Consider the following 109,366-nt stretch of genomic DNA (forward strand, 5'->3'; position numbering starts at 1 on the left):
ATGAAATTAATATAATAATACCATTGCATTGTCCGGATATTGCGTCACATGTCTCAATAAATGGACAACTGCTACAATTTCCCTCACAATTGTATCCAAAGCGTCCATCTGGGCACTCTGAAAGTAAAATTCCATTATCAAAAGATATTTTTTTGTGTAACATTTGTATATCTTATGCTGTATAGTGAATAGGAAAGATTATAGGCTTTCACTGTCCGTCAGTTTGTTTGTCTTTCTGTCCATCCGGTCGTCTAGTTCCCCTCTGTTTGTCTGTCAGTCAGTCTGTATTGCACAAATTTTTTCTTAGCCTTGCAGATATATTGCTCATGATTGGTACCGGGATGTGACTTTATCATGATTAATTATAAAACAAGTTTACATTTTGTTCCGTTTGAATGATTTTTGACAGAATTGTGGAGTTTTAAATCTTTATTGGAAAGAAATTTACACTTTATACTTGCTGGTAGGGCACTAATACAAAACTCTCAGAATGCATGTTATAATTAAACTTAAGTAGCCATTGTTAATAATAATTACGATGAATACACGTAACATAATTTTCAGTATTTCAACATGGAACTAATACAGGTCAGCGCATTTTTAAGCTCACGTGGTTTTTCACACAAATGTGTGACCAGTAGGCAAGGGAGGCTCACTCCTTCATGGCACCTAATCCCACCTCTGACGGTTTTGAGGTCCGTGTTTGCTCTGCTCTTAATTTGTATTGTTTTTTGGACTTCGATATTGAATACTGTTCGTTATATCCATATTTTTCATTAAATGTATATCAACGTTTACCAAGTATTATTCTTATGTATGTATCTTTTGAATTTTTTGTTAGTAAAACAAAATTAAAATAATAATAAGTCAAAAAGTCAAACTCCACATATAAAATATATTTTGTTGCTCGTTATACAATATAGAATTGTTCCGTTATAAAGTATAGTTATGTAATATGTGACGTTAATTTGTGCGGAAAGCCTTTGAGTTTAAAAAGTGCGCCAAGCTGTATATATTTGCTGCTCTTCTGGGATACTATTTCTCTGACCTTGGGGATATGACTTTTTCATAGTCTCAGTAACCTTAATAATGTCAATTAAATTAAAAAAAAAACAATTATATGTATCTTAGACATTGTACGTTTCTGTAAAAGTATACTTTGTATAATTGATGACAACCATTCTGAGAGTATTGCATTTACAACACTAGTCCCGTACCGGCAATTTAAACAGATACTCGAAAAAATACCAAAATACAGGGGAAAAACATCAAAGGGTAAAAGGCAATTTTAATCTTTAACTTGTCAAGGCACAGTCACCTACCAAAAAATCAGTTCAATATCTGCAAAAGTTTTAAAAAATACACGAAACTTTTGAAAATTGAATATCTCGTCAAATATCTATGAAAACCTGACTTATAACTCATCAAGATAAATTTATGTACCAAAAATCAGCTCAAAATCTGAAAGTGTTTAGAAAAAAAAATGGCGGCAAACCAAGTGGGATAGACTGACAGACAGTGATGGGGTAATGGTAATGTGTAATGGTAATTGACTGTAATTAATTACAGATTTCGATGTAATTGAAAGTAATGTGTAATTGGCCAAATTTTTAATTACAAGTAATGGTAATTAAATTAATTGCTTTCCAAAAAGGCATGTAACTCACAATTACTTTTCAATTACATTCAATTACACTGATTTTAAATAAATGAAAAATCCTCCACTCCCTACCATCTCATAAACATTATTTAAGAAAGGTTAACTGATTTTTTTTTGAGCAAATATTCTGATAGAATTTCTTAAAAGAATTTTAACATATAGTCATATTTCCCTTTAAAACATGTTAAAGTATATTGCTAATTAGAGATTTTCCTATTTTATTTTCTTAAAAACTTTTAATTCAAATTAATCTTTGTAAAGTGACGAAATAAGATTTATATTTTGATTTTTTAATTAATCCATTTCAAAATAAGTAGTACAATGGCTTCTAATCCTCTTGTTTGCAATATCTTCAGCTGTGTTAGAAGTTATTATCAGGTGCTAATTAGTGTCCTGGAGTCATGTACATATTCCTTAATTATAGATAATTTTCACACATTTTGATCTTGTCTCTTGGTATTTTTATTCACACACACCTTTGCATTTAAATTGTAGCTTGGCACAGAATAAGTCAAATACCAACATTTTGAGAATATCTTAATATGTTGTTGAAATGAGGAAGTATTAATGCAAAAGGCATCAATTGTACTTTCAACAAAAATTTAATCAAATGTTTCATGATTCCAAATTTTTAACATATAAATTAATTAAGGTAAAACCATGAATAAACTTTCTACTAGTAGTATCTGTGTATTCCTGTCACAAATACCCCAGTGGAAAGAATCTTCAGTGTGGCAGGAAAATCTTCAAATCTAATAGTTGTAGGTTAGGAGACACAGTAATTGAAAATTGTATGAACATCTTAAAAATATTATTGTAAAAATATGTTGAAAAATAATCTGATATAAATATAAAGGATTAGGAATGTACATGACTATTTCCATTTTAATTTATACATGTTTTCTTGAATGTAATGTGTAATTTAATTAATTACATTTGCAAAGTAATTATAACTTGATCAATTACATTTCAAAATCCATGTAATGGTAATGGTAATTTAAAGGAATAGTCTCTAAGGTCTGAACGATATTTTCATAGGCAATAAATTAGCACGTAAATGTGTGAAATACATTATTAGGACAATCCCTCATTACTGCAAGCTTAAAAGAAGTTTGCTGATTAACAGAATCAATAAATATTATCACCCATCTGTGAAGTCTGTTTACTGCCCTCATTATTGCTCGGCATGATTTCCGAAGATAGCCGACTCAGCAGGAAGATGCTGACCATCTTATCATTTTCACTTTGGATGCTTAGTAGCAGAGAATGGACACAGAAGAGGTAAGTTTCATGTATTTAAAGCTTAGAGAACCTTAAAATTATACTTAAAAAGTTCTATTTACATTTATATTATCTTTAAAACACACCTCAGTTGAACAGAGTGACCTCCATCGGGTTATAATATGTGAGGGGCCTCATAAAGGTTAACTCACCAACAAACATTACACTACAGAAAGTATAGTTGCGTTGGCAGTTTTGTGTTTTTGTTTGAAAACAGACAAAAACAAATCATGTAAAACTAAAAAATTCCCCTTTTCTATCATACATTTTAAAAAAGATGAAATAAAGAGGGGGAATTTTAAACAAGGCCTGAACACATCAGTTGATAATATGAAATAGACAGCATAAGTAATCCTTGAATTAAAATTTCAAAAAGACTCCCAAATCTCAAACTTAATTGAAACTGAAGTTGAGCTTTTTAAGTTTTGAATTTTTAATTTTTTTTAATATATACATATTTTTACCAGACATATGAACAATTACATACACGCATTAATTATATATCTGTCTATTAAAAAAAAAAACTAATTAAGCCTGCTCCTAATTTACAGTATACATTTACCTATGCTAACAAAACTGAATTAAAATAATTGCAATTATAGAGATTTTGACATATTTTTCATGTTTAAAATATTAAGTAATTGAAGATCATGTGTTTTTGATAGGTATTTTTTGCTTAAATTGATTTCATGAACATGTATGTTATTTTTATGAATAAAATTTTTTATTATAGAATGAATAATACAAATGTATAATTTTTATTATAGAATATCAATTTATCAAGACAGACATCTTCTTCCCCAGAATCCTCATCCTCTTCAGATTTGGGAAGGCGGAGGGGAAGAGGCAGAGGGCGTGGGAGAGGAGGATTCTGAAAATTGCTTCCAGAGAGAAGTATGGAAGAGAGGAGAGTGTCAAATCCCCTAAATGCATTCCTCTGTTTAGGACAGGCTGTGAGCACCATTGCTGCAGCTTGATGTCCATCAGAACAATTCTATAAATAAACCATATGATAATTTATTAATCTGTTTCCAATTCATAGTACCTGGGTACTTTATTAAAACATGAGATTAAAAGGCAATTTTCTTACGTACCCATTTGAAATAGAGTGCCGATCCAACAACAGTTTTCTCCAAATGCACTGATTTTTGGCATCCTTTAAGCTGACAATTTGGTAGGACAGGTAATTCAGCTAATGTGTGAAGCTGTGAAAGATAAACAAGGAAAGGGCGGTCTTCCTTACAGCCCCCAATCTCTTCTGGAGTTAAAATTTTGGCAATCCCGGGGCGAAGATCATCATTTGATTCCTCATCAGAGCTATCCTCATTTTCAGAGTCCTCAACCACGGCTTCAGTCTGAGTGTCCTTCTTATGACAGGGATTAAATTTTATTAATAATTCTAATGTTAATCAGTAGATTGAAAATATTGAAATATGAAAATAAATTAAATAATTTACTGGCTTAGCAGCAAGGTGTCCTTGCAAAACATACCTCATGGTCATTATGAAACTAGGCTCATAATCTTCATCTGATGAATCCTCTGAGTTCTCGTTGGTGTAGTTTTCTGATAAGCAGATTGAGAGACTACGAAACAAAATTTCTGTAAGATCAACATGGATTATGATAATTATTCTGATATAATAGATACAATGACATAAATCAGTAATAACAAATATTATTTAAAAGTATTCTGATGGCATGCATATCAAACCTTATACTATGGAAATAATTTTTATATGATACCTATGATTTAAATAATTGTACTTACTCTAAAGGATTCAAGAAACTGCTTGGAGCTGTTGTTTTCTTATCAGTTTTTACAAACTGTTCTACACCAGATAAATCTGAATTTCTAAAAGTAGAAACATAACACCTATACATGTATATTAAATATATCTTTCAAGAATGGTGATATAAGGTCTAGATACTACTCAAATTTTAAAGAATATTTTATTCTAATTGCCAATCTTGTTAATTTACCTGTCCCCCTTGTCTAGATCTGAAGATATTTCAGACACATCTGAAAATTTGGGTGGGAGAATGGTCGCTGTTGGTCCCGGTGTTGATGTCACTGCACTTATTGCAGTTTTAACCTTCTTGGGAGAACTTTCAAACTTCAAGGTTTCATTCCTATATATACGACATTTATGTTCATATTGGTTCATTTGAGACACTGATTTAATAGTTAATTCTTAATTAATTTCAATATAGTATCAGTCCTTTTATCTAAAATACTTTATATAGCATTATATTGCACAAACAAAATTAATAAAGCAGCAGGTTTTATCTTTTGTTAATACCTATCGCATTTACTAAACAAAGAAAGCGTACCCCCTGGGTTTCGCTCAGCATTCCCAGTTTGTTTACATACTGTTTACATTTGTTAATCGGCTTAATCCCCATTTTCTCTCTAAAATATTGCAGTTTTAGATAAAAATAAAAGATAAACTCATTCCTACTACTAAATACCTATACTGAAATCAAGATTTATTTAGCAGTTTTTGTGAAAATGAACATTATTTTACTTACCAATGAAGCAGGTACTCTGCTACATCGGCATGAGTTTAAGCTGCAGCGTCTCTTTTAATTCCATCCAACGATCATAGTGACCACCTATAGCTATTCTGCTTTGATTGTATTTTGACACAACTGAAGTTCTGTTTCAGTTTTCTTGCTGAATCTGTTAAAGATCGTTTTCTCCCACGTGTTGATCTCTTCTCCTCCGACATCTTCGGCTACTTTGACCTCGGTCAGGGATGCGCAGTTTGTTTTACGAGCAGGGTCAGCAGGGGTCTTCGTGAATGGAGCAAAGATAAAAGCCGAATTTTTGTGTGGATGATAAAAATTCATCCCGGCAGTTTCTTTATTAAGTAAGTGATATGTAAGGCACTCTGCTGAGTGCAAAGCTTGACAGATCAACATCATTTGACAGGGTCTGTTATACCAAATGCAGAAAAAGTATATTATTTTGTTTGAATGAACCTTAGAGACTATCCCTTTAATTGAAGGTTTTGGGAAAGTAATTGTAATTTAATTAATTACTTTCCTATGTAATTGAGATGACATTGTTCTTTATCAAGACAAACCCCGCATGACTGAGCACAGTTTAGTCCAAATTTACCTCCGTCGCATTCTAAAGAAATGAAAAGTTTTTATGGCTAATTTTTAGGCTAATATATTTGGTAATTTGTAAATAACGCACCTTTTTAGTGCAATTTAGAAGTCTAATATTTTACGTTATGTGCATTATTGTTCAACTTTCAGAATTTATTAATTGAGAAGAAAAGCACAAAAATAAGTCATTTTGGTTCATGTAAAAATGTTTCTGTGAAACAAGGGATCAAATACAGTATTTCTTAAGTACATGTATATGTATTACATCATATTTTGTATTTTTAGTTTAGTTTTGTTTTATTTTGAATTTTCTATAAAATACTCTCAATTTTTTAAAAATATGTAAAATGTAAAACAATTTATTACTCTTGTCACATTTTGTATCCTTCCACCCTGCCTGGCAGCCATTTTGACATTGCCCTGTTTTCCTGTCACATCTTGTCCGCTCTCCACAATTGACGTCACACATGTCTAGGCAGTTGTATCCATACCACCCTTCAGAACACGCTAACAGAAAAATGAAGAGAGTTCTTAAAAAGTAGCAAAGGTTATGTAGGTTTTAAATTTTTCCTTAGTTTTTTTTCCACTTTTGTATGGTCATCAGTTGGTCTGTATAATTTTTAAAAGAATATGTAGGTTGACGATACGTAAGCCGATGGATATGAAAAAGACAATATACTGATTTTTACTATAGATTCGTGATTAATCAACCTTGTGTACATCTGTCTCCATAGTAACCTCTATCGCATCCGTTCAAGCATGACCCGTTAATGTGATGACATTGTTCATTTCCGAAGCAAAGCCCGCATGAGTGAGCACAATTTTGTCCGAATTTACCACCGTCACAAACTATAAATAGAATACGAAATTAATATACCCCATAATATTATTCTAATCATATATTCCAAGCTCTCTGATTTGCTTAAACGTGGTCACATGATTTAGTATATAACAGCATATAGACTTGAGTTACTATTTATGAATCTGAAATGCATATCGTCTTGATGTTTCTTAAAATAGAGGTAATTTTCTGTAAAACAAGAAATTAATAGGAAAGATTTCACAGTTATAGCTAAAACATTGTATGACTTGATGTTTCTAAAAAATAAATATATACTTCAACTTGTATTTAAATTTGTAATGTTGTGTAACTCATAAGATGTAACAATGGCCTGAATTAAGATCTACTTAATATTAGAATATATTGAATATCTTTGTTAAAAGTGATACAAAACATAATCAAAAAGATGTACATTTGTAGTATTTTCAACTAGTAAATCCTCAAAATTATGTAAAAATCAAAAAAATGTCAAGGAAAGTTTAACTCAGTTATATTAAACAACTATTTATTTTGATTTCTAGTCTCTTAGTGTTTAAGAGAGAAAACTTGTGGTTTGTTCCCATTTTTTCTAATTGGTTTTTTATCAACGTGTTTTAAAAAATTATAAAACAAATGTAGCCCTTTAATTCGGTCAATCCATAGATACATCGACTTCACAGAAAAGCATATCGACCTCGCACTTCGTGCTCGGTCAATATGCTTTTCTGTGAAGTCGATATATCTATGGATCGACCTCATCAAAGGGGTATATTTATTTATTACTTTTATAACAATTCTTTTGATTACAAAATGGGGAATAAATGTGTTTGACAGTCCTACAATATATGTTCGTGGATTTTTTTTTACATTAAGAGGATATTGGTACTGCATGATGAATCTGTATTAACCAAATCTGTACTAAATTATCAAGACGAAAAGAAACTTAAATACAACATGTACATATGATTTGCTATATTGTCCTGAAGAGATAAAAGGAAAATCTGTAGATATTTGAATGAAAGTTAAGATAATGGCCTAAAAATATGAAAAACCCAATACTTTCATAGATCTAACCATGCTAACGACATATTTTTTTTGCAAAGATGTTAATGGTTGTTTCGACAACAGTATTCAATTATTTTTATAAATGATATATTTTAGACAGTATCCTATATCATTATAAAAATTGTTCCTTCCTTGATTATGCTCTTCGGGTATGAAATGAATCGGCAATTACTCGGTGTTATGCTTAAACCAAACTATGAAGGAGACTGCAAGTGATCCAGTAATACATGCGAGTTTAGATGTATCGCTGAATCGGGTGAAATTGATAATTCTTCGTAGTTACAGATATAGTTATGATATGCCTTTATTTTTAAACCGTATAAAAACCTAACCATTAGCTAGTTATAATCATCACAAAAAAACGATTTTAAAACTTTTATTAAAGCACAAGTCATTAATTATGTATTCTTTCTCATCTCTCTCTCTTAAAAAATCTTTTCAGGAGTGGCTTGTAGTTACGTACATTGTTCACATCGTGAGCCTTTCTGCCCGGCAATACATCCAAAACAAGTCCCGTCCACAATGCTACAGCGTTCTTCACGACAAGTCTGCGGACACGGAAATGTACAATTCTCTCCGAAAATAACAAAGGAAGGGCATCCTATATTGAATATTAGAATATTTTAAATGACCATATATATATATATATATATATATATATATATATATATATATATATATATATATATATATATATATATATATATATATATATATATATATATATATATATATTCAATGTATTTTTGCTCTAGCTCTACATTGAGCCAAAGCTGGGGGATAAAAACACATAACGAGTTAAATAAATATATCCAAACCTCCTGAAGTACCGTAGGTGGAAATTTTAGCGATACGTATTTAGCGATTTGTCCTTAGAAATTGGTATTTTATTTTTAGCGAGATGTATTTTTAGCGATTTTTATAAGCTCACTATATAAACTTTCACAAATAAAGCGCAATTAATTTTTTACGATATTCAATGTTAGCGATCTTTGCATCCTAGCTAATAATGCCAAAATTAAATCCTCGCTAAAATTTCTGCTTATACGGCAAACTATTTCCTGTCATGCGTATTTGCAAAAACAAATACGAATGTTTTAAACTTTATTTAGATCTAGAATAACTCAATGAATCGATCAGAGATCTGGTGGTGAGATTAGATAACAAGTGAAGATGTTTGATCCAGCTTTTCTTCATTGCATTGGTTGACAATGGTTTTCCATGGGGTGTCAATTTCAACTGTTACCCTAAAAAACAGGCACCATTTACAAAGTACAACGTAAAGTATTGATTGTTATTCCTTATACAGAATAAGGTATGTATTTTATCATCCCTTACCATAAACCTGGACTTCACAGAGTTCATTGTACGCGTATGTAGAATATCCATCAGGGTAGGTAACTCCTGGGAGTCTCTCATTGTAATAGATGACGTACCGTCCATGCTTTATACATTCTATTGTAATATTACTCGGTATCGTGTCTCTAGTGTAGTTTGTGTCTTTAAAACATAAATAACCGTCATCTTTGTTGGTTGTGTTTGATATAAAAAGCGAAAATCCTAGGAATCGGGTTGTGTATCCATTGTCAGGGCCTTATGGAATATAATTAACTTTGAAAATGTGAAATAAAAACTTACAGGTCCATGCGTTCATAAACTGTGATGGAAATATCTAAATCGTATGTTAAATGTTCATTTAAATCAAATAAGTAAAATGGACGAAAATAAGCAACATGTTCCAATATTCAATGTTTATGCATGTAGTTAGCTGTTAAAATCTTCGATAATTCGGATTTTAATTAACATAATACTGATGAAAGACTATTAAAAAGTAGCCCAATGAAAGAAAAAAAAAATCTATAAAACACATCAAAGTTTCGAAAAGTAACATATTTATAAACAGAGGTTATCAGCTCATTAATTATATTAATGATTTTTTAAATCTTAACTTTGATTACTGTTATAATGAAATCGGAAAAATAGATGTTTATTTTTTTCTATATTGTAACATTAAAATACATTGTAATATAATTAGTAATATTGTACCCCATGGAAGGTTGTCCGTCCTGTAGTAGATAGTAATATGATGTATGTTAAGAAATTTTCCTAGATCCACACGCCAGGTTGCAGTTCTTTTATAATTGCCAGATACTGTACATTGTCCTCCATATGGAGACCGGCTTGAAAACTTCCCATCCACGGCTTTATCCGGTGGATATGAATATTTGTATGTATACCAATGCTGCTGCCATGTTGGTTTCCTTAAAGCAAGATTTTCTTTAAAAAAGAAAAAAACATATTCATTTGGATATATGTATCAGTATTTGTATGTATGCCAATGCTCCTGACATGTTTCTTTCTTTAAAGCAAGATTTTCTTAAAAAAGAAAACACATTCATATTCAAGTGGATACATGTACCAGCATTTATATATATACATGTACCAATGCGCCTGCCATTTTGGTTTTTTGAGAGCAAGATTATCTTAAGAAAAAGAAATCGAAAGAATTTTTGAAGTCAGTGCTGGATTCTTCAGGGGAAAAAAAAATGAAGGAAATGCATTATTTTTTTTAAATGAGAATTCTTTTTTGCAACAGACAAACGTATTTCTTTTCTGTATTACACTCTTAATATTTCAGAAAATAATACACATGTTTGTTTATTGAATATTCATGTTAATTTTGATTCTGCATTTTATATACACTGTAACTATTTATTTTGCTACAAAATGGAATTTAATATAACTTTGTAATAAGAGGAAAGAATACCTATTATAGTAAGTAATGTGTTTGTTTGGTATCGATAATTGAATAAAGAAAAAAAAGGCCAAAGATCTTGGCTATTGCCCTAATTTAATTTCAGAATCATAAATAGTATTTATTATTTTGTGTGTGTTTTGAAACGACCTTTTATTTTTTAATATCCTATCCATTTTCCTCATAACTACATCTACGTAAGTTCATGTATTAACCACGTTGAATGAAGAAATACAACGGAGATATATATAGGAACTACCACGTTTTGTTGTTGGATGTGATTTTTATCAACCGAGTTGTGAGTAAAATCACACAACGAGTTGGATAAAATATCACAGTCTAATTTAGTTTCCTAGATATTACATGCACTAACATGCTTTCTTATGACAATAAGGTGAATGTTTAAGAAAATAAAACCTTTACGAAGAACAAAGAATCAAATGCCGAAAAAAGGTATTCACTGAAGTATTATATACTCAACAGCAGATTATTTATAATTTGCTTAAGCATTGCTTTAACCAGAAAATATGTAAAAGATATCTTGCAAAAATCTCTTTATGGATACCTAATATGGCGAAGCACTGTTTGACACAAATGAAAACGCAAGATTGGAAGTGAATGGCCATTTTTCCCTTAATTTATTCTTTAACTTATGAGTTACAAAAATGTAACAGTTTCACAACTCAGAGGTGATTAAGGCAGCAGAATTACAAGTAGAACGTACAATATGAATAAAAAAAGGAGATGATCTCAAATTTTCAAATTTCCTTAAACGTACATATCGAACTCATTTGCAAAATCATCGAAACTCTTAGTGACAGATGTAAAATATAGTATTGTTTGGTAGATTTATATGTGTAGAATAGTTTTTACCAAGTACATGTACTTCATTGACGAAAATGTTTAAATGAAGATGCAACAAATGAAAGTCGTGCACTGAAAAATTCCGTAAAAAATTAAATTAATCTTACCATAAGCCTCTGCTATTTTCCCAATCAATGAAATTTCACAAAGAAAATAAATTAATGCAGCTCCACTTTTCATGTTTGAAACGGAATAACATATATACATAAAATGTTATAAGATTTTGTTTTAGGAAACCTTTTCTGAATGGGGTTAGAAAGCAAAAAAATGCTCAGCTATCTTCTACGCTTTAAGAGATTTTATATTTACGATTGTCATTTTTTAAGAAAGGAACATATATGTAAGAATAATAGCAAACGTTACTGAAGAATTTTAGTATGAAAATAGCTATTATAATATATTTCCTTCTTTTTATTTCCTTATGTGAAGAGTTATTTATAGAATAAAGTACGTCTCACATATTATCTATTTTTTCTCGTTTCATCGACACTCATTATCTACCAAATAATAATTGCCTCCATTTATTCAAGTTACTAATTAAGGTCTTGCGTCTTCATCGGAAGACCTTCTTGTTATTCTTCGGGTTTTTTTTTTCACTTTTTTTTCTTCTATATCACTATTCTTTTTTTCTTACCGATTTTGTGCTCGCGATTTCTCGAAAACGGCTTGATGGATTTCAGTGAAACTTTCAGAACTTATGTAACATTACTTGAACCTTATATATTTTTTATGATGTCACTTCCGGTATGGAGATATTGTCGATTTTATGATTTTTGAAGGGTCAGGTTGTCCACTGACTTTCTAACAAATGGCTTTAGAAAGAAACATGAAACTTTCAGGTATGATAGTCCTAAGTCTATAGATATGCGTAAGGTATTTCATTATTATCGGAAGTGCCGCACGTCGGCGATCGCTGTGGCCCGAAATAGTCTATCGCGAATTTCATTTTAACACCTTTTTTACGATATCTTTTTACCTAGAAATATTTTGTTAAAACATATAGAACAAAAGAAGTGTAAAATTCTAAGATCTTTCAAAGATATCTCGAAAAAAGGGCTGGCCCCTAAAATTAGAGGCCTAGAGGAGCCAAAGGTTTTTCCTTTATATCTCAAAAAGTATTGAGAATTTGTAATACCTCAAAGAAGCAAAGTTGTTCAAAATGTCAAGATCAATCTATTGGAGTCATCAAAATACGTCCATCGACGTAACTTCCGGCCAAACCGGAAGTATTCAGAAAACGCGTACTTTTGCGGTTCTTGACAAGTTTTGGGGTAACATCTGTCACTGGGAGCATAAAAATTAATTTTTCCGTCCGTCGTCGTCACTTCCGGTCAAACCGGAAGTAGGAAAAACGCTTATTTTTGCACATAGATTTAGAGGATTTAAACCATTTTATTGGCGTTATTACTCTTTTTTGTAAAAAAAAATGAAAGTTACTTCCGGTCAAACAGGACGGAAGACCTACTCTTTGCTTTGCAACGAGCTTTGCTCTAGTTTGCGCCGACGTTGTTTTGTTGATGTGTTTTATTACCTTCAATGGGAAAGAACTATGACGTCATAATGTGCACTTGCAATAATATACTGTCGGTACTAAGTAGGTATAAGAAAATCATTTTTTACATTCTCTGTAGATAAAATACACAATTTATGCATTTTTATTAGCTCATTTGCATAGAAAATCCCATATTTAGCCTTAACTCACTTGCGCTTACATTATTAATGACATACAAATGCATTAGTCATGGGTTTTTTTCTTCCGGGTGATAGTTTCTAAGCGCCCTTTAATATTAGCCTCATCTATATCAAAATAACTTTTGGCTCCAAAACGTGTGGTTTAAAAGTTTACTCACCTTCTCCCTCTGAAACATTCATGCACATTTTTTTTTAATGTTAAGATCACAAGTTCTCTTTTGTTTAAGGTGCGGAATATTTTTGGGTCCTCCATCTTGCTGCATTCCTAAGTCGTAAATATTTATCTGTCATATTTTTGGCATTTGTAATAAAAGCTCTATTCAAAAACTTTTGCTTATTATTCAAATCGCAGTAGAGCAGTGCAAATGTGCTGCACACATGCGAACTGAATTAATAATTATTGCCTGTAATTAAGAGCACATAAAGAGTATTTACTGTCAAGACCAATGTTAACATCAATTAACTTCTTAATTATCTTCAACGTTATTTTCTGGAGCCTGGAAACCGTACTGATTCAGGCAATATCGCTTAGAAATAACCAGTTCTTCTTGGGCAAAACATTCTTACTTTAGGTTTCGCTGTCTATTTTGATGTGCCCTCAGGTATATAAAATATTTCATTTGAAACAATAGATAGATACCTAAGATTTTTCACAACATACGAAGGCTTTAAAGACGTACAACACACTGGGGGAGATAACTCTTGCGATTTCAAATGAACCGTTTGACCTGACGTCAAATTTAACGTCAAAAATAAAGCGTCAAAATGACGAGTAAAACGATCCCGATGTATATCAATCATAAAAGAAAAATGAGATATGGGGCTTGGCTGTGATTATGAGTACCATACTCAATCCATAATTTTTTTTTTAATTAACCCGATTAAACTCCGTAAAAGCAAGACATAAAATACCATCCCTTAACGTTTATTTCATTTCATATACAATAAATTGTATTCTTGATCACAACGCAGCATTTTTTTAATTCTGAAAATTTTATTTTACATTGCCGAAATTCTCATTACATTTGTATGTACAATTGGCTATATTACATTCCGATTAATGGTCTTTTACAATATTTGTGCATTTACGATATAAATATTGCTTTTCTTTTTTAATTAAATAAAACAATAATAAACAAACAAAAAACTTTTTACATTTTAAAATCGATGTTGTTCTCAGACCCTTACTGATCAAAGAGGAACAACTCTGAAAATTTAGGAGATGTTTGTTTTCCTCCCTTTATTCTTTATCTCGGTTCTCGGCATTTACACAAAATCAGATACATTTACAGCAAGACCTGATATATCCGAGAATGGAATACTATAGACCTCATACACACAATGTAAGTATAGTTTAGTCATCTTTCATATTTTCATTGATATAAGCAATTTTTCAAGCGCGCAAGCGGCAGAGTCACGTGATACCCGACATTCAGTGGCGGAATATTACAAAAACATAGCCGGCGATAATGGTAAAACGTTGCTCGTGGGGCACTTGCAACAGTGACAATAGGTACAGGGACCGAGAATATATGAAAGGGGTCGAATGTTCTCCTATTCCAAAACCAAAAACTAGGTTGGAAGACACCAAAGTACGGGTGAAAGCTTGTGGACGAAAATTCTTTACTGTGGAGAACGTCAATAAACATGCATATGTGTGCAGCAAACATTTTGTTGACGGTCGCCCTACTGATATGCACCCTTATCCAGTGAGTGCAGACTCACGTAGAATTATCATTAAGGCAAGAAAACCTGTGGCAAGGAAACAGTTGATAAAAGAAAATAAAGAGAATGTTGGTCAAAGTAAGGTCTCTGAGTGTGTACCAGACTGTCCAGAGCCCACGATATTTGTCACAGTGGAAGGGGAGGATACCAGTGGCAGTAAAGATGTGTCAATTCAGCACACACAGGGTATGAATAAACAATTTTCACAATAAAAATAGCTGCAGAATGATTTCTTAAAATAATCAATACATTGAATTACAATCTCTGTAAACTTAAAAACATGACTTTTAAATCTATATGTACATGATACTGAAAGCTTTTGTATAAGAGTCCTGTAAATAATAATCAGTTATTTTTTTAAATGTCTAATTTTAAGTATTGAAAAAAAAATAGATATTTAAAGCTTATGGTGTTTATTTGATTTTAGTGGATGAACACTTGTATGCTAGACCTGTGCACATGGCTGGTGTGTCAGTTACAACTCAAACCAACCTTGACATGAAGGGGATGTCTGGCATTGAGGATAACAGCTTCCTTGATAGAGGGTACACAAAGAGAAGACTATTGACAGACGACATATTCAAAGATTACAAGTCTTGTAAATTTTATACAGGTTGATAAATAGTTTTATTATATATTGAATTTGTATTAATAATATTTGATACAAAGTTACTTCTGAATTAATTTTGAATGCAATTTATTCCAGAATTACCTTGAAACTGTCCAGTGACTAATGTGTATAACAACTGTAATCATATTTATCTAAAACAATCATGCAGTTCTGCTCTAAATACATTCATACTCAGTATATGCTTTAATTTGTCAATTAATGTACAATTATGCTTTAATCCACAGGACTATCACTGGCCGTGTTTATAATCATCTTCAATGTGTTGAAGTTAAAGGCATCCTCAATGGTATACTGGAACAGTACTGAAACAAATGAACGTCAGGATTCCAAGGAATTAACTGTCTACTTATTTGTGACCTAGGTCAGTTTAGTACTAACTTTACTTTGATAGAAAAAGTTCTTCAGCGTTATTTCTTTATTACTTATAAAATTTAAAGCTTTAACCAGCTTGTAATCAGTAGTTTCTACATTGTAATGTTATTGATTTCTAAATAACAGAATCTCCCATATTTACAGACTCCTAGAAGAGGACCCAAGCGCTTATTGTCACTGAAGGAAGAGTTCAGTCTTACCCTGTTACGATTACGTAGAGGATTCGACACCAGGTCCCTCGGTGATATGTTTGCCATTTCTGAAAGTTCTGTGTGTCGAATATTCACTACCTGGTTGTGTCTAATGAATATTGACCTCGGCTTTCTAATAAATTGGTCTTCCAAAGAACAAATCATGGAGAATTTACCTAAATGCTTTAAACATTTTAAAAAGACAAGATGTATAAAAGACTGCACAGACTTTTTTGTACAAAAAACCTAGTCGTCCATCTGCTCAAAGAATTACATACTCAAATTACAAACATCATAATACATTTAAGTGTCTTGTAGCTATAACTCCCAAAGGTTCTTTCTGTTTTGTCTCTGATTTATATACTGGTAGTATATCTGACAAGAAAATAGTTCAAGATTCTGTTTTTTGGATAATATTGAATTTGGCGATGACATTATGGCTGATCGTGGGTTTCTCATTAGAGCTGAATTAGCAATGAAGGGTGCCACGTTAAACATTCCTCCATTTTCTTTTGGAAAACAGTTAGGCAGCAATGCAACCACTAAAACTAGGAGGATTGCACGGGCTAGAATCCATGTAGAGAGAGCGATTGGACGTTTAAAAAACTATACAATTTTGCAGGGTGTTATTGCACTCCATATGAAGCCTGTTTACAATCAAATTGTAAGAGTGTGTGTAATGTTGTGCAACCTTGACACCCAACTTGTAAAGTGAGTATATATGTAAATCTGCAGCCCTTTTCACAAAAAGAATTGTTAAAAATTTTAACTCAAGAATCTATGTACTAGCTTTTCACAAATCAACTGATAAGACTTTTATTTCACATTTTCAATTTTTTTTTACCTTATAGCAACTTTATCTCAAGACACTTTATAATCATGTATTGAAAGCACATTTGATGTTGAATGAAAAAGAATTGATTTTTTACAAGACAAATAATTATATCAAAATCATTGCATGACCACACATATTGAATATAAATCAGAGTGAAATATGAATGATAGAAATAGCTTAATTTGTCACAATTATCAAAACAGCTTTTTGTGTGTAAAGGGCTATAGGTAGCTGGGCACTATACATTGATATATGACAGGTGTATAATATTTTCATTTATATCTGACTTCCTCATAATAAATAACATAATGATAATCTTGGTGTTGATATTTCAGAATTTATTGATTTCAACGTATACAATGTTCAAAATATAAATATATATATACTAAGCCATGAATGTTTTAAAAAATATTTCTATCTCAAGTATCAACTTGCACCAACTTGCATGTATACATCAAGTACATACCAGCAGTTACTCTTACATAAAATACTTCATTATATGCTGTTTAAAAAATGTTTCAAGTTTGTTGAGCATTGTATCAAAAAAGTAAGGATCAAACTCAGCCTGAGCAACACAGATTCTTTTCTTTTGTGTAAAGAATGAGATTGGATTGATGAATGCCATATATACCCATTTGACCTTGAATTTGATGATAGTATTCAGAGTTTTCAGTTACAATGACTTCAACTTTTTTATTAAGGACACAACCTTTTCTGAGACACACTTCTTTTGGATCTTCATCCCTTAAGCTAAATGGGCATTTTACCTCAAAAATAGTACAATCATGGCATTTACATGTGAAAAGACCATCAATAGAACAACCAATGAAATCCATGGTAGGATGTATTCTTAAATCTTTATGTGACAAACGGGGATGAAGATGTGATTTACTGCATACTTTCATATAAAGCTGAAGGGCTGCTACCTCTTTCTTTTTACCCCACAGTAAAGATGGAGCAGTGACTTCACCATATTCACCTAAAATAGTCTTAAGAAGTGAAGGTTGACATTTGTTAGCATCAACTGCTTTACAAACTTTACAAAAATTAGATGCAGTCAATCTGCCTTTCCTGAGCTCATGCCAAGTCTTGCTGTCAGACTGTTCAGCTGTGCATGACTCAATGTGTGCAATATTATCATTAGAAAGATGACATAAATTCACAGGGTCATTTGCAGCAGTAGATTTAACATTTTTCAACATGTTTGAGATGGTAAAAACAGTACATTTTTGACACGGTTGATCACAGTCACCTGTAACATTCTCTATTGGCTTTTGTACCTCAAGAATATCAAGTTTTAAAGAGAACATATTAATATATATCGTTTTAATGAAACTGAAGGAACAGTTTTGTTCTTAATTGATGCCTCACTTGCCATCAAAAGTCACACTGACAAATTTTTTTTTTATCCTTTATAGTATGCATCTTACAAAATACCTTATAGTGTACAACATGAATGAATGATTCATTTTCATTCAAGAATAGAAAATTGCTTGACTTTTCATCAATTTCATTCAGTTTGAAAAATACAAAACACTATAAGCAAAAACTATACAATTAAGAGAAAATACCTCTCGAAGACTTCTTGCTATTTCAGTGATTTCCATTTCTCAGTAATTCTGCCTTTGATCCACACTGCGAGGGTCAAAATTGTGTGCATCAGATTGGTTATATTCCACACCTGTATACCTGTAGTTAAATTTGTACAGAGAAGTAATTATTCTGTGTTTGGGGGGATTAAATGTAGACTAACTATTTATGAAGCTTATTAAAATAATCAACCGCTGCAGAATTAACTTATATGATGACGTTAAAATTATACAAGGATTTATACAAAATTTGATAATTTATTGTTCATACATGAACCTTGCTTTCATGATCTTTAGTTGCTTGATGGGAACTGGGCAATCATGTTGTCGTGGTCGTTTAGACCATAAATTGCCCCCATCCGTGACTAAATTGACTTCGAAGGCTTCAATTTCATATAAAGTCGCTCCAATGTGACGGCATCCACCATCAGCTCTGAGGAAAAAAAGTGTGTGAAATTTAGCTTACACACATTCTGTTGGACTTTATTTTTCTCAGCCATAACACTGGTATCATGATTGTATACATACATCATATGTAATACACATGTGACTACTTTGAATATATTATATAGGATTTGGTTTAAGTACCTATATTGTATGCCTGGAGTCACTTAAGTATCATTACTCAACAAATATTATGCAACCAAAAAAAAGATTAATTAAACTGACTTATTGCGCTTTAAATAATTATTAATTTAACCTGTTCGTATGTTTTATATATATGATATATACATACCCACCAATTAATGCATGTGCAGTACGCACATTTTATTTATCCGTTTTTTGCCATGATGACCCAAACATCGTATGCAGTCTTATTCAGATAAGTCTTATCCTTCTGCGTTGGCTTAACACAAGACTTGAAAATGTTGGTAGCTTTGTTAGATCATTCGACATCCCCTGGATTCCAAACGGATCCTCTACTGAGAATTCACTAAGAATATCATGGACAGACAGAGGCTGATCGGAGCACATATCGGGGTCATCTGGCAAATTGAGCTTTACAACTGCATCACATAGCCTCAATAAATCCATACGTTTCAATTTTGAAACAGAAATCACCTTTCTTTTCAAGAACATCTGTAACTCGTCAACTTTAAACGCTGAAAACGGTGTAGTCGCCATTTTATCTATCTGTGTCGGGTATCACGTGACTTTGTAAAAACTAAAGGTTAAAACCGGATTGGATAGAATATTTATGAAAAAGGTCTATTGAAAAGAATTGTTTACTAGTACTGAAATTATCTGAATTTATGAATATCCTATTGCGGCAAATCGTTTGACTTTCTGTCACTGTAAACAATGTCGGTTCGCATTTCCTCGAATCAAAACAAAACGTAGCCTATAAGATTTCTAAAAATATCAATGTGCGATTTGATATAAATTAAAATAGAGGATGAGTTTAATATTTGATATTTTGAAGTTAATGTGGACGAATACAGAATTTTCATTTTAACTTTAGAAGCAATGACATTAAAAGAATGCGGTCAATATCGTGAGGTGTGTACATTTATGCAAATGTCGATGCACATACTGTCTCGTTTGAAATAATGACTTGAAAGAAACTATAATTATTCAATTTATACCACAGGAGAGTTGAACATACACCTTTTTTTGGTAAATGAAATTAAAGAAATAAAATTAAAAATCAACATATTCAAGGTTTCAAGTGATATGGAATGCATAATGCATACATATATGGGCTAAACACTAAAATCCTTCAGTATTTTTTTCCTGATACATACTAAAAACTAATGCATACCTCTGGGATTCAAATGACGAAATACTAGTACAATGTATATTTGCGCTGTAAACGACGTTTCGTCAAACGCTAATGGTCTGCGATGCAAAAAAGGAAGGGGTGGGGGTGGTAGGGGTATTCAAAAATGTCTAAAAATCTACATTTAAATAGGCTTTACATATAAGAACTTTTAAATATCTAAGGTCAGTTGATATATTTTTGATGCAAAAGCAATTTCATTTTTTTAAAAATGTGTATTTGTAGATTCATAGCAAAGTGATCGACCCCCGTCTGAAAGATATAGTCATGTACTAAATATACAAAAATAACGAAAATTAAACGACGGGAATTTTTTGGGGTAGGTGTGTTGTACATCCTTAAGATGAACAGTCTGGATACTTGGTGCCATACTTTAATTTTGCAAAATAAAGTTAACATTAAGAAAACAATTTTTTTTTCTTAATTTTAAAACACAAATGGCACGTTACCTTTCCTTTTTTCTTATTTGTGAACAGTTTCACCGTTGTTTGAAATAGCTATGTTCGCTTGATTGTTTGTAGTTTAACATTTCTCTCGAGAATTTTTCACTCGTTTGGAGACCCCACCACTTGCCAGTGGAGAACTGCAATTTTTTTACCGCAGTGAGGGATCTTTTTTTCGTGTCAGTACCTTCTGCGACACGTGACCTAGGTGTTAACGGTCTTATTCGAAGAACCGGTCCGCTTGTCCCACAGTTGGATTCGAACCCGAGACGTAAGGATCAACTCATTATACTCCGCGATTCTAGTGCTTTTACCACTGCACCACGCAGGTGACTACAAACAGGTGAAAAATGGAATATGGTACACTGTAAGTTATTCAAAGTAAGATCTGGACATTTTTTACGATGAAATATTTTCATTGGTTATATAGAGACTATATTTAATGTTCCATATTTATTTTGTTTAGTAGCCAGTTCAAAAGTCCTTACTCCGTTTTCCTTTTAAATGTTTCATGCAATTAAAGTTATAAAATGATAACAAAATAATAATAATAAAAAAAAACTTCCTTATATATATATATATATATATATAAAAATATTGAATGTCAAAAAGGAAGATTTTAGCACATTTTTAAATAGTAATAACAGAATGTTAAAAAAGGAAAGAAAAGAAGGGAAGTTATAATTCTGTCCAAAGGAATTGTCCATTTTTCATTGAATTAAAATATAAACTTTATCGTTTTGATAAACTACGTCATATGACAAATATCTTTTAAACAGACAACTTGGATAATTTTAACAGGATTATTCTCTTGGGAAATGACAATCTTTTGGTGGATCTTGATTTTTGTCTCACAAGCAGTTATTCACTCTTACGGTATAAAACTTAAATGTTTAAAATAACTACTTACATGTGTACCGGTATATGAGTTTTTAGAGTAGAAATATTTGAAAATAACGATTAGCATTCAAGGCCTTAAGTCCAATTTTACAATATAAATTCAAAGTATACACAGGTCTCAAATGGAGGAATAATTATCCCTAGTAAACTGGTAATTTAGTATTTCTTTAAATATGCAGTTAGAATAAAGTTCATTAAAATACATCTTGGACGTATTTCTTCTAATTAAATACTTCGATGAGATGTACTTTGTTATGGTGGTAGATTTATTTAAGCATTGAGTGTACAATCATTCTGAAATAGATATTAAGTTGAACGGACTTAGGAAAATCATTTTGTAAGTATTTGCGCATCTCTCGACTTATGCCTTTCAACCACAAGAATCGAGTGAAAATGACGTATAATCAAAAGAGAAAAGTTGTATCAGAGAATATGTTAATTTATGTGCCAACGGCTGTATCCTCTTGAAAGGAAAATGTTGAAGTACTGAAAATCAAAATACTGCATCTTTAGTATACTCTGAGAACAAATATAAGCGTTTTGTTGATTTTATTTTTCCGTTTTGTCCTCTTACCTCAATGCAATTGAAATAGAATTTTAATTCAACCGATTTACAGAAAACTATACTTCTTCAGAGAAGAAACTGTGTAGATACGTAATTTTTTTTACATGCATTTACAAAATATATTGCATTATGTGAGTTACTCAAAATTTCGTTATTTAAGGACAGATGGTACAAACAAAAAGTTGTCGAAAAAATTTCAAAATAACAAATTGGGTCATGTTTGAATGAATTAAACGATTTCGAAAAAAAAGTTTCATCGCGTAGTTTTTTAATTTTTATTCAAAATGTAACAAAAATGGGATTTGAAGTTTAAAAAGTTTTGTATAGATTAATAAGGATGGTTTTAGAAGCGCAGAGTTTGAACATCACAGAAGGTTTACAATTTCTTTATGTTCTATAAATCTATGTATTATTTACTTCTTTGGCAATAAAATTCGGTAAAAAAAAATATACCAATCAAGGCATCCATTTTTCTTGTTGAATCATCTGTCCTTAAAATAATACATTGTCTTCTCTATTCAAGCATCATGTCATTATATCAAGTATGGTAGATACGAAGAACCATTGAAAATATGGGGAACGCAAAAATAAGTTCTATATATTCGTATGACCGCCATTTACACCGATGCGTTCTTTACACCTACAACACATTGAAATCTTCAGGTAAAAGATTAATCTATCATCATAGTATTTTATGATTCCAAACTGCTATTTTTCCTGTTTAAAGTTTGAAGATACTTAAGTCAACCGAGACAAATATTGCAAATTTTATATATAGATGAAAGTTTGTTTATTTATCCTAACAAGGATTTATTTCGAAGATGCACAATATATTGTAAACAGCATTTATTTGAAGAAATCAAATTAAACTTGTTTTAACTGAACACACAAATTCTATTATTACCTTATAATTTTTAGTTTACCTGAGCCAAAGGCTCAAGTGAGCTTTTCCGCGCACATTTTGACCGTCGTCTTTCTGTCCGTCTGTAAACTTTCCGCATTATCGAGTTCTTCTCAAGAACTACTAGGCAAAGTTTAACCAAACTTGGTACAAAGCATTCTTGGGTGAAGGGGAGTTAAAAGTATTAAACTGGATGACCCAGTTTTTTTACAAGGGGAGATAATCAAGTAAAAAGAAAATAGGGATGGGTAATTAAAAAAATCTTCTAAAAAGCGCGCAACAATTTGGAATCCAAGTTTTACGTCGAACTATCTAGCAAAAAAAATTTAAAAAATATTTTCCTCAAGAACGACTGGGCCAGAAAAGTTTAAACTTATGTGGAAGAAGGAGATAACGAACAGTATTCAATCTCAAAGACCATAACACAATAGAAAATAGGAGCAGAGCAAACACGGACCTTAGAAATATCAGATGTGGGATCAGGTGCCATGGAGGAGTGAGCATCCGTAGTGTAGATTCTAAATTGTTCAAATCATGACCCCGGGGTTATGGTGTGGCTGCAATTGGGAATCCAAGTTTAACACAGAAATATATAAAATATCTTGAAAAATTTTCCGAGAGCTATTTGGCCAGAAAAGCTGAAACGTATGAAAAAGTATTGTTGGGTAGTGTAGAATTTCAACTGTCCAAGTTATGACCCCCGGGGGTAGAGTTGGGTCACTTAAGGTATAACAAGGAGAAATTCTGGTAAAGATCAGCATGTTCAAAGCTACTACGGTGAGTAAGTAATTACTGTACTTTGCTTATTCTTTTTTTCATGAAGACATCTAAAATCAGTTTAACCTTTTCATTGTTATACAGATAACATATGTGAAAGGACTACTTGTACAGCAACACAGAGCTCGGTTAGATTTGGTTTATCTGCAGATAAGGTGATCGACGGAAATATCAAACAAAATTACAGGAATTGTTCACATACTGAAATGCGGAAATCAGTGGCATGGGTAATGGTGGACTTTCAAAAAGCAATCAAACTAAAAAACGTCGTTATATATTACAGAAATGAAGGTAAAATGTTTTTATTTGACTTTTTGAGATTTTCAATGGCTTGTTATTACCTACGTTATGATAAATGCAGTAGTGAAACATCTACAAAGGAAATAAATTCCTTTAATCTACCTTTAATACTGAACGTTTGATTGATGTTAAACGCCCCTCTAGAGAATTTTTCACTTATACGGACATTTACCGGTGGGGGGCTGCAAATTTATATACTCGGTTCTTAGGGCCATTGTGCAGTTTGGACTTTTTTTTCGTGCCAACAATTACTGTGACATGAGACCGCGTCACGGGGCGACCTTATCCGGGGGACCGATCTCCTCGTCCTACAGTTGATTTGAACCTGCGACGTAAGGATCAACTCCTTCCTCCGCGACTCTATTCAGAGCAAAAGCTGTAACCATTGTGCCAAGCGGGCTACAAATATTGAACGCAAAAGCTTTTTAAAAATAAGAATTGCAAAAACGCAGTCAAAATGTAGTAGGTCATCATTTTTTTTTAAACTACAATGACCTTTAAAAAATTGAAGGATTTTGAGGATAGAAATTGAGATGCAACACCAGAAATGAATGACTACGTGACATTATACATATATCACATGACTTCCCCGGCGACTATACCGGAATATATACCCAGGGGTGACAGAAAGCCCTGGAGTATTATGTCACCCGATTCCGAAGGCAGAGGGTGACATAACACTCAAGGGGTTTCGTGTCACCGAGGGGCAAATACAACACAAATACAACGCAATTACGATGGTATAGTCGCCGGGGAAGCTATGTTGTATATGTAAAATGACATCTTTAAAATTAAAAAAAAAAATTAAAATCATTCAAAATTCTTTAAAATTTACACAAACCCGAAAATGCTTTCTTGACATTAAGAATAACGCTCCGTTGTTCACTTTTGCTTAGCAACCTACGTCATAAAATCTCGAACCCGAACTAAAATGTGTAACGTAAAAACTAGCCTGGTCCCCTGGCTCATCCTTGCCAAGTGACGCGGAGTATATGAAGCAAAACAGGGACAGGGAACCAGGCTACGTAAAAACACCAATCGGATGCGACGGAAAAGGGCGAGGTGATCCGATTCGTAAAAACACGTGAACGTGATCGAGAGGGTGACATAACTGCTTCAGTCGGGTTTCCGGTGTGACTTGGCATTTTTCAGGGTTTATAGCAAAACTTATTACATTTGTGACATAATAGGAAAACTTATCTAAAAATGTTATATATATGTATATGTGTACTAATTGTTAATCTTGATTTATTCCCCTTACAAAGGAAGAAAAAAAATATTTTTATTTACTTTTTTCATAAGTTTACCGTTTTATTTATTCCGTAAATAAAGCAAATATTACACCGCAAGGTTTATTTCAGGTCATTGGAAACCCTACCGGTTCAGGCAATACCGATTAGAGGTATCCAATTCATCTGGTACGCAACAGTGGATCCAATGTTACAAAGATAACACAGACTACCCTGCAGTACCCTCAAGTATACAGAATATTTCGTGCGAACAAATTACCCGATTTCTCAGAGTTATATCAACGTATGACGCTCCCGAAGATGATGGATCCCCCGATTATTTAGTCGGATATGCTTTGCTTGAAATATGTGAAATTCAAGCTTACGGTAAGACAAATGTGGCAACGGTAAGACAATTTTGTGCTTATTTCAAGTAGAATAAACTGTTATTAATACTGCCAGGACATTGGTTGTTAAATCGAAATAGGAAACATATAGGAGATAACAAACAGTATTCAAGATCAAAAGTCCATAAAAAATACAAAACAGGAGCAGAACATACATGTACCTGATCAGAGATGGGATCAGGTTCCCTGGAGGAGTGAGAATCCCCTTGCGTTCGGTCATCGTATATATGTCAGAATTTACTTTCAAATTGTCTACTCATCAATAATTTTGAATATATCTATTCTAAACATAAAAGAAAAGAAAACTTGCAATGTTCATGCACTGTCCGTGATACAATTTCACTCTCGGAGTAATGTATTGACGTAAGAATAAATTCATATGGTAATTGATATACCGGCGTGACTTTCTAACCGACAAATCAGCTAAATAATGTACAAATACACAATGCTACTTATAATAGTGTAAGGGCCCCGTAATTAATCGACGTTTAGCTAATTGTCACTGAGTATATATTCTTTGAATACCACTGATTATTTTTTTTAGCATAGGACTCGTTGACATTGTTTCACACTGTTTTAACACCCAACAAACTTGCTTTCCCAGAGAATGTAATTGGAACAAAATAAGAATAATCAAAAATGAAGATGATCCTTATTCATACAAACAGGACAAAAAGTTTGAAGAAACTCAATAAGAAATTCCCCACTCCGTAATTATTCGATTTAAAACATTAGTAATGTTCTCAATTGTGAAAGTAATTTTAAAAAATCAATCGAAAGATCAAACGTACGCTTACTAAATTTATCATCTTTATTATACGATTAAACCACATAGATACAAAATAACTATATTTTTCTTCGAGTTATATAGAAATTTTTACTTTCATTTTGTAAAAAAAATGATATTGTAAACTCTTCAGAGTAGAGCAGTAAATTCAAATTGACAGAATTTTTGACTGAAAACGAAAAATCATTACAATTTATTGGGAATAATAATTACGGACTAAACAATCAAGTATTACGCGGGTAAGTTAAGGCAGCACATGGATCAGAATTCATGGAATTAACACTTTTTTATAATTATGTAACACTAATGCTTCGGAAAAGTCAAGGATATAACTTCTGCTATAATTATGCATTCTATAAACTTCAATGGGACTTGTACTACAGGAAGCACTTAACCACAACGTCACCACGTGACGTCTATAATTAGAAAATATGCCTTAATGAAAAAGTGAAAAGTTCAACACTACCCCGGGGATAATTAATTTCAATTTGTAATAATTCTTATGTAAAAACATCTTTGCACAACGAAAAGTTCTGCTAGAATCCAACTGTCCTCTCACAGAAATAAGAATTCAACACTTTAGGACGAAACCTTCCAAAAATTTTTACATTTTGTTCATAACATCGGAAAAAATGCATCAATTCCCGTAAACCATACGATTCTAGCAGCACTTTCCAAATACAATGGAATAAGAACTTCAGATAGAAACAAAAATTAAGCTTCAAAGTATGCGGCGTAGTGTTGAACTTTTGCATCTTTTTTGTTACGAACCACAGAGGAAAGGCTGATCGGCAAGTAAACACCCTGATGCTGTAATTTTACGAAGAAATTGTAGAATTATATTAGCATACCTTATTCGTAAGCTTTATTCCCAAATGAATCACACATTATATTCACTCTAAATGCTTTTAAACTTCGATTTCTTGTGTTTGTTTACATGAATTCTCGTTACATTTCACTTTCACTCTGGTACTGCATGATCAACAGTTATGACGTCCCGGGTTTGGTATTCAACCCCTGTGATAACTATAGGGGCCCAGAAACGACAAAATTCCGTTTATATTATGCCCTTGCATATTTTGATTCATTTTTACAACCTCAAACCAATCTTAGATATCGATTTTAAGAAATTCTTATCTCTAAACTTCACGTCATATAGCTTACTATGACGTCATATCATATAGACAAGTAGAATATTTGGTTCTAACCTTAACATACTTGTGTAACAATTAAATTTACATGTAAATGTATTAAAAAAATAAATAAAATATATTTGAGAGTATACATCCAATAACAAATTTCACAAAATTAAACAACATGAAAATATTTTTAAAGGCTTTCAATGAAGATGAACTTTCGATTTGAACGAATGCTTAATAATCAATCAAACGTAACACGTGTAATGGAAAACAACAACGTGCTCTTAAAATTTTCCTACTGAAAGAAAAAAAGATGTGAAAAGAATATATATATATTATATATATATATATATATATATATATATATATATATATATATATATTATCTTACTTGATTGGAGCAAATCATAAGTCTGTAATTAATATTAAAAGATGAAGTTTAGTCATAGAAAACGTAACAATAAATAATTTTGATAAAATCCCTGTCTCTCCAGTTTAATTAGGGACTTAAATGAATTGACCAATCACGTTGTATGTTAAAAATGACCGGCAATCATTTTTTTTCATAGAAGCACAAAGCAAAACTTTATTTATTTGAAAACAATTCACATTTTTAAATGTTTCTACAGGCTGTAATGTTGGTTTCTATGGTCCAAATTGTACGTCATGCGAAGGATGTGAAAATTGCGATATTGTAATATAATTAGAAAATATGCCTTAATGAAAAAGTGAAAAGTTCAACACTACCCCGGGGATAATTAATTTCAATTTGTAATAATTCTTATGTAAAAACATCTTTGCACTACGAAAAGTTCTGCTAGAATCCAACTGTCCTCTCACAGAAATAAGAATTCAACACTTTAGGACGAAACCTTCCAAAAATTTTTACATTTTGTTCATAACATCGGAAAAAATGCATCAATTCCCGTAAACCATACGATTCTAGCAGCACTTTCCAAATACAATGGAATAAGAACTTCAGATAGAAACAAAAATTAAGCTTCAAAGTATGCGGCGTAGTGTTGAACTTTTGCATCTTTTTTGTTACGAACCACAGAGGAAAGGCTGATCGGCAAGTATACACTCTGCCTCCTTTAATTTTACGAAGAAGATGTAGAATTATATTAGCATACCTTATTCGTAAGCTTTATTCCCAAATGAATCACACATTATATTCACTCTAAATGCTTTTAAACTTCGATTTCTTGTGTTTGTTTACATGAATTCTCGTTACATTTCACTTTCACTCTGGTACTGCATGATCAACAGTTATGACGTCCCGGGTTTGGTATTCAACCCCTGTGATAACTATAGGGGCCCAGAAACGACAAAATTCCGTTTATATTATGCCCTTGCATATTTTGATTCATTTTTACAACCTCAAACCAATCTTAGATATCGATTTTAAGAAATTCTTATCTCTAAACTTCACGTCATATAGCTTACTATGACGTCATATCATATAGACAAGTAGAATATTTGGTTCTAACCTTAACATACTTGTGTAACAATTAAATTTACATGTAAATGTATTAAAAAAATAAATAAAATATATTTGAGAGTATACATCCAATAACAAATTTCACAAAATTAAACAACATGAAAATATTTTTAAAGGCTTTCAATGAAGATGAACTTTCGATTTGAACGAATGCTTAATAATCAATCAAACGTAACACGTGTAATGGAAAACAACAACGTGCTCTTAAAATTTTCCTACTGAAAGAAAAAAAGATGTGAAAAGAATATATATATATATATATATATATATATATATATATATATATATATATATATATATATATATATTAGCTTACTTGATTGGAGCAAATCATAAGTCTGTAATTAATATTAAAAGATGAAGTTTAGTCATAGAAAACGTAACAATAAATAATTTTGATAAAATCCCTGTCTCTCCAGTTTAATTAGGGACTTAAATGAATTGACCAATCACGTTGTATGTTAAAAATGACCGGCAATCATTTTTTTTCATAGAAGCACAAAGCAAAACTTTATTTATTTGAAAACAATTCACATTTTTAAATGTTTCAAAACTTATCGGTTGTTTGTCGTCGTCGTTGTTGTCGTTAACTTTTCACATTTTCATCTTCATCTCAAGAACCAATGGGCCAATTTCAACCAAACTTGCTACAACGTATCCTTGGGAAAAGGGGATTCAAGTTTGATCAAATGAAAGGCCACGCCTTTTTCCAAGGGGAGATAATTATGAATTAGAGAAAAATTAATGTCATTTTAAAAAAATCTTCTCCAGAACCACTGTGCCAGGAGAGATGAAAATTATGTGGAATCATTCTCAGGTAGTGTAGATTCAAGTTTGTTCAAAATCATGACCCCCGGGGCTAGGGTGGGGCAAAAATGGCCAACCAAAGTTTTACATAGGAGTATATAGGAAAAATCTTTAAAAAAAACTTCTTCTCAAGAACCACTGGGCCAGGAAAGTTGAAACTCAAGTGGAGTCATTCTCATGTAGTGTCAATTTGAGTTTGTTCAAATCATGACCCCCGGGGCAAGGATGGGGCCAAAATGGCCGATCAAAGTTTTACATAGGAGTATATAGGAAAAATCTTTAAAAATCTTTCAAGAACCACTGTACCAGGAAAGTTTAAACTCATTTGGTTTCTTCCTCAGGTAGTATAGATTGAAGTTTATTCAAATCAGGACCCAAGGGGCTAGGACGGGGCTAAAATTGCCGACAAAAGTTTAACATAGGAGTTTATAAAAAAAATCTTTAAAAATCTTCTTCTCAGGAACCACTGGGCCAGGAAAGATGAAATTCATGTGGAATAACCCTCAGGTAGTGTACATTTAAATTTGGTCAAATCATGATCCCCGGGGCTAGGGTGGGGCCAAAATGGCCGATCAAAGTTTTACATAGGAATATATATGAAAAATCTTTAAAAATCTTCTCCTCAAGAACCATTGAGACAGGAAAGATGAAAATCATGTAAAATTTTCCTCAGATAGAGTAGATTCAAATGTGTTCAAATCATGCCCCCTGAGGCTAGGGTGTCGCCAAAATGGCTGATCAAAGTTTTAAATAGAAATGTATAGGAAAAATCTTTAAAACTCTTTTCTCAAGAACCATTGAGACAGGAAAGATGAAACTCACCTAAAATTATCCTCAGGTAGTGTAGATTCAAGTTTTTTCAAATCATGACCCCCGGGGCTTGGGTAGGGCCAAAATGGACGACCAAAGTATTACATATGAATATATAGGGAAATGTTTTAAAATTTTCTTTTCAAGTACTTCAAAGCCATGATTAGTGATATTTATATCGAATCATCCTCAGGAAGTGTAGATTCTAGTTTTTTTCAAATCATGACCTTATGGGGGGTTAAAATTCAAGCCCCCCTTCACCTCAGTAAGCTTTCAGTTCTGATTTGATATGTGCTTTTACCTAGCCCATGTGCTCAGGTGAGCGCTGTGGCCCATGGGCCTCTTTTTTTTTTTTTTACCTTTTTACTATATTTCGCTTATACGTATTTTCGCTTTCTTCATGTGAAACCAAACACGGCTGTTTTGCAGAATTTCATATGCGACGTCAACATACTAGTACATAGGTGAAGTACCAGAGTTCGAATTTGACATGTAGAATTCAACTCGGCACTTAAGATCCCTCTCTACACCAATGCAAAATGTCTTTTGGACATTTAGAAAAACATATTCCATAAAGGTGTTAATATTAAGCTTCTTTACTTAATTTTCCCTATATGGTACGTGGTATTTACCCCAGGAAAAATAATCAAACACAACATAGTATCAATTATTAAAAAGCACTGTTGTTTACTTCAGCGGAGAAAGTACATGTAAATAACATTCAATTAATTTATCTTGGTCTTTTAAAATGTAAAGAATGCTAGTATTTGAATTGATGACAAATTGTGTTATAACTCCGAATTTCTATTATTTAGAATTTAGGCATAAGGGCAGTCTAACTGCAAAAAAATATACCCTAGAATCAGAGCTCATTAGTGTGCAGTGTAGAGAGGGTTCCTAAGGCCACTGAGAAGTGGGGTTCCTTTATCCTAGCAATGCATACCTTTACAAGAGGCCTTGGTTCTTCATTCTCTATCAAGAGAACCATGACTTTCACTTCTTTTTCCTGACACATGGCAAGGAAACAGTCACTATGTACAACTTTATGTATAAGTCTTTGTTTGGCTAATCGTAGGGAACAAGAATGTCACCTGATCCCTTCAGATCACTGATACAGTTGCCTACCTTTAAACGTTGCATTGAAATGCAACATTTCATGATTAGAATATAAAATTTACAGACTAAAAAATGAATTACACAGATAATTGCGTAAACTGTACGGATCAAAATTTTAACTGTTGAGAATAAGGTGTTTTTTCTACAGTTTACAGAGAAACAATCACAGATTAGAGTGTAAAACTTGCATATTACATGCAAATTTTAGGTGTTAATGAGTACGATTTACAGATTGAAATGTAAGATTCACAGAATGATGATTACATGTAACATTTACAAAATGTCAAATTTCAAGGTTATATTTAACGATTTGTAGATAAATTTGAATTAAATTGTAAATTATAAAATTTGCAGATTTGAGGATATGTTTGCATAATTAAAAAGTATTGAAAATAAAAGAATAACAAAAATGTCTGTGTAGCACTTGTAGGCTTCTGTAATTTTGTGTAAAACGTCATGACATAAATTATGTAATGTTGCGTACATGTATATTTATCTAGCAATTGTCACGTGCAGCCCTAACTGTGAGAATCTTCAATGCAATGGAAATGGACACTGCACTAGAGGATGCAACCAGGGGTATTGGGGAGATAAATGTCAGAACAATTGTTCATCGTCTTGTTCAACTACAGTCTGCAACAGACCGAACGGAATCTGCAATTCCTGTAGCGATGGGTACTTTGGAGAATTGTGTGAAAATATTTGTTCTTTGAAGTGCTTGCGACTAAAATGCAATAAAGACACGGGATATTGTTCAACCGGATGTGCTCCAGGTTACTATGGAAACTACTGCAACAGTACATGTGGTAATTGCAACACCACGACTTGTGACAGATTGAACGGTAGTTGTAAGGACTGTAGTTCAAGCTATTATGGAGTTAAATGCGATCAAAATTGTAGCAAGAACTGCCTTAATCTAGAATGCAGACAAATAGATGGGTATTGTAGTAATGGGTGCAAAAACGGTTTCTTTGGTTTTTTCTGTAATATGCAATGTAGTGGGAAATGTATTCAAAACAACTGCAGTCAAAATGGAACTTGTGTTAATGGTTGTAAGACGCACTGGTCAGGGAAAAGATGCGATAGTAAGTTTCTGAAATTAATATTTATTTTTTACGTATCATTTACCAATATTTCTCAAATTCGACATATGGTTCGGCATATCCTTTTACCTTTGTCTTATATGTTTTATGGTGTGACTGTTGGGGCGAGTGCAATTGTATCATCAATAAGATTTGAAAAAAATGATCAGCCACTTCAGACGTCAAATCGCACGAGCTATCTCGACTAGCTGTGACGTCACATAACGTTTTTATTGGAGCTCGTCGGAGCTTACGGAGACAGCCGAGCGTCTGGTTGAAACTATAGATCTAGTGCAATTTTTGTTGGAAAACATTGCAGAGTTATTTTTTGTTTCTTTGATAGATTTTTACAAAATGAAATCCTTTTATGCTTTTCGTTTTCATTTATTTATTTATTTTATATTTATTTATTCGCGCAAAGGACATTGGGTAGTAAAGGAATTCTGGGAATGTTTCACATAAAAATTTGCCTGACGTATGTACATATTTCATTCCGTATTTCCTCTGTTCTTACACGTTTGTCTATTCAGCTCGCTTCGCGACGCTCGCTGCGCTCGCTATTATATACGAGAGCTGTCCTAAGATTTCACAGACAACTCAAGCATCGTTGTATAGTACCACTTTTTTATTTGCAGGATGTGATTTTTCTCACTATGGATCTGAATGCTCAAAGGAGTGTAGTGTAAATTGTATAAAACAGACCTGTCACAATATCACTGGTTTCTGCACCTATGGGTGTTACAACGGATTTTATTCAGAAAATTGCGAAAAGAAGTGCAGTGCATCCTGCCTATCAAATTGTAACAGACATTCCGGAGAATGTGACGGCAAATGTCCAGTTGGCAAATTTGGAAACTATTGCGATAAAATGTGCAATCAAAATTGTAAATATGGATGTAATAAAAACAATGGGTTATGTGATTTTGGATGCATTGACGGAAAATTTGGACCTGACTGTCTTCAGACATGTAGTATTGGGTGCATTTCCGGCTGTCGCCAAATCGATGGGAGTTGCACTTGTGAGGCAGGATGGCAGGGTCATCAATGTGATGGTAAACGAAAATATATGAGTTCTCTCCTGAGATCTTTGTATTCAAAGCGAGGGCTTATTAATATGTCAATGTTTAACACCCTTCCCCGCAGTCGTGCATTTTAACGCATATACCATTTCCTATTTCTAACGCAAAATCACGCATTTACCGTTTCCCCGCAATCACGCATTTTCACGCACTTTAAAAAGTTCATTTAATCTTTAATTTATTGCGAAATTCAAACTATTTTATACTTGCTTGAATCTCATTAAATTAGAAAAGTTATTTTCTAATTAAAATATTATTTCAGAATATAATTTACACTAAACTTTAGAGAAATTTGTACCCCGCTATAAAGTGCTTGCGGGGAAATGGTAAAGTAATATTTCTATGACGCGAGGATTCAATGTATGTTGCATAGCTATTCTGTAAGTTGTAAAGAGTTAACGTGACACGGGACCTTTATTTTCAATATCACACCCAATTCCTCCCGATCACGAAGCAAACGCCCTACGCCACTATCACTGGATTGCTGCGTCTAGCGCTGCAAAAACGAAGATAAATTAGTTCTAGTTAAGGAAATTAAGTCAAAATTTGAAAATAATAAAGGCCAGGTATTATGACTCAAAAGTTGATTATCGACCTTATATATTAAGTTTGATAATTTAATACAATATGAAAGCAACATTTAACTGGACTTGGTTCCATTGTTATCACATGTAATTATACACAAATGCTAGCACCTCTCATTTAAAAACAACACCACATCGTTAGAAAAACTAAATATCGAAGCCATTTGTAATTATAAAAGTTAAAATTTCTCAATAAAGTAGATACATTAATGTCGTTTTCTCTACTTACAGAATGCAGCCAAACTCATTACGGACAACGATGTGATCAATTATGTAGTCCAATCTGTCTGAATGGAACCTGTTTTTCAAACAATGGGTCGTGTAAAGAGGGCTGCAATATCAACCTGTATAATGCCAAGCGTATTCAAGGTAAAAGAATAATTTTTGTCCTACTAAAGTCTGAAGAAAATATTTTTATGTTACTTTTTAATAGAAACTTAAGAGAAAAATGAATGAAAAAATAAATTCATTTTTCCCTGTACGCATATCCAACAAGAGCACACAGCAGCTGTGACTGGTGGAAAGTGGATGTTTACCTCCCCATAACACTTGATCTTGCCTGTTGTCGGGTGCTAGAATTACTAAAATTAGAAAAATGATCAGATGAGGTTGTACAATTAACATCAATTATTCATTAATTCCAACAAATGCTGTTTATTATGACAAAACAATTTTTCTTTCTATTTAAGATATGAACCAGATTTCAAAGAGTTGTTCAAGCAAAGACATTTATTCAGCCCTGTATGGAGTCCTCACAATTCTCTTTCTAAGCATTTTTCTCAACATATTCCTCATTGTAAGGTGAGTTTTAATCTCAATATTGTTTTATTCCGGTGAACCCGGATGAGCCTGTCTGTCCATTTGCCTTTCTGTGAGTCTATCCGTCTAGCTGTCTGTCCGTCTGTCTAACGGTCTTTTATTTTTTGAATTTTTGCTACATGTACCTTATTGAGAAAGTTACATTCTGTTTCCTTTGCATATTTTTGACGAAATAACTGGCGTCTTAACATTGAAGAAATTAAACCTGATAACAATTGATTAGAAACGAGTTGCATTACTTAGGCAAACCGTTCACTCTGCCTGTTAAGGCTTCCTACACCAGTGCAAAATGTTTTTGGACACTGAGAAAAATATGTAATATAAAAGAGTCGATATTGAGCTTGTCTATTTCATTTGATTTTCACTGTATAGAACTTGACATTTACCCCAGGGAAAATGTCCAAAGACAACACATTATCAGTGAATAGGAATCAATGTTGTTTATTTCATAGGGAAAATACATGTAAAAAAAATATGTTCAATAATAATTTATCTTGACCTTTTAAGAATTGTTAAGAATACTTGAAATAATAAAAATTTGAGTAATATACTGTACATTTCGCAATTTTTTTTTTAGAATTTAGATATAAGGGCAGGTCACTCTTTTGCAGAAAAAGTGTGCAGTGTAGAGACGGTTGTTAAAATGTGTATATATTTACCGGTATCTTTAAAAAAGCAGACATTTGATTTCAAGAAATATTTTTTTAAAAAAATTATTATTTTTTTATATTTTGCAGGAATTTCAAAAAATCTCTTCTTAAAAAACAAACACCGATCATTGGTATATGTAAGAGTTATCAGAATTCAGCAGGATATGCAAACACGACTCTCGATGACAAAGAAGAAGGAAATATATACTACCAAGAACTTGGTGAATTTAGTCAACCGTCTTTTGGTGACAGCATAGAGGGAAAAGCAGGATACGAAGAACTGAACAAAAATAATCAACCTTCTGATTATGACGAACTACATTGAATGTAGATAAAGGACAGGAACCATGTAAAGTTTCTTTGCAAAACAATATTTATTTGATGCTTTTACAGATGAACATGTAACGTATTTTTCGCATTTTTTAATTGTGTTTTGAAAAAAATAAAATAAGAAATAAGCAAGAAGTATGAAAAGTTAAAAAAAACATTAAAAGTTTTCTCATACACACAAAACAAAAACGTGAACATTTGTTTGGGTATTGGCAGATTATTATTCTAAGGAGAATGCACATAAACATCAAAATTTAACTGAATTTTGAAAGGAAAAAAAAACAACAAGTTGTCTCGTAGAATTCTTGATCCCGCTGATAAAGAAAAAAATATGGGCAAGTGCGGATTTAGGAGGGGATAGATCAAGCAGGCATATTAAAAGAGTAATTGGGGCCGTAGAGAGTTATGGTATACAATTTCTTGCAAAAGATTTTCGAGATATGGCCTGGAAAATGGATGTTTTTAACATATGCACAATTTAAATATATGAATTTACAACCTTGACGCTTGACTTTTTGACGCCAAAATAAAAAAGGGTATTCATTAAGAAACTGGGAATATTTATTGTTTAATATAATTTCACTGCAAAAGCTAAAGTTTTCTGAAAATATTGCGTTGAAACAGTAGTCTTAAGGTAGGATTCTTCTCTGGTTTCTGATTAGATGAAACATTCAAAGTATATTTGCTTATATGTCTTATATATTGAGGTGTAAGGAATTTAAAAGACCATATTTTTCTTTCCTCTTCTCAATTGTACAACTTTAAATAGAAATGGTAAACTGTGTTTGAAAACTAGCAGGGACTATATTTTTGCGGAATGGTGGCGTATGAAAATATCTTCTTTTCTGCCTCTCAAAATTGTAATAGAACAGTGAATTTAGTTATAATTTTTTACGCAATCGAAGACTTGGAGAAATTTTCAAATGTAAGTTGAATTAATAATGAGGGACTAAACTTTCAAAATACATCAAATAAATATGATTTTCCAAACAATTTTTTTTTCAAAAAGATTTGAGCCAAAAATCCATAAAAAAGTATTTTTTCTCTCTTAGTAAACGTATCATTTTGTACATTTATAAGACTACTTTATTATATGTGAAAATAAGAAAAAGTTAAATATAGGAAGCATATGAATATAACTAATATATCCTAAAAAATTAAGAAAAACAGAGAAAATTCGGATTGGCCAATATCCAGTTAAGTTAAATTATTTATGTAAATTTGGTAATATCATGCTATAGACCCGATATAGTAATATGTTTTTATGCAAAAAGAACAATCTTTAGCTTTTGAAATAGAAGTAAGGATCACATGATTGGCAACAGTATTTTTTTTATTCTTAATGTCAAGGGAAAAGATAATGACCTTGACCTGACCTTGCCTATAATATAAAACGGTCAAATTTAATTTCACTGATACTATCACTTACTGATATTGTCTTTTTGATTCTGTGAAAATTTCTTTAATTTTTAAATATTAGAAATATGAGAAGAATCCTACCTTAAAGCAGAGACAACTTTGTATTCTGACTCTTGACTTGTGCACCTCAAATACCATAGTGGTTTTCCCCAGGACATATGGAGTGTTTTATTTATATTAAATAGCAAATGCTCAAAAGAATGTTGAATATCTCGTGTAAACGTAAGTGTTAAAGAGAGACAGAAAAACAAACCGACGGACAGACGGGCCGACATTCAGACCGAAAATAATCTTCTCGAGATATTGCGTGGGAATGAAAATGTTACAGGCAGACAGAAATACAAACAGACGGGCAGGCAGAAGGACGGATAGACAAATCGAAAATAACATCCTTATTCTCAGCGAAATCGGGGACAACAACATCCATGATATAAACTAAATTTAATCATTTTTGGAATGTATTTATAGAGAAATATACATGTATATCATTGGGAGAAATAACTAGAATTCATGTATCTGGAAACAATTTGGGTAAAAGAAATAAAAACCTTGAATATGAAAGTATGATTCACAGTCAAGAAAATGAAAATTCAGAATCAAACGGGTTGATTTTTTTCAACTTTTTTAAATATTGAAGACGCGCAAAGATTTGAAATTTAAACTTCCCTTTGTTACATGTGTGTTGTTTTCAACAACAAATTCCAAAAGTTTTACTCTACACCAACTATTTTAAGACATGCGTTTTGTTTGTATCGAAGGCTTGTATTCCATTGTACTTGTTTGAAGTATTTTAATGAGAAAAAGAAAATAATTCAACAGTTATTTGTTTTTTTTTTTTTGTTTTTTTTTTGCCTTTTCTAGGACACTGTAATTTTGACAGCTCTTTAATTTTCAGTTTTGGAAACTAAAACATGCTTATGTCCTTTGTGAAAAAAAATATGATTATTTGTAGAAAGTTTAATAAAATGTTTCCTAAAAAAATAGTTCTTTTATATTTTATGCTTGAAGGATTGAATTATGCAATGTGTGAATTTTCAAAATACAAGGTACATATTTATTTTCTTTCTTTTTTCGTTACAATAATGCTGGAGTAAATAGAAAAAAAAATGAATAATTTCTTTTAAAAAAAATTAATAGAGCTTACTATAGATAAAGTCCGTATTTGCCAGAAACAAGGTAGGAATTGTAAAAATCCCCCCCCCCCCCCCACACACACACAAACAAGAAAGCAAACAAAGGAGGATTTTACTACTCCAGATTTGTCAAAGGTATTCCTATCATTCATTGTTTTGGGGTTTTTCTAAACATGGCTACATGTATACTAAAGTGCTCTGGTAATAGATAATGACACGTTTTAGGGTATTACATGACTTTATGACACACTACAGTATCTGTATCAACAGCAGAATTATAAAAGTGGTCAATAGGCCTTTTACAAAAAAAGCAGGTGTCTCATAGCTAAACTGAAAATAAAGAATCGGTCAGTTATCAATCAAGTTATGAGCATCGCTAAATTGAAAATTAGTCCAAGGACCCCTACAATTGCAAAGCTAGAATCAAGTGCGGGATTTCCTCCCTTCTCCAAAGTCCATATCCCCTTTGAGTCATCTGTTTTGATCAATAAGTTGGAAAATCCGTAATCAAAATTAGTAAAAACAATGGTACTGGAATGAAGACTTGTTCCATGTGTGTTTTTTTAAAATCCTTAGTCTTATGAAAAATTTTATCTGATTGTTATTTTAATGTCGGATACTAACTCACATAATGGAATTATTTTACCTTCCATGCAAAATAAAAATATATAATGTGAGTTCAACATTCCAATTTACAATATAGTGGCTTCAAGCTTTTATTTTTAATAGCACATAAATTTTAAAGGTCACGATTCGTTTTTATACATCCGTGTATGTCACTCAGTATAGTTACTCACAAATTTTTTTACTCATTTTTATTTTTAAAAATCTCTCTGAATGGTTACCTTGAGAAATACACTTGACTGTCAAGTTTTAAAAGTCATGACCATACTTACATTTGATGAAAACAACAGGCATGTATACAGGGGTTATGCTTATTTCATTTCTGTTTTTCGATATGGCTGTCCTAAAGAGGATGTTGACTATTTTATTACTTGGAGTTTTTCATGGTTATGGTTTACAATTTGACCATTTTTATTCAAAACAAAATCAAATATCTGAAAATTGAATTTTTTGTACTACATATTCGCAAAAAGTAGCAAAAATTTTTGGTTTTGGAGCTTTGGCAAGTTTTAAAAGTCATGACTTTTTTGAAAACAACATATATAATATGTTTTATAAAAGGGAATATATGCTTTTAAATGAAGAAGATAGATAGGATAAATCTTTTATTATCAATATATAGTTGTATCCGCTGGGTAAAGAACAATAAGAGAGACAATTTTAACTGACAAATTATGCAATTCAGTAGACTAACATATGATTAATTTAAGTTAAAATTTATTTTTTTTTTCATCTTGCAATTATGAGCTTTCACTGTTACCGGTGCAGGGAATAAGAGAAAAAATTACAAAAGCGACACATTTCTTTTATCACATCTTTGAAGTTATGATAAATTATGTCGTATGTTATATGTTAAGCAGAATTTCAATTTCATGATTTGTTCTTTCTTCTTCTAGATATAGGAAGATGTAGTCCTAACTGTGTTGACCAGCTATTCGATTGGCGTGGAAGTTGTATTCGAGGATGCAAAGAAGGATACTGGGGATTTAAATGCGAAAACGACTGTCCTTTGGGATGTTCCACGAGAGTGTGCAATAGAATTAACGGAGTCTGCAATTCTTGCATAGATGGTTTTTTTGGAGATAAATGTGAAGAGATTTGTTCTCAAACTTGTTATGGACAAAGGTGCAACAAAGACAGAGATCTTTGTACATCTAAATGTGAGAAAAGACATGATGGCATTCACTGCCAAACTCGTTGTGGCAATTGCACCCCCTGGATATGTGAAAGACCAAACGGATATTGTGCGCTCTGTAAAACAGGATTTTATGGTCTAACGTGTGAAAGAAAATGTAACATCAATTGCGTTAATCAGGAATGTACCAGAATAATTGGAGGGTGTCGGCATGGTTGTAAGAATGGGTTTTATGGTTCACGCTGTAGTTTGTTATGTAGCAAAAACTGTGGCCGAGTTAGCTGCTACATGAATGGATTTTGTATGGGCGGATGTAAGCAGAACTGGACGGGAGATAAATGTGATAGTAGGTTTCTATCATTTGCTCTTCGATTTTTTTGACATAACAATTTATATGACTTCTTTTTTTTCAGTTGAAAAGCTGACATATGACGAACAATAAGTTCAATGTAACTTTTTCATGTGCCACAAAACATTAAGGAAATATTCAAGTGTTTTAGTTGTTTTATTTTCCGCGGTGCATATTCGTAGTAAACTGCCAATTTTATTAAAATTTAATATATATTCCTAAGAATAAGGTTTTAAGATTAAATTTCATTATTAAATTTTACACTTCATTCACAACTGTACTTACAGTTATCTAGAACATTTATGCCTGTTATATCCTAAATTCCTGTTACTAAAAAGATTTTTTGAATACTATAATATGTTTTGAAATTTAGAGTATTCTTATTAAAAAATATACAATCATGTAATTATAATGAACGCTTACATTCCTCATTTTTTTTCACAAAAGAACGGGTTTCCATTTATCAAAACACTGTTACATGCCTTCAAACTACGAAGTCAAATTAAATGCACAATTGAATTCTCAAAAAAGTTGTACAATATATATATATATATATATATATATATATATATATATATATATATATATATATATATATATATATATATATTAAATTACAGGATGTGATTCCACTCATTTCGGACCTGATTGCTCCCATTTGTGCAGCGCTAATTGTAATAGACAGGTATGTAACAACGTCACTGGATCCTGTACCTATGGATGTAAGAGCGGATATTATTCAGAAAATTGTGAAACGAAATGCAGTGAGTCATGTTCCTCGTCTTGTAACAGATTTTCTGGGGAATGTAAAGGTTCTTGCCAAGATGGCAACTACGGATATTATTGCAATAACACCTGCAACAAAAACTGCATAAATCGATGCAGTAGAATCAATGGTGTGTGTACCTTTGGATGCATTGACGGGAAATTTGGAGCTTACTGTCTCCAGACCTGTGGTGGTGGGTGTATTTCCGGTTGTCATCAAGTCCACGGAAGATGTTCTTGTAAAACAGGATGGCATGGTCAAAACTGTGACGGTAAATATTTTGATGACAATGTACTCTAAAATCAAAAACGTACTGACATCATTCCATTTTTTTATTGACAGAAGCAGACAATTACTGACAGACTGCTGTGTTTACTGCAAAACCTCAACAGTTTCTGACCTTTTCATTGTCAAATATTCGTCAATATCTCCAAAATATCCTGAATTAATAAACCATTGAGTTTTGTGCAGGAACAGTATAAAAATTCAGTATTTTTATAAGCACCAGCAGAAAAGAAGTCAGTAGCTATGTAATTTTGTCATTAAAAGAAATGGGAATGCCAGTACCTTTCACTTTTTATAAAAGCTTTAAAGAAAATTCTCATTTAAATATTGAATGCTTCTGGGAAGGTTTTGATGAAGACAATCAAAATTTTTTAAAAAAAAAAGAAAAAAATTGTAAAAAAAAACAAAAACGGAGCAAATGCATCACTTTTTTCTAATGCAGAATGTAGTCAGTCTTATTACGGACAAGAACGTGACAAGCTATGTAGTCCAACCTGTATAAACGGAACCTGTTTTTCAAACAATGGGTCGTGTAAGGATGGTTTTAACAGAATCTTTTTTGCTGAAATAGATACTTCAGGTAATACAGTTTGTTTCTTTCTTCTCAAATGTTCATCTTTCAATAACAATATATCACTGAGAATTGATTTGATTTAAATGCTGATAGAACTTTACAAATTTCAACATAAAACTATAATATTTTTTTTGCAGTCCTTCTTTTAGTTCTAATAACAAAACTGTTGATTTGAAAGAAAAAAAAATCCAGATTTTCTTTTGATTAATATATTATGTACATGTAAAATATGAGTCATTTTAAACATTAAATGAAAAATGAACTTACACCTATTTTTATAATGAAAATCTTTTTTAAAAAGACAGCAATGAAAATCTGTCGAATATTTTTGGTCAGGCATGTCTTTCTGTTCTTTTCAAGCAACCAATCAGGCGATAGGGAGTGATAAAACCTCTTTCATTTATCCAGTTCTGTACACTGGGATTCCGATACTCCTCATAGTTACAACTTTCATTGTGCTGTAAGGTTTTTTTCGGAAGGGGGAGGGCTGCAAGAAATAAACCGAAAAAAAAAAATTATATCTAAAAGTTACACAAGTATTTCACTATTTTTTTTTATAAAGTCGTTCGTATTTTAATGTTACAGGTATTTAAGACAAATACTTTACAAAAGACAAGGCTCCAGGATGAAGCAAAATCAACATAATTCAAATACAGACACAAACAGACGTATTAATGAGAGAACAGAAAACTTGAGCTACACAGAACTTGGACAATTAAGTCAACCCTCTTGTTATGAGGAACTCAAGTAATTGAATGTATAACCTTATCGCCTACGGAATTTGGTTTCTGACTTTGAAAAATTTTGTATTTTACAAAAGAAAACAATTCCTCGAAAAGACGGACATGGTTTGCGTTTGAACAAGCTAAAGCTATATTTGCGTTCTATATTTTGCTTTGATTTGTTTATAATTTTAGTTTGCTGTATCATCATTGTTAGATACCATCATTGTATTCAATTATACAAAGTTCTGCGCACTTTTTATAGTTGTACTGAAATGTAATGAAATTTGATTTTTTTTTTGTTTAAACTAATTTCCTAAAAGTACACAGGAAAAAAGAATGATTTCATTTTAACATGAATGATTATGAATTTTGTAAGCAAGTTAATATCCTGTCAGATGTAATATGAGGGTTTTTCCATTAAATAAAAAGTAACTTTTGATCCATTTATAAGACAGACCTGATATTTCTGAGGTCATGAACTTGTTTTTTCTCCTTATTTTGTAAAAAATAAAAAATAAATGAAGACATAAATTTCAAAGTAATTTTCCTTCCGAAAAATACAGCACATGCATGGCCTACAAAATTTTTTAAATATATGATTATACCCCCCGCTTGAAAAGTGGGAGGGTATATAGTAATCGGTATTATTTTCCGTCCGTCCGTCTGTACGTGCGTCTGTCCGTCCGTCTGTTACGCTTTATCTCTTATCCGCAACTCCTCTTATACTACTGAGTAAATTTAATGAAACTTTCACAGAATCTTTATTACATATTGCCATTGTGACCTACTATTTTACTTTTTTATTCGACACGTATTTTAGGTTTCCCATAGCAAAACATAGACATTGTCATTATGTTCTTACCTTTGACTCACATATGGCAGCTTCTGGATAACATTTGATAGGACGAGTTATTCCTCTTTACACATTACCGTAAAACAATATTTAGCAACACATGAACATTTTGGGAGGCGGGGGGGGGGGGGGTATCATTTAGTGAGCTCCTTGCTCACAGTACCTCTAATTTTATCAAAGCATTCTATAAAATGCATTCAAAAATTGAATTTGAAAACGTTGTGGGCACTATTTTGAAAAGAGAACATTCACAAATTGAGTCCTTTTGAGGCTTTTCTGCATAAAACTTAAAAAATGTACCAAATTAATGACGTCAGATTTCCATATTTCCATATTGTTCCTCCTTATGCAATATTTTTTTTATTGATTTATTACATTCATCTACTCAACTCCTATTAAAACCAATTTCAAAAATTCATTTGTTTTGCTGTCGGGACAACTTCTTGATCGGAAAATACATAGCGGATGTTTTTATTTGCACTTCCTGAAAATTTATTTGAGATTTACCAATTTTCCTTTAAAGATGAAGTTTATGAAGCATTTTCTTGCTTAAAAACACATTACATTGAGAATACATTTGATATTTCCATTTTTTTTTTTCTGTGATAGCTCTTTAAAAGTTAGCGGAGTTGATTTCCTGATAATTCTACCGGAATGTAGAGTAGACAGGTCAATAGGTCAGATGCTAAGAAGGCCTATTATGTATGCAGATCTCGTGCGCATCTGTCTCCGTGTCTGACGCTAATTAGGAGGCCAAATATGTATGTAAATCTCGTTCGGCTGTCTTTGTGTTTGACGTCAATGGGTGAGGACTATAGGCATGGAAGTCGTGTAATTTAAATCTATGTCTACATCTTTAAAGTCTGAATCTACAATTGAATTCACAAACAAATGGAAATATAAGGAATCACTGCATATGCTAAGCCCGTTATGCAAATTATTCCATGTTACCCACTATCGTTGATGCCCTGGCATACTATACTAACTAGACAGTGATTCCTTAATTTAGTGCTATAATAGCGAGCGCAGCGAGCGTCGCGAAGCGACGCTCGCGAAGCGAGCTCAATAGACTAACGTGTATGAACAGAGGAAATTCGGATTGAAATATGTACATACGTCAGCCAAATTTCTCTGTGCAACATTCCCAGAATTCCTGCACTACCCAATGTCCTTTGCGCGAATAAATCAAAAATAGTAAAAAAATTAAAGGAACATTGTTTCTTACCGAAATCTTAACGAAATGATTTAGCCTTACCTTATTCAAAAAAATACCCCCATGCCACAACACCGGCCTTCACCTTGCCCTTCGGAAATGATACAAATGACGTCACCGGAAACTTACGAATTTTGACGAAGTTATGTCGGTTGCTTCCGTGAAACTCGGAAAACATGTTGCGGTGCATAGCAACAACTTACTTGAAAAGAACGATTAAATGCAATCTCTTTTCCATAAAACTAGCGTTTGCGTCCTAAGTCAACAGAGCTTTTCATCTGATGTCATACTTTCGTCACTTCAACGGTTCGGGTATTTCCGATTTTGTCGGAAACTTCCGAGAAGTTTGGAATCTCGATCCCGATGCTTGGGAAATGATTTCTTTTTATAGTTTTGTTTTATTCTTTTTGCTTTCTTTTTCTTGAATGATAGACAGTACATGTGTAGGTTTTTGATAGTAAATAAACTGCGCTCGTCCCAACGGTCACACCGTAAAACATATTATTTTAAAATAACAAACAAAGATACCTATGTAAATATAGCTTAGTTGCAGTGCGTTCTCTTCTTGATCGGAAGTTCGGATTTATTCATTTAACAACGTCAAATCTTAAAAGTAAATAAAGGTACGACGGTTCCCAATTAAGAGCCCGTTATAAGGTGTGAAAGTCACTAGGTCCTTCTGATGAGACCTCGACTGTACTTGATGTATAATGCCAGGGAAGGCATTGGGACGATAATGATACATTAATACTCAATGACCTGAAGTGACCTTTAGTGCGCTGAATAGGTCTACCGTTGAAGCTCTTCGCCGGGACATGATGACATCTATATATGATTAGAAAAGACCTTTGATAGATCTCAATTGTAGAATAGAACACAACCAATCGTGTTTAATGCATTCAGCGGCCTGTTTAATCAACTTTCACGAATTTGACCTTTTTGGCCTTGCCTTTAATTTGACCCAAATTGAATAAAAAAAATTAGACCTTAACCTTGGCCATAACTTTTGAACAATTGGTCTAAGGCTTTGCATACTTAACATGAATTTTCATTCTGACACGTCCTTTCAAACGGATTAATATTTTTTACTTTTTGACTTTGACCGTAGAGCACGACTTGTTTTTAAGAAAAATTTTAACCTTTATCATATCTTTCGAACAGTACAAAGGCTTTCAGATTTACCGGTGTATTTCTTGTGGCAAGATGTGATTCAAGCAATTTTTAATTTGACCTTGGAGTTCAATATGCATTTTAGAAACTTCAACTCTCTCTATAAGCTGTCAATCAGGGTTTCACAATCAGATCCTGTTTCATGTTATTAGTTAAAATAAAGGTTTAAATTAAGTTGAAAATTCAACTTCATTAAGACAAAATCACAGGTGGTGGCCTTTTTTTCTTAATTTTTAGCATAATGTGTTAAGTAGGGAAGGACCAATCAGAAACATAAATTTAAAGTGTTCAATTTATGAAATCCGCATTGTATTCCCCCTTTTAATATCGTCTCTTAAAACTAAAGAAGTGTAATTCGAACAAAATGAGGCAAATCTAAGAAAAAACATGAATTTTGAATTTTTTGTATCTTATACATTTTATCAAACCAAATTCTTTTTTACAAATGTTTTTATATACATGTATTTGAATATCTCCTACTATAAAAACCATGCCATTAATGATAAGAATCAGTCTTTTAAATACATTGACGAGTCATTTATGGTTTAATGATTTTTTTTTTTACAAATTAAAGTTATTTGCAATTTACTTCCTTTTCCAGAATGTCTCTCATGATTTAATGATTTTTTTTTTTACAAAAGTTATTTTACGAAAACCCAGAAGGCTCATTCGTGATTCAAGTTTCGAATACGAGATTCGAAATTCGAGTTTCGAAATTCAAGACCCAAACTAACCAAACAAAAGCGGGTTCAACATTTGATTAGTCCCCTTTGTTATGTTTTTATTATCAAGAAATCGTTCAATATATTTTTAATAAAGGGTCTTTTGCTTAAATGATATTGCAAGAAACATTTTTTTATGTATTAAAACGAATTAAAAATAACATTAGGATTACATCTTGAATAATACATATATAATTTTATGTTTCTCATTAAAGAAAATGGTAAATACGTATATATGGAAATTATATGGTCTTATCGCTGACTTGCAGAACAAGTAGGTCGACTATTTTTTATTTATCAGATCATTGCTAGCGATTATAATTAGATATGAAATACTAGCATTATGATCGTCTCTACACTGCACAATAATTCAAGGGTATATATTTCATTAGATTTATAAAGGGTACATTTGTGCAGTGCGACTTGACTGCTGAATCGAACTGTAGCCTTATAATGTTTCACGAACATATTTTAGTCTTTGGCCATAACGGTATGATCAGAGATTAAAATATGAAGCCATTCCGCTATAGTTCTGCATCTGATTTAGTCTCATCTACTATTGATATAAGATAAAATAAATGCCGCATTTATTTTAATTTATATTGCCAATCTGTATTGTATGTATAATTTTTGATTAATTGAAGAAATAAAAGCCTTAGATGAATTAAGATAAGTAATAAAATGATTATTTTTTATCTATTTTCTCTATCAGGAAAACGAACGCGATTTCTGTTTTTCAATACTACGTCGCCTTTCAAGTATTACAAAGTAACATTTTCAGTGTGTTTGGGAAAATAGGCAGGTGGGGTGGGTAGGAGTGGGGTTATTATTAATAGTTAGACACTTGACACTTATTTATAATTTTACATGTCATCAACACCGTAAACAAAGTAGACAGTACAAAAATATATATACTCCTGATACATGTATATGTATTCTGTTTAATATTTAAGAAGCCATAATATAAAATTGAAGTATATCTTGCTGATCAAAAATCCAATGATTATCTAAATTTCTTTCTAATATATATATAACACTCTTCCTTGCATTGTAATTTAATCAAATGGCTCATTTGTTATAAATATATTAAACGTTTTTTGATAGTAAAATCATAATAAAGGGGAGTAATCAATGTTGAACCCGCTTTTGATTGGTTAATCTGGACCTTGAATTTCGAAACTCGAATTTTGAATCTCGAATTTCGAATCTCGTATTTTGAACCTCGAATCTCGAATGAGCCTTCTTGGGTTTCGTAGTTATTTGCCATTTACTTTCTTTTCCAGAATGTCTCTCCTATGGGGGGCATGGATTATTTCATTATTTCACTGCTACTGTATGTAAATCGGTTGTTTATTTTATCTTTCTGAATGTTAATAATCTTTTTCATTATATTTTAACGTTGTCTTACATGTAGATTTAAAAAATAAGCTACTATGGACAAATTCTCTACGGTAATAAAATATTTGAGAAATTCAAACCTTTGCATACATCTTTCGGAAACATTAACATAGGAACCGGATTGGGCACGAGTCCTACCTCCCCCCCCCCCCCTCCTCCAGTTTTTACCGACATATAATTTACTAGAGGAAAAATAGCTTTTAATTGCTAGCATCCTCTGAATAAAAAAGTTTATTTCCCCTTATCGTTTGCTTATCAAGGAATTTTCGGTAGTTGATAGTGCCCCGAACTGATAATGTGTGGTCCCCCCAAACTGAAAATGCTTCTTAAACGCCTTGGAAAGGGAGAATTCATCTTCAAAACAATTTACAGTGAAACAGTGCAGTTTAACATAAGTACAGCTTTAATCCTGTATTATGATATAAATGCATACATTACCGCATGTATTTGTTAAAATCAACATGTAAGAGTTGCATGACGAAAATAAATATTGTTTAATAAGCCTGTATTATATATAAATGCAGTTAAAACAAAATATGTGTGAAACACTGATGCCCTCGTATATATGGTACTTTTTGTTAAAATCAACATGTCAAGCCAAAAGTTGAACATAACTGTTAAATACGAAAACAAATATTGTTATAGTTATTTTTTTGAAGCTAGATCAAAAGGTCAAAATTGTTCTATTATATATAGAATTCGGTTGAATACACCAAAGGTTTCAAAATTTTTTGTTGTAATTCTTTCATTAACAAAGATAACATATTAAAAGTATATATATGTGTGAAATTCACTATTTAATGATCTTAATTTAAATTTTCAATTTTGCCTTATTAAAAAATTATTATATATGCATTTATATTTTATAAATCAACTTCTTCAAAATTTTGCAATGGACTAAAGATTGAACTTTAAAAACTTCAGATTTTTGATAAATCTTCTTATTCAAAAGTTACATCCATTTGTCTTTCAATGTTACCAATTTATTAGCCTAATTCTACATATCAAGGCCAAAAGATATCAAAATCTGAGATACGGTTTTGTGAAAACACATTTGAACACAAGTTTTCAGAGAAATTGTTAAATACGAAAGTCAAATAATACCACCAACTGTCTAGGGCAAAAACCCATTAATAGAAATAGAGTTCAAATGTTATAGTCAAGGTAATTTTTTTGAAGTGGGTCAAACTCTAAAGTCAAGATCAAAAGGTCAAAATTGTTGCTATTTAAAGAAAGGTCATAAAAATGCACCTGTAAAATTGAGATTAGTAGAAAACCATTTAATAATCAGCAAGAATTTTTCTCATTATAAAGCAGTGATTAGCATCAAAAATTTCAAAATTGGTGAAAAAAGGTATCCTTAAAAGCATCGAAAGTTGGAGACATTATTATATATACTGGTAAGTTATTTCAGAAAATTGCACCAGATTACTGAAAAGAATTTTCAAAAAGTTCACATTTGTGAGATGAAATCCTTACAAAAATTGCATTTAACTATAATAATTTACTATAGTCAACTACAGTTGACAATGATAACTTTGACACTTTGATACATTAAAAAGATAACTATGAAAACTTTAATTTACTATTGTGAACACTACGAAAACTTTGATTTGCTATAGTGATAACTATAACATTATAGTGATCACTTTGAAAACCTTGATTTACTATGGCGAAAACTTTTATTTCTCTAGTGATCACTTTAAAAACTTTGATTTACTATAGTGATCAGTTAAAAAAAAAATTGATTTACTATAGTTAACAAAAGTACTTTATTGGTTTATACACACACGTCTAATTAACGTAGATCCAGATCGATGATTGTATCGATTGTTATACTGGAAATCAAACATTCCATTTAAATAAGTAGAAATAGAGTTAAACAGTGGTTTATATAACAAACATATTTATTTACAGTAAATTGCTCAAACACTGTGAGCCAATCAAGGTTCTCAAAGAGAGGTTGTGAGGGTGCATAAGGGGGAGGATCTAAAATATAATTCGCAGAATATTTTTGAAACTTATGAACTCTGTAAAGATTTTTTTAGTATAACCCCACAAGTTAATCAATAATCAATGGAAGGCATAACACATGCATTGTAAAACAGTTTGGGTGTTTGAATAGGAAGAATCTTTTTAATTCTTCGAAGGGCAGAGATTTTACCTGATTGTGTCTTACACAGATGGTAAATATCTACATTGTATTCATTCGGTTGGTTTGAAGGTACAGTTTCATCATGTAACTTTAATTCTAAAAGAATAATATACCAAACGCATTTCAATTAACAGATAACATATGCGAAACAACTTCCTGTACAGCAACACAGAGTTCAACAATGGATTGTCTAGAAGCAGATAGAGTGATTGACGGAAAAGTCTACCAAAATGATCGAAATTGTTCACATACGGCTTTAAACAAATCGGTTGCATGGTTGATGGTGGACTTTGGCAAAGAATTTCAGATGAAAAATGTTGTAATCTAATACAGGGATGAACGTAAAAGTATGTATTTCTTTGAGCTTGTTTATCTAAAACACATTGTACGAGTACAGTTTTGGTTTTTAAAATTTTACTTAAAAATTTCAAAAATATCAGTTCCAAACTTGGTTTTATTTTTGGAACTTTGTTAAAAAATCTTTTGGTTAAGCAAAGAAAAAAAACATTTTAGATTAAATGTTTTAGATATTTGAAGTAAAATTCTTAAAAGTTAAAGAATTTTGGTTTTTGAAATTTGAATGTTTAAATCAAAATTCTTATTAATTCTAAAAAATCAGAAACGTTTTGAAAGTTGAAATTTAGAAGTTTGAAGTAAATTTTAAATATAAGAATTCGGGAACTGGTACTGAACTTTAGATTGTTATGTGTAACCTTTCTAAACCATTGAGAGATTGAAAATTCAAAGTTTGAATAACCCATTTTTGAAAATTTGAACTCTGAGTATTTTAAATAAAGAAAAATAAAAATTTATACATTTTTGACGTGTTAAGATATTTGAAAATTTAAATTTTTGATCCAAAATGTTTAATATCAATAAACGAAATTAGTTTTAGTTTTTGAAGTTTAGAAATGTGGACTAAAGTATTTGATTTGTGAAACTAAATCAAAACTAAATTGTAGAAATTTGAATTGATAGGTGTTATATTACGCGGACACAATCCAAGTAAAATACAGAGTAAAATTTAGATAACTAATTTATTTCTGAAATATTTATGATATTAATCAATTCTTCACTTTGTGGAACAACTGAAAATAAAAAAAAAATCCAGTATGTTATGCTTTACAGAAAAATCTCCTTTTAACTGGAAACCGTTCTGATTCCGAAAATACAGATTAGAGATATCTAATTACTCGAATACACAAAAGTGGATGATTTATTACAAAGGTTACACATCATACCCTGTTGTGTCTCCAAGTATACAGACTATTTCATGTGAGAGAAAAGCCAGATACATAAGAATAATTACAACGTATGATGCTCCAGAAGATAAGCCAATCATGGGCGCTGTACTTGAAACATGTGAAATTTAAGTTTATGGTAAGAACAATTTCTTATATTCGTCAATTTAAAAAGCTATATGTATGTTATTCATGACTATTATTTATATATAAGCATCAAAGTTTTTGGAATACTTTTCCTTTTGACAAACTAAGAATAATTTTAATTTCATTCAGACCTGCGTACCCTTCCGCTTTTGGTGTAATTCTTCCGCTTTTTAACAAAAAATTAAGCTATTGCGTGAAGAAAATCAATTTCATGCAATGAGATACCTGCCTACTTAATGAAATATTATTTTTGGGGTTAAAGTAATGTGTTTTTTGATGAATACAAGAAATAGCTATTTTTGGAGGGTTTCGGTTCTTCATAATATAATTGATAACGACACAAACAACATAAGTAGTATAGTGACATCTACAATGTGACGTCAATTAATATTTAAGTCCTTTAATATCAAAACAACATGGAGAAAGTAATTCGGTTAAAATTAATATATATTTGTGAGCGTCAATGTTCCTTTGATTTCTTCATTTCGCCTTAACAGTACTGCTGTTTTTTGCAGGATGTGATTTAAATCATTACGAACAAAATTGCTCCCAGGAATGTAGTGCAAACTGTGTTTTGCAGGCGTGTAACATCTTCACTGGTTTTTGCACTTATGGATATAAAAACGAATTCTATTCATCAAAGTGTGATAAGACATGCAGCCTAAATTGTACAAATGGATGCGATAGAATCAATGGTTTATGGAATTCTGAATGCATTTTTGGAAAATTTGGCGCTGATTGTCTCAAGACCTGTGGCGCTGAGTGTATTTCCGGTTGCAATCAATCCGATGGGAGCTGTACTTGTAAAACAGGATGGCAGGGACGTAATTGCGATGGTAAAACCACTAAATAATAAAACTAACACTACAAAAATTCTAGAATAGGACATCTTTGAATAGTCATTATTAGTTATATAAAAATGAGTTCATTTAAATCTTACACATACATTTTAACACTTGATGAGAATAGGATGACTTCTGATCGATTGCTACACATATTTTCAGCATTTCAAAATTTAGTTCAATAAAATTTTTAGTATCATATTAAACTAAAATTTCACTTTCATACAATCAACTATACCTTTAGGATAACACAATGATTTACTGTTCAATCTTCACTTCCCTTACTTATACAGCAGTATGACTTCATAACCTGCCTGCGGGGTATATACCTCTTAGTTGATTCGATAGACAAGCTCAGGTTCTACGTACATAACATTTCTTAAAACGAGGTCAGTTTTTCAAAAACAGGTTGGTAAACGAGAATATTGGCAGTTTAAGGTCACAAGTTTTATACCCTAACAAAAAATACTATAGTAAACTATAGTTAAGTAAAGTCTACTATACTTAAGTATAGTAAATCAAAGTTCCAAAGTTTTCACCATAGCAAATCAAAGTTCCAAAGTTTTCTCCATAGTAAATCAAAGTTCCAAAGTTTTAACTATAGTAAATCAAAGTTCCAAAGTTTTCACTATAGTAAATCAAAGTTTCAAAGCTTTTGCCATTATAGTAAATCAAAGTTCCAAAGTTTTTACTATATTTAATCAAAGTTCCAAAGTTTTCACCAAAGTAAATCAAAGTTGCAAAGTTTATACCATAGTTTTTCTAAGTTCCAGAGTTTTTATTATAGTAAATCAAAGTTTTAATTTTTTTGTTATAAAAGTTCTGCGGTGAAAGATATATTATACGATAATACTTTCCACGCCCCTTCATATATCACTGCAGGAGGAAGAATCAGGTCATGAGAAAAAAAACTGATTTTATTTCACAAGTTCATAACCACAGAAAAATGAACATGTATAGCTATTTCTTAGCCGTTAACTAAATTAAAATACATGTATTTAACTCGGTTGAAAGTTCCCAAAGTTTTTCCATTTTGAAAATTTGAAAGTTACGGTAAAATCTAACTTTTTATCGTTAAACTCCTTGCTATTTGTTTCTGTGAATTTTTTTGTTATATGAATCTTTTTTTTACTTTGACACTCTCAATGAAATTTACGTCATCAACTTATAGTATTGGTTAGTTAAATCCACGCCCCATGAAAGTTTTTCTTCTATGATGTAACCTATACAACTTATACAGTTAAATTAAGTTTTTCTTATCATTTAACTTTTTTTAGTTGAATGATATTTGGTTTGTTGGGGCTGTTTTTTGTTGTTCATCTTAATTTTGATATGCAAAGTAATTAATTTAAATGCAATGTTTACATTTAACAGTGGAAAAAAAAGTGTTGACTGAAGCTTATGAAGGAATTTTTTTTTTTTATTCTTAATGACGCATATTATATCTTATAGTAATATTTTCTCCATATATGACTTACATTTTATCGGCACAACATTAAAATTAAATACATTTAAATAAATATTGCTAATTTGTTGGTGCAAGAGACAATTTTTACCTTAAAATTCAATACCTGTACACTATTCTTCTAAGAGAAGGGTCTTTTTTTTTTAAGTTCTCTGAAGCTTTTATGAATCTTAACCTTGAAATTTCAGAAAATGTACAGAATCGGAAAAAAGAACATAATTCCACTGGTTTTTTAGTACTCGATCAAAGTTTCAAAGTTTTCATCATAGTAAATCAAAATTCCAAAGTTTTCACAATGGTAAATCAAAGTTCCAAAGTTTGCACTACAGTAAATCAAAATTCCAAAGTTTTTATCATAGTAAATCACAGTTCCAAAGTTTTTACGATAGTAAATCAAAGTTCCAAAGCTTTCACTATAGTAAATCAAAGATTTAAAGTTTTTACTAAAGTAAATCAAAGTTCCAAATTTTCTCCATAGTAAATAAAAGTTCCAAAGTTTTTACTATAATAGTAAATCAAAGTTCCAAAGTTTTCACCATAGTAAATCAAAGTTCCAAAGTTTTAACTTTGGTACTATAGTTAACTATAGTAAACTATAATTAACTAAAGTTTACTATGGTATTTTTTGTTAGGGTATTTATATCCACTGAATATTTTCTCCTTTATTTGTTAAGAAAACCCATAGCCATTATTCAGTGCATGAACAACACTAGGCACATATATAACCTGTTCTGATTTCTTGATCAGTTCCATCAATGAAACGTACAAAGACGGACGTATCATTAATACAATAATTAATGTTTTTAATCCTACATTAAAAAATTAATTAAACAGGCATACATATAAACAATAAAATGTCTTTCTTTGGTTGTTAGTACGGGAGTGAATGTTGCAGATATCGCAGAAAAAATTACATAACCCGCTTACGCAGGCTATGTATTTTTTTTCTGCAACAGCTGCTGTATTCATTCCCGTACTAACAATAAAAAAAAAACATTTTATTGTTTAATTAAGTTTTATGGTCGATACATCGTCCCTGTCAGTATATACAATTTATCATTAAGTGAAAAGCTGAATGACGCTTTGATACTTATTGATAGTCCATTATTTAGACACCTATTTGTTGACGATTTTTTTTCTTTATTTCCCGATCATGACAAGGAGCACACGGCGGGTATGACTGGTTAGCATGGGATGCACACTCATTCATGGTAACTGATCCCACCTCTGATGTTTTGGAAGTCCGTGTATGCTGAGCTATTTTTTGATGGACTTTTGAGCTTGAATACTGTTCATTATCTCTATATAATTTAAACATGCATTACTTATACGTCATACCAAAAAAAAAATCATTAACTGGTAAATTTGGTTAAACTTTACAATAGCATCTAAGGCAAAGAGGCAAACAACCACTAAAAATTTTCAGTGTTATTGAAAATAATAACAACACTATCTATTCGATTGTCACATTCGAGGATTCCTGAATAATAACTACCCCCTCGTACGATTGAGAGGAGAACAATAGGGGTGTAAATACTATTGATTTTAATAATATTGTCATTCATTTCTTTCAATTCTAAATTTTAAAATTGAAAAGCTTTGATAATAATATGGTAGAAAAACAACTAAGAGATACACAAAAACCAGTCACATGTAGCAAAACAGAAATGTTATTTGTCTGTACATGTGTATACCAATGGAGAAAATTTATAAAAACACATATTTATTTTTAGAAAATTCAAAATAACTCTCGTCTTTTTATCTTTTTATAGAAAGCAGTCAAACTCATTACGGACAACGGTGTAATAAACTTTGCAGTCTAATCTGTCTGAATGGAGTTTGTTTTTCAAACAATGGTTCCTGTAAAGAGGGTTGCGATATTAACCTCTATGAAACTAATCGCTTGCATGGTAAAACACATTTTTGACATTTTAGCGAAAAGAAAAAAAACTACAACAAATAATCATCATATCAGATTTTTTTTTATTAATAGTTGTATATCCCTTTTCTTTTTCATTAGAATCAAATAGTTTTTCAAACACAGAGTCAGCTCTATATGGAGTCGCCACAGTTTTTCAGTCTGGTAAGTTTTCATTAAAAATAGATCTCATTTACATGTACACTGTAAATAGGAAACTCATTCTTAGAATAAAATAGAAAGAGAAATGGATGGGATTTCTACCTATATTTTCCCTAAAAAAGTTTTTCTGTGCATGTTTTTTTTTCATTATAAAACAGGAAAGTAAGACAAACAATTGGTCAAAGAAAAGACTCCCAAAAGCAACGCAACCTCTATTACTCATCGAGCAACGAAGATACAGCAGCTGTAAATGAAGCTTCGGAAGAAAACGCAGGTAACCAGGGACGTGGACAATTAAGCCAAACCGCGCATTACGATGAACTCAAGTGATTTTGGGCTTGAATTGTAATCGGTTTTCAAGTTTAATTAAAGGAGTTTTTAGTAAACTGAAAAAATGCATATTTTGATAGCTTACATATCATATTGCTTATACATGGTACATTGTATTATCGTGAGTACTTTCAGAGAACAAAGTTAATTTGTTTTATTTGTTTACTTATTTTTTTCTATTTCGTTTTTCTAATAAAACATTTTCATTTGCTTTCCTTTAGATTTAAGAGTGTGTGATGAAATGTAGGAATAAAATTATAATTTCAAAGAGAATTAGAGGATATAAACATGTCTAATCCGGCTTTTTTTTAATCAAGAGATCCATTGCTATAGAAACAAACACCCAAAAGGAAGGACATTCAATAAAAAAAAACTTATTTAAAATTTCATTTTAAAATCTAGCAAGTTTTCTGATGCCCTTCGTTGTTATCATGTACGTACAATAATGCTTGAAATAAATATATAAAATAAAGAATTTCTTTTTTAAGAAAAGGAAGTTTACAGAGCTTAGAATTACTCTTTACTCGCCAGAAATCAGGTATTGTGAACTCCTTGTTATCTCCTCACAAAAAAGCAAGAAAGCAAACAAGGAAATATTTTATGATTCTATAACTGTGAGACGATTTGCTATCATTCAATGTTTTTGGGGTTCTCTAAAGACGAGCATAATAAAGTGCAATATGCACAAACACTATGATATGTATTAAGGTATTCTATGTATGACACACTACAGTATCCTTACCAAAAGCAGAATTGTATAAAGTGATTAACATAATGTTTACAGAAATTCCTAAGAAAGGAATGTGTTCCATGAAACAATCAGAAATCAATCTTGTTATGAGCATCGCAAAATTGAGAATAAATCGAACATGGGACCCCTAGAAACACAACGCGTTTGTCAGATACATACATGTAGAAGGAGCAATCATCCTTCCTTGAAAGTTTATATCCATTGTCACCCATCTGTTTTGATCAATTAGGTGAACAATCCATAATCAAAATAATCGAAAATTATTGTATTTGAATAACATACAATATAATTTAAGACTTGTTTTATGTGTCGAAATAAACCGTAGTTTTATGAAAAGAGTGTCAAATCACGAATTATTCCGGTTAGGTTATTAAATCGTAAAATAAAATAATTTAACTTTCGTTGGTAAAGGAATGTAAATGGATGTTTAAAAACGAATCGTGGTCAAGCCAGAAGTCACAGTACTGTTTATTTGAATGTGGAAATTATCCGTAGGTGTTAGAAATCTAGTAGTAACTTCCAACAGTTAGTTTTATAAAAAAGAAGACAGGATTCCTTAAACATTGCATTAAAAGACAGATTATGCCATTATTCTCTCGAATAGCAGATGTAAAATTTTAACAGCAGCGGAAGTTTCATATCTTTTTTTATCGTTACATGATGTTGTAATTAGGGAAGGACCAACCAGAAAGATAGACGTGAGTGTATGTTTCAGTTTATGAAACCTACTCGATCTCTTTAAATAAGTATCATCTCTTCAAACAAAATGTGGTAATTCTACAACGAACATCAATTTCTATTCGTGTAATCAAGAACTGCGTAATATATTAATCTTGACCGACAACAAGATTAGTCATTTTTAAGTAGATGACAATTCTTGAAGCAATATATGGCGTATCTGAGCTAAAATAAATATGAGATTGAATGTAGATTTACATGATATTTGTTATGTACAATGTACGTTCAAATTTATTTTGAACTAAAGTATAATCACATTTCTATTGACTTTAAACTGTGTCTGCTATTTAATTCCGAGTTGGAAATAAATCGGTTATTGTTTTAAATATTTGAAATCTATGAAATAAAATTGATTAAAATTGTGTAATAATTTACAGGAAAGTCCCGTCTTTATATAAAGAAACAAAACAAATGGAAATATCTATTTGATTTTATTTTGCCTGAACTTGTCAAAAATACGCCGCATATGACTTTATGATTTGTATATTTTATCTTTATTTTTATAATTCTTTATGGAAACACTTAAAACACTTGTATGAATAAACATTTATTTTCCTTGCAGGTCGCTAATTGTAACTGTAGAAAATGAATCATATCTAAATCATCTTTTATATACATGTAATTGATAATGGATTTTACATGTAGGAAAAATAAGGGGGGAAATTAAAATGAGATATTTTCATCATTGGACATCGTCATGTAAACCTGTGTGTACTTTTATCAATTGATGCGTATATGACATTCTTGAGACTTTTATCATGTATCTGCGTATTTCTTTTTATTCTTTACCTGAATACCTCAATTGTACCTAAGTTATGCCCTTTAGCTGCTATCACTTATAAAACATCAAAACCACTGTTTTCAAATATATTGAAAATCAAATCAAGATTTCAACCTTAAACAGGCCTTTATACATCTTTTTAAAGTAACACAAATTTTCTTTAGGACCGGCGTATATGCGAAAATCGGAGTGGCTACTTTAAGATACACACTTGACAATCAAGGTTTATAACGCAGTGTAATTCTTAATTCTGTAAAGAAAAGGAAAAAAAAATAAGGGTATATCTTATTTTATTTCCTTATTTGAGATGGCTGACCTGTGTGCAATGTTGGTTGTTTTATTGCTAGGAACTTTCCATTGTTACGGTAAGTAACTCTTCTATTTAAAAATTTTTTGCTCTGAATTGTATTTTTAATATTTCAATTCATTGTTCCATTGATTTCACTTATTCAAAAAAAAAATGTTTAGAGAATGAAGCTTTTACTGAATGGCAAATTTATTCATATTACCTTTGGTAACAATAGATTCATTATCTGAAAATTTTGGAAATTAACATACATGCTTATTGATTAGTTTTTATAAGCATAATAATCGTTGCCATATTTGCCTTTTCAGTATTACTGCAAACATTTTCTATGACAAAATTTCATTTTAAAGGTATTAAAGAAACAATAATATTTTTAAATCATAAATTCATAAGATCGATGTATTAACTGATGAAGAATATATAAATAAATTGATATTAGATTTTAAGTAAATAAGGGCACTGCAGGAGGAACGTCCCCTCATAGCATTTGACATCGATTGCAATGGAAATTATGTTACTTCCGTTTTGCACATATTTAAGTTACTCACCCACAAACGAGCATATATGACTGCGTTACTGTATCCCATCTTTAAAAAGATACCTAATGAATAACTACACAGTCACTTGAATTTGAACAAGTGTAGAAAATTTAAGCAAATTTTATTACATTCATTTATTATCTAATCGATATAATGTAATGTGATTACATGAAATGTAATTGAAATATCATATTTAAAATATCATTAAAACAGGGAGTATCTTTATTTAGACTTGGTCATATGCAGTCCTAATTGTGTAGATATGCTTTTCGATCGGGAAGGAAAATGCATTCGAGGATGTAATCGGGGATATTGGGGAGACAAATGCGAGAAGAACTGTCCATCGACGTGTTCCGTGAGAGGCTGCAATAGAGCTAACGGATTCTGCAATTGTTGCATCGACGGTCACTATGGAGATAAATGTGAAAAGAGTTGTTATTTGAGTTGTTCTGGACGAAGTTGCAACAAAGACACGGGCGACTGTACAAATGGATGTGTGGCAGGAAAATACGGATCTAACTGCCAATTCAGCTGTGGTAAATGCAGCACTGGAAAATGTGAAAGAAATACTGGATATTGTGAAAACTGTGAAACAGGCTACTTCGGCCGAAAATGTGAAAGAAAATGTAGCGAAAATTGCCTCAATCAGGAATGTGGAAAAATGGATGGACACTGTAATAATGGTTGCTACAAGGGTTTTTATGGTTTTTTATGTAATATGTCATGCAGAGAAAATTGTGTACAAACAAAGTGCATCCAAAATAATGTTTGCATTTACGGATGTAAAACAGACATGGCAGGAAATGAATGCAATAGTAAGTTTTTGAAATAAACTTTTTTTTAAATTTATAAATTAAATGTTCATTGCATTATACAACAAGCAAATGATCTTACAAAATGGTATATCATATTTTGGTTAATTCAGATATATTTTTCACCATTTATCGTAATTCAGTTGTAGAAAATATACAATTTGTTTAAGTTTTCCTATGAATATTTAAAACCTTTAGCTACTCATATTTTTAAGGTTATGTAACCATGTTTACGAACAAATAATTTTTAAATTTTTAATTTTTCTCCAGGCAAAAGCCTGCGATATTAGTTATCTGTTTTCACGCAATGATATCAGTATTTTACTAGAGATTTAAAACAAATTTGGATATTTGGTTTATAGAATAAAATGTGGAAGGAAAATTTACCTTTCAGGAGATACATAAAGTTCAAAGTTTAAAAGGATCGATACACACTATGGTCTAAAGAAAGTACTTTTTTTCCTTCTACATTTTTAAAACAACATACAAGCACACAAAATTACTCTGATTACTGTGAATGTATAAAAGGAAGTTGAATTTTAAATAGAAACTGGCAATTCGCTTTCCTCTTTAAAAAAGTATAAAAAATAATTTTTTTTTCGTTCATTTGTTTCTCTTATTTAGATAGGTCCTGTATTCCAAACAATGGGTCGTGTATGGATCGCGTCAAACAAAACACTTACGTTCATGATGGCAAACAAAGTTCAGGTAAAGAGGCTTTATATTAAAAAAAAATATCTGCAGGAAAAAGTTTACTGGTAACACCAGAGATATTAGATTAAGCTTTATAGACACAAGTATCAGCAGGAAATCTAAATTATGAGTTCTGTCAGATAATTTCAGATTTAAAAGATTTCTTTTTTTAGAAATTTGAAGACAAATTAAAATGCCAATATCTGTCAAAGAGCAGTATACGAAATGTTTTTAGATATTATAATTTCTGTGGAGTGATAAAAGGGTTGACAAAATCATGATTAATTAATCTAAGCATTAAAATAAAAGAAAATGTATCTTAACTTGTTTTTACTTCCAACACAAACGTTTTCCTTTCTATTAAAGTAATCAACGTGGCATCGAAGAAGTTTGCAGTCAAAGTTTTGTTCGGAATCATTGCCATTATCATTACCTTAATATTGCTTAGTGTATTTCTTATTGTAAGGTGAGTAGAATTTCAGTTTATTATTAAAGTACATTGTATTGTAGGTACCATAAAAATAAATAATAAAAAGCAGAAAAAGAACATTTACGTAGGTTTCCAAGTATTGTTTGATTTTCTAATCAGTAGTTAATCAGCAATTTCTGTCTTTTAGTGGTACGTTTATTTTTTAGGAAAGTCAGACAAAGGAGGAACCAGATTTTAACCAGAGGGGCAAACGCAGAAGTGACAGACAAAGTGGAAAACATCGCAGGCTACCAAGAACTAGGACAATTAAGTCAACCCTCCCATTATGAAAAACTCAAATGAGTGTTTGTCTGTAGGATTAAAAAATCCTGTAAATATGACCGGAGGTTCTGTGATTATATTTGTGTAATTTATGGAAAACAACACAAGCGGTCGTTTGCTTTGTATTACATGTATATGCTATGAATACTGAAAATAGGTACATCTTCCTATGGAATTATTAGTCATCGGAATCACATTTTCTATTTATTGAGTAGGAAGAAAATACTGCACTATATCTACTAATGTCCTGCCCACTTTACACCTTACCTTTTTGCTTTCATATTTTTTCTGACCATTTGGCAATTGCTGCACATCCTTTTTGTGATTGAACCTGTAGTAGAGAAATAAGAAACATTTTTTTTTATATTTCTTTTCCCTATTTAAATTTTATGTTATCATTATACATTTTATCCAAGAAAAGTTTTTATGTAGTGAACATAACTTTTAAAGTAGTCCAAATTAGCCAAACGCTTGTTCTTATAATAAAAACGACGGTTCGCGATAAAGGCGAAGCGTTTAGATGATCACGACTACTTTTAATGTAATATTTTTTGTCTGCATTTCTATGATTTATTTATTGAATGTTTAAAATCAATAAATCAATAATTAAAATGTATTGTTCTAGCTTATAGATAGAAAAAAAAACGTTCTTGAAAAATGGGGAAAATGCAATCAAGCGAATTAAGCGCCGCTCGCAAAGCAAGCTCTTCCGACAACACCTTGGTAAAGAGAAAATTCAGACTTGCACATTTATCCAATGGATGTTTTCTGCAGTAACTTCTGGAAAAACAATGCATGGAAAAGATGCGTATGCTATGTTTTTTCATAAGCATATTGTTTTTGTCCTGTGTGTATGTTTGTTTGCTTGTCTTCCTGTCTGTTATCAACTTTTCACGAGCCCATAACTATTGCGCTGTCAAGGTTTCGTGTATACCAAGTAAGTCTACGTCTAGAATTGTGATTGTGTTACCATCGGGGGCATATTGCATAGTGTTTCACAAACGCATCTTGAAAATAGTATATTTGTAATTTAAGCAATTTATACTCAATTATATCGGATTAGAATAAAATAACCTACATTTGTTAATTATCACCACATTTTTGCATGTTTTCAAAATTTCCCTTTGTAAATCTTTGATACTAGGCGCTGATACACAAATTAGTAGTTGTATATTGCAACAAATTAAAAATTTAATTCCTAAATAAGCTTTCCATGGGTCAAGAAATCCTTAAGTCTCCTTCACTATCCAACAAAAACTATATAATATCTAATGTATGCCTTAAACCACATGAGTACATGTATATGTATAAATTATAACACAAGAGAAAAGAAAACAAAGTCAGTAAAATAATTTTCTGTCGATGAAAACTTGTACGCTGGGATATAATATTTCCGTTTTTGGCAGAATCTACAAAAACTAATCAAGAGTTTTCCTCCACGTCCTTGTTCCGAATATCCCTAAAAAATAAGAAACTATCTGTTTTAAAAATTTACTTTTAATCAAATACTTGAGTAACAAGTAATACACATTCAATCATAACGGAACAAAATTAAAACTGGGTGGGGGTATCTTCAAGTAGAAAAAAAAAATCATGATATAACAATCTTGAATCAATAATTCAATGTAACTATAAACTTAGACAAACGATTTATACTAAGTTTTTTAGCCCATAATTCATGTTTTAATTCAACTTCGATTAGAAAAGAAACAGATGTTCGCTCAAGAGTAGATAAAATCATCGGTCTCAAATTTAGAATTCAAATTTTCTGTAATTAAAAGCTACTTCAAAATCTTGTTATCTGTCAAGAGGTAAACATCGTCATTTTTCCAGCATCATTTTTCAGTCGTTACGGAAACATTTTATCGTCAAGGATTCATTTATCTAAAATATTTTACAAAACCTTGACAAGGAACATTCAATAGACCTATCATATATTATACTTTATCTTAAGCAAATTAGTATATAAAAAGGCTGTTCGTATGCCTGTGAATATTATTGCAATCTTCATTCTACAGCTTTGCTGCTAAGGTAGGTAATTTTGTAATTCTTGTAATTAGTAAGAAATCTTTCAGGAAATTAACTTTTTACCTCATCTGTAGAAGTAAATTTCGTCTTCTTTAATTTGAAAGATAATGATACTGAAGGTGTTTCTGTCGCTTCTTCTTGTGTATGGAACAGCGGGAAACGCCCCACCGAAGGTAAACTCATTTTACTTTGAACTTACTAAGATAAAAAAAATATGATAAAATATCTATATACATGATTTATAGTTTTTGTATATAAATTTGATTTTACAGAAAACAAAAAATTGTGTGATGAGTAGTACTGTATAAATGGAAATTTTAGCGAGACGCAAATTTAGCGATTTGTCCTTAAGAATTTGTATTTAATTTTTAGCAGGAATCATTATTAGCGATTTTTAAAATACTCACTTAAGAAGCTATAACAAATAAAACCCAATTAATTTTTAGCGATATTCAATTTTAGCGATCTCAGCACACGCTAATAATGCCAAAATAAAATCCTCGCTAAAATTTCTACTTATACGGTATAAGTATTCATAACTGGCATTTTTGTTCTATTAAAAAAAATGATTTAAACCATTCATATTAGGCACTTAAAAAAAAATTGTTATTCTTTGTTCTTGAAACAGAAATCTAATCTTGTTAACCGAGTGGCAAATGATTAGAAATGTTAGAAAATCTTGAATAATTTTTTTTCAGGGTAACCAAAGTAAATTTCCATGTGATTTTCAAGCTTATGATCTAGCCAAGGATGGCGAGGTTTAAAGAGCCGAGTTTCTTAATATTGCACATGGACATTTAGAAGCTGGAACTATTTTTGACCGACTGGATATAAACGGTTTGAATTTGTGATTCTTATCATTTTTTTTAAAGTTTAATACAGTATCTTACATTTATAGAAGGGAGGCTTGCAAAATGTTGTGTTTGATTTACTGAGAGTTTGAAAACCAATATTGCTTCTTTTTCACATATATTATCCGTCTCCCCATTTTTCTTTAGATGACGGATCCGTAGAAGTCCAGGAATATGTAAAGATGTATCCATTGCTCCGAACAGAACAACTTTTCCGACACTGTACACGGAAATGTGACCATTGTTGGATTTGCTGTGTATGGAGGAATAAATAATCATTTAGTTGCCATTATCTTGAATTAAAAAAAATCAAAGAATTTGCTTGATTGTCTTACATATATTGCAGACAACTTTTTTTCCGATTAGGTTTAATTTACGCTATGAAAGCGGTCACAAAATTTCCGCGGAAAGAGCTAGTTTCACTTTATGCATAAAATTCCCCTGTACTTATAACAATTAATTGAATAACACCCTCTTTCCCATTTTATATATCAAAATAAAGTAGGCATTTGGTGCTTTCATTTCCTAAAATAACATTTTTTTTAGAATACAGGCTTTGAGAAATTGCAATGTTCTTGAAATTTGCAGAAAACATGCGTATTTGACTACCTTAAGCAAGGAATTGCAATATGAGCACAACGGCCACAACCCACGATCCCAAAAAATGAAAATGTTTTTTTGATATTCAGATACGTATCTTTCTTTATATATTTGCATATTTTGGATCAGAGGTTGTGCTTTATATAAAATATTGATAAATACTACAATTTTCGGCCATTTCAAAAGGAATTTACGGGATATAAGGAAAATGAAGCATTTTATGATGTCATAATGCAGTGACTAGATGGAAAATTACGTCATGATTAATTGATATGTAGTCACCAACACTCCAAGTGACAAAAACTGCATTTGCAACCTAAACAGAGCTGTTTTGATTTTTCATAAATTCTCAGGGCCAAATAAGGCCCAAAGTTGCTCTAGCGCTTTGTCATAGCGTGCTTAAATTGCATTTTGGAATAATTAGGAGGGTATAAAGACACTACATAATTAAATACACACCGAAATATGTATGTCTTCTGTGTATAGGTGAAATATTGATCGACGTCAAACATACAAATGTATTTTAAGAATTCAAAGAATAATAATTTTATTCCTAAAAATTCATGATTGTTGCATAAATATTCAAATTATCGATACTCCCCCACAATTTCACATTAACGGCACGCGTCAAACGACTTTTACTGCAGTTTTCAGATCACTTTGTGTTTTGACTTGTAATTGATTGAATTGATCAACACCTGATTTAAATGGATGCGAACTCCAAAATTGGCAACTACTGAAGTTTGGAATATTTTAATATTTTGTTTTAAAATTACGATACGCATATCTAAATGAATCAATTCAGCAGATTCGGAAACCTCTGAAAATTCGCATTTACCCAAGACAGCACAAAATCATTGTATAATTTTTCAAAATATGTCGCTTTTTTACTCGTGAAAAAATCCCAAATTTTCCCAATCCTAGAACAAGGGTGTCTGTTGGACTGGTGTGGATTGATCCACCACCCCAAAAACAACACGAGTAGGCTTTCAGTGCTTATAATTGACTTAATGTAGGTAAACGTGTGAATAAATTGCATTTTTAAAACTTTTTAAGCTTATCTGGCTTTTAATTGTGCAACACAGAGAGAAAAATATTCGTTATAATTTTTTTTATATCGTGTACTTTATAGCGAGATCCGATGTGCAGCAGGAGGGAACGTACCGCATACGTACATTGTTTTAAGTCATTTGATGATTGTACTCGCAAAGTTGATCTTTAAAAACACCAAATATATACAGGAAATGTACTTTATTTGGAAAAAGAAACAGTAATTTTTCTCTTATATTGTTCAATTCAAGACACTTATTAATATTTTTTTCAACTTGTCAAGAATCTGCGTATTATTTTTTTTTTACCGCTGATTAAGCTGATATTGTGATTTTGCGGAATTATGAACAATAGGAAAAAATACGTCTATATTATTTATTCGATTAAAAATATAAAGGTTACATTTTTGTCGACTAACATAAAAATGTAGTTCAATGGTACTATTTAGTCATTGTTCAAAACTTTTTAGATGAGGTCCAAGAAACCAATACAACATACAGACGTTATACATTATTCTACCACGATTATTGCCGACTTCAAAGAAAAGTTGCGGTCATTACTCTCTAATAAATCACGAACGTCATCAAAAAATTATCAGATCAGAAACACGTATCAAATCTGAACAATTTAAATGCATGCTTGGCTGTAGAATGAAATACTTGTTTAGACCACATCGATGTGCCGTTTTCTGCAGTATAAACACTGTAAATTGCATCAAGTTGGAATTGCTGCTAAATGTCGGTTTTTATAGCAAAGCTGGGCTATTCCACGGACCTCCCTACACATTTAAACAATGTGATTTTAGTCCCATTAAAGCAGTAAAACAGGAAAATATGTTTTTTTTACTGTATATTCATTAAAATTAATCAATACATGTTACGAACAAATTTTTAATTTAAAAAGACTATTTTTAATGCAACGAAAGCTCAGATCCCTTACAAAAAAATACTATAGTAAACTATAGTTAACTATAGTTTACTATAGTTTACTATAGTACCAAAGTAAAAACTTTGGAACTTTGATTTACTTTGGCGAAAACTTTGGAACTTTGATTTACTATGGCGAAAACTTTGGAACTTTGATTTACTATAGTAATAACTTTGGAACTTTGATTTACTATAGTAATAACTTTGGAACTTTGATTTATTATGGCGAAAACTTTGGAACTTTGATTAACTTTGTCGAAAACTTTGGAACTTTGATTTACTATGGCGAAAACTTTGGAACTTTGATATACTTTGGCGAAAACTTTAGAACTTTGATTTACTATGGTGAAAACTTTGGAACTTTGATTTACTATGGCGAAAACTTTGGAACTTTGATTTACTATAGTAAAAACTTTGGAACTTTGATTTATTATGGTGAAAACTTTGGAACTTTGATTTACTATGGCGAAAACTTTGGAACTTTGATTTACTATAGTGAAAACTTTAAAACTTTGATTAACTTTAGCGAAAACTTTGGAACTTTGATTTACTATGGTGAAAACTTTGGAACTTTGATTTACTATGACGAAAACTTTGGAACTTTGATTTACTATAGTGAAAACTTTGGAACTTTGATTTACTATAGTGAAAACTTTGGAACTTTGATTTACTATGGCGAAAACTTTTGAACTTTGATTTACTATGGCGAAAACTTTGGAACTTTGATTAACTTTGATTAACTTTGACGAAAACTTTGGAACTTTGATTTACTATAGTAAACTATAGTTAACTATAGTAAGCTATAGTTAACTATAGTTTACTATAGTATTTTTTTGTTAGGGATAGTCTGCATTCCATATAAAGTAAGCAAAAAAAAATTCCTCTGATGTTAAATGGAACAGAGTAATCGAGACATGGTGACCTAATTCGTTTCTCTATAGAGGAAACGATCGGCCGTATTTATCGATCTTGGTAGAATAGAAATAAAGTCCTTGTTACTGTGAATGATGCAAGATAACCTCCTTGGTCTCGAAATGTTGTTTGAAATATGAAAGCCTGGGCTTTTATCTTTCAAACAACATTTCTCGACCTCGGAGGTTATCTTGTATCATTCACAACCACAAGGACTTTATTTTCAAATATTTATATTTCATGCATTTTTCCTTATGAAATTCATTACAAATCCACGACATTCAAATTTCTATAACACACGCGAAACCTTGTCATCGCGCGTTAGAATACACAGTAGGAACTATATGCATTTTCTATAATCTGGGAACCCCAAAATGCACAATGCTTGGACTCAATTTAATCAAAAGTTATAATCCTGTTAAATTAACGTAAAAATACTACAAATGTGCTTTTAAAATTAATTTGTCACTTTTTTTCCTCGCAATGTTTGTTTGCATTATTTAACCTTGCAACGTCATCTGACGTCACAAACGGCTCTTACGTCTATTAACCGCGTCAGTTTTGAAGGGCGTTAAATTCACATTAAAGATAACGAAATAAGCAATTATGAAGAAGGAAAATTAGAGAATGTAAATATAATCGTTGAATTCATATTTTTGGCTGTCTTTGGTCCTATAACACACCTGGCCATGCCAACAAATTGAATACCGCGCGACAGCCAAAAATATGAAATCAATGCTTAAATATTTACATTTGCTGATGTCTTTCCTTATATAAAAATGCTAATAAAATTGAAATTCAATTTTCAATCGCATGCAGTTGGTCACATGATCAGACATTCTTGCGTATAGAAAGCAAACTGCACGAGCAATTTGGAAAGTTCTGACTGTGACGTCACATGACGTCGTAGATACTTTACGTTGCATTTCAAAATCAAAGTCTAAATAATGTCTATATTTCTTTGTATCATGAATAAAAATGTGAAATATAAATATAAGAAATAAATATCATTCTTTAGAGTTTCATTGGGTTATGACATAAAGTCGGTACGTGATCAAGTCTACTTTAACGCGCTTCGGGCGTTATAGAATTTGATCACGTGGCCGACATCATGTCATACCCCTATGAAACTCTAAATAAAAATATATATCTTATTTCTTAAACCAAACGTGGATTGGCCTGCATGCATGATAACCAGATGTGTTTCCTGATTCCCGATATTAGTGGAATCTACTGAAACAAAAAAAAAAACTTTCTCCGGATAGCTTCACGTCGAAGAAAATTAGAAATATAACTAGAAACTCTTGTTGCTACAGCAACAAAAACCGTCTTCCGTTCTCCTCTATTTGTCTGAATGAATGATCTTTTTTCTATGTTAAAAAAGGCTTATAATATTTACAATGATTACAGGAAAATAAGCGGCCGGAGAAGTAACTTACCAAGATTCTCGACGTTACTTCAGACAATTATAGTCTAAATAACACTTATTAAAATGTTTACCCAAATGGTTTTGCCTACTTATCAATATCTATTACTCATATAAGTTAGGTGTCTTCATCTCTTACTGTTTCTGAGATATGACTCGGACAAAACTTCTTTGAAAAAAGCGAAAATCGGATATAACTGACCACCGAAAGTAAATTTTGAAAAACTGAAAACTGCATTTGAAAGATACTCTCTATTATCTCTGAAAATTTCATGAGAATCTGTTCAGTCATCTCTGAAAAATCGTCAAAAGAAAAAGGAAAAAAAATAATAATAATAACTAGAAACTCTTGTTGCTACAGCAACAAAAACGGTCTTACGTTCTCCTCTATTTACCTGCATGAATGAGTTTTTATCTATGTTATAAAAGGCATATAATATTTAAAATGATTTCAGGAAAACAAACGGCCGGAGGTGTAACTTACCAAGATTTTCGATGTTACTTTAGACAATTATAGTCTTAATAACATTTACAAAAACCATTTTCAATTATTTTTTCACTTTCAGAGGACAACCGGAAATGACGGCGGACGCATTTTACACTTTATCTGTAGCCCAATCTTCATGGGTTATTAATTATAGAAGTTTAGTGTTTTGATGTATTAGAGTTTAAGAGATCTCGTAATTTTAACTTCTCATTTTGCGGACAAGAAATCACGTGACCGGTTTGAGGACAAGAAATCACGTGACCGGAAGTAAATTTTTAAAAAGATATTTGAAGTTACTCTAGACATTTCAGTCTGAATAACATGTCCTTAAATCATTTCAAATGCTCTTTTTATAAAAGATATTTATGGGATAGTATGATACTAAATTTATGCAGTCTTCCTGTCATAACTGGAAGTTGTCGTTTTTTTCTTTCCAGTGGGACTGACATACATGTATTTCATAACAACAAATAAGATTCTATAATGTATTACTAAGAAAGTTTCCATAAAGAAACGTGAATTTTTTTTATTAATTTGATCACTTCCTGTGACGATCGGAAGTAACGGCGGGCAACCTTATCCAAAATGGATTTGTCTACTCATCAAGATCTACAATTCCTATAAGTTTGATGTCTTAATCTCTTACCGTTTACGAGATCTAGGTATGATAACTTCTCATTTTGAGGAGAGAAAATCACGCGACCGGATGTGAATTTTACAAAGATTTTAGACGTTACTGTAGATATTTGCAGTCTGAATAACATATCCAAAAATCATTTCAAATACTTTATCTATAAAAAATATTTATGGGAAAGAAAAATACTCAAATTATTTAGTTTTTCTATTATAACCGGAAGTTGCCTTTTTTGTTTCCCGCGAAACTGACATATTTCGAAACTACAAGTAGGATGCTATGAAGTGATGTCAAAAAAGTTGAAATTTTTGATTTTTGATAACTTCCTGTGACGACCAGAAGTGACGGCGGACAATCTTTACCGAAATGGGCTCGCCGGCTTATCAAGATATATTACTTATATACGTCTGGTGTCTTCATCTCTTACCGTTTCTGAGATATGAATTGGATAAAATCTTTTTGAAAAAAAAAACGGAAATCGGACATATCCGATGACCGGAAGAATTTTGAAAAAATGAAAAAAAATCATTTGAGCTTATTTTAATTCTCTATCATCTCTCAAAGTTTCAAGAAAATCCGTCCAGCCAACTCTGAGAAATCGGTCTTACAAGAAAAGGGAAAAATATAAAAAAAAAAAAACAGTAGAATCAATATAATGTCTTCCGTCTGAAACGGAAGGCCTTAATAAAAAGAAAAAAAGAACAGTAGAATCAATCACTATAAGGTCTTCCGTCTGAAACAGAAGACCTTAATGAACATGTATGATAATCTTCATGCATTCATTAATTTCATGTATCTTCATGCATAAACTTAGTCTGAGTTTTATAGAACATGATTTATGTTTTAATTCAACTGCTGTTAAAAGAGAAACAGATGTTCGCTTAAGAGTAGATTAAATTATCCGTTTAGAATTTTGAAAAAAAAAGGTTCAGTTATTTATACCTACTTCAAATACATGTGTCTGTCAAGAGGTAAAAGCTGTCATATTTCCAGCATTATTTTTCAGTCGTTACGGAGACATTTTATCGTCAAGGGTTCGTTTATCTAAAATAATTTACAGAACGTTGACAAGGATCATTAGACAGATCAATCATATGTCATAATTCTCCAATAGCAAAATGGTATATAAATAGGTGTATGTATGCCTGTGAATATTATTTTAATCTGCATTCCGCAGCTTTGCTGCCAAGGTAGGTTTTTTCCTGTAATTGGCAAAAATTTCAGAATTCAAAATGGAATGTTTGTCTTGTTTTCAGAAATAAATTTTGTCTTTTGTTTTATTTTAAAAGACAATGATACTGAAGGTCTTTGTGTCGCTTCTACTTGTGTATGGAACAGCAGGAATCACGCCACCAAAGGTACACTTTTCTTACATGTAATTGTAACTTTCGAAGATACAAATATATGAGAATAAAATTTCAATCAAGACATATAATTTGTAATTTGAATTAATATTAAAGAAAGAAGTGATCGAGTATAAATAAATGAGATTGACAATTGTCTGTGTATAATTCATAATTTGTTGTTCTGTTGGATTTTAAGAAATGTATGAAAGAGATCTAAGGCACTTTCAAGAAAATTGATTTCTTTTGTTCTTGGGGAGATTTTTTTTTATTTGGTGGCAAACATTTTTTTCAAAATGTTCAAAATCTTAAACTAAAATTCATTTTAGGGCAACCAAAGTAAACTTCCATGTGCTTTTGAAGCTTATGATCTGGACAAGGATGGCGAGGTTCAAAGATCCGAGTTCCTTAAGATTGCTCGTGGACATCTTGAAGCTGGAACTATTTTTAACCGATTGGATATAAACGGTTTGAATTTGTAATTCTTATATTTTCTTCAATTTAATATCTTACCATTATGGAGGGGAAGCAAGGAAATTGTTTTTTTTTGTGGGTTTTTTTTTTTTTTTTAGATTTTTAAAAAACGTATTACTATTCTTTCCAAATTTATCTATTGACTCCCATCTTTTCTTTAGATGACGGAAGCATTGAAAAGCAGGAATATGTAAAGATGTATCCACTGCTTCGAACAGAATACCGCATTTTCAGACACTGTACACGGAAAGGTGTTTGTGATTGTTGGCTTTGCTGCGTATGGAAAAAGAAATAATCAATTAGATGTCATTATCTTCTATTAAAAAAATCAAAGCATTCGTTTGTATGTCTTGCGAATCTTTGTTACAATTCTCAGGTAAGCTTCGACTTTTGAATAAGGCGTGGCATTCTCGAAGTTACATAATTAGCATCTGAAGTTTACACAGCTTTCATTTACTGTTGAAATATACATGAGATAGAAATTCAGGCAAATGTCGACGAGTGTACCCGGCAAAGAGGTGGAAATTAAGTCATCTCCTCGTTGTTAACAAATATCTAATGTTCCTGATGTTATTAGTTTCTTAACAAATGAGAATCTACTCGCCATTTGAGAGACTCTAATTACGATACACCAAGAATGCCAAACCTTACTGAAATTACCAGCTTTAGTGTGAATCGTCCTATAAGAGTAAAATATCAAGATTTCATTTTTGTCGGCTATAAAAAATGTAGAATCTTATGGTATAATTTGTCCATTGTTAATTTGCATCCTAAAAGTAAAAGTATCTTTAGAATAAAATGTACCAATGAACACTCGAAAATGTTTCCAGAAGGTTCATAGTGAGAAAAATTTTTATATTTTGAAACGTCAAGTTGTATTTTTCCATTATCAAAGAAGGTTATGACTTATCCTACCCAAGCGCCAATAACACAGTACACAAGCCCTATGCTTGAATTTGCAACACTACGTATGGATTTTTCAGAATTAACAAAAAACATAAAGTTTGTTATTTATTGTATAACAGATATTTGCCACAGTGGTCAAATAAATGTATTTACAACATCAACTTTGGGGCCGCCAGACAACAGGGCTCATCCCCTACAACAACATTTATGTGTCGTTCGAAACGGCAAGTAGCATGCTGGGTTGATCGAAATCATGCTACCGACACATGTACATTTCATTTAATATACAACTGTTTTCTTTAAATTATCTATTTGAACACATAATTAAGACCTTTATTGCAGATTTTTAAGGATATTCGGAGATTCTTGTGTGACCTTGTGCAACATACTTTAATGCATAGTCAGTTTTGCTAATTGTGTAGACATAACTTCTTTGATATAACAGACTTTCCTATAAAGATTCAGAGTAATCTGCCCCTGCGGCGGAATCAGTGGCGATACAGCATGCACCGACATGCAAAAGATCGGGGACTCCAAATTCAAACCAATTTAATCTGAATTAACAGGTACAAATATTTTTCTGTCTCACGACGGGGGTTCTATCCCAACACCGTTAAATTCAGTTCAATTTTCATTGGAGCATAATGTAAACGAGACTATCCGACAAAAAAATGTTGAAGGAAGCATCCTGGATTGATGGACCCTAGGCCAGAAGGCCTGTCCTAGTCTGAAAGAAGAAACTTGTCTATTAACTACATTTACAGACAAAGGGAAGTTTACAGTGGCATGATCTTGACCACACCTTATTCAAGTGTGTGTGTCTGAGCATGGTTTCCTCACATAAAACACTTGAAAATTGAAAGCATAACATTTGTCTATCCCTTGAGTTGCTGTAACCGATACATTTGGACCCCCGGTCATATACTTGACCCACAATTCTGTATCAACCGCTTAGCTTGGATCCAAAACCGATTTTAGTCGAAACTGCTCGTCATAAAGTTTCCACCCAGAGGACTTACATATGTACCCGCCCCAGCACTTTCAGCGTGCTATTATTTTAGTAGATCCTGAAATTTCATCCACGAGATGCTTATACATTTGCGGTTCAAATGTCTGGTTACACCACAGGCACCGTTCACGGTAGCCTAGTGGTAGAGCGTTCGATTCGCGATCTGGAGGCCCTGATTCCATTTTCGTTTGCGGCGCCGTAAATCTTAGACGTAAAAATAGGTAGTATTAGTTACATAGTCTTTTAGTGACAGGGTATGGGATGATACCTGGTTAGTAAATTTCGGCTCCGCCTCGCCAGGTATGACATTTACTAACCAGGTATCATCCCATACCCTGTCACTAAAAGACTACGTAACGAATTTACCCCACCGATGAAACATTTACGTTTTATCTGTGGTTTATAAATGGTTTTCCCTGCTAAATGCTTCATCGCGCTTATACTGTGCCTATTATGACGTCACGTTTGTGTTTGTGACGTAATACATCGACCGGGTATGGATTTTACTGACCGGGTATGGATTTACAACTGACCGGGTATAAGTAATCCATTGCCTTCACGTGACAGACTTCAACCAATCGTAAGCCAGGATTTCACGGAAAAATCAACAGAGGTGGGGTAATGACTGTTCCTTCGCCAAGCGCTCGGCAGCAGAAGTGAAAGTCACGGGTCTGTAGGATATGACCTTAAAAACGTACGTCCCGTGTCGCGGTAGGCGCTGGCATGATAGAGAACGACTCTGATTTTTTTTTTATTTGAAGAAGGGGGGGGGGGCTTCTGATACCACCCCTTGAAGCTGCAAGGGTCTTTGTCTTCTGCCCGGCTAACTGTATTGATTGTCGTTTTTCCTTCAGATGAGACCGTATAAACCGAGGCCCCGTGTCGCAGTAGCTAATGATGGTACGAAATATCCCTCACTCTAAATGGCCATGAATGCCGAGCATAGGACAGAATTTGTAGCTTTCCACAAGGAAACGGTAGCGTCTCCTTATGAGTGAAAGATTCTCGAGAGGGTTAATCAAAGTACAATCAATAAATCATTATGTTTTCTGAATGCATAGCATGGTTGTTAAAGTCTTTTTTTATATCCTTAAAAATGTGGGTTTCTTTTTCTTAACATACCATATAAGCAAAATTTTTAGCGAGGATTTAATTTTGGCATTATGAGCGAGGGTGCCAAGGTCGCTAAAATTGACTATCGCCAAAAGTTAATTCATCTTTATTTGTTACAGCTTCTTTAGTAAGCTTTTTAAAATCGCTAAAATTAAATGTTGCTTACAATAAAATACCATTTTTTAAGGACAAATTGCTAAATATGCGTTCCGCTAAAATAATCACTCATACGGTATATTATTATATATCATGACCGGGATTGGACAAAGTTAAAGAAAAACTCAACCCCAGATTTGTTAAAAAGAAATTTCCCAGTATCAGGTTGGATCATTACTGTTTGTACATGCAAACATATGAACTTAGGACCGTTTTATTGCTACACTTTGAATTATTTATAAGCGTGATTGTTGAAAATGCGAATAGGCCTACACCTTTTTTCTTCAAGCATTTCGTCCAGTCGTTCTAGTTCTAAAACACCCAAACTTTAAACAAATTGCAACAGAAATTATTCCAGTAGAATTTTGTTATTTATAATTTTCCTTTTGATATATCAAAACGCTATAAAAATATATCTGTCTAAACATCATTTTTTTAATGAAAAAAAAATTGGTTCAAAAATTCCAATAAATCACCTTTTGAAAAGACATTCTATTTATGCATAAAATTAGTTTTGCCAGGTATTTGATCTTGAATATTTTTGACAGTCATGCAGGAATGCGTCTGCAAACTGAAATTGGTGATTATTTCATTAATTAGTTGCTATGGATTCCTGTTCCCATGGCAATAGAAATAATTGAAGAATAAAACTACTCCAGTTCCTCAGTAGGCTTTGTGCACGAACAAAAATACGTACGTTTAGTATGAATGAATTAAAATTGAGGCCTTAAGATAATTTTAAAAAAGTTATAGGGCATAATGTAAGCACACGCATCCAAAGAATTTTTTTCCGGGGAAGGGGGGTGTCAATTCTCACAGATGTCAAGTCTCATAATTTTTTGACAATCAAAATAAATATACAAACAAGTACAGAAAAATTAAAATAAATTATTAAAATATATAACCTCAAACTTCAAAACTTTTTCTAGTGGAAGGGGTTGTCAATTTTTATAAGGTATAAAATGTCCATAAACCTCATGGACATTTTATGCCGGTAGAATCTTTTAACTATATAGGGAGGGGGTTCAGCCCCACTCCCCGACATATCTTCCTTCATAGCAATGCATACACGTGTATGCATGGGTCATTTATTTGAAATACATTATACATGTATGTAGGGTTAAGTAAAACCTGAACGAAGTCTTAAAAGTCAGATTTCCACCCATTGATTTTCTTTGAAATCTTAAAATACACTGAATATGCCATGGAATCCCTAAAAATGCAATAATGATTATTTTTAAACTGGTACTGGTTCCTTTCCTAAATGTCAACCTCAATTGTACGTGTAATCGAATAATGTAAAGTTAAAGGTGAAGATAAGGGATAAATCTTTCTGTTCTTCTTCTCGGTAAAAGCAATTATACTTTAGTTAACAAAACGAAAATAGGAATACCTCGGTAGTTTCTTCCTGTAGTAAAGATAAAAAGCGAGGGTTTCCAAATATACATGATAAACGCAATGAAACTGAAATACGATCTACGCGATAAACGGAAAAGACAACAAAAAAAGACAACAAACGTAAAACACGTGTTTTAAACTAAAAGTCATAAAATGCAAAAGCTGATAAAGGGAAAACATGATACGATAGAATACACACACAATAAAATAGGATACACGCACGCTAGGACACGATGGATTTGTAAAGAATAAATATGCGAGTACTGTAGACGAAGGGTGATCTATCTTAAGAAAATCTATAAACAATAAAAATATAATCATTATTAAATGAAACTTTAAATGTTGATTAAATTTATTTTTATGCATCTTTTGATACATTATATTTGATAACATGCATATGACGCCAATAGTAAAGATATGGACACAGTGGCATTACTTTTGGATCAGCCCTCGTATTTACATCCATAGAGCGCGTTTTTAAAGATACAAATGATTTTCATTTACTATCGAAAAAAAGGAAAACCCCTTTTTTAAGTATATCAAATTTTACATATAATATGCTTTATTGATATGAAAAGATCGTGTTGAAATTTCAAGCATCTGCGATGAGTAGTTGCTGAGAAAACTGCAACGAAAATTTGTGTACAATATTTGATGCATACATGTAATTGCTTTAAAAGTCGTATATCCTGTTGTGGACAAGGAAAAAATTATATTCATAATTTTTAAAAAAAATCTCAAGTAAATGAAGAATTATATCATTCTCACATTATGATTACATATAATTGTCAAGAGAACAATGATGCAATTTATTCAAGTGTCCTTTCCTATCATATGATTTTAATGCTTAAAAACCTTTTATTGTCATTGTTAATTGTTAAAATAAATGTTTTAAACTTAGTTATTTTGTCGTTGAGAAATACTCTCTCACTTGTCACTTATTCTTTCAGAGCCTGAGAATTTATATATAAATTGTGATTTTTTTCAGTATCCATATTCTTTTAAAATGGCTGCCCTGAGGGCAATGCTGACAATATCATTGGTTAGATATATTCACTGTTACGGTAAATAATCGGATAATCTTTTTTTGTGAACTTTTAAGCTGATAATTCATTACTATGGAAGCGTTTTATTGCCACGTAATATTTTGTTAAAGTTGATAAAATTGGTCTTGGTTTTTCCAACTTTAATCTTGACTTTTCCAATTTGATTACAATCAAAACAATTTTTAATGTTCTGCTTACCATGCCGTCATATTCACTATTTATTGTAATTGTAAAGCTTCTACATATGTAATGACTGCGCTCAAGCTTGAAAGGACTTTTTTTGTTTTCAATACACAGAGAACATTTGTAAAAGAGTAACCTGCACAGCCACACAGAGTTCTATAAGAGATGGTTTATCTGCAGACAAAGTTATTGACGGAAATACCAAACAAGATTACTACAGCTGTTCACATACTGTAGTAAATTCAACGTCAGAGGCATGGGTTATGGTGGACTTACGAAAAGAATATAAACTGCAAAATGTCGCCATCTACTATAGAAACGAGGATGGTAATTGAAAGCCATAGTTTTGCAATAAAAGTTATTTTTAATTTGCACTGGGTAGGATATTGTTATAAGAATGTATTAATAATATCACCTTTCTAGGTTATTTTAATTCAATTCCATAGCATCGAATTAAACCAATTTTTTGTTTTAAACCTCTATATGAAGTACTGATAGATGATCTTAAAGTGGTTAAAACAAACATATCAAGAGTTTGGAATTCGAGAAGACAAAGATATGAATGGAGACCTTATCGATTCAGGCAATACAGCTTAGAAGTATCAAATTCCTCCGATACAGAACAATGGAAAGAATGTTACAAAGATAACACTCCCGATTCCCGCATACCATCAGACATACAGAATATTACATGTGAAAGAACAGCCAGATACCTCAGAATTATAACAAACTATGACGCTCCTGAAGATGACATATTCTCTGAAAGTGGACCTATACTCGAAATTTGTGAAATTCAAATTTATGGTGAGTTGGGTTTTTTTTTCGTTATAAAAATAAAGTTTTCTAAAATGCGTGGGTTTTTCTTTTACAAAGGAATATTTCAAAATCACAAATTGAAGGACAAAATACATGAACGTTTTGACTTTTTAAAAAAATTGTTCATATCCAAGATTGTTTAAACTCAAAAACATATCTCAAATACTTAGTATCTAGCTGACTACCTTCATTGAGCCTTATAGATACTCCTAAGACCATTACACCGTAATTCAAGATTGGAATTTTGATAACCAACAAAACCTGACTGTTCTTACGTGCTAAAATCGGTGTTTATCTTTGTTATCTTTTTTTAAAGGATAAATCATCAATACATTTGTTAAAGTATAACTACATGTCTCAAACAGGTATTTCCTCATCAGATTATAAATATAGACAGATCAATTCTAACATTTTTTTTTAAATAAAAGTTAATTACTTAGTTGTCTACATTTGTGGCTTTCTTTTTAGGGAGGGTTGAGGTACATTTATTTTTTTATGTGATACATCTAAAAACAGATAGCCAAATATTTTGCCATGTATCTTTTTTCCATTGAAGGAAACAATGAGGCGTCAGAGAACAGTAAAATCACAGACGTTCACTCTGTTCTATACGGTGTGGTTACATTTCTCATCTTAAGTATATTTGTCAACTTATTTTTCATTGCGTGGTAAGATTTTTATCAATCTAATTATCAATAAAGTAGATGAAATAAAACAGATGTCTTACTTCAGAAAAAAAATGAAAAAGCATCTTTCTTATCTGTAAATTCTTTATTGTTACAGGAAAGTGAGAGAAAAATTTTATATAAGAAGAGACTCAACAAAAGAACACGGTCCGTACAATTCAATAAGAGATGCAAACAGAGATGTTTATGATAGAATAGAAGACATCGCCAACTACCAAGAACTTGGACAATTAAGTCAACCCTCTCAATATGAAGAACTCAAAAAATGAAAGTCCTTTTACTTTTAAAATGTTTGTTTCTGAATATACTAGAAAGAAACGATTGCTGGCGTGACTGACTTAAGGTGACTTTGAAGGAGCTAGAGACTATATTTACTCGATATAGCTAGCTTTGCTTTGTTTTATCTCTTTTATGTACTTTAACATCACTGTTCATTATTTTCACATTTTTTGTTTTTATCATCTTTGTTAAAAAAAAAAATCAAATAGCAAGAAATAACACGTAACCGTATTAATGTTTTTCTTATTGATATTTAAGATAATTTTAAAATATGACGTTCAGTATTATAGCAAATCAATAACACAGTTGTATATTATAATTATGTTATTCTCTTACTTTTAATTTCAGAGTTCATTATTTTGTTATATTTCCATTTTTATTTTTTTTTCTCTGTGATAACCCTTTGAAAGTTAGCGGGAGTTTCTTGATAATTCTACCTAAATGTAAATTAGGCAGGTCTATAGTTCAGGAGCTTTGGTGGCTTAAAATGCATGCAAATCTCATGTGCACCTGTCTCTGTGTCTGACGCTAAGGACGCCAAATATGCGTGTAATTCTCTTGCGGCTGCCTTTGTGTTTGACGTCAGTGGTCGAGGACTATTAAAATTGGCATGGGAATCCTCGTGTAATTTCATTCTATGTCTACATTTTTCAACTCTAAATCTATAATTGTATTTTACAATGGAATGGATACATAAGGAATCATTTTCTAGATAGTAGAGTATGCCAGGAACGACAGAAGGAAACTTAGATCATTCGTCCGTTATGAAAATTTTCCCAGGTTTCAAAGTATCGCTGTCGTTGATTCGATAGGTCAAAGCATGTTCTTAGTATGCACAATTTCTAAAACGAGGTATTTTTGACAAAGTTAATGAAACAAAGTTCATATCAGTCTCATTTCAAGTCATCGTAAGTTCTATGGCCGATACAATGACCTTGTAAGCACATAAAGTTTATCATTAAGTGAATTGCTAACTCTCATACTAATATTTAAAACATTATTTACAAATTGAATTGACGACGGATTTTTTTTGCTATTTTCCGATAATGACAAGGAGCACAGGGCTAGTGTGGCAGGTCAGCAGGCGATGTTCACTTCTTTAAGGCACCTTATCCCACCTATGGAGTTTTAGAGGTCCCTGTTTGCTCTGCTCTAAAATTTGTATCGTTAATTGGACTTTGGATGTACATTCAATGTTGACCTTGACCTTACTGATTTTGAAATGTGACGTTTTCAATTTTGTTTTTCTCCAAAATCAATCGGTATTTTCATTGAATTTAGAATAAGTATTTACGAGGGGTTATCAAACAGTTCCTAGACAAGTGCAATAAAAATAAAACCGCTTGAGGTACATCGATACATATTTCACCATTTAAGGGGAGAAAGGACACATGACTCAAAAGACAGATTACGTCATAGTCGCTGCTGATGTACATCTTAAACAGTGTTAAAATCAACAGTTCTTGTGTAATTTAATTCCAAATTTGTTTATCATATAAAAAAAGAGTTTTTAAAGGTCTTGCCAAGATTTGGATATTGTGAAATTGCCAAATCCACACATCCATTTCTCTTTACCCTGCAGTCTAACATCATTGACATCAGTAACGCAGTGTTTGAATTCTCAGTGCAGCGAGATCTGGCACATATTAAAAACACCCGTCATTATCAGATTTATTTCATAATAAACAGGTCACAGTCAATGCGTCGTGATTAATTTCTGAAAAAGATTTTTTGAATTAATATTCCTTTTGTGTTTGGTAGCAGAGATTCTCTGTATTTAGATAATTCATCGTGTTAATGTTTTCGTGTGACGTCACAATTGATTTCCCGAACTCGGAAACTGTAAATGTGAAGCGTTCTTATCATGCTTACGTGTTATTCAACGATTTCCTGTGCAATATTTATACACTTAATAATTACGATGAAGGACTGACATTCAATCGTAAATCTAGCCAAATTTGTTGACAGATTTTTTTTCCCCAAAATATCGTTTTTGTCTTTGAAGCTGGATTGAAAAGTGTAGAAATTATCCCACCGATATACATTGAAAAAATAAAATAAATGCTTTCAGATACTTTAAACACTATGGATATTTTGAAATATTTTGGCATATAGTGTTTTCTACCATATCTATTATTTGTGCATAAAAATTCCCACTATGAACTCCGTAATGCACCCGTAAAAGTCAAGTATCGAAAATTCATTTAAATACTATACAAGGCAATATTTGTGAGGTTATATCTTTTAGATAAGTTTAAGAAAGCTCATGACAGGACTTTTTTAAAATGTTAAGTACTTTATAAAAAGTATCATAAAAAAGTACGAAAAAAATCATTGACTTCATTTTTTTTTCGGCTCAAAATCCTGTTCCTCTTTAAAAAGAATCATGTTTTCTACCTATTTAATAAACTATAAATCATTTATATATATATATATATTTAAATGAATTGTTGATGCTTTTTTTTTAGTAATAATGTGTCTAGGCGGCGCAAACTCGAAGATGAGGGTTTTTTTTCTACCTAAGTATAAATGAAAAAAAAACCTTTTATGATTTGTGCACTTGTCATGCAAAAATCGTGTTAATTCGTTCACGTGGTATGGCACCATTTGCAAACTTTACTCTATTCTGTAAGGTCTGTAAAAATTCCATCGTAAATTTCAAGTGAAAATGCAAACAATTCATGGACTCTAATGAAGTCAAAAAAGGGGAAGGAGTTTCTTTTTTTTCTTTTCTTTTTTTACATATTCTTTAAAATTGTGGAACTGGAAAAATTGGCATGGAGCTAGAAAATGTTTAAACGAGCTACAAAGAAATTGAATGCATCGAGAGTACTTAAATGCCTAAAAGATTAGAAGGATGAAATATGCATAGATGTCGATTTGTATTCAGGGTGTTCAAAGTCTGTCATTTAATTTATAATATGCATTAAAATTGGCTGTTTATAATCTCATCAAGTAAAGTGTATGAAAGAGTGGGAGTGGATATTGAGAAATATTGACGTTGTCGGACGCCAACAAATTAAAAAGCGACAATGACGGGTGATTGTTTTTTTTTCTTAAGTCAATGATAATTTGGAAAATTATCAACATACCGAGCGAAAATTTTCAACACTTCTGACACTTTTTGTTGATTTATGTCCCATAGACATTGCATAAGCACAGGCTACATGGTATAAATTTTATCGCATTAATCAACAAACTTTTTGATAATCCTAGTATGTATACCAAAATAAGATTTCTTTTCTAATAAATTATCTTAATTTCTTACAATGTTCTACCGTAACCATAATAAGATCATTAATATTTCAAGCACCGTGAGAAACAAGTCAAAATCAAATCCATCGATATTGCTCTCGTTGATAGAGGAAGAGAATTGCTAAATAAAGTAATAAAAAAATCGATATGCATATTTTTGTTCCGGTTTCAATTGTTTTAAAAACACCAGGAAAATTTTTTGTATAACTGCATTAACGCACATTATGATGTGGCGACTCTGCCATATAAAGTTTGTGAACACTGCTTATCAAATATACTTCATATACAATGCACTGTGTTCAGTGTTACTTTTTGGACAGTATAAATCCATACATGTTTATTTTTTTTTTTGAAATGTATCAAGATTTCTTCTTTGTCGTATTTAAAACTAAATTATTAGGTATATATGGCATGTTCAGAAGTGGGCTTTATTATTATATATGCCTTATGGTTATTATGTCGAAAACACAATGTCTTGTCTTTTAAATTTAAATTTCCTCTTTTAGAAATCAATATACAAGGCGTCTTTGGTGAAAAAAATATGAGTGAAAAAAAAAATCTCAAGGGGGTGGTATTAAATACAAACAAACAAACAAAAAGAAGGAAAACATCTCCCGTTTAGGTTGATCTTTTATGCTGCTTTGAAATAATGGGCCTTTTTTATATACTTTAGCAGCAGATCGTAGGTCATCCACCCCGTAATCTTAAAATTAGATACTTGTATATTTTAAATAGAAGAAGAAATAAACAATTAAGTTTAAAGAAAATAAAAGAAAATTTGAAAACAGATAAATAGAAGTCTCTTTTTTTTTGCACAAATTTTAGCTTGATAATAATAATTCTAATAATAATAATAATAATAATGAAGTATATTAATTTATATTATTTTATCGATCTGGATAATAACCTTGTGTACCATATATAAGAAATTATTTCAAAAGTTAAAGGCACAGTATTGATCGAGGAAGTTTATAATATTTACAAGAGAAAAAATGCTTGATACGGAAAGGAAAAAAAGCGAAAGTTATGTAATCCTCTGAATATCGAGGTATCGCTTTTAAGTGTCGTTTACCCATCATGTGATTTTTTTTTATGCTTAGAATTTTAGCGTAAATATATAAATCTAAATGCGTATATTCTTTGAAAATATATATCTCGCTTGGAAGTCTTCTCGTTTATAACAAGATTGTTATTTATATTGTGTAATACATTTTGAATTTACATCTCCCATCAAAATGGCTACATTATGGGGAATGTGGACTCAATTATTATTTGGAGTAATTCACTGTTATGGTATAGTTCTGTTTTATTTCCATTGTCTTTCTGTGAATTGTATTTATCCCATTTATGTAAAGTAAATCACTTTCTCTGTGACACTAGATCAGACGCTCTTACAACTGCGCCACGCGGGCGACGAGCTCATAGATAGTTATGTACAGTAAAAGATTTTAATACTGTAAAAGCACAAACATTCGTTGGGGATCAAATTTCATTTATTTCGTTGTAAACAATTATCAATGAAATTAAATCCCACACGAAATTTTATATGACTTTATATTTTTTGAATAGAGTTACTTTGAAAACAACGAAATTAAATGCCAACAAAACTATTTTTTTTGACAAATCAACAAAATTAGTGATTCTACAGTATTTCTTTTTTCATTTGGGAAATTAATATTCACGTACATTTCAAATTGATATATTTGTATTCACATTCATTTTTATCGAATTGAAAAAGCGCAATTATTGCAACACTCAAAATGTTGGACAATATTTATCTTTAAAATAACTGATTAGTACAATCACACATTTAAGCATTTGACTGATAAGATGCGGCCGTTACGGTAAGTAGTGCAGAAGCCACTCATAAATGATCACTGCTGAAAGGAAATCATGAATAATTTGATTTCATGAGATTTGAGATTGAACGAGGCCGAGTCTAATGCGAGTGCGCATGACTTTTGCGAAGCATTTTAATTACACACAGTCATAAGTGCGACAGTACACCTTTCCAAAATAATATTTTAATATAAGATTAACATTATCTGAAACGCCTACTGGTCTGAAAATGTGATTTTACAGCAATAATTAGAAAAACACGTTTTAGTGGTTCTAGCTACGTCACTGTTTCCGATTTTGTAAGCAATGCCGGACGCTGAAGATTGGCATATGAGTCGCTCATATGTCTGTAGACGTCCATGGATATTTTACTTAAACTGATGACAGAACATCAGAAGAAACATAACAACAATCGAAATATAATTATTATTAAATATAAGCTATTTTTTACCAAAAAAAATTATCTGCGCCGATAATTCATCTGCACTAATATGTATTTATACCACAATATGGCAATTTTAGAGTTATTGGGCATCGAAAAAAATAAACTTTGTAATTAAGACCCAGACCAATCTACATGTAGATGGTCACATTTTTTTTTAATTTCACAATTTTGTGACGTTTTACAATAACATTCATCTACTTGACTGAAGAAGAAAGCTCTAGGGCAAATATAGAAAAATATCTGAAAAATTTAATAATTTGGCGCTTTTTAACAAATTTTCATAGGGACCAATAGTCAAATTTTACAACTTTTCAGATGACCCCCAAAGAAATCGGGGTGGTAAGCATTCGATATTTTCATCTTAAAACAATAAATATAACAGTAAAAATCAATTAACAAAAAATTATCGAAATCCCTAGGGTAGAAATAATTAGACACGGCCTTGTTAAAATTCAAAATAAAATTGCAACAGAGAGCTACATTGCTACTACGAGAGCAAAAAGAAAAAAAATCAACCGCTCAACCAATCGCTCTTGATAACTTTTTTTTGAAATTGAAACAAAAAACAAATATGAACAATTTTTTTGCCATTTAAAACATTCACTTGTGAATATGTGAGGCTTGGGTGAGATAGGGATTTAGGTGTAATAAAAAAATTCATTGTTTCAAAAGGATAGAGATGAATCAGTAAGGGTTATCGTTCCTATTCCAGTTGACAATTTTAATTTTTTTTAAATTAATTAATTCTCTAATTCAACTTTCAATTGAATTTTAAATTTTATGTTTGACTCGTGTACATTGAATTAAAAATATTTGCATAAAAGACTGTTAAAATGACAGGATTTAATAAAAATATTATCAAGACATTGCCGATAAGTACACGGTTTTTTTTTAATCCTTGGCAATATATATCCACCAATTTATTTTAAAAGTGTTTTTATTCTATTATTACACAGATAACATTTGTGAACGTTCTATCTGCATAGCTACACAGAGTTCTATAAGTAAGGATTTATCTGCATACAAAGTAATTGACGGCAACACCAAACAAAATTACGCCAGCTGTTCACATACGGCAGTATGCGCAGCGCCAGAGGCATGGGTTATGGTGGACTTACGAAAAGAATGTAAACTGCAAAATGTTGTCATCTACTATAGAAATGATATAGGTAATTGACATTATACATGTATTATTATAGACAATGAAGCCAAATATAAAGTTGATTTAAGATTTATTTTTTGTTGTTGTTGGCGAACGAGGCCACGACCTTAGGGCTGCCAGTGGATAAATTAGTTAATCATTACATTACACATTTATTTTAAACATTATGCTACATTATCATTTGAGGGCTGCTAGTTTCATCCACCGTCAAATGTGAAGCCCTCAAAGATCCATTATACATTAATCCTTATTCAAACTTTATGCAATCCATCATTAACATTATTCATTGTGCATGCATTATGCATTTCATCATGACACATTATGGCAACCATCATTATACATTATACATTATGCATACATTATGCAGTTCATCATTATGCAGTTCATCACTGTTGCAACCATCATTATACAATATTCATTATGCATTTCATCATTATACATTGTCTCAATGAAACATATGGAGAGAACGAACAGTATTCAAGATTAAATGTAATAAAAAAAAAATACAAAATAGGAGAATCAGAGGTCGGATCAGGAGCCATGGAGGAGTGAGCATCTCCTGTCAACCGGTCACACCCGCCATGTGCTCCTTGTCATGATCAGGAACCATTAGAACCCATCAGTATACATTACTTATTATTATATTTTATGCAACTCATCATAATACATGATGACATTATATATCATGACAGTATCCTTACACATTATTGGCTTCATAGATTGACAAAATTATACTGGTTCGGGAATAAATACTCAATATAATACGCAATTTTATCCAATCTGGAAAAGCCAAATGCATCGCGAATTATCGCAACATAGTGGTTCAAGCAATATGAGAAGAACCACCACCAAAAACCTTAGAGGATGAGCGATGTTTAAATTGACCGGCACCTTTGGTCGCCATTGAGAGAACAGACTTGTTGCATTTTACTTTGTAAATTATAACAGTACATGTAACCCTTATAAGATGAGACGAATGCTTAATACCACACATGGCATCACAGAAAAGACGTAATGAAATTTTGTGCAATAACTTTATTATCAAGTTCTTCTTTCTATATACATGTAAGTTCCGTTGTTTAAAATTAATGAAATTTTTAAAATATCTCCTGATATGAAAAAAAGATGCATATCAGCAACTGAATCTGAATTTGGCAAACTATTTAGTAAAATAATTATTTTCTTATTATTTCATGTATTTACATGGATGGTGCGATGTATAAGTTAAGAGCAAGAAGTAGATTGTTACTGCACCTAAATATTTAAGTACCTGTTTCTGAGTAACATTGTCCTTTATATGAAAAGAAAATTGAAGGTAAAGAACTGTCACAGGGTGAATTATAATTTATTAATTAATATTAATAATTATTATTCATATCATTTTCATATCTTGTTATAAAGCATAATATTTTTATAGTAACTAGTGAATACCGTTTTCACCACGGATTTCACTGTTTTATTCATTCATTCATTCATTTATACGGATGAGTGGTCAGTGAGAGGGTCCGAGTGTGTGAGTTGTCAAACAGGTTTTTCTATGTCCCCTGCGCATTCGCGCCAATACTAATTTCTCGGGCACTCCAACCTTAGACTTTGGGGAGATAAAACGCTCTCTCTCTCTCCAACAAAAATCATCTTACGATATTGTGGCAAAATTGGGTCTAGGATTACGGTAAGAAAAAATTGTTAAATTATTTTTGAATATTCAATTATTACTCAGTATCTATTTCATCATTTTATTTAACTCAAGTCAATTTCTAAATTATCTAAATTCATAAGTTTAATTGATTCGCTTAAAAGTGTGAGTGAGGTGAAGAATATTAAATACATGTTATATTATATTTCAGGTCACCCTCTTCTTTTTCTGTTATTGCGTGAAATATATCAAATAAAGAATCGAACCCAGCAGCCGTTTTTTGTGTGTTAATTATTTCTTCACTATTCACTACAACTACAATACTGAGACAAGGCTGTGACAGAACTAAACGAATTAAAATGTCTATTGAGAAAAGACGAATGGTGAGGGGGTGGGGGGGGGGGCAGAGGAAACTTGGACCACTTAAGCATAAGAGATGGGATCAGGTGCTATGGAGGAGTTAACATTCCCTTTTGTTCGGTCAAGACACTTACTGCTCTTTGTGGCAAATAGAAATATTTATAGACAATTGTGAAGTAATGGGCTAATAATTTGTATGAAAAAAGTCATTCGACATAATGATAGGGTGTGTTTGCTGACAAGGTCATCGTATTGTCCATAAACTGTGCAAATTAATGGATAAAATTAAATTCATTTAGTCTTTGTGTTCTTTAAATGCTTCTTGAACAATATTAAAAAAAAAACATATTTATATAATGAGAAAGTCGCATACATGCAGTCGACTCATGATACAATGTACTTACATTTGGACCAAAAGTTATATCTAATAGATAACCGATTCACCCCAATCCAGGGAACACAATATTAAATTGTCCCATATATTTTATTATTATATTATATTGTCCCGTGACAGACGTTGCTGTGTCTTTCATTTAGAGTGTACGGGAATGCATCGATTCGACATATTGAATGATAGTTACAACCGTTTAATGATATAACATCGTTAATATATCGTTAATATATATATAAAGGTTTAGCTTGAAGGCCATGAATAGACAAACACTGCACCAAGAACACTGGAAAAGTAATGGGAAAATCTTCAACAATCTTTCTATGTAGCAGAATAAAGTAAATGCCATAATGGCTTTATATTAGATTATTTTGTAATCAGTAAATCTTTTGCTATCTGTGCAGTTAATTTGTTTCTCTTGATCACAAACTGATTTGAGGTAAAAGTTTAAATAAAAATGATTGGAAGAAATTTAAGAAAACCCTCTCTTACAGGATATTATACATGGCGACCTTACCGATTCAGGCAATACAGCTTACAAGTATCAAATTCCTATGATACAGAACAATGGGAAGAATGCTACAAAGATAACACTCCAGATTCTAGTATACCATCAGCCATACAGAATATTACATGTGAAAGAACAGCTAGATACCTCAGAGTTATAACAGACTATGACGCTCCTGAAGACGATAAATTCTCAGAAAGAGGCGCTGTGCTTGAAATATGTGAAATTCAGATTTATGGTAAGATGCATTTTATTACCTTTTCTGAATATTTTAATTTATTTTTTTTTAATCTATTCATGCAAAAACAGAAAAGTAAAGGACAAAAATACATATGATTTTTTGTAAAGAACAAGGTATGGTTTCTATACAAATCTTGCCCTGTGATTTTCTAAAATATAAAACAGATGTAAAAGATGAAAACTAATGCTTTCTGAATCATTAAAATCCATGCAGAAATATCATACAAATAATTTTTCCCACACGTGTTTTTAAATGTTCATTGTGACGTCATTAACATGGGCATTTTACCGTATTTTCTTCAAATGTTGCAGAAGACACCAATTTTCAATGGAATTTTTTTTTTCAGAAAATATTGTCCACAGGCATCGCCCACAAAGATTTTGAGATATATGATTTTTTATTGTTTTTTGCAAAACATATAAAAAAAAATAAAGTGGGCGACAGCTGTAAACACTATTTTCAAAAGGAAAATTACCCTTTAAATTGGCTAATTTGAGGCTTTTTCTGTAAAAATACAGAAATGCATCACATTTATGACGTCATATTTGCAGGCAAGAAATCCTTTGTGCCTTATTCTTTCCTGATTTATCAAAGTAATATACTTAACGTATTTTTAAGCTAGTTTCAAAACTTTTTGATGATATTACATTTTTAGGGCACAGTCAGCTAAAACAATACCTTCTTCTTTTGCATCTCCAAGGTGGCAAAATCTTGATTTTAAATCTACTTCATTTTGATACTGGTCCAATAATGAAAGTCGCTTTTTATGCCCGTGCAAATGAATTACATCACTTACAAAACTATCATGGATTTAATTTTAACATTACATGTATAAACTAGGGTGTTAAGATCGCTAAAATTGAATATCGCTTAAAATTAATTGCACTTTATTTGTAATAGCTTCTGCAGTGAGCTTATAAAATCGCTAAAATTACATCTCGCTAAAAATAAAATACCAATTTTTAAGGACAGATCGCTAAATTTGCGTCTCGCTTAAATTTCCACTTATACGGTATCTATGTAATATATAAATATCAAATTCCGATGTTGCTCCCTATCTTCCGGAATCTCTGTGCACCCTCTTCACAAGTTTTGAACTGAAAAAAATACTACTTTATTTTTTCCGGTAAATATCGAATCATATATCTGTATATTTAAAAAAATGATGTTGCTGATGGTCCTGGTAAATTATTGTCTTACATCCTGTTTTAGATAAAATACTTCTTACTCAGCATTAGCAATGAATAATCATTCCTATTCTAAATATTTTCCCTTTCTTCTGGTAATGGACGGAGATGAAATTATGAACCACATGTATCAATGTACACTACACTACTAGAAGATACATGCATTGAAAAATATTACCCGATTATTGCTGTTTTTGAGGTCAATACACTGATTTAGTCACCTGAGTATTACAATATTCACCGAGCCCGAAGGACAAGGTGAATATTCTACTTCAAAGATGGTTAAAGTATTGTATTGACTCAAAACACATCAAAAAGTGTTTTATTATATGATTCAAAGATTAAATGATAAACTCATAAATTGTTTTTATTTGCTAAAGTCCTAGATATTTCAAAAGAGAGAAGCAGTGTAACAATGTAAAAAGATATTATCAGTCATTGATTTTTTAGTTGCCAGAAAAAATTTTAAATGTCAGGATCTTTTATAGGATTGATTTTGAAAAGAAGGAGTATTATCAGGGGAAACTGAAAAGCTGACAAAGAAAATAAAAAAAATCAAAAAATAATAATAAATAAATAAACATTTTTGTTTAATAAAAGTGTTGGAGGGGTTCCCTGCATCCCATCCTACCACCCTCGTCCGAAAATATGTATTCACATACATGTACGTGTTGTTCACATAAGAAAAAGTCGATACCAGTGAAAGCTTTCCAAAACGATTTTAATCAATTTGGAATTAACTGATGTATTTTTAGATCAATGTAGAGAAAATAGTCCTTTATACTCATCTGGAACGTCACGTGCAGGATCACACAGTATTTTGTCCAAATAGTTGGATCTCAGCTAATCAAAAGGAACGGAATAATTCAATCATATAACAATTTAAATCACCGGTAATAATGATATTCCACGGGCACTTGTTTGGAAATACATTTTTAATCTAGAGTATAATAATAATACGGGGTATCTAACTCTGAATTTCACTCAGTATCTCCCTCCTCAGAAACGCACCCATTGAAAATTTCAGAGGAAATGCAATGGCAAAATGTTAATTAAAATTGTCTTCTACGTCAATTTATCTACACAACCATATGCAACATGCATGTCTTTGTTTTCGTTTATCTCCGTAAACAGCGTCTAAACCCTGTTCGCCGAGTGGAAAAGTCGAACTAAACCGAACGGTATGTGCTAATGTCGGGCAAGAAAAATTAATGGGTTAAAAAATTCAATTCCAGATTTTAAATATTGCATTGAATCAACAAAATTTGATTATGTCTCAGTTTCCATAAAGACAGTAACCACGTATTTTTGATGAAATTTTAGACGAAGATTTTTAGCCAGTTAAAATGTCGGTGCAGGATTAGCACATACCGTTTCATGGTTTAGTTCGACTTTTTCACTCGGCGAGCAGGTTTTTGACGCTGTTTACGGAAAAAAGCGAAAACAAAGACATATATGCCACAGATAGTTGTCACTGTGTAGATAAATTATCGTAAAACACAGTGGTATTAAAGATATTGCCATTGCATTTCCTCAGAAATTGTAAATGAGTGCGTTTCTGAGGTGGGGGTACTGAGTGTAATTTGGAGTTAGATACATTGTGTTATTATTATACTATGGGTTAATTTTTTTTCCAAAACAAGTGTCTGTGTAATATTCCTAATATAAGATACGAAATTTTGTAGAATAGCCTTGATGTATTCACCTGTTCAAATGAGTATTTAGTTCATATGCTTGCTTAACACAGATTATTTAAACAAAATAAGACATTTTTTCTAAAGTAAGATTCCCTAGTTTTAAAAAATCCATCTGAGGAACGTGGAAACCGGTCTTTTTAATGATATTAATAACCAATAAAAGTGACCATAACGGCTGAATCAAAGTCTAAAAATCGAACATGTAATACAATGCACATGCAAATGAGAAGGTTTAGCTCATTATGTAACTTTATGATTAGATGTAATGTAAAAATGAAAGAAAATACATGTACAGGACAATAAATAAGTCAATATACGAAATTTAGAAAACGCAGTTAGGAATAATTACAAGGACATCTATAACAATAAAAAATTACAAACGTTGGCTTGTTATGACTTTTTCCAAATTCTTTCTAAAACAGGTAAAGATGGTGATAATTTAACATGTAATGGAAGACTATTCCATAAATGTACGCCTAAATATTGAAGAGAGTTTGTAAATAGCATTGTTCGATGCAGTATTAATACACATAGAGCATAAATTTAGATAACAAAGGTAATGCTGTTTAAATTAAAAATGATGCAAATTGACGTACAAATTTTACCTCTTAAAGGATGTGATTTCAATCATTACGGATTTGACTGCTCCATGGAATGCAGTGTTAACTGTAAAAGAAAGACGTGTGACATTGTCAACGGATCCTGTACCTATGGATGTTATAACGGGTTTTATTCAGAGAAATGTGAGAAAAGATGCAGTACAACATGTCCGTCAGCCTGCAACAGACACTCTGGGGAATGTGAGGGTCCCTGTCCAAATGGTATGTATGGACATCATTGCAATTTCACCTGCAATCAAAACTGCAAAAATGGATGCAGTAAAATCGATGGTTTATGTACTTCTGGATGCATTGACGGGAAATTTGGAGCCAACTGTCTTCAGACTTGTGGTGATGGGTGTATTTCTGGGTGTAACCAAGACGATGGGAATTGTTTTTGCAAAGAAGGCTGGCAAGGTCAAAACTGTATAGGTAAATTTTGAGATGAACACTTAAACATCTTCAAAACATTTCTAAATAAAATTAAATGTGCTTTTAGGAAAGTTGTTATTTTGACAATGAAAGTCCAGCCAAATCTCTGAATGACCGACTAATTTGCATCACTTTCTCTAACACAGAATGTAGTCAAACACATCATGGACTAGAATGTGACAAGCAATGTAGTCCAACCTGTTTAAATGGAACCTGTTTCTCAAACAGTGGGTCATGTAAAGATGGCTTCAATGTTAATAATGACAAAAGTAGTCCAGGTAATATTTTTTTTATAATATCAGTCTTATTTTAGAAATACATGTATATCATTTATAATAAATTTGATTTAAATATTTGAAAAAATTCACAACGTCTCAGCCTAAAGCGAAATATCCATAAATGTATTTTCTGGAACTTTTTGAAAAATAAATAATGATATAATAACAAAACGTTTAAATTTTTAAACATATAGTAAAAATAAAACTTTGAAAAAAAAATCAAATACTAATTGAGTATCTTGAGTACATTTATTAATACTAATACGGGTTTGATCTCGGTACCAACCAAGTTTATTTCCAAAAGAACATGCATGTTTTCACCTTTTAATATATATTTTTTAATAAAATAAGGATGCTCTATGTAATGATTTAGCAATGAAAGCTTTTTTTGTATTGAAGCAATCAACCAGGCGTCTGCAAGCATTACAAACACAGAAGTTTATCCAGTTTTGTACGGTGTAATTACTGTTCTGATCATGAGTGTCATTCTCAATATATTTTTGATTGTGAGGTATGTATATATTGATCTAGGTATGAAAATAAACTTAATCGTAAAAGGAATGTAAACAAATAATTGCATCAAATCTTTTTTATGAAAAAAAATCAAATAAAAATCATATGGTGTCTTATGCTAATACGAGGGTTGTCCCAAAAGGTTGACAATGTTTATAACTTTTTTAACTCGCAACCAATACTAACCAAAGTTTGCATAGGCATAACACATCCCATGGTCTTTTAAATTGTGAACCTTTCATATTAATAATATTGGGGCGATTTATATGAAGGCCGATATAGTCTGTCGGCGTACGAACAAAATTTGGAATAATTAACGCAGATAACTATAACATTTGCTTTTATTTCTTCGGTACTATATAAAAAAATCGAACTCAGATTTTAATCAGTGCAAATGTACCTGGATCAAAATCATAGTAATTAGTCAAATTTCATATAAATAGCATTAGAAACGGACGATAAAGTCATGATTTTCAAAGTGTTGATGTAAATGAGATTTATGAAAACGACGTCGTCAAACGTGTAATAGGCGCACGGAAATGTAATAAATTGTTTTTATAAAGTTTTATATACATCAGAGACGGGAAGAAAGAGTACAGAAAGGACATTACACGCTAGATTTTAATAGATAAGTTGTTTTTAAAGGACATTAGATTCAATGAAAGTTTTTTCCTCTATATTAAAAGAAAATAGTTACTGAATGTAAGAAGTAGAGTACTGTTTGTTAAACGCAGACAGTTGGAAAAGTTCTGTGCCATAAACATCCTCAAACAAGGTGTATTCTCTGCTGCCTAAAATGTACTTGGTGATCTTAAAGAGAGAGAGAGAGAGAGAGAGAGAGAGAGAGAGAGAGAGAGAGAGAGATCATGACGTTATGAGAGACGTAATTTGCGCGTACTTTCTTGCGCCGATATACACTTACATGTACATGGTTTCTTTTTTTTTTCATAGTTTTCTTATTAAATGTGGTATCGTCATGAAACTTGAAATTATTAATCATAAAATGTTAGTTTTTGCTATGACAAGAAATGAAATTTAGTTGAGAAAAGAGAAAATAAACTGTTTTCCCTGTCTACGACTTTTTGGGTCAACCCTCGTAATTAAATGTTACAGAAATACTAGACAAAGAAGTTATAATACACCAGACTTAAACAGGGATCATAATCACGCCAATTCAACAATAGATGCAACCTCCACTATACATGAGAGAACAGAAGATAACACCAACTATGAAGAACTTGGACAATCCAGTCAACCTTCTCATTATGAGGAACTCGAATTTATGAAAGTATAAGTGTGTTAACCTTTGGGATTTCTGTATGTCATAGTATTTTGCAAAGAAACGACCACCGGCTTTTAAACATTGAGGTACCCAAGAACGAGCTATATAGGCTTTACATGTATTTGCTTTCTATGGCAGCCTTTGCTTTGTTTATATTGTCAGTTTGCTGTGACACCACTGGTAGTTATATTAATTACATTTTTTTTGTTGGGGGGGTATTATCATTGTCCAATTTAGAAATCTGATGAAACATACATGTAATAAGGCGTATCTTGATTGAGTTTTACATGTAATGATATATGACCATTTACTATGTAATTTTTGATCATGACTGAAGAAGAACAACATTGTATCAGAGTGACATTTTTTGGATCTTTCTTTAACTTAATTTTTTTTTAATTTCATGGTACAGTACAATTTTTGTCATAATTTCAGTTGGTATTTTAAGAGAGAGAGAGAGAGAGTGTAGTTTATGATGATATGATAAAAGAATATTCATAAAAAGTATGATATAATTACAAAGTAGATTAAAACAATACTCATTAAAATTGTTAAATAGTTTTGTTAATTTAGCCTTAATAACCATTATTTACCCTATTAAACGTAAAGATATTTTTTTTCATATCCTACATCTTTAGAATTAAAACCGTGAACAAAATGATTAGAAGTTTCATTTATCGCAAAATTAGACAGTTTGTTTCTTCTTATAAATGATATCTGTCGTTTTTAACGCTTTAGCTATTGGCTGTTGAATGGACAAGCTAAAGTAGTGTTCTTTATTTTTTTTTTTCTTAATTTATTTAAAAGGAATATTTTAAGCCGGTTTTTTCAGGTTAACGTAATTGTGTATATTACCTTTTTGCAAGTGAATCTATAAGTTTTAGTATTATCCAGTTTCGTTATTTATCTAATATTTTAATTGTGTTTTATATTATTTCCGTTTATTTTTGTTTCTATACTCATCAAAAAGGAAACGCAAAATAGGAACAGTACCCTTACGAATGTATAATTGCTTTGTCTTTCTTTTTTAGATAAATATGATGCACTTGAGTACAATTTACTTTTTTTATGCAATTCTTAACTTTTCAGCTGTTTAAAAATCTCACAGGCAAAAGCCCATTTTGCAAAATGCCCAAAAAGAATTTTGATCTCAATTTTCATTTGTGGGTTTCTTCTGCAATTCCTTTAAGCAAAAACGGGCTATCAAAAGAGGGGGTTCTCGATCTTTTAAATCTGGTTTTATCTGAAAATTGACGCTTTCTAACAATGACGCTTTGCACATAAAGGTAATTGCAAGAGGTTTTAATGTTACGCAAAACACTACGTCTAATCTATAGAACATTAACCATTTACATGGAAAATCCATTGTTCGCAAAAAACATAAATAATCCCATTTTGTTTTAATTAATAAAATTATTTTTATCGTAAAAGTTTTGATTAAAAAAAAACTACAAATCTAGTTTAAAAAAAAGTGCATTGAGACATTTAAAGTAAACGGTCTATTGAAATTTTTTGAATACATGCATATTATGAATAGAACTTGTATTGCAACATTCCAGAACTATGGTTTGAATTTCATTGGACGTTTTGAACGTATCCAATCAAAAATATCAACGTTGGTAATTAACCCATTCAAGAAGATAAAATTACGATTCATCCTTGAGAGAAAATATCAGATGCATTTAAAAATTTCTAGGTAATGAGAACCTGAAGGAAGAGTTATCCTTCTTTATTTTTCAGGGGTTAGAAAAACCTGAGTGCAATTTGAAATGATGAGTATTTCTTCCCAAACGTAAATATTCGAACTTATTCTAGTGTACGTTTTTGACTTTGAACTGTATTAAAAGCAATGAACGGACAATCACTTTCAAAGATGTCTCATTAAAAGCAATCCGTTCACTTAACAATTCTGGGACTACATATGTACAACCGCTGGCTAATTTGTGAACAAACAGTTACCTCTTGTATTAAATAACAAAGAAGACCAACTCTGGTTAACCTGATAATTGATTGGTCATAATTTAGCTCAAATGTACGGTAATATATTTATGCATGCCTCAAAGCATACTTGCTAGGTGCTGTGTAGGTACGCAAACAATTGAAAGCTTTTGCTTTCTTAAAAGTGTATCTAAGGTTATCATAAATAGTATACTATTTGTGAAAACATTAACATTTCAAAATGAGTTTTATCAGCTCCAAATTACACTGATAGCTTTGCCTAATTGCATTTTAAGTCAGAAGTGTCTATATATTTTAAATTTTACATTCTCAACGCATCTATATTAAAGACTTCAATACTTCCATCTGCCTTTACAGAACTTCGGGAAATTGATTATGGCGTCATGTTAAAACTTAAAAAAAAAATAAATCTTGGTGACTATATAGTAATGTTCTTTTTCATACACATTTATATACAGTAGTTGCTCATATATATTGTAAATATAAATCTTTTTTTTTACTTTTTTATCATAAGAATACAATTTAAATGTAGAACTTAAGCCACCGTGATTTAGCTGTACTGATGAAATGGTTAAATTTGCTTTAGTGCAAGAGGTACCTATATTTGCAAAGGTATTTCAATTATGGGAAAATGTGTTATTTATCTGTATGTGTATGCTGATAATGGAGAACTTCCTGGAAGATTATCAGAAAAAACGTTTCATACTCGAAAACATTAAACATAATTAAAAAAAAAATTTCCGGGTTTAACAAATCTGTATGCTGATATTGGAGTAACTTCTGGAAGTTTATCAGATAAAACGTTTCATGAGCTCAAAATAGAACAAAAAATATTTTAAAAAACATAAAAAACTTTCATCTTCCGAGTTCCACAAATAAAACTCCTTAAGAAGTTGCACAGATATGATATGGTTAAAAATACATTTAAATGAAGAGGGAAAATAAAACATTCATCTCGATGGTTTCTTAAAAACTATTTAGTTCTATACAATACTGTGCATTAAAATGCCCTTTTAATCAATCAAATGTTAAAAAGAAATCAGAAACCAAAGAAACTGCGAGATGCTCCCAAACTGCATTGAGAAATACTTAATACGAATATAAATCTTCCGAAATATTTCCCGACAGTCTTCACCTTTATGACGACTTCCAGAGACATTTTTCCTAATCAATCGGTGAAGAAGTACCCGTCAACAATTAAACACGCAATTTCATTGTAAATCGAAATGGAACAAGCTAATTCTGAGAATTTGTGTCCCCCGCTTAGGGAAAAAAGAAGACCATGCGCAGTTCGGAAAGGGGGGGGGGGGGGGGCTCGGATTCCCCTTGATTGAATGTAGAATTATTCAATGTATATATGTATATTGAAGCAAGAAAAGGCCAATATTAATATAAAGATTTGACTACTTATTATCTTTATTGTGTGTATAGAAGATTCTTTTTATATAGAATATTTATCACACTGTAATGATGATTTTATGAGTTTGTACACGCCAGACGTCATATCTGTTTCATATCACATGAAGCTGAATACTATCATTTAGTGAAAAAAAAAGCATTTAAAAAAAGAAAGAAATTGGATTACTCGGGATTAGAACCCGGGGCCACTTAAATGTCAAGTCAGAGACATAACCCTACACCACGGAGCTGCTTTAAACTGTCGGAAATTATATGCAAAACTTGGGTCAAACACATGTATATAATTACATTCCCTATCTTCAAAATCTTACACAATGCAAGGTGTCTAATTTTGCCTTTATCAAACAGTTCTAAATTAAAAGATGTATAAAAGAATGAAAAGTCAGTTGACAGCCTGAATTAAATGTAATTATTCTCCACATGCCCCTGTGCTAAAAATCATGTCAAGCGACACTTGATACTAATTAAACAAACTGGGCGGGGCACTTTGAGAGGGATGAGAGAGGCCTTAGGGAGTTTTGATATAAAACATTATTGCAAAAGCTTAAAATCTTCAGATATCGCCCGAAAACGACAGTGTTACACACACTCATAATGAATACTTTTATGACCTCGAACTTTAACCTTTTGACCTCAAAAAGATCTTCCTTAGACCACAGGAAGTTGTTATGTAAAATTTCATTGAGAAAGCTCAAAGGGTTCTTGGGATTTAAAGTGTTATAACAGACAGAATTTGCAAATTTATGACATTGAGCTTCGACCTTTGGACCTCTAAATCAATACGTTCATTTTTAGTCCTTGGGGAGTTACTATGCAAAATTTCATTGCGAAAGCTCAAAGGGTTCTCGAGATATCATGTGGAAACGAAAGCGTTACAAGCAGATAGAAAGACGAACAGAAGGGCGGACAGCTAGAAGGACGGACGGACAGGCCCAAATTAGTATCCCCCATTTTCAAGCGGGAAACAATTAATAATTCAGAATTGAAAAAAAGAATGAAATAATACACCTGCAAAGTCACATTGTTTTTTAAAAAAAAGTAACATTAAACTCTATACAGCAAAGGATGTATGTTCCAATTGCATATTTCAAAATATCATCTCTATCATTTTTTTTATCTTCATTGAAAATAATGCTATGCATAACCTAATTTTTCATTTTATGCAAATATTTTTTTTGTCATTCTGAAACTGTACGCACATTTAATCTGCTAAGTGTATTTGAAGAGTCCATACTATGCTATCATTAATTTTGATAATTATTTTCGCAAGCTGCTCTTTTTCAGCATTAACATACACACATACAAAAATAGACGTTACGGCTGTTCAATCAAGAGAGCGCTCGCTACGCGATCGGAAGGCCGTGAGTTCGAATCTCTACCTAAGTCGAGAAAAAATTAGGTTTCCGCTGTTACTTCAACAAGTGCTAAATACATGTAAATTACAGCAAAAACAAGATCAGAAATGTGATCAATCTTACAGACTAATGCTCAAAAAATTATACTTAACACATTTAAGTGTTTGTTTTCCTGTAATGTTATCTTGATATATGCTTTAGAAATGTTGTAGATTATAATAAATCTAAGTGCTTTATATTAGACAGAAGCTTTTGAAAGGCTCTGAAACAGAGCAAATTTCCGACTTATGTGAATGAGAAAATCTCTCACAACATTAATTTCTATTTTATTTTGATTTCAAAATGTCTGCCCTTTGGGGGATGTGGATTATTTTATTCCTCAGAGATTTTCACTGTGATGGTAAATATCTAGACACTTTTCTAATTTTTTTTCCTGATAAGTATTTGTCTTTTTACTAAATGTTTTACGTTAATTATTTACACGTCTAAAGGAAACAACTAATGAAAGGGAGGAAAATCTGCATATATAATTTAGTTAACATTAATATCATCTGACAGGTAACAGGCTGTTCTCCAATTACTTAAATATAACAAAATATAACAAAAGAATTTGCCGAAGATTTTTTTGTCAGATTGAGCATATCTATCAAATAATTTGTAAATTATTTGTTCTTGTACATTTTAAAAAAACAATACAAAAAAATGAAAATGGTGCTTTCTGGTTGTATTGTAAAATACTTTTTTGCGCTCATCAGTGTTTCTTTGTTTTGTTATATATTTCTGTTTAAAAGTAATTGCTTTTTTTAATTTACGACCGCGCATATTGACTCAAAACTAATACACGTACTACATACCCGGTATATTAAAAAGTTTCATATAAGTTTTGATTTCAATTATTCAATTAGTATTATTCTGAAGAAAAATATTCTTATCCATTTTTATGATGAAAACCATCGTATATGCAGACAAGTAAATTCTTCATCTCTTTCATTTTTTAAAGACGCCGTCGAAAAGTATTAAATATGTTTAAAACTTTCTGTTATTCATTTTAACTCCTTTTAAATTAATATGAAATCCATCTTGCAGCTTTTAATTTTTTTTTGTGGGGGGGCTGGATAGAAAGGAAGAAAGTATTCAAAGGAATTACTTTTCACAAAACATGATTTAGACAAAATAATTCCCGATTCTCCTTCCCCATCAGTGCATTTGGAACTTTTAAGTATTTTTTGCAAAGTGTCGGTCTTTCAGTGGACTTTTGCAAGGAGTGCTGGGGCCCGTTTGATAAAAGAACTTACGACTAAGACCAAAAACTTAAGATTATTGTTAATTTTTGCAAAATTGATAATTCTCTTTGAAATTGTGTGTATAAGAATATCTTACAACAATCTTTTTAAAAAGTTTCAAATAATTTTCGATAGAATGTTAATTAAAAAGTTATATGAATAATTAAACTTGGTCGTAAGTCCTTTTGTAAAACGGGCCCCTGACTTATACAGTTGAAACTGACTTTCACATATTTCACAATATACGATAGTTCTTTCACTAAATAAATATTTCACATTTAATTCATCAAAAATAACTATTTATTTCAATGCACATATAAGCTATCCTTGAAGCAAGTAAAAACCAAGTAAAAACCAACCTACCGCTCAACTCCCGGCCTTCACATGTAAGTGTCCCTAACATCACACCTATGACAATTAGAAAGGTTTTTTTATGTTTAATCAATTATGCACCTCCGTAAGTGATACAAGTTTTAATTAATGTCCAAGTAAAACCGTCAACTGCAGAAGTCACTGCTTCTCGTAAAAGTCCAGTTAGAATGTAAAAAAAAAAACAACATATTGTAAATTTTATGTTTTTTCAGCGGTGATTCCATGCAGTCCTAACTGTATAGACATGGAATTCGATGGGAATGGAATTTGCACCCGTGGGTGTATTGAAGGATATTGGGGTGATAAATGTCTGAATGAATGTCCATCTTCTTGTTCCAGAAGAGTCTGCAATAGAACTAACGGACTGTGTTCCTCCTGTAAAGACGGGTATTATGGACATAGATGTGAATATGAATGTCATTGGTATATTAAGTGCTATAAACGAGCATGTGCGCAAGACAGTGGGTACTGTACAGTGGGATGTGTACCGGGGTATTATGGAGATTTCTGTGAACACAATTGTGGTAACTGCAGCAGTGATGCATGTGATAAATCAAATGGATATTGTGGGACCTGCAGTAAAGGATTTTATGGAGAAAAGTGCGACATAAAATGTAGTAACACTTGCCTTAATCAGGAATGTAGAAAAATAAATGGACATTGTATTAATGGCTGCTACAGGGGGTTTTATGGTTCATCCTGTGAAGCGCCATGTAGTGGAAATTGTGCAAAAATCGAATGCCTTCAAAGTGGAGTTTGTATTGGGGGGTGTAAACCAAATTGGTCAGGAGAAAGATGCGACAGTGAGTTTGGTAATTTTGGGCCAAGTTGTATTTTAACACGTCATTAACTTTTATGTCCACCATTAAGCTGAAGAGTTTGTATACTAGGAAATATATTTCTTCCATGCAGTGATTAGCTTACATCTAGATAAAAATTGTTGAAAGTATGCACCTTTTATATATTTAAAGATATCCTGTGCATTTCTGACTTTTCCAAATAACTAAGTTCTGCCATCTTTACTAGAAAAAAAAACATTCAATAATTTACAATGTTATCAGATTAAATCAAAATAAGACGTCTAAAATACTTCCTTTGTCATCTTTATGAGTTGTAAATCATATTTCAATTTTGTTAAATTTCATGTTTAGAAGGAAGAACTGTGTCTGAAAGAAATTATCTGTTAGGATTGTGGCATGAATTGAATTGTTTCCAGAGATGTGTAGGGGAAATACTATACGGTCTGTACTTTTCAAGTTAATAAGTTTTTGATTCTTTGACGACGAAGAAAAACTATTATTTTTTGCAGGATGTGAATTCGGACATTACGGACCTGATTGCTCCAAGCTATGTAGTGCGAATTGTAAAAGACAAATTTGTGACAATGTCACCGGATCCTGCACATATGGATGCATGAATGGGTTCTATTCAGATAAATGTGAAAAGAGTTGCAGTTTATCATGCCCGTCAACTCTCATTAGAGACTCAGAGGAATATGACAGCGAATGTCCCGTTGGAAAATATGGAACTTATTGCAATAAAACTTGCAACTATAATTGTAAAAAGGGATGCAGTAAAGTCAATGGATTATGCAACTTTGGATGTATTACCGGGAAATTTGGAGTTGATTGTCTCCGAAACTGTGCTGATGGGTGTATATCCGGTTGTCTTCAAGACGATGGTAGTTGCACTTGTAAAACAGGATGGCAGGGTCATAAATGTGATGATAAAACCATAAGAATATAATAACTCAGGAAATCTTACTCTTAAAAACATTGCTCTGAAGAGTAGTGACGATTGAGAAATTAAATTTTATGTATTTTTGTGTATAACTAACAAGCCCCTGAATGGTACAAATATAAATCATGAATAAGAATTTATATTCAAAGAATCGAGATATTGATATAAATCATTTAAAAATGTTATTTGGACAACCAACATCTTTCATTTTCAATTTGAATAACACTGAACATTACATGATATCTATATGCAGAATGCAGCCAAACTCATTACGGACCACAATGTGATCAACTATGTAGTCCAATCTGTATAAATAGAATCTGTTTTTCAAACAACGGGTCGTGTATAAGGGGACACCAAAGCAATCTTACAGATGAAAAACCTTATTCTGGTAAAGAACAGTTTTCTCTTATTTTTCCAGTTTATCGACCACATATCAAACAAGAGGCCCATGGGCCTTATAGGTCACCTAAGCATTATGCAACAATTTTCCAGTGATTGAATTTGATACATATTTTAAACCAGTTGCTATGGCATTCACAATTTTGAAAGAGCTGGCGGTCCATTGGTCATCATAACTATACATTTTGCAGTTGCTCAGTTTGGTCACTTAATACCCATAGGCAGGGTAGGGGAACAAAAAATGCATTTCAACTAATCAGTAATATTCAGCAATAATCAGTAGTGTCCCTACCATACATGAACCCCTGATCCACACATTGCACAATTTTTGTACAGGCATTCTTGCTTTTCAAAAATATTTGATTAATACCAAGGAGCAGGTTTCAAACAATTCATTACATATTATATTTTCAGTATATACGTACAGCCCCCCCCCCCCCTCTATGGAACCCCTGACCCTGGGGCCTTGAATTCAAAATTCTGGAAAATTATCATAACTATATAGGTAGTTCATCTGCTTAATATCCAGGAGCAAAGAAGATAATTTTCAAAGATTTAATGTATTTGCACTATATACACTATATAATCAATAGAGCCCCGCCCAAACACCAGAATCCCTGACCCTGGGGCCATAAAATTTATAATTTTTAAAGAGGCATTCTTGCTCAATTTTAACTATATAGGTAGTTAATCTGCTTAATACCCAGGAGCAAAGAAGAAATTTTTCAAAGATTTAATTTATTTTCACTATATGATCAAAAGAGCCACACGCTAACACCAGAACCCCTGACCCTGGGGCCATAAAATTCATAATTTCGGTAGAGGCACTCTTGCTCATTATAACTATGCACTTTGTAAGTTTATTTAATACCTAGGAGAAGAGAAGAAGATTTTCAAAGAATTCATGTATTTTCACTATATAATCAATAGAGCCCCGCCCTAACACCAGAACCCCTGACCCTGGGGCCATAAAATTCACAATTTTGGTAGAGGCACTCTTGCTCACCATAACTATGCACTTAGTTAGTTAATTTAATACCCAGGAGCAGAGAAGAAGATTTTCAAAGAATTCATGTATTTTCACTATATAATCAATAGAGCCCCGCCCTAACACCAGAATCCAGGACTCAATGCTGATTACAATCATGCAAACAGTTTGACTGCTTGATGTCCAGGAGTAAAGAAGAAGATTCTTAAAGATTGCATTAATTTTAGTGGTTTTGGCCCCACCCCTCAGACCCCAGGGGGGTAGGGATCATGAAATTCACAATTTCTGTTCCCCTTCACCCATAGATGCTTTGTGCCAAATTTGGTTGAAACTGGTTCAGTGGTTGCAGAGAAGAAGCTGAAAATGTTCAAATGTTAACGCACAACGCACGACGCCCAACGCACGACGACGGACGAAAATGGATAGCAATAGGTCACCTGAGTTTACTCAGGTGGCCTAATAAATGGATAAAAATTTGAACATTATATTATTCACGCATATAATCATTTGTTTTTCATTTATTTTTTTTTTTAAGAAGACGTGCTATGAGAGATTAATAGAAAGATTTTTTTTATAATTTAAGAAATCGACCAGATATTAGAGAACTATTCAACAGCTCTCTATGGAGTCATTGCAGCGCTCTGTATAAGTATTATTGTCAATATTGTTCTGATTTTCAGGTAACTTTTATTATTATTATAAAGATATGCATGACAAAAGATGAAAGTGAAAAAAAATATTTACATTAATTTTTTTCAGTATTTTTTTCTTGTTTTCTGTACATTTTACACTTTTGATTTCAATAACTATTCTAATTTTGCAGGAATATCAGACAAAAATTTCCTAACAAAGAAAAGCAGAAAACCAGCCGACGAAATTCAATACAATATGCAAACACAGCTATGTTTGCCGAAGTTGAAGTTAACGCGGGTTATCAAGAACTTGGACAATTAAGTCAACCTTCTCATTATGATGAGCTCAAGTGATTGTTTGAATAAAAAAATGATTGATTTATTGACATCCCCCCAATTCAATAATATTTCACTCATATTCAGTCATCAACATATATTACTGAAGGGCTCAAATTTAGACTTTTACTTGGCAATAAGGTACATTAAGCCGTAATGGGTCTTTTTCTGTGAAAGCCCTTCTTGACAAAGAACCTCGTTTAAGGTCTCATCCAAAAGCCTGCAAATTTCATTACAACGTTCCGAGTACTTGGCGAAAGGGGAATTGAGATGTACATTTTATCGACTTAGGTTATGCGTGGCTGTGGTTTGAACCGACGACCGTATCATGAAGGAGCTTGTATTCTACTAAATAAGTTGTCTTCGTGATGGGTGACCTAAATTGAATCCACGTCTAAGTTTGTTGAAATTTTAACTTTTGAATTTGTGATGGAATTTTCATTTTTACGTGAAAAGTTGAAAATGTTTTTTAATTGTAATGCTGATTTACAAATGCAACTATGAACAATGCTTTGTTTGCTTTCTTGGTTTGTATATAATGATAGCAATTGTAAACGTATATTATTTAAAGTGATTTAACACTCAATATCATTTTTGAAATGTTCATTTCAATTCATCATCCGTTTGCATATATCAAGTAATGAAAAAGAGCAACAAGTAACCATTTTACGAGAGAGAGAGAGAGAGAGAGAGAGGTTATCAACTATTTAAAATATGTCGTAAAGTTTTTTTTTTCTCTTATTAAAAATCATTAAAATAGTGAGGCTTGTTTTAATAGTGGTTAATCATTTGGTTTTTTTGGTTTTATAATGCATTTTCAACCACTTCTGAAATATACATTGAGCATATATCAGTTTTATTTCACTGTTTTTTTTAACTTGTTTGTTACAATTGAAATAAAGGCAGACTTGGATAAATTTCTATTAATTTCCATTTCATTATTCATTTAAGCTTTGAGGACCATACTTTTATTTCATTGTCTGATTTATAGATGATTTCTTAGCGGTATGATTTTACGCATCGTTGCCTGCATCAAAGCTCCTAAAAGATGAAGTATGAAAGATGAATTTTAAGAACACAGTTGGACGTACAGTATTTTTAGCCAAGTATTTACGGAAATAAGAATTGATAAATGTATCAGATAAATGTTTTACATACTCAAATATAGAAAGAAGTGAAGTTTCATTTTCCGATTTCTACCAAATTTACCCTTTGTGAAGTGACATTGAAATGATCTGATAAAATGAATACTTGAAACATGTATCTGAAAAGAATGCATTTTGATTTATCATAGAATTGCACAGAAAACACATTATGGATAAGTGAAAAAAATATATTTTGATTGTTTATTTGATTTGGTTGATAATAATTCTTCCATAGAAAAACAATACTTCCTTCTCCAGCAAAACAAATGTTTTTTTTTCTTCTTTTTTTCAAGCCAGTGATGCATGTGCATGATGGCAGAAATTGTGAATGGTGTGCTATAAAATACAACAGCTTATAAAACTTCTTTTCTGAAAGCAGATCGACAATACTAGTAATCCCATGATACATATGAGGCCTGGAGATGTTTAAACACAGAAAATAATATAAAACTAGAAATGCCGTGAGGGATGAATTCACTTAATGATACCTCCGCCTCCCATATATTAATATAATGGCAGTGTCCATGTTTTGCGATAGGAAACGCAGATGCTTCAGGACAGGACCCCCCCCCCCAAATATAGACCCCCGGACAATTGAGACCCCCGGGCCTGTTAGACTTTTTCACATAAATTATATATTGATGACACATTTGTGATATATTCCATCCTATCAATTCAGAAAAATTGCTTAAACTAACATTTTATAAAAATTTCTACCCACTCTCTATCTATAAATTAAGAAGGCTGCCAACTTCGTCTGCAAACCGAGAGGCACTGCCGCGAATTTTGGTTGAATCGTCTCATAAATCTAAAGAAATCCTTAAAATCATCAACTCATATTGTAGATTGAATATTCTTTTCATTAACCACCAACTCTCATGAAGGTTAAGGCACTTCAACACTCGGTATGGCCGGTTTATCACAAGGATGTCAGGCTACAGCCAGCGTTTTTGCTTAGTGAACGGGAGTGACGAGGAGACGACTTTTCA

The 109,366-nt window shown here is 31.7% G+C and overlaps 10 protein-coding genes across 13 annotated transcripts; 7 read left to right on the forward strand and 3 right to left on the reverse strand.

The window, feature by feature from the left end:
* Positions 1 to 4,011: 4,011 nt before the first annotated feature.
* LOC134230158 (uncharacterized) lies at positions 4,012 to 5,180 on the reverse strand. Its single transcript, XM_062711936.1, has 4 exons — positions 4,922 to 5,180; positions 4,710 to 4,793; positions 4,399 to 4,525; positions 4,012 to 4,308 (listed from the first exon to the last, which is right to left on the reverse strand). Exons 1-4 carry the CDS (start codon positions 5,104 to 5,106, stop codon positions 4,012 to 4,014), a joined length of 693 nt encoding a protein of 230 aa, XP_062567920.1. The 5' UTR covers positions 5,107 to 5,180.
* A 380-nt stretch (positions 5,181 to 5,560) lies between these two features.
* On the reverse strand, positions 5,561 to 11,875 carry LOC134230136 (uncharacterized). The gene is made up of 8 exons (XM_062711912.1): positions 11,667 to 11,875; positions 9,987 to 10,217; positions 9,279 to 9,533; positions 8,404 to 8,541; positions 6,767 to 6,904; positions 6,422 to 6,562; positions 5,984 to 6,074; positions 5,561 to 5,876 (listed from the first exon to the last, which is right to left on the reverse strand). The coding sequence occupies exons 1-8, from the start codon at positions 11,764 to 11,766 to the stop codon at positions 5,561 to 5,563; spliced, it is 1,410 nt and encodes a 469-aa protein (XP_062567896.1). The 5' UTR covers positions 11,767 to 11,875.
* A 5,690-nt stretch (positions 11,876 to 17,565) lies between these two features.
* LOC134230137 (uncharacterized) lies at positions 17,566 to 19,719 on the reverse strand. The gene is made up of 4 exons (XM_062711914.1): positions 19,508 to 19,719; positions 18,872 to 19,027; positions 18,622 to 18,694; positions 17,566 to 18,285 (listed from the first exon to the last, which is right to left on the reverse strand). The coding sequence occupies exons 1-4, from the start codon at positions 19,717 to 19,719 to the stop codon at positions 17,566 to 17,568; spliced, it is 1,161 nt and encodes a 386-aa protein (XP_062567898.1).
* Positions 19,720 to 23,427: 3,708 nt separating this feature from the next.
* On the forward strand, positions 23,428 to 37,133 carry LOC134230138 (multiple epidermal growth factor-like domains protein 10). The gene is made up of 10 exons (XM_062711915.1): positions 23,428 to 23,431; positions 24,045 to 24,251; positions 25,622 to 25,876; positions 28,452 to 28,516; positions 32,265 to 32,295; positions 32,557 to 33,141; positions 33,774 to 34,190; positions 35,033 to 35,170; positions 35,491 to 35,602; positions 36,358 to 37,133. Exons 1-10 carry the CDS (start codon positions 23,428 to 23,430, stop codon positions 36,593 to 36,595), a joined length of 2,052 nt encoding a protein of 683 aa, XP_062567899.1. The 3' UTR covers positions 36,596 to 37,133.
* Positions 37,134 to 40,068: 2,935 nt separating this feature from the next.
* Positions 40,069 to 43,636, forward strand: LOC134230139 (multiple epidermal growth factor-like domains protein 10). Its single transcript, XM_062711916.1, has 6 exons — positions 40,069 to 40,168; positions 40,673 to 41,257; positions 41,881 to 42,297; positions 42,754 to 42,891; positions 43,246 to 43,345; positions 43,471 to 43,636. The coding sequence occupies exons 1-6, from the start codon at positions 40,069 to 40,071 to the stop codon at positions 43,634 to 43,636; spliced, it is 1,506 nt and encodes a 501-aa protein (XP_062567900.1).
* Positions 43,637 to 51,243: 7,607 nt separating this feature from the next.
* LOC134230140 (multiple epidermal growth factor-like domains protein 10) lies at positions 51,244 to 58,108 on the forward strand. Its single transcript, XM_062711917.1, has 6 exons — positions 51,244 to 51,468; positions 52,250 to 52,501; positions 53,090 to 53,345; positions 56,589 to 56,726; positions 56,837 to 56,899; positions 58,011 to 58,108. The coding sequence occupies exons 2-6, from the start codon at positions 52,436 to 52,438 to the stop codon at positions 58,106 to 58,108; spliced, it is 621 nt and encodes a 206-aa protein (XP_062567901.1). The 5' UTR covers positions 51,244 to 51,468; positions 52,250 to 52,435.
* A 552-nt stretch (positions 58,109 to 58,660) lies between these two features.
* LOC134230151 (scavenger receptor class F member 1-like) lies at positions 58,661 to 65,810 on the forward strand. Of its 4 annotated transcripts, none has more exons than XR_009984286.1 (5): positions 58,661 to 58,675; positions 59,542 to 59,861; positions 64,731 to 64,799; positions 65,325 to 65,463; positions 65,625 to 65,810. XR_009984286.1 is itself a non-coding variant. In XM_062711930.1 (5 exons), exons 1-5 carry the CDS (start codon positions 59,804 to 59,806, stop codon positions 62,617 to 62,619), a joined length of 963 nt encoding a protein of 320 aa, XP_062567914.1. In that variant the 5' UTR covers positions 59,519 to 59,803; the 3' UTR covers positions 62,620 to 62,657. The 4 variants fall into 4 exon arrangements, 1 of the variants encoding a protein (XP_062567914.1); XM_062711930.1 differs by lacking the exons at positions 58,661 to 58,675; positions 64,731 to 64,799; positions 65,325 to 65,463; positions 65,625 to 65,810 and adding exons at positions 60,573 to 61,157; positions 61,779 to 61,862; positions 62,214 to 62,313; positions 62,484 to 62,657 and having other exon boundaries at positions 59,519 to 59,861; XR_009984285.1 differs by lacking the exons at positions 58,661 to 58,675; positions 59,542 to 59,861 and adding an exon at positions 64,552 to 64,629 and having other exon boundaries at positions 65,625 to 65,802.
* A 6,845-nt stretch (positions 65,811 to 72,655) lies between these two features.
* On the forward strand, positions 72,656 to 73,656 carry LOC134230154 (uncharacterized). The gene is made up of 4 exons (XM_062711932.1): positions 72,656 to 72,702; positions 72,802 to 72,870; positions 73,185 to 73,323; positions 73,491 to 73,656. The coding sequence occupies exons 2-4, from the start codon at positions 72,805 to 72,807 to the stop codon at positions 73,622 to 73,624; spliced, it is 339 nt and encodes a 112-aa protein (XP_062567916.1). The 5' UTR covers positions 72,656 to 72,702; positions 72,802 to 72,804; the 3' UTR covers positions 73,625 to 73,656.
* Positions 73,657 to 78,895: 5,239 nt separating this feature from the next.
* Positions 78,896 to 96,922, forward strand: LOC134230141 (uncharacterized). Its single transcript, XM_062711918.1, has 11 exons — positions 78,896 to 78,975; positions 79,255 to 79,467; positions 79,639 to 79,944; positions 80,513 to 80,624; positions 80,740 to 80,906; positions 87,417 to 87,629; positions 90,504 to 90,755; positions 94,257 to 94,673; positions 94,820 to 94,951; positions 95,351 to 95,462; positions 96,578 to 96,922. Exons 1-11 carry the CDS (start codon positions 78,918 to 78,920, stop codon positions 96,756 to 96,758), a joined length of 2,163 nt encoding a protein of 720 aa, XP_062567902.1. The 5' UTR covers positions 78,896 to 78,917; the 3' UTR covers positions 96,759 to 96,922.
* A 4,880-nt stretch (positions 96,923 to 101,802) lies between these two features.
* LOC134230142 (multiple epidermal growth factor-like domains protein 10) lies at positions 101,803 to 104,880 on the forward strand. The gene is made up of 3 exons (XM_062711919.1): positions 101,803 to 101,879; positions 103,347 to 103,937; positions 104,444 to 104,880. Exons 1-3 carry the CDS (start codon positions 101,822 to 101,824, stop codon positions 104,878 to 104,880), a joined length of 1,086 nt encoding a protein of 361 aa, XP_062567903.1. The 5' UTR covers positions 101,803 to 101,821.
* The last annotated feature ends 4,486 nt before the right edge of the window (positions 104,881 to 109,366 follow it).

The sequence above is a fragment of the Saccostrea cucullata genome, unplaced genomic scaffold (assembly GCF_032062105.1).
Source record: "Saccostrea cucullata isolate Sc308-1 unplaced genomic scaffold, CSIRO_AGI_Scuc_v1 ctg1837, whole genome shotgun sequence".
Lineage (NCBI taxonomy): Eukaryota > Metazoa > Mollusca > Bivalvia > Ostreida > Ostreidae > Saccostrea > Saccostrea cuccullata.

Excerpts from the sequence above, each read along its gene's own strand:
- LOC134230138 (XM_062711915.1), top strand. Across the intron at positions 25,877-28,451 it reads ATGTGAAATTCAAGCTTACG|GCTGTAATGTTGGTTTCTAT; the intron begins GTAAGACAAATG and ends ATGTTTCTACAG. Across the intron at positions 28,517-32,264 it reads GATGTGAAAATTGCGATATT|GTGTTAATGAGTACGATTTA; the intron begins GTAATATAATTA and ends TGCAAATTTTAG.
- LOC134230137 (XM_062711914.1), bottom strand. The coding sequence starts at position 19,719 with ATGGCGACTACACCGTTTTCAGCGTTTAAAGTTGACGAGTTACAGATG. Across the intron at positions 19,028-19,507 it reads GAATTCTCAGTAGAGGATCC|AGCTGATGGTGGATGCCGTC; the intron begins GTTTGGAATCCA and ends TTTTTTCCTCAG. Across the intron at positions 18,286-18,621 it reads GTGTGGATCAAAGGCAGAAT|GTACAAAAGCCAATAGAGAA; the intron begins TACTGAGAAATG and ends GATATTCTTGAG.
- LOC134230151 (XM_062711930.1), top strand. The coding sequence starts at position 59,804 with ATGGCTGACCTGTGTGCAATGTTGGTTGTTTTATTGCTAGGAACTTTC. Across the intron at positions 61,863-62,213 it reads TGATGGCAAACAAAGTTCAG|TAATCAACGTGGCATCGAAG; the intron begins GTAAAGAGGCTT and ends TTTCTATTAAAG. Across the intron at positions 62,314-62,483 it reads AGTGTATTTCTTATTGTAAG|GAAAGTCAGACAAAGGAGGA; the intron begins GTGAGTAGAATT and ends TTTATTTTTTAG.
- LOC134230141 (XM_062711918.1), top strand. The coding sequence starts at position 78,918 with ATGGCTGCCCTGAGGGCAATGCTGACAATATCATTGGTTAGATATATT. Across the intron at positions 80,907-87,416 it reads TCAATATGAAGAACTCAAAA|ATAACATTTGTGAACGTTCT; the intron begins AATGAAAGTCCT and ends ATTATTACACAG. Across the intron at positions 90,756-94,256 it reads ATGTGAAATTCAGATTTATG|GATGTGATTTCAATCATTAC; the intron begins GTAAGATGCATT and ends TACCTCTTAAAG.
- LOC134230136 (XM_062711912.1), bottom strand. The coding sequence starts at position 11,766 with ATGTATATATGTTATTCCGTTTCAAACATGAAAAGTGGAGCTGCATTA. Across the intron at positions 8,542-9,278 it reads CTGTGAAGTCCAGGTTTATG|GATGCCCTTCCTTTGTTATT; the intron begins GTAAGGGATGAT and ends TATTCAATATAG. Across the intron at positions 6,905-8,403 it reads AGGCTCACGATGTGAACAAT|TTTGTGACGGTGGTAAATTC; the intron begins GTACGTAACTAC and ends TTCTATTTATAG.
- LOC134230154 (XM_062711932.1), top strand. The coding sequence starts at position 72,805 with ATGATACTGAAGGTCTTTGTGTCGCTTCTACTTGTGTATGGAACAGCA. Across the intron at positions 72,871-73,184 it reads CAGGAATCACGCCACCAAAG|GGCAACCAAAGTAAACTTCC; the intron begins GTACACTTTTCT and ends AATTCATTTTAG. Across the intron at positions 73,324-73,490 it reads TAACCGATTGGATATAAACG|ATGACGGAAGCATTGAAAAG; the intron begins GTTTGAATTTGT and ends TCTTTTCTTTAG.
- LOC134230158 (XM_062711936.1), bottom strand. The coding sequence starts at position 5,106 with ATGAACCAATATGAACATAAATGTCGTATATATAGGAATGAAACCTTG. Across the intron at positions 4,794-4,921 it reads GATCTAGACAAGGGGGACAG|AAATTCAGATTTATCTGGTG; the intron begins GTAAATTAACAA and ends TTCTACTTTTAG. Across the intron at positions 4,309-4,398 it reads GACACCTTGCTGCTAAGCCA|AAGGACACTCAGACTGAAGC; the intron begins GTAAATTATTTA and ends CCCTGTCATAAG.
- LOC134230142 (XM_062711919.1), top strand. The coding sequence starts at position 101,822 with ATGTCTGCCCTTTGGGGGATGTGGATTATTTTATTCCTCAGAGATTTT. Across the intron at positions 101,880-103,346 it reads CAGAGATTTTCACTGTGATG|CGGTGATTCCATGCAGTCCT; the intron begins GTAAATATCTAG and ends ATGTTTTTTCAG. Across the intron at positions 103,938-104,443 it reads GTCAGGAGAAAGATGCGACA|GATGTGAATTCGGACATTAC; the intron begins GTGAGTTTGGTA and ends TATTTTTTGCAG.
- LOC134230139 (XM_062711916.1), top strand. The coding sequence starts at position 40,069 with ATGTATACAGGGGTTATGCTTATTTCATTTCTGTTTTTCGATATGGCT. Across the intron at positions 42,892-43,245 it reads TGCTGAAATAGATACTTCAG|CAACCAATCAGGCGATAGGG; the intron begins GTAATACAGTTT and ends GTTCTTTTCAAG. Across the intron at positions 43,346-43,470 it reads GTTACAACTTTCATTGTGCT|GTATTTAAGACAAATACTTT; the intron begins GTAAGGTTTTTT and ends TTAATGTTACAG.
- LOC134230140 (XM_062711917.1), top strand. The coding sequence starts at position 52,436 with ATGATGCTCCAGAAGATAAGCCAATCATGGGCGCTGTACTTGAAACAT. Across the intron at positions 52,502-53,089 it reads ATGTGAAATTTAAGTTTATG|GCGTGTAACATCTTCACTGG; the intron begins GTAAGAACAATT and ends TGTGTTTTGCAG. Across the intron at positions 53,346-56,588 it reads GCAGGGACGTAATTGCGATG|AAAGCAGTCAAACTCATTAC; the intron begins GTAAAACCACTA and ends ATCTTTTTATAG.